The sequence below is a fragment of the Anser cygnoides genome, chromosome 2, assembly GCF_040182565.1.
Source record: "Anser cygnoides isolate HZ-2024a breed goose chromosome 2, Taihu_goose_T2T_genome, whole genome shotgun sequence".
Classification (NCBI taxonomy): domain Eukaryota; kingdom Metazoa; phylum Chordata; class Aves; order Anseriformes; family Anatidae; genus Anser; species Anser cygnoides.
In genome coordinates this window covers 139,797,073-139,905,637 of record NC_089874.1, presented here as the reverse complement: position 1 = coordinate 139,905,637, position 108,565 = coordinate 139,797,073, and the positions used below count along the sequence as shown (strand labels likewise).

General features: G+C 45.5%; 1 protein-coding gene across 1 annotated transcript; it reads right to left on the bottom strand.

The window, feature by feature from the left end:
* Positions 1-858: 858 nt before the first annotated feature.
* SDC2 (syndecan 2) lies at positions 859-60,328 on the bottom strand. Its single transcript, XM_048068710.2, has 5 exons — positions 59,995-60,328; positions 13,526-13,637; positions 6,384-6,517; positions 4,416-4,551; positions 859-3,135 (listed from the first exon to the last, which is right to left on the bottom strand). The coding sequence occupies exons 1-5, from the start codon at positions 60,052-60,054 to the stop codon at positions 2,972-2,974; spliced, it is 606 nt and encodes a 201-aa protein (XP_047924667.1). The 5' UTR covers positions 60,055-60,328; the 3' UTR covers positions 859-2,971.
* Positions 60,329-108,565: the final 48,237 nt, after the last annotated feature.

Sequence of the window (108,565 nt, the reverse complement as noted above, 5' to 3'; positions counted from 1 at the left end):
CCCCTGTACAGCCCAGAATAAATCAAAGCAAAATGGCGTTTTGATCAATGTTAAAGCCTCTCGCTCCCAAGGAGGTGCTGCATCAGGTGGCTGAGGGCTTTCCGAGTTGCCACAGCAGCTCCAGTGGAGAGGAGCCGGGGGGGCTTTAGGAAAAGCCACCCCCGAGCCCCGGCTGCCGCTGCTGGCTGCCCGCAGGCAGTGCAGCCCCCGCGGCTTGGCACCGGGGCTCGCAGCTGCCCAGCAACACCCACTCGGAGCCAGAGTATTGCTAGAAACACATCCAGGAAGGGGAGAACAAAAGGGAAGCAAAACTGGAGACCAGCTAATGCTAGGAAGTCTCGGTGTAAGAGAAGCGCATTCAGCTGCCCGTCCCTTATGAATAGCGGTGCTGGAAGACGGATAGCTGCAGCAGCCGGGCTCTTAGGCCGATGGAAACCGAACCGATGGTTATGGCTGAGATTATAATGTGACAGAGAGGAAAAGGGATGCGCAGGAGAAGAAAAGACGGGAGGTGAAATAGAGCTGAAACTTTAACATTGCCTCTGCTTGTTAGCAGAAGGAACCACACAAGCGTGGTATTTGACAGCCTGCGTAATTGCAACAGATGTCTACATCGGATAAAGTATCCTCGGCATTAGGTATAGAGGCGGAATCTAAAACGTATAAATAAAAAGAAAACAGCTTCTTAGTATCAGTTTGCTTATGGAGGAGGAGACAATTTGTCTGGTGTTTTATATGCATGGCTATACTTACAGTGAGATTCATTAAAGACCCTTAAAGTGAGACCCTTGAAGAAAATTCAGATCTACTACCTCAAGCAAAGTGGGCTTCAAAAAACTGGATGTCAGACTGTACAAATAAAGTATTAGTTTAGGCATGGTAGACTTTATTTTGGCACTTTAACAAATGCTTTATTTTACAGCAGTGGCACAGCATTTGCCAGAATTTTTCTTTTCTTGGCACAGTTATTTCAAGCAGTTATTTTACTAATTGAATTTCACTAAATATTGCACAATAAGATATACCTGTTAAATTCTTACCCTGTTTTTACTTGTTGAACTTGTATGGCTTTGAAAAACTTGCCAGTAAGTATAAGTAATTTAAAAAGCAATATATTAAATATTTTAGCACAGGATAGCATTCGTTTGTTCCTAAATGACCACTGAACTTGGGACAGCGACAAATACAAGTGATGCAACTCTGATCTGACGAGCTACCAGATCTTATTTACAATACATTGCCATTTCTGAGAAGCAGTTCAGCTCGACATCCTGAACACCTATTTTGGAAATTTCAAAATCAAAAGAGCAGAGGCTAACAGAGCAGAAGACGAAGCCATTTGTCTGTTACAAAGCATAATATAGGGAGGCAGACTATCGTCTTCTCCACATGTCCCTCTATCCAACACCTATCTGTGGTCTAAGCAACAGAGCCTTTTCTCTTCTACTTGGAATATTTCCTTCTTCTCTTATGAAGATATTCCACTTGTCTCAACTCTTCTGCTGGAGTCCGAGCAGAATAAAACAAATTTCTCCAAAAGGCCAGGGTAAAAAACAAACCTGAACAACAAATCAAAAGCTGATATACATAATAAATGAAACTGGGTACTCCTGTGAATTTTACAGTACTGAAAACAACATTTGCAGGAAGAACAGGTCTGTGTCAATACTGCCATTAAATATAACGCAAAGGTTGAAAGACTTATAACTCATGCACCAGATGAAACACTTAAACATTCCAGGCTTTCTCTGCCATTTCAGCAGTAAATCTGGTCCAAGGATCAGCCTTATCAACAGCCTTTGTTGTTGCCTTTTTTTTTTTTTTGGTCTTTTTTTTGAAGATCTACTGGGTGTACCTTTGTGACATTAAAACATAACCAACCAGACATAAAACGAATAACGTACAAAAGTATATCACAATGGAATTTTCAGTATTAGGCCACATGATTTATTCAGTAGTGTTTATGTTCCCGAATTACAATTATGTCTATCCATGTAAGACTACAAAAGTTACCATTAGAATTGTCTGTGCTTATAAAATACCAACATTTTCTTTTACTGTTATATACTCATTAACACCAGTCTGCGACAAGTTACATATAATCATAGGCACTTCAAAGGCTTTAAAAGACGTTTACAACTTAAATGCATTTTTAAAGAACAAAAATTTAAACCCCTACTTGTACCTTCAAATTGCAAATAATTAACAAATACAGTGGCCATAGAAATCTGCAGCAACTTCTCAAAATACTGTTAGAGTCTTTGGGTTTGCTTAGGTTTGTCAGTAGCTTACCTCAAATCTTCCTCACAGGAGATTTGTTTAGTAAGAATACGACTATACAGTTTGTAGTAATAATCCAATTTTACACATTAATTTGCTGTTACAAATCTCACTGAAGCTACAGGTACGCTGAGAAACAATGCAAAGTGTAAAATTGATATTCTGACACTTAAATTTATACAAAGTGGAGGTTAAAGTTTACATAGCTGAAAAATTACATTTACACTAAAAGTTACTGTTATCTGAATTATCTGAAGACAAATTGCACCATGACAACTACAAAAAGGCATTTTTTTGGAAACAGATAAATTAATGAAATAAAAACTAACTTGTAAGATCAATCTGAGACATGCTGACAAAAATTAAACAACTTTCATTGAACCATAGGATAAAACAATCATTTTCATTATTTTATATTTATGCATAAAGTTTTAAAAATGATTCAGTGAACATCAATGGTTTTATAAAATAATGCTTTGCCACTGTTATTCACAGAACACTGCAAATGTTAAGTTTTAATTTTACATTTTTTAAAGGAATACATGAAAAGTTTTAAATACAATGGGATTTTATCATAAAGGTGCCGTAATGGCTCTTTAATGAAAAAAAAAAAAAGATCTTCATTATTCTATGCAAAAGCTTTATTTAAAAAAGTTCAGTGATCTCATAAATAGAGACACTAATAGGAATTTTATGCATAAAACTCCTTAGTAGGTGCCTTTTGATAGGCAGCACTGGATGGTTTACGTTCACCAAGGTCGTAACTGCCTTCATCCTTCTTTCTCATGCGATATACCAGCAGCAGGATAAGGAAGATTGCGAAAAGAAAACCAATAACTCCGCCAGCAATAACAGCTGTAATCAAAGAGAGAGAGATTCACAATGTGCCGGAAGAACAGGTTGAGCACCATCTTTCTTTTTCATCTCACGCAATGAATTTGCCATTATTTTCAAATTGCAGAAAAGGGCTCCCATTCTGAAACCATCTCGATTATTAGCAGCCTGAAATACATTCTGAGAAAGCCTGTTTATTTTAATGAAGGAAATAATTTAAAAGGGCATTCCACCTGCGACTGATTCAACAACCCATATTTCTAAATAAATTATCAAAAGCTCAACTAACAAAGCTACCAGTATTGCCGGAGCATAAAGTTATCTTCATTTATAATAATAAAACATAAGTTCCTTTCAAACTGATTTTCCAACAGTTGGCATTTTCAGCCTTAAAAGAACTACTTTGTTACACTAGCTAAAAAATGGGTTTTTCCTTTTCTCCGCGTGTTCACTTGGTGGCTCTTGACTGAAAAGAATTTCCTATTGATGAATAGTAGGAGACTACATTTCATGGAGCTGTAGGAATAGAGGCATTACATTCATCACGTACTTGCTAGAGAGTAGAAAGCAACATCTCCAGCTAGACTTCAAGAGCAAACCCACATGCTTCCACTGACGTGGATATTACTGCTGTTTCACATTTCAGTGCTTAGAAGGAAGCGAGGTACAAAACTGTGTGACCTAACGCTCCCTTTCAACATCCCCTTCTGAGACATGGGAGAAAAATATATTTGTAAACACAGGTCTTATGTCCCAAAAAATCACATGTAGAAAAGCCACTGGAAAACACTGGTGGCAAGCCTGTGCCTTCCTGGGCTGTGCATGGAAATGGACCCTCCATATCCTGAGGGTGGTGCTCATCCATTCCTCTCCACCCAACCACTTACCCATCCATCCCTGCAGTGAGCTCCTCCCAGGCAGTGTCCACCTGTACCAGACAGCACTGTGCTCCTAAGAGCATTGGTGAGAAACATATTTCTGCACCATAAGCATCAATCCAAATTGCAACTCCTTTTCCAAGCTGTGGAAGCTCCAGATACTGAGTAGGCAACATGCAACTTGTGGGTGTCAAATCAGTTAGCCTTTGCTAAGTAAGCCTTTGCTAATAGCCTTTGCTATTGAATAACTCCAGAAGATGCCCATCTCATTCTCATCAAATCAAACCCTGGCTACCCCCTGCGTATATGTTCAAGAATCTACCAAGAAAACACATGCTGAGTTTGTGTTATTTGATATGGATGCCCTATATTTTCTGTTACTTTTGGTGAGGTGGACCTGGACCTTGACAAACTACACCTTACCTGCCAGAACTTCTGTTCTCTGGAATAGGTTTTCTGAATGCTTTTCGGTGAACACGTCAGTGTCATCCCCTGGCTCATCACTCTTTTTCTTGGCATCCACCTCAGGCCTTTCCTCTTTATCGATTTCTTCAGGTGACTGTAGCACAGAAACAAAAACAGAGCAGCCCTTACAGACAGGAACACTGCAAGTCTGCACAGTCGCTGTTGGCCGCAGGCAGCCACAAAACTTTGGTGGCCCCACTCATGTGCTTCACAGTACTGACAGTCACAGCACATGGATTGTTTTCTGACCACAGAAAGCTGTTCTAGACGCTGAAAGTGGATCTAATCGTTGTCATGATGTTGGAATGAAAAACACTATCCAGAATTTTAAAACCTCCAAAAATATATTTAGCAAACAGCTGTTAAACATTGTCTATGTTTATAGGAATTTTGGCCTCTGAATGAAATCATAGAATGGTTTGGGTTGGAAGGGACCTTAAAGCCCACCCAGTCCCACCCCCCTGCCATGGGCAGGGACACCTCCCACCACACCAGGTTGCCCAAAGCCCCATCCAGCCTGGCCTTGAGCACCTCCAGGGATGGGGCATCCACAGCTTCTCTGGGCAGTCTGTGCCAGGGCCTCACCACCCTCTGAGTTAGGAATTTCTTCCTAATATCTAATCTAAATCTTACCTCTTGAAGTTTGAAGCCACTCCCCCTCGTCTTATCCCTACACCCCCTGACAAAGAGTCCCTCCCCACCTTTCCTGTAGCCCCTTTTAGACACTGGAAGGCCACTGTAAGGTCTCCCTGGAGCCTTCTCTTCTCCAGGCTGAACAACCCCAGCTCCCTCAGCCTGGCTTCATAGGAGAGGTGCTCCAGCCCCTTGGATCATCTTTGCGGCCCTCCTCTGGCCTCTCTCCAGCAGACCCACGTCCTTCTTGTGCGGGGGGCCCAGAGCTGAACGCAGGCTCCAGGTGGGGTCTCACAAGAGCAGAGCAGAGGGGGACAATCACCTCCCTCGCCCTGCTGGCCACGCTGCTTTTGGTGCAGCCCAGGATAAGGCTGGTTTTCTGGGCTGCAAGCACATGTTGCCAGTTCATGTTGAGCTTCTTGTCAACCACCACCCCCAGGTCCTTCTCCTCACGACTGCTTTCAATCCATCCTACGCCCAGCCTGTATTTGTGCTTGGGATTGCCCCAGCCCAGATACAGGACCTCACACTCAAAATAACAATTCTGAAATTAACACATCAGATATGTTATACTCAAAACACCTTTGAGGGTAACTTAGAAAATATTACCTATGGTGATAGAAGAAAACACTGAAATACTAAATGGAACCTGGACAGTATTCAAATCACAGTCAAACCACACAAAGTTTTCCTTTGAGATGGGAAGTTTCATGTTGAATTTTGGAATAACTCTTTGAAAGTTGTAAAACAGATAGAGCTCAGATTCAAAGGTATCATGAAAAGTTGTGTTTTGTGTATCATAATTATTTTTTTAACCTCTCTCTTCTTTCATAAGAAATCCAGCTGTTATTACACAGACTTCCTAGTAGAAATGAAATTGAGCAGCTCTATACTCCTCTAAAAGGCTGCAGTAACATTAAATCATAGAATTATAGAATTGTTCGGGTTGGAAAAGTCCTCTAAGATCATCTAGTCCAACCTTCAACCTAGTACTGACAAGTCCACCACTAAACCATGCTACTAAGTTCTACGTCTACAGGTTTCTTGAAGACCTCCAGGGATGGTGACTCAACAGCTTCCCTGGGCAGCCTGTTCCAACGTGGCACAACCCTTTCAGTAAATAAATTTCTCCTAACATCCAATATCTCCTAATATTTTATCCTAAATAAATAAAGAAGTTTGTGGGGTTTTTTTTCTTTTTTTTCAATTGATATAAATCAAACAAAATTAACATCAAGGCATCAATGGGGTATAGCAGGACTGTTTTAAATGGTGCTGTCTTTATGCACGCACCTTTGTTTGTGCAGGCATCTTGGTCTGCATTTTCACCGTGGTGGTCTCAGCTCTAGATGCATCACTAGTTGTTGGTAACTTTGGAACTGTTCTGGATGTTGTTATCACTGTGCTATCCTCATCCTCTTCAGCACCTGGAGACAAAAGAGGTGACATTTCATTGACTTGTGAAATTCTTCCAGTCCTATTACGTTTTTATTACAACTTTGAGGGTAGGTGTGCTCGTACAGCCAACCCTTGTCAAATGGCCTAGAAAACAATGCCCGTTAAGATAAAAATGTGAGTGCAACCAGTGCTCCCTGAACCATCAGGGGGAAGTTGGCCCCAGCTGATCCCATTAAAGAGGAAGGGGACCATCAACTGGATTAAGCAGTAACCAGGAAATTACAATGATGCTTTTGAAACAGAAGAAACCAGTCTGAAAGGAAGGATGAAAAATGCATGAATACTTGTAACAGGGGGAGGAACCCTGCAGTGGAAGCAGCAGCCATCAGAGCTGGTGAGACCCTGTCTGAGATGGCCCTGTGGCACCTCCAGGTCTCCCATGGGGACCAGCACCCTGGGGCACAGCAGGGGTGTGTGGGCAGGCGGTTCTGCATGCCCAGACGAGGGGGGCTTGCAACGTCTTGGCCTGTGAGGGGGATGTGAGTGTGCAACCAAGTCTGAGTGCACATGGGAGGTATTGGGATCAGTTGCAGAACGGGCTTGGAAATTTGTAGTTGCACGTTACCATTTTGCAAGTGGCTGATAGTGTGGTTATCCTTTGTGTCACTGATATTGATCCTGCAGGTGTAGTTCAATGATTGCCAATTAATTACGTGTCATAAATCAGTTGATGCACTTCTTCGATTCTGGTTTGACTTAAACTATGTGAACCAGGGCAGTTTTTCCCTGTGATGCACTGCTTTTACAACAAAAATACCCCTCCTCTATAGCAAACCTGTTAAACCCTTAACTATAAAAACCAAGTAGCTTCTGTCTACGAAAATATTGTTACTAGTGCATGTTTCAGGCACTAGGAATTCACATATTTCTCAACTCCACATAATGCAAAAGCCTTTTTCTTTCGACATAAAGGCTAAGAGGACAAAAAATTACCTAAAGATGACCTTACATTTCATTTCCTCAACATTCAAAGCCCTGCTGGAGTATGAAGGCTCCTTTAGAATAATATAATGGACAGGTCTAATAAATATCCTTCAGTGATACTGGAAGGGAGAAGACGCAGACAATAGCCTAAATTATTGCTAGGGCTGAAAGAGGAAAAGAATAGATCTATTCTTGGACCTCTCCTTAGGAATCTCAATGTGTTCTGCTCATTACAGACGACGGTTACCCAAATAACTATTGGGTAATATGTCCAGCAAATGTCTGTAAGAGTAATATCCAACAAATAAAAATATATCAACTTACAACAGAATAGTATGACTCACTTGTTCCAAACAGACTTTTATCTTATTTTTCTAGAGAAAGGCTGAAAATCCAAGCACAAAAGCATAAGTTTAAATTATGTACATTCAAGCTTTGAAAGAAAGGGTGTTAACAAGACAGTAACTCAGATAACTCTTGTACAGTAGGAAAGAAAACGTGAAATAATTAAAAAGGTAGTATATGAAAGCTGCCATCACAGAATCATCGGAAAACTATTCAGAAATACCAAAATTACAATGCAACCTTCAGAATAAAGACCTCACAACAAGAATCAGGTGCTTTCCTGAAATGCTACTCAAAGATCAAAAACCAACATCCTGCTGCAAAACAAAGGTGAAGAAAGGCATCCAACAGGAACATTTTTCTGTCGTTGCCTCAAGAGTTTTCTTTGAGAAATAAGAGCCCAATGGATAGTTCAGCCTGCTTTACCTTCCAAGTTCCTCCAAATTACACAAGACTTTCACAGTCAAGGAAATTAAAATTTATGATCAGATTAGAGATCTGATAAAACAGACTTTGAGAGTACAGAACTTTTTCTTTTTTTTTTTTTTTTCCTCTATGAAATGATAAATCCCATTTAATCACAACTGTTCCTCCGAATTCTTAAATGCCACCTTTGCTTCAGGCAACAGTTCTATCTGCCAGATAAAATGGTGAGAGTTACAGGTCTGAAACACTCTGATTACGGAGGATACAGGTCTCAGGTCTCTCAACAACTGGGTGACTAATCTAACCTCTGGACTGGTTGCTAGACTTGCACCAAAGGGACCCAACTCCTCCTCTGTATGGCCTCAGGGAAGTCCTGACAATCCCCAAAACACTGAGGCTGCCGTCCTCTAGGCCTGACTCAGGTACTGGCTCAGAAACATCCCCATAGCTCCTACGTTATAATTAGTTTTATCTAGACAGGTCTATGCTTGGCATGGAGTAAGTCTAAACAAGAGGAAGGCATTTCCTTTCCTAAGCAGACCATAACATTGTCAGAATTACCTGTAAATAGGACTGGGAGATCAAAACCGAACACAAACAGAAAACCTCTCTAATGCTCTCCACAACATACGAGTAGAGTTTTATACAGTATCGTGTTCTCTAAAAGTGAAAAAAGCAACAATGACAAAACAGATCAGTCCCCTTCTCCAAATCCAAGCAGAAAAGAAAAATTGTACAGAGTGTCATGAACATAACTTCATACTAGGCTGTTAAGAGGAATACTGGGAAATGGTCGGAGTATAAGAGTTCACTTCTTCCTCTTGAAAATCACTATCTCTTTAGAAGGTTTCTGGAACTAACCAGCTTGGAGACAGTGCCGGGCATTAACTGCGTTGAGATCCTCTACAAGTGGATACTGCCCCCCTGGTGACAGCACCACAAGAACCCTGCAGTAATGAAATCCATATCCATCTCTCTCAGCTCCAGGAAAGAGTTGAGAGCTCTCTACCACCTTTTATACACTGCAGCTTCTTCAGGATTCCCAACTATCTTCACTGTGGACAAAATAGATTGTGCTGTAGTATTGGAAATATCTAAAACAGTCCTCAGTGATGTGCCTACTACTAGCTCGTCCTTGGATAACAGGAACACAAATGCTCCTTAACCCTCTTGCTGCTTGAGAAAACTTGTCAGCAAATCAAGACTGTGCCAGCTTAAGTTACTGTATACTACAAAAAGCCGATGGTAGTTAGCACTCTTACTTGCCAAGTAGCCAGTGATTAACTCTTCCTACCTAACAATCCAAGCATTTCACACTATCTTTTGGCATCACAACTGTTTGCTGTTGCACATCTCCCTCTGGGAGTACTGCCACCATGAGCAAGCCTGGCATAAGGTGGGCACAGACAGACCCAGCATCGATTTCACACCTTCCATCTCTATCATCATCGTGACACATACCTGACTGGCACCTTTTTAGCGGGCTTATCTCACTCTGATTCACACGACAAGCCTCCAGCCCAACCCTTAATCAATACAGCATTAGACAACCAGGGATGACACTGTGACCGTAATATTTGTGCCCTATCAGGGAGCTGTAGCTGAAAGAAACAGTGTGCATGCATGTCCCGTCTCTGTTAATTCTCACATGAGGAAGAAAAAAAATAAAATCCGAGACTTGAAGAAGGAATAAAAAGAGTCCTAACTAGCTACACTGAAGTATAAGATTCTGTTTAGCACAATGGAACATGCTTTCAAACAGGATAGATCACTGTAGACCCACCACCACCCTGCCATCAGGCTCCAAAACTGCTGTCCAGCCATGGAGAAGGACTCCAGTTCTGGATTTCTTGGAGGAGCTCCAGCCCTACCACCATAACTGGCCTCCAAGAATGGTGCCCAGCCACAATGTCAGTGTAGACCCAGTTCATCCTGAGATAACCAAAACATTCTCAACTCAGGCTGCTCTTGACCGAGAATTATTAGGGTGGGAGAAGGGGAAGCAAAAATCTGAACCAGATTCTGATATGTATTGCACAGACCAGGAATAGCTTAAGAGAAGACCCAAGAATCAGATACTTTTCCAAAGAGCTTGCAGACAAACCTAGTAGAGATGGTGCCTTTCCTGGACATAAGGGTAGTCATGGAGCTTAGCAGCTAGTGCCAGGCAAGACCAGGGCTCAGTTAAGATCTTTCATGCCATAGCTAAAAATACCAGTAGTTAATAACATTTCAAGTTGTGTATACGCAGGAAAACTTTAAAACTATTAGAGCGTGTCCAAAGGAGGACAATAAAGATGGTGAAGGGTCTAGAGGGGAAGACACATGAGGCGTGGCTGAGGTCCCTTGGTTTGTTCAGCCCAGAGCAGAGCAGGCTGAGGGGAGGCCTCATGGCGGCCTGCAGCTCCCTCACGAGGGGAGCGGAGGGGCAGGCGCTGAGCTCTGCTCTCTGGGGACAGCGACAGGACCCGAGGGAATGGCATGGAGCTGGGACAGGGGAGGGTCAGGCTGGGGGTTAGGGAAAGGTTCTGCACCCAGAGGGTGGTCGGGCACTGGGACAGGCTCCCCAGGGAACTGGTCATGACACCAAGGCTGCTGGAGTTCAAGAGTGTTTGGACAACGCCCTCAGACACAGGGTCTGATTTTGGGGTGGTGCTGTGTGGAGCCAGGAGTTGGACTTGATCCATGGGGGTCCCTTCCAACTTGGGATACTGTACGATTCTATGATTTTGTTATTATGCTATAGATGAACACCTACACTAAAACAAGTGATGATGGAAGAGGCATCTCCTCAGATAAGGAGACTGCAAGAAGGAAACAATACACTCATTAATTCACTGCAGACATTGATACAGGGCCACAGGGAAGCAGGCATAGCTCCTTCAAGAACCGTTGACCAAAGGATTCAGACTGAACAGTTAGGTAAATGAAACTGAATGTACGTGAAGAATAAAAAAGCTATGAAACAAAATAACAGTGGAAAAAAAAAAAGCAGGCCACCATCACCTTTTTTGATCTCCTTAGAAAATGCCCTCAGCCAAATTTCAGTTTGAAATGTGTCATACTTACAGTGACATTTGCCTATGTTAATGCCACTTGCAAACCTGCAAGGCCATTAACAGTGGTGCTGACAATTTCTGTCTATCTCCATAGGCCTGGTGGCAGCTAGCAATTTTCATACCAAGGAAAGGAGTCAGCACATTGTCATCTTGGATCTGTTTGCTTGGAGTGGAATTACATAGCAAGAAAACCAGTCTTGCGTAGGAAGTCTCTTGCAGCTAGGAACACTACATCACTGAGTATCAAGTAGAGGAAGCCACATTCAACACCGTATGAGGAAAATTCATCGTTGGTACAACCCCAGGACACTTTCTACCTCACAAAGTGGAGATAGCAGTAAATATATCTAGACTCACTCTCATAGGTATAGGCTGTGAGGCTAAGCAGGGGAAAGGGGATGACGATTTCCTTCCCTTTTGAGATTTTTTTTTCTTAAGGATTGAACATTGCTCAGAAGAGTATTTGAACTTAGACCTATTCCTTTGTTCAAAAGGATTAGATTGTGGTACTGTCACATGTGCTTTCTGGAGGGGTATCCATATAGTCTCAGCTTATAATGAGACTTCTTCGACTTTCTTACAGGAAAGAAAGAGAGATTGCCAGAGGTCGCATGAGGTGCCAGAGCTCTCAATTTTCTTGGTGCGTTATGCACTCCATCTTCCATCCATAGCTCAAGGCTGAGCACAGGAAAGGAGAGAAGAGAAAGTAAAGGCATTACTGTTGGTGATGTCTAGAGGTACTTTCTGTCCTTCAGGATCCGCTTCTTCTACTTAGATGGGTTAAGGAAGTCTGAAGCCAGTTCTTTTGAAGTCTTTCCACTTCAAAAGAAGGGATGCATTTTGAATCTTCCATATAAGAAATTGCTAAAATGTCACAGACAGATGAAAACAAAAGAAGATAGACCCTTCTCCATAACTCTGTTCATCATCCTCAACCCATCTCCTTTCCCGAGGCTTACAAAGTCACCAGCACCTGAAGACATAACAGAATGGGATGGCAATTTTCTCAAAGATCAGAATTTTACTTAGACAGTCCTGGGAACTGTATGAAATCACTGAATTGTAAATTGTCTTCCCTCCTCCCCCCCAGATGAAATCTGAAATTTTCCCTCAAAGATGTCTGCAGCAAGGAGGTCTGATTAAGCCTCTGATCACACTGGAGTGTAAAATTCACCTTGTGGAAGGCTTTAAAATGCTGGGTATCACTCAGGTGACAGTGGCCAATGAGCCTGAATTTGTCTGACAGCAAAATCAGACTTTTGCAGACCTCATTTTAACAAATCTTTGAACCTCCACAAGAAAGGAAAAACAAAAATCCCTCTGAAAAATCTCAGCTGCGGCTTACAACAGCAGCAAAGACAAGGTGCTACAAAAGAAGGGCTTGACCTTTAAAGATTCACAAGTACATATAAACATCGAAAGACAGATTACAAAAAGTGCAACACCAAACAAACAAGTAACCAACTTGGAAAATACATGGGACCACAATAGCACAGCAAATACAAACAGCAACAAGGAAACGTCTCTTCCAGATCTACCATACAATCCTGCACCTAGCTTTTAAAAGCTGGAGTCTCCCAGCCAGTCTAGAAGACGTTCCATAAAGAGGCTTTCTAAGAGAAACGATTAATGATGTTTCACTGACAGTTTTTTTGAAGAATGATGAGCTAGCTACATGCCTCTAATGAGTGTTTAAGTCTGAGAACTCAGTATGTTATGTTTATTAATTTCTTTATCCACTATATGGATGTAATTAACTCAGAGAAAACTGTCATGTGTCTGGCAGTTTCCAGATTTCTAAATTTAAAAGAACAACAACAAATAAATGGACACTATGTTTATGTGAACCTGAAAGCATATAAGAGAAAACAAGATCGCTGCTGCTATGTTTTCATACAGACTGCTAAATTAGCATTATGCCAAGGGAGAAGTAAGCTTTCTCTAATCCTTACTTCTAAACTCCAGAGAGATCTACGCAGAAACAAGGAGGGAGAACAGAGAGAAAATAACATGCAGGGGGGAGGAGCGAAATGATGCAACTAAGGAGTAAGAGCAGAAAGTTAATATTTAAAACCCAGGCCTCAGGGGTGCTCAGTGCTCTGTAAATAGAGCACTGATGATGATACTGAAAGGATATCCAGCTCATGCAGGAAAACTGCACAGCTTTTCCTTAAATAACTGTGTTATTTCTTTTAAAAATCAAATTGTGACATGTTATCTTACCTGAACCTGACCCAGAAGAATAATCATCATCATCAATTGGATAGACGCCTGATGCTTCTTCAACAGAGCTGTTGTCCAGGTATAAATCCTTATCAGAGGTCAAATCTGCTCTCTGGAAAACAGATAAAAGTGAATGGTTAGAAAGATAACAGTTCTCTAGCATAGCAGGCTTAATTTTCTCTCCTATTTCCAAGGTTGATGTTGGTATGCTGAACAGTTTATATTTTCAGTTTATACAACACATTTGTTGAATACGTTAACGAAATTTGTAAAAATCATAGCATAAAAAAGATCCAAGGCTACACAATGAAAACTAAGAAACTACCCAATCTGTGGGAAGCAAGTCTCCTTCAGATCACACTTCATCTCATTAAATGCACGAATGAATAAACAGGATTTGCAATACACTCTGAAGCACTTCTGTAAAAAGAAAGAAGCAAATCCCAGGACTGAAACCCTCTGTCAAGACCTCAAGTATACAAATCTAAGGGCTGTCATCTGAAGTCAGTCATTTGATCTCAAATGGGAAGCAATAAGAGTGCGTATCAGGAAACATCTTCGATGTACATCGAGCCAAACCTCGCTAAACTCTTTACAAGTTAGAATGAACAACAGGGCCTACAAAATACAAATATTTAAAAGACAAGATTAAGAATTATGACATTTCCAGATGGATCGATAGCACATCTACCAAATTCTGGTTAGGCGACCTACCTCAATTTCTAAATCAAGGCATCTCTCCTAAAATTTAGCTTTAGCTTCAACAGGCTATAAAAATTGGCTTCTTGTGACTTCCACCACAAGTCTACAAGTCATTTCCCCACAAAAGACAGATTCTGCTGTAATGAGCCACCAATAGAACAAGGTGTCAATAATCACTTTAGACTGACAATTCAGGCTTTGAAAGATTAGAAATTGTCTTCCTCCATAGCAGCTTGTGATTCCTCAGAGCATAAACTACCCTATGGCAGCTACGTGGTTTTGATTACCAAGAATGTACCTGCCTCTATGACTGCTAGCAATTTCACCATCATTTTTTGTGAACGTGTTTGCCACAACTTGTTGAAAAAAGGAGAAGTATGGCAGTTGCCAAAGGAGTTTTTTCAGGAAGCACTTCTGTGCTGTGCGGGTGACGGAGCCCTGGCACAGGCTGCCCAGAGGCTGTGGGGTCTCCTCCTTGGAGCCCTTCAGAAGCCGCCTGGACGTGGTGCTGGGCACCCTGCTCTGGGTGTCCCTGCTTGGGCACGGGTGGCACCGGGTGGCTCCAGAGGGCCCTGCAGGCCTCAGCCACCCTGGGATTCTGTGAGTTATAAGGCAAAGTGCAATATTACGCCAACATGCATCTCACGTAATCACCCAAAACTCCATTCTGAGTCCCAAGAGTTTCCAACTGTGATTGTTTTTTACTGCATGGCATTGATTGGCCATTTTATTCAATAAAATATTCACTACAGCTTTCCTAAAGAGGTACCAAACCGTGAAAGGTGTAACTCATGTATAAGACGACCCAAATCTGAGTTTCCAAGGTAATTTTTCCCCTTCAGGTGAAAAAAAAAGAGTATTTCAGAGTGACAGACCTTTGCACTGGCAGTACCTAAGGCTCTTCTAACAGCTCTGAACTAAAACAGTATTACCCTTTTTTTCTTCTGAAGAGGAGAAAAATAAAATGATGCTTGGTCAAAGCCTGCTCTTGGTACTGCACCTTTTACCTGTGGGATATGGGGTGGGATGACGGATGGATGGACGGACACACGGCGACTGTTTTTAAGATAGGTTTACAAAAGGCCTGCTCTCAGCTGCTGCTTCTAGTTCACACGGTCTGCCTACAGCTGGCTGCAGTCCAAAGCAGAAATTCAAGACGATGTCTGGTCACCATCAAGTGACTTAATTCCTTTAAAAGATGTCTCCAAAGGAAGCCTTCAAGTGCCTCGGTAGGTGCAAAGGTGGTATTGTAATTAAGACTCAGCTGAGACCGCTTCCGTATAGGAAAACAACTCCCCGGTGCAGGACAAATATCCTGCTATTGATCGGACTGCGACAATGGAACAAGCCACCTAACCCCGTTTTACTTTCAGCCACCATCCTAGTAAGAACAGCCCACTCCTCAACATCAGGCAGGAAAAAACAAAACATTATTAAAAGGAAATGCAGGTGGCTGGCAATGAGCACAGAAAAGACACACGGTATTCGAAAGGTATCAAGGATAATAAATATTACCAACTCCAAGCTGAGAAAAAAAAATATGATCTACCTGTAGAAATTTCGTAACAATGGAAATTGCCAATAGAATTTGGCAACGGCTGAGAAGCCGCCTGGGCTTCATTTGCAAATGCTAATGAATGAAAATAGGTCTGCGTGAGAACAGAGGCATCCCAAATCCGTGCCCGGAATTTTTACTATTGAATAAAAATACAAACTTAACAATCAACTTATTCCCCAGGCCATTTCCCAATTCCGTCTGTATCAGAAGCAAACTTAGCAGAATTGAACAAACAACAATAAAAAAAAGAGAAAAAAACAAATCCAACAACAATAACAAGCAGATGCCCCTCCTCCAAAACAAACAACCCTGTTTTGTTGCTCTTCCCAGCCTCACAGGAGTCGGCGAAGACTGAAAAGACCCCGGACAAGTTATTCCAAAGGCCCGGTTTCTGAAAGACAGCTGAGCAGCCAACCCAACCCAGCCCAAGCTTTGAGTGCCCTAGTCAGCCAGGCTCCCTACCATCATATTCACTCCATTTCTTTCAATGAATTATGGCTTTTTGGCTGCCAAAAGCTTTCATTTCTAGCTATGCCGAGACGTTCGTAAGCTTTAAATCAGCTGAAAACAGAGGAACAGAAATGGAAGAAACGCCTGGGTAGTTTTCAGCAGTAATTTTAGCATCCATTGTCTTTTATTCTGGGGATGCAAAGGACATACAATGTGAAAAATTATTGAATATCTTGTGTTGTGGGTGGCACGACTCCATCAGAATGAGAAAGCTGTTCCCCACAGACTCTTATAGATCTAGTACACTGTTTAATATATGGAGAAATAAATGTTAGAGTGAACCCCAAGTGCACCCAGATTAGACCTCAAGCTCCATCTGAGGAAGACGCTTTGCAGCTTCTCTGGACAGAAAGTCCCTTGTTTCAGCCCATTTCCATTACGAACGGTCTCTCCTGTGGAACCTGGGCAGGACACAAGCCCCCTCTCAAAGCAGAAGGGCAAAGAAGCAAACCCTGGCTTAAAAATCCCTGGGCATTGGCACGGACAAATGCACTGCACCGTCCCCATGTAGTCTCTCTGCAAGCTGGCTACCAGAGTTAGGATGGGAGCATCCCCTCTACACCCTCAGCTTGTGTCTCCTTTCCCAGTTGCTCAGCAGCACACAACTCCTTTAGTCCACTTGGAACAGAAATTGTCTTAAGAAATAATAAGAAAAAAAAACAGAGTTAACATTTTTGCACAGACATTAAAAATAATTCCGTGGATATTAAGCTTAGAAAAATGAGAGCCAGTTAATAGAAATAAAAGAATACATCACGGTGCTTAAGTGAATATCAAGCACTGAAGCTAAGCTTCACAATTTTATGCCACATAAAATAAATTTGATTTAATATTTGCTCGACAAATGTTTTCTCGCTTGTCAGCTGGGAATCCATGGGGGCCCGTGGACCAATTCCAGGGTGTCCACAAAAGATAAGTTGGAAAAATGAGCCTATTGTCAGCATGCTTGCACAGAGAAAGGTCTGTAGTAGCACTTTAATGCATTTAGGAGAAAAATAACTTTGCAAATTCTAACTCCATGAATCTTCTGTAGGTTACTCCAAAGGCCAAATATTTAAGGGGCAATTTCCCATGGCTAACAATTGAATTGATGGCCCTCGTGTCACTTTTATGTAACAGCATTATTTTCAGTTCTATTAAAACGGCAGGAACACCAGGCAGGGATGTCTCTGTTATCAGTCCTTTAATCTGGCCCTGAAGCCACAAAAACTGCTCATTACCTCTTGACAGAGATTGCATTCTCGTCCATCATTGTTATCCCACTTACTTTTTTATTCCAAGAATATAATGCTGCAAAATCCTGTGACCTGAATACTTCACATACTACATGCCAACGATCACTGATTCCTGTCTGGTTATTGACTATACTGGCATAAATCTAAATTTCATGGATGTAGTGCAGATTAGCACCCATCAAGTACTAGATAGAAGATACTCCCATACCAGTTATATGCTGAATTTGAAATCTCAAAGTCTTTATTTTAGTAAAGCTTAAATTTGAAATGATTTTTAGGTTAATAGATTCAGGATCATCCAGGACATCCTAAAAATAAAAAACAACAACAAAAAAAAACCCCACCTCTCATTCTGGCACAAAATGAAAGGAAACAAAAAAAACCCCTCTGATTCAACTTCTTATGAAAGGCATAAATCATTAATCAAAATTGTGATGGCAAAAATTAAAAACAATCCTCAGACAGCAGTAGGGCTGGAAACGGATGACACACATTTATTTATGTACTAAAAAAAAAAAAGTAAAGATTGCCCTGTACTAGCCATTCCCTTTTGCACGCCTGTTGTTACAGTCAGTCCCCCCATTATGGGGGGATGATTTAGGAGCAAGACATTAAAGACATGTATGCCATAAGGATGAAGCCAAGAAAGCTGGTGTGAGGAGCACTGGAGAAGAAAGAGGAGGAAGTTATGTCTACCACGCATGTTGTGGCTGTTTGAAACAGCAATGAGTAACTGACATATGGAAGGAAACATTTTATTACTTACAGATGCACTCAAATTTCTCTCTCTCCCTTTTTTGGTATATCTATGGGATAGAGAATTTGAGGTTTGCAGCAAGGTTATTAATGGTACACTGCCTCCGTTTTTCCCCAGATGGAAATCTTTTAGATGTAACCCGTTTAGTATGCACAGAACCAGACTAATATTTTAAAAGTGATGTTATATCACAAATCTCTAAGCCAGAAGGCTCTAAAAATTTGCAAGCATTACAGCTGTTGATTAGTCAGAAATCTTGTATGTAAGGAGGAGAAAGGAAAACACATTTTCCTCTTCTATTAACAGATCGTGCTGTTCAATTAGCGCAGGTATAAAAGTATGTTCAGCTGGTGATTCTGAATTCATCAAAGTGAGTTATTGTCCATGTATACTACTTTTTCGGAAAGCTAAATACGTGCATAAATTCATCTAAAGCCTGAGGGCCACTGCAGAGACTCCCACAGAAGTCTGGAGAAAAGGCTGTTGTGTGAAAGAGAAACTGTACTTCCTTATAGGCTTCCTGCAAAAGGACTATGATCTGTGCCCTCACAGGAGTTGGTCCTAACATACCTCAGCCACAGCAATGCTGATCCCAAAGCCAGCAGGCATCTTGCTAACGCTGCTCACTGTTTGTCTTCCCTCATTACACCAGGAATGCTGGTGAGACCGTCCCCTAAAGAGTTTGTTAACTTGGTCCAGGAATAAAAGTCATGATTGCCCAGAGAAGCTGTGGATGCCCCATCCCTGGAGGTGCTCAAGGCCAGGCTGGATGGGGCTTTGGGCAACCTGGTGTGGTGGGAGGTGTCCCTGCCCATGGCAGGGGGCTGGAACTGGGTGAGCTTTAAGGTCCCTTCCAACCCAAACCATTCTGTGATTCTATTTGAAAAAAGAAACTACTTTTTCCCAGAGAAACGTGCTACCCAGAGGGCATACTCCTCCTACCATTTCCCATCATGTTGCTTTTCCCAGGGACGAGCTGCTGACGGCTCCGACAGTGCTCACCCCCCTCCTTCAGCCTGAGCACCCCTGCGTGGCCTGCCTGCACCCTGCTACCAACACAAGATTTTGAGGGAGGTTTGTACATTATGAGGTTGGACTCTCCAGGAATATTTTCCACCAAATGTCTTATTAGGATGCTTTTCTTTCCATTCAATGATATGTCCTACAGCTGGGCACAGAAGAAAGGGGAAGGAAAGAAGTACTACTATCAAGGTAGTCCTTACTATTTCCTTTCAAGGTTGTGGTGGCCACTTTTAAGCACTCACAGGCCAAATTCTTCTCAACAAAAACCAACCGTAATGGGACCTTAGGCAGAAACAGTGGTGATGTGGGTTACAAGGGGGGACTGCTGTGGGATTTAAAAAAAAAAAATTGGATGCTAATAAATAGCAGTGTAATTTATGCACAGAGCTCTGAGGGGTCCCCATTTTCTTCCTTGGAGACACCATGCTGCCTGCACAAGGGTGATGTTAGCGGGGTGGGTATTGGCCACAGGAAAGCTGCCCTACACAACAGTTAGGGCAATTGCAATCATAGCAGAAGCCTTCTTTCCATAACAGGCATCGGACTGAATTTTGCTAGTTTCAGAGCCAGCGTTTCGTAGGGACATGACCATCTGCTTTGCTCATTTCCCCTGAATCATTTCTGACACAGTAGCCATCTCCCAGCTCTACCTCGGCACTGCACGAAACCCCGTAAGCGCTCCCCAGGGCCGCAGACTTTCAGTGCCAGTCCTGCTCGTCCGCAGAGGCGATGTGAAAACCAGCCTCGCGCCGGGAACTGCCTGTACCGCCATGCTCCGGCCCCCTGCCTCCCCCACCGTCGTTTTTGGCCAAGGAAACAACACGGTTGGATTTCAGCGACTCACTCCGGTACAGCTGATTTCCAAAAGGGGTTTTTAAAAGCATAGAGGACGTTCGCTGCCCTTCCTCAGGTAAGGGTAAAACAGCACGTCGGCTTTGTATGAGTGTCCCTACTAAACCCAGCACCATCAGCAGCCCGGCTGGTGCGGCCTGGTGTGGCGCCGGCACCACACGCCAGAAAGATTATTCACGCTGCTTGGGCCTCGTGTAGAACTTCCTGATGCTGCACAAAACCATAGCTCCGGGCTTCAAACCTCCCCTGACGGATGAAGAAAGCGTCTGACCGTTTGTGGTGGCTGAGGAAAAGCGTCGAGCCCAAAATAAACACGAGTAGTGAAAAGCACCTCGCTACCGCGAGCGCTCAGCAGCGGGAGTCTACCCAACGAGCTGATTTACAGAGATTGCCTGATGTCGGAGCCAAGAGTCAAAATATGTGTGCTTTTAAGATGCACACAGTCTGTTACGCCAGGCTAATTACCAAAACAGAGGCGTATTTGACAGTGACAGAATTAATAAAAACAACTTTCACTGGTGTCAGGCATTTCGGCAGCCTCGTAGCTTGTGCTGCAGAAGACAACACCACAGCCACGGTGCTCACGGGGAAATACCTGAAGGCAAAGAGCACCCCAGGGTGAGGAGACACGAACAAGCCACCACCATCCCAGCCACCCTTTGCTGATGGCCACATACCAAAGCAACGTTGCAGTCGATAGATTGCGGTTCACACTCTAACAAAGTCACAGAAACTTGTGTGTCTGTTTTCTAACAATCATCTGCGCCTCCAGAAATATTCCCAAATGTGCAATTGCATGCCGTATGGTACATTATGTGACAACAGAACTTAAAATGATAACAGAACTTGTTCAAGCTTAATTGGAATTGGTTTTCTTCCCATTAGAAAGGCTCACAGATCTCTATAGTGAGTCTTTGGCCTGCTTACAGTTTTGGAGCTGAGGCTTGTCCTGCCTTGAGGAGAAAGATAAATGTCCTCTAACGTTCTGGCCTGTTTGAGGTAAATTCCAATGGAAAAAGCTTCTATCTTTCCACTTCTTCTCACAGCATCTGACTTCCAGCTGTGCATCATTTATCCACTCGGTCAAACTTCTCTGTTAACCCAATTCCTCGTCCAGGAACTGTGCTGCCCGGGGTGGGACGGAGATCACTGTACAAAGATGCAGGAGGGAGGCAAGCACTGCACCAGGAAGGGATAGAGCTTTCATTTTTACCATGAGTACCAATCTGGGACAAAGAACAGAACAAAGAACTTGCTCCATGCACTCCAGCTGCAACAGATATTTAGGAGGTGAGTAAGAGATCACTCCAGTTATCCAACAGCCCTCCTAGGCTACTCAACCAGACTTTAGCCCACTTGAAGATGTATTAAAGGACCGCTGTGCAAGACCAGAGGTGGGTCTGCCCCTACAAGAGATGCCTTCATTACTCACCCTGCAGAAGATACCTACCTCTTTATTTGGTTATACAGAATCTCCTGAAACAACAAAGCTCTGCTTCCCTGTGCCTCTGCCATTGCTATACCCCAGTCAAGAGCAGCTCCTCACTAGGGCAGTCTTCTCAGCTGTCCCATAGCCTTAACCCACAACTCGGCAAGTGAAAGTTACCTAGATTACAGATATGCTGAAAATGCTGAAACTGATGCGTTTTATTTTTTTTCTACAGCACTCAAAACTTCCTGCTGTTCTAGGCCCCAGAGGGGAACAGGAGCTGTGTGGTGAGACCCCCTCCACAGAGGCTACAGGTTAGGACCAAGGAACCCTCCTAATCCAACTGCCATATAGATCTACTCCAACCATTACTTAGGAATGATGGAGCATAAGGCAAATCTGATATAAACAAAACTACAAACAAACAGTGCTGCTGTGCTGTTTACATGAAGCCCCTGATTTTATATGATTTCGGCATTCCCTGACTCTACCCCAGCAGGCCATTCTCTCCGTGAAACCGAGAACCGAACACTGCAGCTTAGTTGTCTCCTTTACCTTGAAAACCTCAAGACTGCTTAACAGTCAGGGTAGAGTATGAAGCAATTCTAGCTTCCCACGTAAAAGTGAAAGTTTAATGCCAAAGTTTCTCTGGGAATCCCAAAATTAAAAGATTCAAAGCTCTTCATGCCAAGCCATCAATCAGTACAAAGAACAGTTTATTCTTCAACTCTGCCTTTGACGTAGGCACAGTATAACAGGGAAACTATTTTAGGTGGGCTACAGCTGAATCAGCTTCCAAAGTGCTACTCCAGACTGAAACATGAAAGGGCAATGTGCAGGCGAACCGGCATCAGCAGCTAGCAGCCAGCAATGTGCATCACAGATTGATTTATCTCAATTAGCATAGCAATTTTCTGCACGTTTCCCAAAAAGCACTGATCAGTTTCACCAAAAATAGGATCAAAAACACCATGCAAATCATTGTCATGGCTCAAAACGCTAATCAGTTTCTTCAGGACACATCAGCCCGTGTGCAGACAGGTTAAATTTAAGGCACAGCCGTGACCAAGAAGCTAAATGTGTTCCTTTGAAAGCGCTGAATGAAGAGGTTAGGGTATCTTCGAATTGCTCGTCACCAGCCTGACCCTAATGGGAGATGCAGGTAACTTTTGCAATCCAGGTCCTAACTACCCGTACCTGCCCTGGTCAGTGCTTTTGATGTGCGTTGGCTTTTCCATCCACACCTCCCCTCTCCTTTTATGCTTTACCGATCCTTTTTCCTAATCAATCAGAGGAACGAACACATATTTTCCTCCCTCCTCTCGAGAATGTGGATGAATGATTAAAGCTGCCAGGGCAACCTCCCTGGCATGCATGCCAATAACTTCCCACCTAATAGCCTTTCCTCTGCCTCACTGCCCTGGCCCACTGGTGATTACTGCAATCCCTTGAAGTGGTCAAATTGCAGGGCAGCCCCCATGGAAACCTATTTGGAACTGTTCAAGCTCATACCAAAGAATGATGTTTTTAATACAGATTGTTCTTTTTCGAGCCCTACAAAAGCAGCTGTAATCAATCGTAGTGGGAGCACTGCAAACCTCCACCAGTTTCAAAAGCCCCATATCGATTCCTTTCCAGTCCGTGGATTTCAACAAAATAACCCCATGTGAGGAGTCCACAATCAACTAACATGAAATCGTTTAAATTAAGATATTTTTGCCACTAGTAGCAGCAATTTGCAATAAGCTATCTCAATCAATTAAATTCCTTTAGAACGAACAGGCAGATTGCATATAAAACAAATACATTATTCAAGTTACATTGAACGCCAATTAAATATTACCCGTAAAGATTATGCATTGCACCTGAAGCTTGTCAAAGGTGATAAGGAATCAGGCTTCATAGTTTAAAGACTGATTATTTGCACTTCTTGAATACAGCACAGTGAGCAAGCATAACCTGTTATTCAATAGACAATTAGTCGTTGAACAACAAGGTCCACGGACCTCAGCAGGCACTTCTGTTTGCCAGATATAGCCAGCAGACTCCAGTGACGTTCCACCAAAGCTCTCTGCAGGTGAAAAACAGCCACTGGTAGATCTGAAATCTATTTGATCTTTCTAAAATTGTGCGCTATCGTAGCAATTGCCTGAAGGAATTTCCCCCTTCCAGCAAACATGTGCAACGCATTTCAGAAGATGGTCATAAACTGCTCTAAACTAAGAGAAACCCTGGACCCTCTAGAACAGAGACGGATGCTGGTGGTAACACATCAATATCCCGGGCTCACTAGGCTCTTACTTAAGGAAAGTAGAGCTCCAGCAAGCTTTAAGAATGCTTAGATGAAATGCTATACTCTCAGTTTTGTTTCAACAGGATATACAGGCTCTGCCCTCAACATGAGAGAAAAGAATCCCCTTTTAAATAAATATCTTAAAAAAAACAAACCACAAATCAGCGTCTTTTATATTACTCTGGGTGCTGACAAACAGTGAAGATTTTCCACCAAAAAATGGTACCTAATGATATAAAATGCAAATTGAACTGCAGTTTAATGTGAACTTCCTGTAAACCAGCAGAACACACTGCATATGCTGTCTTCTTCATTGGGTCCACGGAAATGATTGCTTCTGCATGTGTTCAGGTAACTATTTCCACCTGGTCAGGTGGTGGCTGGAAGTGCAGAGCTGCGGGATCAGTTTGTCCTCTGGCAGAACTGATAAATCCAAAAGTGGGTTAAGTTAGGTCAGGAGAAGCCAAGCAGACAAATGGTATCACTGCTGCTTTCTGCTTCTCGGACAGAAACAGCAAGCAGAAGACACGAAGAGACCAGGTTCATCCTCGTGAGATACCACTTTGTATCCCAGATCCCCATCCGTAAGACAACAAACAACTTTATTGTGTTTCCAGGTGCCAACCAGTCTAACACCCACTCATCTTACTGGTCTACAAGATTAAGTTGTTGGATTCGGCGCTCTGATCCCGTCTTACTTCACTGAATTTCTGCTACAAAGGCTCGGTGTTCATATTCCCTTTGATGTGTACAAAGATAAGAGACGAATTTACTTCAGATGGGATAAAACATCACTCTAATAACTTCTATAAAAGTGGTTGAGTGAAATCAGAGATATGGCAGCTTGCACGGGCGGCACGGCATCAGGAGCAGTCTTCTGTCTGGTATGCTGCCCTTCAGGCACGGCTCCCCTGCTTCCACCAGGGAGAAGAAAAGGCTGGGGCACCCCGGCAAGCCCGCCCGGCTCCCCAGCCCGGGACGACAGACGGGGTGGGCTCCCTGCCTGCAGCCCCAGCCAGCTTCCCAGCCAGGCGGTCGGGGAAAGGAAGAGAAAATGAATCAGGTAGTCTGCTGTGAATATATAGGAATTGCTCAAATTAAAAGTTTCAGCTGGAATTCCACAAAAGGGCCACCCCTTCGGTGAGTTATAATTTTTCATTTTAAAGCACGGGCAAGAAAGCTGCTGCTTTACCTGGAGGACCACGGAAATGATAACAAAGTTCCTCCCAGTTATCATGACTGCCTACCTTCAATGAAAAATGGCTAAATTAAGCTTTCTTCGTATTGATTACCTTCAGATGGTGCTGTAAAAATAATCCTATATACAACAAGAGAAAAAAGAATATATTCCCTTCCACAACGAAGGGAAATTTGCTCCCCTTGATTTAAAGGAAAGTAAGCCAGGTAAGTTGTCTGACAGCATTTTTGACAGTCATAGACCTGACTGAAGAGTAAAACACAACAAAGACTCTTAATTATATTTAATATTTGTCAACAAAGCACTAAACAACTCTTTCTTTCTCCTAGCATTCATACTTTACATCAGAGATCTGCTGAAGGGAACAAGGATTTCACTATTTCTACAGCCAAACCCTGACCCTTCATAAAGATGTCATCGATACGAGGTTAGCGGCACTCTGCAATCTCTACTGCCTGATCAACAGTCTAAAGCTTTTAAAAATCCATATGCCTACAAAACCTCCTGGAGCTGCTGCACATTGAGGATTTCACAGCATTATTGACCTGGGCAGCCTCTTTATCCTCTGTAAGTTATTTTAAGCAACTTTCTGCCAGCAAGCAAGTCTCTTTGTTAGGCTTTGCCTGTATTATTGCTAAAGCCCTGCTTACAATAGAGCACAAAACGGGGAGGTACTGAGCAGAAACCAGAAAAGGGTCTGTCAAGTTCCATTTTAATTTTTATTTTTCCTTATTTTCATGATACACTTCTAATATCCGACAGATCACTGCACTGCTGCCAGGAGTCTGGCTAACCACTTAAGCTGCCTCCTGTGAGGGGGCAACATGAACGCACAGCAGAAGAAACAGACCAAATCCACATCTTTTCTAGAGCATGCAATTTAATTTGTACACTTTTTTTTTTTTTAGTATCTGTTGTAGAGAAACAGAAGCTAGAAAATGTATTTACCTACTCAGTAAGAAAACACAGCACCTGGCTTGGGAGGTGAGCAAGTGAAGAGGAAAAAGAAAGGCAAATTTCTCATGCTTCGAACTCAAAAAAAAACCAAACAATAAGCATTATTCCTAAATCCCTTGTCAGATAAAGGTCGCCAGTTTGAGGACCGTATTTCTGTGGCACGGTAGGAAAAGCAAACCTCAACCCTCCACACACCAGCACACATCAAAAAGCAATCTCAGTCTTCTGCAGGCTCGAGCCTGGCGGTATCAACCGAGAAGCTAAGTGCCAGCACAGCAGTCTTCCCTGAATTATAACCGATGGATGGGCACAGGCGAGCAGCCTATTCTCCTCATTGGGCATGCCTTGAGAGCTTCCCTCTCTCTCCTCCCCTCCCAAATTATAAGGGCACATCCATGCTTCCTCTACCTTCCTACTCAACAGAAATACTTATATGGCGAGCAACTCTGGGCTTGGGGTCGAGTCAACGCTCTTCCCATGGGTCTGCCCGCCAAGGTCACATCCCACAGCTGGGACCGCTGAGCTGAAACGTGCGCCCGCTGCCCCGGAGCTGCGCTCTGTGCATTGCTGCGTCAGCACGGCTCTTGGGTTTCCTATCAACAGCACTTCGCCGCGTGGAATAGTCACGTAAATCATGACAGCTGAGGAGAACTTTCAGCTCTTCGACAGCAATATCCTCCAGCAAATGCAAAAGCAGGGAAAAGGCTGCAACAAGGACGGTTTTAGCTGCCATGGCCGTTTGCCTATGAGTCCGCACGCTATCTACAAAAGCTCTTCCTTTCACTTCTAAGTTTCAAAACTTGAAAGCTGGTGTGGCCAGAGGCCCTGCGTGTCATCAGAACTGGCATTCCCATGTTAAATCTGTACCTTGCTGAGCAAATGGAAAGAAGAAATGTTTTTTTTTTAAGTCTCCAGTTCAGTAAAGTTTGCGAGTACCAGGAGAACACCTTTTAACTAATGTTTTATGGAAGCAACTAATTCAGCGCTGGCATCTTTATTTTCCTTAACGTAGCTAGGCATTGGCAAAAATAATGAACATAATGGGTAAGTAACCTGCCAACCTTGAGTTACTGTAGATATAGCACAAATGTATTCTTATTATCAGCACCTTCTTTTCTTTCCAACAGTTCTGCTTCAGAAATGCAGCACATAATCTGCTCTATGTAGCTGTCAATCAAATGAACACGTTCTTTTAAGGATTCATTGTAGATACGTCCAAAGCAATTGTACTTTACAAGGCTATCCCCAGATTAATAACAGAAGTTTAATTCAAAACACTGCTTTTCCTCTGCAAACAATAAAAAAGGTTGCTACACTGACGGAATTAGAAAGCTTCTTAGTTCCTGTTTTTGTTTGCTTCAGTAAAAAGGGTCACTCGGCACTCTGAAATGGAAAAAAACAAAACGGGGTTTCATCAGCCTAAGCAGCAAGGATGTTGGCTGCTTAATAGACCTGACCTCACACAAACCTGTTCACTTCCCTGAGTTCTGGAAGCTTAAAAACAAATCTGAGGACAAACAGGGGAAGGGTAAAGACCCTGCTTAGTTAGACAGACCATACGGCAAAACTTGCACATCTGCCACGGCAAGACCACAAGTTTTGCGCTGCCACAACACCAGTAGTACACTTGCATCTGTGTATCTAAGAAAACAGAATAGTCAAGGATTGCTTTATATGAGAGCAATACAATGCTACATTTTTAACATATACATCTACACGGAGAGACAGAAGAATGCACCTGTAACGTGGTCGTATTGTAAATTGTAGAGAGATTTTTTTCTATTACAATAATAGTTTAACTTCATTTCAGTTTAGACATTTGGACTTCAATCAAGAGTAAACCTCTCCGTACAGGGCAGAGCATGAAGTGTGTAAATCAGGTTTTCTGATAACCAGACATCAGCAAATTAGATTAGGAACTCGTTGATAAATACAATTCTGCAAATAATATAAATGGAGACAGCTTTATATGATACATTGGGGAAGAAAATTGTGAGGAGGCAATTGCAACATGTTACATCATGGCAAGCAGCACTTGTTCACGCACTTTGGACAGACAGAAGAGATTAGAAAGGTACTTTCATATGCCATTTTCAAGGACAGTAATTGAATGAGGACAGAAGATGACCAGGAACCACTTGAGAACTGAGAAGCTGAAGAGCATTTCTGCTGGAAACTGTATTCATGTTTGTCACTGATGTTGTTTCTTAAAAGTCACTCAGAAGTTCATCTGACTTCCTAATGACACAATAAACAACATCATTAGGCAGAAGAACGGAACAGCTACCGGCATTTTGATAAAGTGGAGTCATCAGCTCACTCCATTTCTTTAAAAAATGAGTCCATACTGGACTCATCCCACAAAAAAATGAATAATATCAACCTGTGAAACACATAGCTACGCTTCCCTTATGGAGAAATTGGCTTATCAAGCTGCACTGACACCCCAAGAATTTGCTGTGCTGAAACTGTTCATTTCCCAGACTGACAGAGCACTGTCCCTTCTGGAGAATAAAGGCCCTCGTTCAACTCCTGGCAGAGATTTCCCTTCCTCCATTAATTACGTGTGCACACACATACACTCATGCTGCAATCCCCACGGGAAACGTGTGATGGTCTCAAAGAGCAGATTACTGGCTTATGGCTCAAATACAGCAGGTTATGCAACCAAAAGGCTTAACAAGCCTCTATTCCGCTCTTGTAAAATTAGTTTGAAGGGGAAAAAATGAACAGTTATGGGGAAGAACACCAAAAAGTGACATAAACCCAAGAAAATAGCGCGGGCGGAAGAAAACAAGCTGCAGGATAATGCTTTGGTTTTCAATTACCAGAGTGAGGCAAGAGTCACAAGGCGCTGTCGACAGCCCCATCTGCTCGGACGCTCTTCGGTCTGCTGTGAAGCAAGAGCTCGCTCTTTATTTCCTACCCAACTTTCTTCATTAGGCCGTTTGCAATTTTAAACAGAAGGAACAGGCAATGTTCAGCGAGCCTAACGCTCTTCCCGGTTTGAAGTCTGCTATGGATGTCCTTGCAGCTTCCAACACAGACCAAACATCAGGGAAAAGGACAGGTACCTCCAACCTGCTACATCCCAGACAGGTACACCCAACCTGCCCCGCTGCTACTCGTCCCACACACCGTGTCAGCAGCCACCAGCTTCAAGCAGGCAGCAAACGGCGCTGAGAGCCCAACGCGCTCCTCCGGGCGAGCTGCCGGTGGCCTTTACGGGGACAAACAATGCTTTTTCTTCATTGCTTTCCCACTAGAGCCGGTCTGAAGCTGCACACAATTTGCATGCGCAGTGAAAAGCCCAGATGGTCATTAGAAAGCTGATGAGAAGTTTCCATCGAGCTGTGCCCGGGCATGCACGCGCAGGAAGTTAACTTCTCCTCGCCCAGCCTGGGCCAACTCTGTCCAGCAAGCGCGGTCTAGTGAATGGGACCTGATTTTCAGAAATCCCATTTTGTGGAGACCAAGGGGGTTCTGCTGCTCCACTCTTTGTGCTCATTACAGCTGCAATCCAAAGGTAACAAGAAATGGGAAGTGTTCCTTCAGTCTTCGCTGAAGCAAAATATAAAAGCATCACTTCTAAATTTTATCAACTCAGTACAGTCTGTACTGCTTTCTTTTTTAAACCAATATGGAAGATTGATGCAAACAAAAGGGATAGTTTAGGATACCTCAACACCAGTTCTCCACCTTATACCACCTTAGGAAATCCATTTAACACCCTGTTACTGATGGATAGTCAGCTCGATCACCTCGAAGTAAAGCTCACGTTCAGCCATGACTCACTCGGCGGAACAAGCTGCTCACTCGCTTCCAGGCGTGCTCCACTGGAACACGCAGCCGAAGGTTTCCATTTTGCTGGAGAAGGTTGTCATTCATGACATTATGCAGTGCTGAAGGAGCCAAACAGATTAAATGGACATCTGCCTTCCTAGTCTGCTATAAAAAAGTGGTTTAATACCAAGCAGTGTTTAACAGTAAAACTGTCTGCAATTACTGCTCTATAATCTGCGAGTAATCAATCAATCTCAACGCTGAACTTTCATTATTGCTTCTCTGTAAGCAGCTGGAAGAATTTCCAGGGCACATACTCCCTTTTTATACCCCAAAGCTAAAGATGAATTAATCACAGATTCAGTCAGCATTCGCAGCGATCCCAGCACACGTCAAGTCTCAGGCTTGTATTCTCAAAGCAAAGCGCAGAAGATACCATAAACCCCCCAGTTAGGGCAGCCATTTGCCATGTTATTTCCCTTCTGGATGCACTATTGTAATAAAAGCACAGTGGCTTTGCCAAAGGAGAGCAGTGTATCCTCATCTTCCCTCCTTTTGAAACCCCAGCACTGCAGGAGGAGGAGGCGGTGGCCCCGGAGAGCTGGGCTGCTCCGGCTGCAGCCATCCTGGGCAGCAGCCTCCAACTCCACGGCTTTTCCAGACTTGTTGCTTGATGTTGTAATGACTCTGGGATTAAGACTGTCATGTTGGGGATTCAAAGGCTTACTTCATTCCTTTTAACAACCTAATCCGTGCTGACACGTTTTTGTTAAGATGTAAGCATCCCTCACTCACAGAGCTACGCAGACCTGGCTAGCAACAGCTCCGCGGGCACACGGCTGATGGCCATGCCCAGGGGAACAAGAGCAGCTTCCCTGGCAGGGAAACCAAGGCCAAGAAGGGGACGTGGGCCCTCTGGCTGAGCCACGGGACCAGGGTTGCAGTAAGGCTGATGACAGGTAGCTCCAGGGACTCGCCGCACCTTGTGGCAGGTCACACCTGGATTACCCTACTTCTGGAGCTGCGCGGATTAATGCCCAGCCTTTAAATATTCCTTTATTGTGTTGCACGGTGTTCCCTTTGGTATACAAAGCGCATGACTAGCATCTGTCACCTGTCCAGCCCTTCATTCTCTTCCCAAAACAAGGATTTAATGTGGCAGAGTCTCTTGCATCATTTGGCTGGGGCAGACAGGCTGTCCCACAGACGTGTGAGTTACACCATTTAATTGAGATGCAGCAAAGGTGAAACCAGTTCTCTCTAACTGGGACACTGACAGCGGGTTTCACACATCTCAGCTGACAGCTAATTTAAAGGCAGCTCCTGCCCCACATATTTACTCACCAATAAACCCTGAGCCTCTGGCAAGTACGCAGCATCGCGGCTGGTCTGGACAGGGAGCCCAGCACCTGCTGCTCGGCAGCCACCCGAGCTCGATGGTGGCTCCTGCATGGGATGGGGCTTTCAGCTGGCCTGGTAGAAAGTGCCTTGGCTTAAAAGACAGCCTTGGACGAAACCTAAGGAGTTTTTCAAACCTCTCATCTGCATCTGCTCCTCCTCTCGGTGCCACTTTCTGCTTGGCACAAGGAGGTGAAGGATCAAAGTGGTGACCCGAGGGGGAACTGCCACGTGTCCCGTGGTGTGCCACGGCAAGCACACGCTGGCAATGGACTTGGATAACTGGATTTTGTAAGCAAAGGCATTTCATAAAGTCATTACCATAAGTCCATCAGCTTTACTGAAAGCCCGTGGCCACTTTCATGAGCACAGCTGGTACCTGAGCGGTGAAGTGAGAGACCCGGAGTGAGCTTCTGGGGCTGCAGGGCTGCAGAGAGTGCCCAGAAGGCATTGCCTGTCAGCTGGCAACACAAAATCAACACTCGTGACCATTTCTTTCCCTCTCGGTATCACTTACACAATTAGCATAATCACTACAGACAGACTTTACCTCTCATTTTGAAGCCACAGGCCTCGTGCAAGGTTATTCATTTCAGGGCTTTAATGGAGCAGCACTCTCAGGTGAGACTGAGAAGATGGGGAGACAGTCACTGTGTATTTCAGTCACGCATCTCAGAGCAGTTAAATTTAGGACCAAAAGCTCCTTCTACAGATCAATGGCTGCTCGCAGTCCTGGTTTTAGGTGTCTGAACTCAGACTCTTCCAACCAAAACCAACCTATTAATGAAAACATCCAGAGAGAATGTGTTCTTTCTAAAGTATTTAGCATCTTCAGGAAGTGCTCAATCTGACTTCCAGGAGGAAAAAAATAAAAAGGTAATCCCCTGGAGCCACAGGGCACAGCTAGCAAAATTCCTGTTGTATACAAGATGCAAACCAACAGTTTAGAGCTGAACACAAGTTAAACTCGGGTGTCAATCTCTGACTGAAATGAAATGGCACCTATAAAGTAAGGTTCCAGTTGGTCTGAACGAGTTTTGAAATAACACAGTGGAGAGGCACTTTGCAAAGCCAGCAAATCTTCTGCATTTTCCAAGGGAACAATTACTGCGACAACAGGGCATTTATGAGGCTTAGAAAGAAACCTCAGGATCTCAGCGCTGCCGTAAGCTGCACTGAAAAAAACCCAAACCCTACGCCTTCAGAGCGCAGCCCCATACTTTTGCAGCTGATGGTTCCAAGAAGGGATCTCTGTTTATTGGTAATGACACTTTCTAACCCAACCGAGTAGGTGACTTGTCCCTGGGCTTGGACAGCGGGTGCTCATTTCTCTGGATGCTGTATAAGGAAGGAAGAAAAAGCAAGCGCAGCATAACTCATGACTGCAGGCTTCTTTCAGCGAGGAAAGGCTGTATTTCTCTGGCCGTGCACAACAGCAGCTACTGCAGCTCTGTGCTACGCAAGCACCCAGACATCGCTGTTTTGCGACTAAATGTGCAGACCTGGCTGTATAGAAAACCAGCTCTTCTGGCACGTAGTACTGTGCTAATTAGCCAGCAAAATTCGTAAACTTTTTACCCCCTTGAATGCTGCTTATAGTCTTTTGATAGCTGCTATTGTTTCACACTTGGAGCACTATGACTCTCTTCCAGTTGTTAATTCCACCCTGCATAGCCATTAAACAAATGGTAACAGATATCAGATTCCTTCCTCAATACCATCCGCTGTGTACAGGGGAGTGCACACCGAACGCATTGCTTTAGAAATAAGATTCTCCACGTGCCACTTTGAAAATAAAAAAAAGGATCAAAACTAAAGGAGTAGCTAAAGTGTGTTACAGTAATCAAAATCCACAAGGTACGTGACTATTTAGACTTGCATTATCTCGGAAGGATGTAATGCTATATAAAACCCAGAGACTGCATAAACATATTTTGCTTTCTCACGCACAACGAGAATGAAGTGTAATCTATTAAAGCTTAAAATTAAACATCCCATATCTTTCATGCAAAGAGACAGAAACAACTCAATTGTTCAAAATTCATAGTTCTTCACTATGTAAATTTGGCTTTGCTCTAAAAAAAAAAAAATCAAAAAAAAAATCAACAAAGGCAGTAAGACTGGCATCCAAATGCAAGCGAGACTCCTCCTTGAAATTCTGCAACACAGCTAGCATCAGAAGCCTCCCAGGTGTGAAATGAGAAACTAATGGAGTTTGCTAGTGGTGAAAAGAATCAAACCAGAATTGCATGGCAGGAAAACTGCTGCAGTTAAACATGCTGATTATCATTTTAGAGACATTTACCTACTAAATCCTTCATGAACCATAAATATATGCTCTTCTGTAAGAGCAGTGTGTACCTATCAATTACAGAATAGTAGAAAAATTGACCTATAGTCAACCTGTAAACGTGAAATGCACTTGTGTCAAAAAGTGCTCACAGTTTCTAGTAATTATGCACCTGTTCTGCCTACGGACAACAAGGACCTGTTCCTTCAGCATAAGGCAGCACTCCTGCTCCTGTTCCTGTGCCACCTTCTTCTCTTTTGAGTCAGGCTATTGATAAATGCCCACGCAGTATGAAGCCCCCTAAGGATACCTGCATATAATGCATTTACCAACAATGGTGTCCTGGTCAGCAAGATGAAATTACCTTACAGTGGCTTAGAAAACCTTCCGAGAGGGACATATTGTCCTAATGTAATAGGAGGCTGTGGGAACAAACAAGCTGAGAACAAAACAAGACAATTATACAAAAGCCACTTCCCAGCTAATGTCTGAGAGGCAATTACAGGATATCAGCGTGCTTCCTGGCCCCAAGCTGAAGCACCATCACTGTTCTTCAGTGATAGGGGAAAAGGAAAAGAAAAAGGCATAAACAAGCATGGAGAATTCGAAACCCCTTCCTGGGGAGTCCCCACTGCCCACAGGGCCAGGCGCAAAGTGGGGGATCCACCTCCAGGCAAAGACACACACTTTTTAAGCAGACATTTGCCTTGAGGTCAGTGTCTAAAATCCTGTTTTAATTGCTGGAGCTCTAGTCACTCCAAACAGTGGAGCCCAGGGTCCAGTTCAGCTTCTTAATCACTGGTATGCAGTCCTGCTCGGGATGCCCAGCTGCCCTGCCTTGCCTCCAGCTCCTGCTCCAGGACATGCACCTCCTGCAGGTCCCATCACACCCTCCAGGGCTTTGCAGACCTCCCCAGTGCCTGAAGGTATCCCAGATGGCACAAAAAGTTAGTATCAGGGCACTGAAACCAAGCAGAAGCAGTGTCCAGACCTACTGGCTGAAATGCAAGCTCAAGTGTGAGGCCCACACTTGGGCATCTGCAAGTAGGTGCCTAAGTACAAGCATCGGCTTCACACAGGAAAAACCCTCTGTGAGGTCTGGAACAGCAAAGCCTTTTCAGCACAAGACAATCAAAAGCTTCATGGTAAAATAACCAAGTTTCTATATAATCATAGAATGTCCCAAGTTGGAAGGGACCCACAAGGATCATTGAGTCCAGCTCCTATATGGCAAATTACTCGCTCAAGGTCAGCTTTCCGAGAAGCACTTTAAGCCTTGTTTAGGTCTTCCAGAGTCCACCTCCACTACTCGGAAGCTCCTCGCACGGTCAGCACAACGAGGCCTGGGCCAAACCTGTCATTCCTCACAAGAGCAGCCACCAGCTCCTCACCCCCTGCCTCCATGACACGTCCATCCCTGTTGGAGGCCATGGGAGCACAGGGTGCTACAGCAGGTACAGCTTCTTCTGGAAAGGACAATCCTCCTCCCTTTTGCCACTGTGAGAAGCTAAAGGTGGAAAAGAGGAAGGTGTCCTTCTTATCAGGCTTCAGAGGCCTACAGAAATGACATGCAGGCTGCAGTCCTGAGCTGGATCCTCAGCCAAGTGGAGCACTACCTGCTGCCTGCTGGTGGTATTAAAACCCCTATAGATCTTCTACTTCCAGAGTTTCTCATCGTACAGCTCACCAGCAATACCTTTGCAGAGATTAATGGAAAATCTTGGTGAACGATTCACTTTTTTTCTTCAAGGCCAGAAAGACAGGCCCAGGCTGGAGTTGCACAGGCTGATACGTTACAGCTGAGGTTTCCCTCTCAGCTGGATTAAGTCACATTTTGGCCAGGCAGGGGGACTGATGATAGCTTTCCCCTCCTCAACAAGGTGCTGATGAAAGCTCCAAATAAACCTTCCAAGATAAATGTTATTAAGACATTTTTAGGGTGTAGGCACACCCCAAAACTCATAAACCAACAAGAGGGCTTTTGTTCTGCTGACTGTAGGGCGACCATTTCAGAGCACTCCACTGAAAGCTAACAAGGACTACCTATTTCCTTCCTTCCCAGGTTCTCAAAAACACTCACAATGGTATTTTTTTTTCCAAGTATAAATCAGACTGCCTACTAATACACCACAGCATGACATGTAGAATGCAATTTGTACAGGCAGTAAAAAAAAAAGGAAAAAAGATGCATGACTGTACTCCATACTGCACTCACTTATACTGAAGGCAGGCATTTTGCTTTACTACAGTAATTCTAAGGGGATAAAAGGACAACTTTAGAAAAAATAAAGTTCTATGCACCAAAAAAAAACAAAACAAAAAAACAACCAAACCTTCCCAAAATCCAACCGCCACCAAGGAAGGACAAGTCCCTGATTTTAATTCCTGTTTACTCCTGAGGTCTGTGATTAAGTTAAACATTGGAGCAATTACATTTTGTGCAAGTAGCACGTAAGCTTTCCTGCATATACAACTAGAAAGGTTTGACAGCTTCCTACAGAACAGGCTTTCCCACAGGGTTTTTTTTATTTCTTTTTAATACAAGTACTTCTTGTAAGGAACAGAAAACAATACACAAACTCCTCACGACACCTTAAGGACAGAACAGGGGCTGTGGGGGGACACGGATTTTTTGTTATCTTTATCTGGTTTAGAAAGCTTTCATATCCTTCTAAATTTCCTTGATTTTCACATGTAGTTGCTACAACAACAACAGTAACAGATAACTAGAAGGCATTAGGAAGGAGCACACTCTATGCACATTCTGTCGTTTTATGGCACAAAACACATTCTCAGTTTAAACTTGCTCAATGAACTCTATTTTCTGGGCCTACAATTTCTCCTGTGTGAAGTGAGACATCATCTAAATGTTTCTACTCCTTTCAAATACGTGGGAAGGATGTGCCTGTGTCTTGCTGATAAAGCCAATGTACCTTGAACCAGTAGCATTAAATCGAGTCTCTCTTTGGGAAGGAATGAATGTTATTTTCAAAACTGATATAGGATAAGCGCTGAGTGTAAGTTTAGACCTACTTATTTTGTGGTGATATTCCCCAATAGCAAAAGCCTGAGGCTGCTGACAAGTAAAAAAGAGCTTTGTTTTATTGTCACTCCTGCCTCTTTGGCACCTCAAATGAAACCCCCAGCACATTAGAGCACAGGGCTTTGCATATTCCTGTAAATTTATACGTTGCTGAAATATTGAAGCCAAAGCAGACAGCTCTTCCCCCCTGAGAAATAATTAAATCGCATTAGGAAAAAAACAAAAAATTAGAACAGAGATAGCCTAAAAACCTATATTAGACACTAATTGAAAAAGATAGAAAACCAAATAAGTTTAGGAAAACATTAACCTTAATTATACTGTGAAAATCCATGGCTGTTAAACAATCATCCTCATCTGATACTTACCTTATTATGGGGCTTAAGTAAAACTGAGTACATGGCTCAAGGGAATCCTTGCTTAAAAATTAAACATAAGTAAACTGAAGTACAATAAGCGCCCATGATTTAAAGGCAATACTCTTAAGTACAGTCATGAAACAAAAGTCATCCTACAGTATCTCATTTGAGATTGTGCTTGTAAAGATACACCATTAGAGAACCTAATCTATTAGCAGAGTATGCCGCAATTCCTGCCAAGCTGTTTGATAGAAACCAGGCACTCATACAACCTAATCTGTACAACTTCCCATTAGCAATACCACTTCCTAAAAGGAAGGCATTAAGGTTGAAGGGCTCTCACAGCAGCTCCCGCAATTCACTACACAGAGGAAAGCAAATCGAGCAGAATTACTTTTCTAAGAGGCAAAATGATCATTCCAAGATGCCTTTTCCAAAGCAGAATTATTTCACGCTCCTTACCAGAGACAGACTTGTAGCACGCTATAGGATTTGCGAGTAATTTACCTATTTGCTTTTTACAGGCACTCGAATGAGACTTATTATCCAGCCACCCTCCTTCTACTCTAGCTCTTGGCCACACCGAACATAACGCTGCTGTCACTTCTGGATCAGATAAAGAGAATTAGGTGCTCGCTCACTGCTGGGCCAAGAAATATTCTGACACAGCACAGATCCGTATTTTTCTCTCTCCACAATCTCACTGAAGACTACAGCCTTCTTTTATGCAGCTGAAGTATCAAGTTTTAGCAATGAGACCGTAACACTGAGCTCTTAGTGCTCGCAGCTCTTGAAACTCAGATTACCAGGAAAAAATGCTCCTCTCTTATTAGCCCCTTATTATGAAATAGCTATTCATAGATTCCTGAAATACCTGCAATTCTTTTCATTGACGTTGAAGAAACTCTTATAAAGCTTAATGAATTGCAGAAACATTATATGCTATCAAAGGCAAGATGCTTCACGAAACAGAAGGAATGTTCATTCAGTATCTCACAGCTCCCAAGAAAGCTACACAGGAAGTTAACTGCATTAAAAAGGTGTATTTGTATAAAAACTTTATATAAAATATATATAAAGGATAATAAAAGCAGAATAACATAGCTTTATAACGTATGCACTTTCTAAAAGTGAACAGTTTAAGCTAAGTTATGGAAAAAATACGGATCTATGGTGAAATGCTTGTAGTTTCCATACAAATATTTCATTAACAATTTTATATTTTCCTTGTCATGTTCTGCAAAAGGCTGGTGAAGCAGGGTGATGTGGCACACCCGCGGAAACCCTACATGCAAATTATATTTTGTTTTCAAGCTCACACAACACCTTTCAGGGCTGCAATGCCTTGGCGGATCTGAGAGGGCAGAGGTCCAAGGCTGACACTTTACTTGGACAAGGGGAGGGGAAAAAAGTTCCCCTGCGTATCCTGGCTTTGTAAACATTACACAAGCAGATGTCACACACTTCGAGGGACAAACACGGGTCACATCAGCCAAGTCACCGCACCAGGACGAGCTGGAAACCAGCTTCCTCAAAAGGCGTAAGTACAAGGAAAGCAAGAGAGGAAGAAAGGAAAGAAAAGACATACTAGAGCAGGTGCAATAAAGGAGTGTAGCTTCTCTTCAACAGAGTTCCTCAAATTTTACAGTAGCAAAAGCCACCTACTAGCAAAGACGAGTGACATAAAAGCTGAGCAACTGCAGCAACAAAATGCGATGAATAAAACTGTGATTGCAGAAAGGCAGCTTTTCATCACTGATATACCCCAAGCAGATAAATTATGGTGAAAGTCCTATTACATGGAAATTCAGCCACCTGGGGATTCAAACTGTTAGCAGCCAGATCTATTTTTAATCACGCTCGTCTGCCAGCCCTAACGGCAGAGAGGGAAGGATTTGGCGAAGCCCAAGGTGGTTCTGCAAACCCTCTGGAATGGAGTAGGACTTACCAAGGGCTTTGGAGGCACAGCCTTGCTGCCCTCATGGGGTACGTACCCCAGAATCATGCCGGTGTCCCAGTCCAGGGGCAGAGCAAACAGCTTTGGAGAGACAAGGAGAGAGCAAATCTCCCCATCCGTGGCTTGCAGCACACGGGGAGCACACAGTGCGGATGCCCAGGCTGGAAAGGCAAATGCTGCTCTGGGCTAACCACTGACGTGCCACCCAGAGCCCAGCACGGTTCAAAATGCTGGCCTGTCATCTCAGCTGATAACCACAAGGAAAAAGGTGTGAGAGGGAAGGGGATGACCCAAACCCGGTCATGACACACGCTGCAGGGCAGAGAATGATGAGTAAAGAGGGGTGAGGTTGCCCCAGGCTTCCTTGAAGCACCCAGCTTGGTGTCGCACTCTATTCCTGGAGAGTTTGAGGCACTCTGTGTAATAGATTTTAGCAAGCTGTTTTTCTAAAGCTGAACTACAATCCAGGAATTTTAAGCTAAGTACAACCCACCCCAATAAACTAAACCTCAGCTGTGCCTAATCGATAGAGGACACGACACCAATACTCACCTGTCAGGAAACAGGACAGGATCAGAAACAAGAGCGACTTCCAGGGATGCTGAGTAGTAAGACCAAAATTAAGGCAGAGGCCTCAGTCCAGGCACCATGAGCAGCATCAGCACTGGGAGGCCCAACCCTGTGACACCACTGGAGTCCATGTGCCCGGCCTCTGCACCACTGGACCAGCACCAATGTGCATGTGTAATGCACATTGCCAGGTGCTGTAAGTACAATCCCAGCAGCTAACAGCTTTTGCCCCAGGCCCAGAAGGAACACCCTTTCTTCCAGTCAGCGCGGTGAAAACTTGTCAAGACTCACAAACTTGTGCCACTTGAGTTCCCTCTCCGAAGGGCTGGCCAAAACAAGTGAGCAGCTCGTACAGAAATCTCATGTGGAGCTACTCATCTGTTCCACCGAGACAACCCCGAGTTTGTCTCCAGTGATCTGCATCCCCCCTTGGAGCTGCATTCATAACTTTCACTGCTAAACGCAGCACGTAAATTGCCTTTGGTTTATATAATTTGATTCACTTTATTTATTAATTTATTTTTAAGCAGCAGCAGTTCCTAGGATGAACCTACGAGGCTGTCAGCTTCCTCTTCCCTGCATTTGTCAGCTGCTCCTGCTCAGCCTGGGCTAGGCAGGCACAGCCCTTGGTGGGATTTGCTTCTTCCACAGCCTTTTCAATGAAATATGGTTTGGATAAAGCAGCCCGTGCAGCACTGCTCCCTAAGTGCTTGTGTCCTCTGGTGCCGGTATTGAATTTCGTACCATTCTGTCCTCTCTCTGGAGCAATAATGTTGCCTACATTATTTTGTTCATAAAAAAATAAGTAAATAGCCAGCAGCCAAGAGCGTGCTTTGGCCATTGCTGGAGCCATCCAAAACCATGCAACAACTTCAGGGAGCATTTTAACACAGTCAGCAAACCCTGCGAGCAACACAGTGGGTCAGCTTTGGCCCACTGCCCTGGTACTTTTGGATTAGGACCTGCCCGCAACCTACGACTCTGAGCTTGGACCTCCATCAGATGCCCTCATCCACACCTCACGTTATGCACAAGGAATCCAACTAGGGACACCACCGGGGCTTGCTTAGCACACTGAGCATGGAGCATGGGATTAAGTCAGGGATTGCACCTGATCTGATGTGCTTTTTGTTGTTGTGGGGTTTTTGTTTGTTTGTTCTAATTCATGCTGTAAAGGATTGCTCATAAAATACAAGTTCTCTTCATTATTTATTTACTTCCCCCCTTACTTATTGCAACACCAATTACTGTAAGACACTACACAAGTATGTGCTTGTGCTTTAAACCCCTACAATCTTTATTCAGTGCCCAACTACCACAATTAAGAGGTCCTGAAGGGTGGCATAGGTGCAAGCGTAATACGTGGAATCCACCAAACTGAACATCAGCACCAGCCTCCCCAGACCACAGCCATTACATGTAGCTAACACACGAGGCCCAGTGGGAACCCAGCTTATACCCGTCACAACACGAACTGTATCCCAGTCCCACAAAGTTTTATTTTTAAGGTCAACCATCGCAAGAAGCTGAAGAGCCAAGCGAAGTGATGGACAAACTGCTATTTAGTGCTATGCAACCAAAACACTTTCTTCAACAGCATCTAACACAGTTGTAGGTAAAGCGAACTGGAACTGTGGTTGTCCTAAATCCCAGCACAACTAAGACCATACAGAGCTAAGCACACGCACTGGCAGACCTTAACTCCTGCAACAAGGACCCATGGCGAGTGAAACCTCGTTCCCTTGATGAGGAAAATCCTCAACTCTCCTGATCCAGGCGAGCTTTAGGAACTGAGGCCATGTGGCCAACCTCTGGCCCTGGCCCACATGCAGAAGAGTATTAACAAATCTCTTTCAAAATGCATCCTAATGAATGAAAAGTTTTGCTGTGCAGCTGTACAGGACACACTTTGAAGCATTTCCTCTCTCTGCTGAGAAGCCACCTAAACTTCTGCCTGTCCCTGACATGCCGTATTTCTTTTCATTGTTCAGAGTTCGTTCCTCTAAAATGAAACTAGGAGAGAAAAAGATGTGTATGTATCTATTATTAAAACAAGTAACAGGTTAGCTCCCTTTGTCATGTTTTCACTCTGTGAGATAAACAACAAAACCTTTCTGTATTCCTCTTTATACACGAGGTTATTTCATCCTTCAGTGTCTCCAAACTACAGTGTTTGCAAGATCTCTGACTGCTGCAACACAAAATTGACTCCAGTCAATGGCATTTGCTCAGATAAAACCAAGAACAAAAGTTTCTATATTTTTTTAATGGAAATTAGGAAATTCTCTTTTGCTCAGAAGCAAAGATTTTTGCTATTTACATGATCTACATTCTGCTGCACTTCTTGAATACTCAACAGCAAACAGCCTGAATCCCAACTCTCCAATTTTGGTGGCAGTAACTAGTAATATTGATGTGGTGGAGGGGACGAAGCAAACAACACCGTCTGGGGGAAAGACAGAAGGAAGAAAAATACATCACACGGCAGTGATATAGCTTACAAAACTACTTTTTCATATACAAATTCAGACGTTTTCTGTGAAGCCTTAAGCTACATCTTTTCATCAAAGGGACACCAGCAAAGCTGCAGCCTGTTCATTTACACATCGCTTCCCTTTGCGTTCCACCAGGAGCGCATTAAGCTTTCCCGTAACTTAAGCGGATGCAAGGCGAATGTTTGCTTCAACAAAACCAGGCTCCCCGGGCCCCAGTCCCGATTCTCCCAGCACCTGTCCCACCGGTGCAGGAAAGAAGTGGCCGATCTGCCCTGAGCACACGATGGGAAGAGCACTGAGCACAGGCACCGCAGCCCAGCTCTGTTGTTCACCCGCACACGCGGCGTGCTCGAAGCAGCCCTTGCAATTTACTGTATTGCATGAATGCCTGCTAGCTACGGGATGAATTATGCATCTGGGATAGCACCGGTTTCTATTTTCGCCACGCTGAGACAGTCATGTGCAGCTGAAGGACTGAATTCTATTTTCTTCCGAGCAAGAGACTTAAAATAAGTCCGATGCCTGAGGGTGGGAAAGTGGCTCAGGCTATAAAGCAAGAACCTTTTCACTTTGTTACCAGAGTTCCTAATTTAATGGAACTGGGGTAATGGGTAGCCAATTTTAAGCAGGTGGTTTCATTTAAATATTAACCCTCGTGGTGCATAAGGCTTCATTCAAAGGGGAAGTTCAACTGCACAGTTACAGTTTACAAAACAAGTGCAATGCAGCAGAGAACCGAGTTGTAATTACACTCTTCAAAGTTACTTTTAATCCTCAAAGTTTCATATGCTGTGGTTTCTTAAGAAAAATAAAGCCTCGCACAGAACACAATGACTGACAAAGGAAATTAACACAGTTCCTTCTGCAAAACTGCATGGAATTGTTGGCCTTTTAAAGGGCAAAAGCATCTAACTCAATCTGGCTCCATTATCTGTATGGATCATGCTGATGCATGGAAATCCTTGAACTGCTAGGCACTAGAAACTTTACATTTGAAAATGTGAAGTCCCTAACTTCTGAAAGGCAATTCTGCAGCAAACCACCACCTAATGCATCAGCAAAACACCACTGAACAACCATTTCTTTTTTAAAGACCCAGCAGCACACCCCAAGCTGTAGCTGGAGGCTAGATTGCTAGACCATAACTGACCACGCACAGCATAATCAGTTAGACTTTGAGGTGAATCTTTTCATTTGGTAAGTTGTTACCTTGTTTGCTGTTTCTCAACAAACAAAACAGCACCATTCTGGCCAATTTTTTTTTTTTAGCTTCCCATTGTCCTGCCTTTTTCCCCTTGTAACATAAGATGCTTCTGTATATAAATGGAGTTTTGCCCTTCCAATCAAACAGCCATAATGCACATGGCTGAATTACTGTTTTCTTGCTCTGTAGAAAATCCTGCCCGCCCCAAAAGTAACCAACAACTCTACACATATTTGCACGGCCCATGCTGTCCTGGAAAATGGCATCTGTAGTACTCCCAAGCTTGTCATCCACTGATGCTAAAGCTGAACCAGCAGTCCCACTGAACTTTATTTTAATACTGCCTTCCTCCTTTCCCCTCCACAAAGCCTAGTTCTGAAAAAATACCTGTCAATTCTGGATGCTTAAACTTAAGAGGTGAGTATATTGACATTTAAAAGCAGACTTTAACGAGTAAAAAATGTGTTCAGGAACTGAGCCCTGTGACATGCATAATATCCATCTGAATTCCAGCAAAGAAAATCACAGCGCAGCTTGAATAGATGCTCCATTTCAATCCTCCCTGCAAAGCAAATGAATTCACATCTCTAAGAGGATTTCTCCCAAAGAAATACCCCCTTTCTGAGTGCTGGGAGAGTGCAAGATCCCTGTATCTCCATCCAGGCTCAGTGACGAGCACTGAAAAGGGGAAATTCCAACCTCAGGCAAAAAGCAGCAGGTGGGAAGGACCTTGCTTAATGCAGAGCTGTGCAGGGAAGGAAGGGGAGAGAGACCTTCCTAGCTGAAGCTGCCTCCTGGAGAACCTCATTTATCAGGCATTAATGACTGATATTTAGCAGCTAATAAATATTTATTAGGTGAAAGCTAAATAAGTTTTAATAGCTCATATAATTATAAAATATTACCTAATTTTCATCATATAAGCAGGAGCATTATAACCATATGCACTGTGATGCGTTGCCTTAAACTTGGCTAATTCATATACTGAAAGGCATGAATCACATAGATTTCCAAAGACACACCGATAAAATACAGGTACTTTACTAGAAGCATACGTGAGCTTAACAAGGCAGTAACTTATTTGTTGTTGTTCCTGTAAGAGCTAGAGATCTCTTACGTTGTGCTGAAGTATTGACAGAGCAGCCTTATCTATGTATTTCCACATCAGTTCAGATACTCCAAGTGGTATTTCTGGTTTATTTCCTCCACAAACAGCCTGCTCTGACCTACCACCCTGCCCCAGTTCTCCTAGAGAAGGTGGCCCTCTGCTTTCTCAAGAGCAGCCGCAGCAGCAGACACACCTCCACTTCCCCGAGCGCCGCCGATAAATCCACCGCTGCCTTCTCACTCATCTTTCACGAGATTACTTGCAACAATGCCATGCTCCCCAGACCAAGCATCATTTCAGAGGAGGTGAGCAGCTCGGGTTTGGGTAAGAGGAGGCAAGTCCTTCACCTCCAGCTCCCACACATGCCCAGGGTACCCGAGGGTGCCAGGTACCCACTCGCTCCCCATCAGTGCTTTGCGTGGCCCCTGGACAGAGCACAGCACAGAACTGATTGCATCAACACCCTCCATGTACCAAAAGACAACAACAGCAACAAAAAAAGAATAAAAACAGAAGTAGAAGGAATCAAAAGTTATGGTTACAGCAGTTTTTCTTCATTTTTTCCATCCTTCCAGGGAAAGCTGCCTCTCTCCCGTCCATTGCTGCAGCCACTTCCAACACGTGAGTAACTTTCCTGGAGTGATACCACTTGGTTGTGAGCAGTCACCAGATGAAAGATTTTCAGCACATGAAGTCATGCTGTGGCTCTCCTCTCTCCCTGTGTCCCACAGCCTGACTTCCTCAATGCCCTCCATACCCACAGGAGATCAGCAGCAGCAATACAGCAGTACTCCATCTCCTAAATTCTCAGCAGGGAAATGGTTAGGGTTATTTTTGTTTGTTTGTTAGCTCAGGACAGATCCCTCTGCGCTGAAAATACAAATGCCCAAATATATTCTGTTAGCAACAGTTTCAGCTGAGGTCACAAATAAACAGAAGTCGGCACTCAGCTACGTTTTCTTCCATAGGAAGTGCCAAGAAACCACCACCGGAGTTCTGGGCTACTTCATCCTAACTTGTGCTCATTATACTAGAAACACAGTGTATTTACAGTGGAGCAATCCAGACCTTTATCACAGAACTAAAAAAAGTAATTTTAAGTTCATGAAATATGAAAAAAATTACAAGAATACTTGACGTGATGTCTGTGGTATTTTCAGAGACTGGCTGTAATTACAAGCACGCTAAGGAGGGTACGAAGGGACAGATCCATGGATGTTTTCAAAATTGGGCTCCTTACCAAAATACATATTTACTTGTTTGACCATGATGCTGCCAGAAGAGACACACTGTTCTTTCAGAAAACATCACCCATTGCACAACTTTCCCCAAAATACACTTTCTTTTACTTTTGTGCACACCTTACCATACAACAAACACAAGCATCTAAAATACAAGAAAACAGACTGGGATTCACAAACCACCAGAGTTTCCTAATCACGGGGTTCTTCTCCCAGCATCAGAAAAAATAAATCCTGCGCTGCTTGGCATGCCAACATATTATTTTAAATAAGTAGGAAGGCTGAATGAAAGTCCCCCTTCATCTCCCAAACCTCAAGAGAAAATGAAGGAGTTATTTCCAGAGCACGTACTCAATGACCACCCAGCAACGCGTATTCATTTTGGTCAGGCTTCACAAGTCCCACACCACACCTAATGAACGCGCTGCCTTCTGATGCCTCTTCCACCGCCAGCATGAGAGGATTAAAAATACATATGGAAAAAGAAAACAAAACAGCCCTGAAAAATTCTTGTATGAATGCCTCTCCCTTTAATTTCCCTGGTGTTTGTTCCTGTTCCCTTGGAGGAAGCTGTCACCTCAAGCGAGAGGTCTGCCTTACTGTTTCAGCAGCTACTTGTGTTGTAAGGAAAATAAATAAATAAATAAAATAAACGAAAATGGGATTTTTTAAAGGGGAAACGTGTGGGATGTCTGCTGCAGGAGCAGGCACTTGGCACACCCGATCTGTCCCCACTGGCAGAGTTCGGCCTATGCAGTCCAACTATCGAAGCCTGGGTGCAACCATGTCTGTTGTGGCCTACACCACTTAGTCTTCTGCGCGAGGGATACTTGTTATCGGGTTACCTATTTCTCCAGACACTGGCAGAATAAAAATCATGAGACAGAAAAGCTCTTAGTCAGTCGTTCATGCTTCCTCACTGCTGAGCGGTTTCTTCGCTTCAACAAGCGCATCTTCCAACATGGTCTCTGCACAGCAAGTCCAAGCTAGGCGCAACTTAGGAACAATAAAAGGATAAAGCAAATGCTTCGAAATAACCAAACAGCTGACAGCTGGGAAATACAGAGCTCATGTTCTACCCGTACCTTAACTCTCGTCCCATTTCTTTGGGACCTATCAGCGCTGCTCAGCGCGTACTCTCAGCTCTGGAAACATTTCACATTGCTGACCACAAATGAAGTGACACAGATGTGCTTTTCCATACGCTGGCTGCAGAAGGCTCTGTGGCCAGGGAAAGGCGAGGTTTCCAGTCATGGCTGGAGGCCAGGGGGATGGGGCAGCCATGCAGAGGGCGCTGGTGGTGGGGCTAGGGCCTCCTGCACAGCCCTGCAGCTGGGACCTGCCCGCCCGCCCCACCTTCCTCAGGCTTTCAAGTTACTGTTGGACCACCTCTTAAATATGTATCACACCCCTGTGAGTCAAGTTTCAAGTTGATTTCCCCCCCTCACCCCCCCCCCCCAAGTCCTTTTGCTCCTTGTTCTTGCCTATCCTAACCAGAAAGGGGATGGGGCAGGTGGCTTGCAACAGGTGAAGTTACACCTCCACGCAGTGAGGCTCAGCAATCAGATCAGCCTTGGCCTTGTCTTCCATGATTTTTAAATCTCTCACCCCTGCTGCCTTTGCAGACTCCAGCTTCCCAGTTCAACCTCCTGTTTTCTGATACTGTTGTGACAGAGCCTCTGCAGAGGCAGACCTGGGAAGATAGCCCTTTGCCTTGAAGGAAATCCACCTTACTGCTCTAGCACCACCCCCCCAAAAAAAATAAAGCCCAGGACTAGTTTTCTTTGAGGAGGAACCTGCTAAGAAAGGCTCTGTATCAGAGGATGACTCCTAAAACTTTAGTCACAACCCCAAACCAGTAATTTCTCATGGTCTTCATTTATTTCACTCTTTCGCATAAAGCTCTTCCCCACAAGCTTGCCCTTCATAACTGGAAACAAACTGACCCCAAAACCTGGGAAGGTATTTTTGTTTTTTCCTGTGGGTATCTTACCCACAGGAGACTTTAAAAAAAAAAAAAAAAGTAGGTATTATTAGATGGGAGGTATAAATAGAGCCTAGGGGGGGCTCTTACAGCCCGTTCCTTGAACACGCTTCTCCCCAGCAGCAGCACACCGATGCTATTTCAGGTAGCACCTCCCATTCTTCACCCCTGGATTGCTGATAAAGTGTGGCAGCTTAAGTAGCCGAAGAAAGAAATGGTTACTTAAGGGCAGGCCTAGATACTGATTTAAAATAATAGGTTGGCATGCCAAGCAGAGCAGGATTTATGTTTTGTGATGCTGGGAGAAGAACCCCATGATTAGGAAACTCTGGCATAAATACTTCAGGGCAAGCATAAAGAGAGCACGTGTACGCGGCCCAGGGATAGCGATGCTCGGTTTTCCCCTCTGGCATCCACGGAAAGAGATTACCCCTCCAGTATTTCATTAGTGAACGGCGCTAAGTGATCCAGCAACTTGTGGAAAGAGTAAGAGCGCTGAGGTTAACGTCTTTGGTGAGGCTTTGTCTCAGGGTTTGGGAGATTTTGTTTCAATGCAGCATGGGGAAAGCAGCTGTCACCTTGATTAGAGTCCCCTCGTAACCGGACACTTCTCAAACTAATCCCAGCTCCTGCGGGCTCCCTGCTGTTTGGGCGAGCGGTTACTGATGGCTTCAAAAGCCAAGGAGCTTGCACACAGGGATGCTGAGGTCCCAGAAGAGCACGGGCTCGCTGCGCCTGCCGCCCCGTCCTGCCCTGTGCCCGCTGGAGCACAACCCAGCTTCCAGGAGAACCCAAAGGCAGCGAGGACCGCCATGCACAACGCTTGGCTCCACACGCTCGCTTTCCAAAAAGCAGAGGGGATGAGGGATACGGTGCTCAAATCATCCACGTCTGCTTAAATGCTTGACTCGCGTGCTGCCAGACACAGCTGGCCGGCCAGAGGTGGAGCAGCACAGCGACTCCTCCGCCCCACACCAGCCACCTCCAGCTTTTCCTTGCATTATGGTCTGGCCGGGATGCACCAGCCGCTCCGAATCGCTCCCCACAGGGGCCTCTGTCATCCCCTGTCCCCTCCTTGCTCCCCCTTTATCACCAGCAGCCACCCTCAGCCGAGCCAGCAGACGGATTCCCGGTGGTGGGCGAACGACCAGAGCAGACCCAACTTTTCATTTACCTCGTTTTCTGCTCTTGGATCCTGTGCTTGCAACATGAGACCAGAGAGCAGTGCCAATACTAGCAGTTACCTGGCTTGCTTGACAGCGCGAAAGCAGCAGGGAGGAAAAAAATAGAATAAATAAATCAGTCTAATGAGGCTGGAAGCACAAGAGATTGTAGAGGAAAAGAGCAAATAAGGAACTTAAGACACAAATTACAATTAAGCGCACTACAGTTACTGTGTTCCGAGCAGCGTTGCTCAGACATACCATTACCACGAGTCAAATAACCATACTGAACAAAAGGCTGCGTTTCTGGTAGGAAACCAGTAGTCTTACCACAACACTGCAGTGATAATGGCATGAGAAAACGTGTGAGTGACAGGTGAGACAGAATTTAAAAGCCCTCGGTTCAGGTTGCTTTGTTTGTTTTTATCTTATGATAAAAACAGCCTACACCTACACAGCCAATAACAAGGAAAACCTGAGCTCTATTGCAGTATGTGGTGTTGTACCACTGTTGAAAAATAGGAGATTTCCCTCCCCCCCCCATTTTCTTTTGAAGATGAAAGCCCATTAAGACATAGTGTCGTCACTTCTGCTTTGATTTATCCCAAGGAAAGTCAAAGAACTCGTGCTATATCCTTTAACAGAAAAATTTACATAGCTCAGTGGACAATGTTTCATAATTAATGATGTATTTCCCTGGAAAAGAAAGCAAACTTCTATTTGTTAGACACTCCAAATTTTTGAGGTGTTCACTGAAAGAGGAGTTCAGCATAAGCACGAAGTCTGCTCTTACACACAGAGCCAGCACTGTGCTTCAGGCTTTGCAATTATTCACAAAAAGACAAGGCAAAAATAGTCTTAAAAAAAAAAAGTAATTGACAACTGCACAGCGCAGGAGAAGGGACCGCCTCTGCTTAATTGAAGGTCATTTCTGCTAAGCTGCATGCTATATTTACCACCTGGCTGGTAATGGCTGCTTTTATTCAAAATGCTCTGCAGTAAAATATATGCACATGTAGGGTAGGAAGACTATCATTGAAACCTTCTGCAAGAAATTAGCAGAACGAGGAAGGCTTGCACACTTCCTTAGCAAAATTAGGTCAGGACTCCTTTGAACGGCTCCATTTGAAGGCTGTGCCAGATTCCAGATCAAATACTTTTTAGTGTGTTAGAACCAATGGCTTAAGAGATGAACTTTCTACACTGCTGATAATTATTACTAGTACTGTGCAGTGCTGCCTCTCTCTCCACCTGTGGATAATTATAAATAGCCTACATTTTCCAGTCCCTGACATATGCCACCAGATCAACAGCATTTACAAAAAACATCCTTTGTAACCATTGGTCACACATTTCAAATATGACGACCACGTAACTCTGCACAGTTTGGGGAATTAGGATTTCCCCACACGCACCCTTAACTAAACACTCCCTGAATATGCATGCATGGCTAGGTGATTAGCATCACAGTAACGAAGGATGGAATCACCAAGCTGGAGATCCACATGCCAAGCTCAGCACCATCTCCTGCCTTTAATGGCTTCAGGGCTACTCCCAAACACAGCATTCTCCAGTAGTCAAGCTGGGAAGGCAAAGACCAAAGAACTGTCCCTGGAAATATAAATCAGGTAATCATACAACTCAGCTTTACTGTTCACCCTCTAAGGAACAGGCAACAGAGCACACAGCACGCTCACTACCAGTCAGGTAAACTTTCATTAATAAACTAATCTGCAAATTATCTACAACGATGCCCAAACCCAAAGACTGCATGCTTCAAGAAGTAAAAAGAGCGTTATATGGAGAGAGCAGTAACTTTAGGGTCAAATACACCCTTTGTGGAGCCCAACAGTATAACAACACTGGTGGTAAGAAAATCTTTTTTTCTGCTCTTCAAATTCACAGCTGAGTTCACTGTAGCAAGCTTGGCTGTAGGGAACATTGTAAAGATGCACAGAAACATCCTATTGCTCCTTGTTTTGCTTTCCACTCCGCTCCACTCCCATTAGGTGACACTACTAATTGCACAGCTGGCACAGCTGTCTGCCCCAGACTCTTCTAAGGAGGTTTTCCAATTATATGAGCTGCATTAAACAACAAGAGAGGGAGAGATTAGCTTCTTCTGTGCACCTACAGAAAGCCACAGAGAAAAAAAAATAAAAAGAAATCTTGCTAATCCTCTCTTAGGATGCCTTCATCTCTGATCACAAACAAATGCATAAATGCCATGTGAGCTACTCTACTACACAGGAATTGTGCCAGCTCCAACCACAATACAGCCACAATCTTCATGAAGAGGGAACCCACATACTTTGGTTGAGACTGGCAGTATTTATTAGAAGAATTTTTCTCAGTCTTCCCGGGAAAACAGTCTTCCTTTACATGTTTAAATCAGTAGTAAGGTCCTCAGATTTTATGTGAAACAGCAAGAAGTACATGGTGAAGAAGTATCACAAAGACTCATAACTGTATTATAGAAAAAACAAACATTTCTTCCCTAGACAAAGTTTTTATCCTATCATAAACCTATTCCTATCAAAGCTGCCTAATTCTTCCAGTGCACATTGAGAAGATGAGAAAAACAAAAATTAAAGTGATAGACTCACAACCACAGTAGTATTACTAAATATTCACAAGCTCAAAGACTTCTTTAACCCATAGACAAGATACACAATTCTCAAAGAAGTCTCAGAAAACCTTCATCACTCTGAAGTTTATCTGGCTTTTGGTGTTATGACAATTTATGCCACCAGGCAGAAGGCCAGTTGCAGGTATCCACCTAAAGAGACCTACATCAAGATACCGGGTCACTAACTCTCGGTTAAGTGGGAGAGATACGGTCAGGAAAGTAGCATTAGTGAAATGACAAAACCCCAAGCCAGCCAAGGGTATATTATGCCTTTCAAGGTTTTGAGTCGCAGTAAGAACAGGAACAAAAAGAAAGAAAGGTCATTTCCCCTTTCTAATGCCCTACAGTAACAAAACAGACAAGAAATGACATTTCCAGCACAGCAATACTATTAAGAGTACCCGATGCTCTGGTGTTTTCAGCAGCTCTGAATTCCTCCCCTTCCACTGAGGCTCAGCACAGTGTCAAGGACATGCCTGTGTCTCCCCACCCCAGAAGAAATACTACTTGGGACAGAGCCTGGAGTCCCACCAAAGGCATCGAGATCTCCCCTTATAGTGCCCAAGCACGGCCCTGGCTCTTTGACTAACCGTGGCAGCTTGGACTAAACACCACCAGCAAGAAAAGCATTGCTGACACACAGCACGAGCGGAGACACATTCAGTCACTGTTGACCCTAACATCCTGCCTCCTTTGGGGGTGCTCAAGGAAAGGTTGGGCCTGGCGCTTAGCGACATGGTTTAGTGGGTGACATTGGTCGTAGGGGGATGGTCGGACCAGATGGTCTTGAAGGTCTTTTCCAACCCTAACGATTCTATGACATCCAGTGACTACTGCACCTGGGCACCCCGAGGAAACATGTCAGTTTTTGAGCGGTGCCCATGGGACCCACCTTCCTCACCCTGCAGGCCTGCGTATTCAGGCCATCAAGCCGCAGCGGGGTTTCCAAACGTTATTCAACAGGCTGGAGATAAAGCTGTTAAATGATATCAATTTATCTTATTAATATCCCTCCCCTTCACATCCCACCAGATGCTCCATCAGAAGGACCCCAGCTGGTGACAGAAGAGCAGAAACAACCTCCTGGTTAGCCACGGGCCTTCCTCGGCCACCTCCCGCTCATGGCCAAATTCTCCAGAAACTTCTGGAAGCAGCCATGTTTCCACGCAGCAGACAGACATATCCAGCAAAGTGTTTTGGTCAAAAGGAAGGAAAAGATGAAGAAAGCCTGACAAATTCAGTCAACTCAAGGTGAGACATGGATATGTGATTTCGGCTGAGCTGGGAGACCACTGGTGCCACAACAGTGCTGGTGCCATCTCCCAGCCAGGACAGGTCAGGTGCGGATTTATGCATTTACTCCCTTGCTATTATTTCTCCTTTTTTTTTTTTTCTCCTATTTAGAAAGATTTTTTTCCAACTCACTCATGTTCCACAGTGACAAACACATTCCTGTCCCCTTACCGAGGCTTTGAGGACAGAGGGAAGGCTTTGCTGGAGAATAAAATCAAAAGCACCTGTTAGTGCCATGGAGGATCAAATCCTATTTAGGGAGGAAAACTGTTGCAAAACTGTCGCATTAAATTACAAGTAAAGAAACAAGAGGAAAAATATACGTAAAGACCACCTTGTGTTTAAGGCTTTTTTCCTGGCAAATAAGGTCAGAGAAGCTGTTCTTCCCAGCCTGATTCCAGGCCAGAACTACCGAGAAAACTTTGAGCATGGCCTTGTTCTGTTTATTTAACTGTCAGTTCTTGTGTTCTGCGGGGTATTTCTCTTCCTGACACTTGAAAGGCATACAGCCTTTCATAAAAGAAGACACACACACACACTAAAGTACACAAAGTAAAGATATATGTAGAATTGAGACCTATGTAGAATAAAGATCTACATAAAATACACACACCCAAAGTTTCAAAGAACTTCCAAGATAGAATTGCAACACCTACAGAGAACTCAGTGCTAAATGCTCCGTGCAGCACAGCCTCTACGCACGCTTAATTTCAAACACCCTCCAAGAAGCTTCATTTCATACCACAAGACAAGAATTTAGGAGGTATATATGGCACCTTGGTAACTTTTCATTTCTGTCCCCACTATTAGTCATCTTTATTGTTCTGCCATGTAGAAAGAGAGTGAGTTCCACACGCTACAGATGCTTAAGTCACTAATAATCCTAAGGTATTAATCTGCTAACACTGTCTGCTGCCCCAGCAGTGCTTGAGAAGTTCTCACCTTCTCACAATGAGACTTACACAAGCCAGTTGCTAACATAACCGATTTCACACACTCTGTTCATGGACACTCCGTCTCCTTGCTGTACAAACTCTCACGTTAGCCAAGCTTGCACTGCCACCAGTGGCTCGTGCAAGTACCGAGCACCCGTGAGCTCCTGGCTGGAAGGAGACACAGCCCCACAGCCAGGATAAGGATGGGATGCTCTGCAACCCAGACAACTCAGAATCCCATTTCTCAGCAATATTACTTTATGCACATCCTTGCTGCAGGAATTATTGCTATTTATAGCGCTAAGCCATACCTATTTTTATTTATACAACGTCACAAATTTAAATTCAATGGAAGCTTGATTTTTGCATGTCCCAGTGATGGTGCATTTCCATTACTTTGAACTAGCTTCACCCTTCCGCTTTGCTTCCCTTGCAGGTTTTCATTTTAAATAATAAGAACAGCATCAATGTCACACGTCCGTGACTGTATATGTGAATGAGGAACTGCACAATACTTGAAAGTGATTTGAAAGGAAAGCCTTTGTGCAGGCTTTCACCCGGTAATCAGTTTAAGTGACACACTGATTCTGGGATCTCCACATTCAGAGTGAGCAAGGATAATTAACCCAGCAAAGGAAGAATCTGTCTTCTGGACAGCTGTCCTCTCCTGTAAGGTACACCAAACCAGTATCAGCCTTCCCCTGGAGACCCCATATGAAAAGCAAACAAGACTCAGCTCTTAAAGCCAAAAGAGACCGAGTGCATGGGGTTTGGCTGGTCACAGCTGTGTCCTCCAGCTGTTGTGTCCAGCCAGGTGTTCCCACAGGTACCTCAGGGTCACCAAAACCCACCAGGGCACAGCTGGGATGAATGCAGCTCAGCCCAGGGAAAGAGGAAAGCTTACTTCTGCGGAGCTGTCTAATGGCAGGCAACAAACACACCAGAGAGGATCCCGGGGAAGATAGGAAAGATGAAAGACCTAGTTAGGTTGTCAGTTCATGGTGGCAGCAAGCAGATTACGATTTTTCTCTCAAAATATTCTTAGTCTGGAGGCCACAGCGGTCACGCACCCAACCACTCCCTGAGAAGTACTTCACCTCCCGTGCCGTACCGCTTCAGCTGTGTTTCCCACAGCTCCGTGAGACCACTTACATTCACACTTGTGAAATACTGTTCAGAAAATAGGGACGGGACCACTTCAGGCTGCTTTGAAAGGTGACAAGTGACCTCCATCAATGTGGAAGCACCTCTAGAGAAAATTATGCTATATTATGGTTAATCAAGCAGGAGCAACACGTCTGACAACATAATATTTAAATCCAGACAATACATGCTGGTTGTTAATCACAGTGGTACTTCCTGAACATTTTGATTCGGTTCCTGCATATTCCACAGGCTGTTTGACCTTCTGCAAGTCCCTTTGTCTCCTTACCTTTAATAAGAGTACAAAATAGGTATTCATCTTCACACTCACAACTCAAACACAGCCAAGCAGGTTTTTATTTGAACTTTCCCAAAATCAATTCACCTTTGGAACAAAACAATTTAGCTTAGAAGAGAGATTTCTGAGGAAGTTGTTTATATATAAACTAAAAATAGTGATTTCAGATGGAGCGTCCAGCTCAGGCTTTAGCTGAGCACGGCTTGTGTGACACGCTAATAGCCTGTCTAGAGACAAGGCCAAGTCCTGCAGATTCCTCAACACCCTATTAGTCATTATTTCACTTTAGATGAACCCCCTCCTTGAGGCATCGACAAAAATCATTTGTTCCACGCAAAAGAACTTGTTGCGAATGGTTGTTAAACACTTTTTTCTCCTTCTGCAATCAGTTTTCCAATACGCTGGAGGATTACATGTATTTTGTATTTCTGCCTAAATATCTAGTATGCTTTTGAAAGCATCCCTCAGGGCTGAGCTAATCAAGAAAACAACATACATACGGAGAACTGTCATTATTACAGGGTCAAACACTAATGCAGTCTTTACTCGAGAGACTGCAAATTATATTTCAACGTGAGGAAAAGAAATCTTGTTCCCAAATCAGCGAATAGTGCCATGTAACCTATGAATAAATTACTAGTCCTGAACAGATTACAGATAGCAGTTTATTATCACCTTGTAAGCATGAACTGAAGATAACCAAACAAGAATCTGTTCGCAGAAGAGCCTAAAGTAATTTTCTCATGCTTGCTGCAAGGCGGAAAGTAAAGCAACTTGAATGCGGACCAAATTGCTTGCTCATTACTTGTGCATTCTCTCTCAAATGCAGCGACACAGAGGGCATCTTTATGACTTACATTCAAGCAGGGTCTTACATGGGGCCTAGAATAAGCTTTCCATTCTCAAACACAACATTTCTGTTAAAAATCCTGCTCGGTCAAATCTATTCAGATGACAAAGGAGTACTTTTCCGTAAGTAGACAAGAGTCCTTTGTTCAGTCTTTGAGCCTCACTAAAGCCTGTAACTCTTGGCCATAAGGAAAATGTTTAAACTGTCAATGGCAAAAGTCAATTCGGGGAGATAATGCAATTAATAAATGCCACCCATATGCTTCTGCTTGACGTTTTATAAAGACAATCGGCCATGAAGAGCAGGGCAAACAGAGCTCTACAAGCAACTGGCTGCTCCTCTAGGAGCTCGGCTGCTGCTCGTAGGATTGAGCTCTTCCCCAAGCCCAGGACTCCCTGCCCGAACGTGGCCATGTCCCCAAGCAAGGACAGCAGATAGCTCTCTGCCATCCTCTCTAGAGTCAGTAGATCACGGCTGTGTGTTTGAAGCGTGGCTTTTCATAACTTGCACCTCTGCTGGCCAAGAAATCAGGCCTTGACCTCCAGTAGCCAAGCAATCAGGCCTCAACCTCCAGCAGCCAAGAAATCAGGCCTTCACCTGGTCATCCTGAGATTGCGCTTAAGATTACAACCACAGAAACTTAGATCCATCAAAACTTCAAATAAACCCAAGGCTCGTGGCTCGCTCGCCAGAGTCCGCCATCTCTATCCCATTAGCTGCAGCAATTGCTGCACACCTACCACAGAGGCTTCACCTGCCCAAGAACCACAACCCCAGCACCCGACTTCAAACTCGGAGGCATTTGTCCTGACTCGCCCTTGAAGACGAGGCTCTCATCTTCTTCCCCGATAGGGATCTAGAAAAAAATGCAGAGAAAACATCTCTGCACTGTAGGCCTGAATATTAAGTCGGTTCCAATGCAGACCTCGGGGCTAAGATATTAAAAAGAGAAACTGCCTCCGTGTTTGATCTCGGGTCAGGAATCATCTATTCTTTAATTTCTAAAAGATAAGCTAACCTGGGAGGGAAACCTAGTCCCAGAAAGTGGCTCCTGAGAACATCCAGATAGGGGGAGGCTTCCGGCAGCGACTTCGCTGCAGCACCAGAAGGGCAAAACCCGCGGCTGGAGGCGAAAGCCGGAGCTCTCCCAAATTTCCCGCGGGTGACGGCACGGTGCTCAGCCCGGGCGAGGGGAGCAGCCGGTCGGACGGCGCTGGCTGGCTCCGGCTGCTGCCACACCACGGAGCAATGGGCAGGTCTTTGCTAATTCTGCGGTGAGAAGCAGCCCACGTGAGCTGGGGAAGGGTGGAAATGAATCGGGACTAAGAAGTTTCCTATCTTCCCTCGGAACTCGGTTGGCGATGCAGATTTAACGCGCTTAGGAAAGGCACTCACGTAAATCTGAAACACCACCTATCTCCTCGGCAGCTCTCTAACTGCCATCTCCAAAGTCTAGCTGCATGTTTCAAAAACTAAGCAAAACAAACATGCCTCCTCCCTGACACAGTATCAATTCTCCGAATTTCAAAAGCAGAGCAACCATTAGAAACAAACGCAGGCAAATTATAGCACCATGCTTCTGAAACATAAACATTTCTGAAAAACATACCAAATATTACCCCGGTATCCTCCTTCAATAACTGCATTTATGTCAACAAAGCTGCGCTCAGACGCTTGCAGGAGGAACAGAAAGACCACACAGCTGATGTCGATGCCGCAGTGCTCTGTTTCACTGAAAGCATGCAAACCAACCCCGCATGTGCATTGCTGGGGGAACTGGCGTGAAGCAAAGCCCCCCGACTCCAGAAACACCACGAAGGAAGAGGAGGGCCGCGGTTCTCCTCCTGGTCGCGAGAGCAGCACCCGTACGGTGCGGTACGTACAACAGCCTGCCAGCCAGCAAAGCTTCGGCTCGCCGAGGGGATTAGAGCACCAGGCAGGCTCTGGAAAACCATTAGTCCCACTGATGTGGAGCAGGAAGAAGCGGAAAGGTTTATCAGCTTCTGCAGAATGGGAACTGACAAGGACAGCGAGATACTTGGCGCTGCTCTCTGTTGCTATTAAAATCAGCGAGCGCTGACTCCTGCTATCATCAGGGCTGAACCGAAGATCTTAAGAGACACACCGGACCTCTCACTTACAGAGTTTGCCTTCTCTATCCAGCAGCTTTACATCATTCTCCCTCCCTCTCCTAAAAGCAAACCAGGAAAACTTTAAGGTACCTAAAAAGCACTTTTTTTTCCTTTTCCATTCAAGCCAAGCCTGGGTGAATCCCCACAGCACCTCCACGCCTGCTGGCGTTACCAGACTCCGCTCTAACCTGACGTCCCCCTTGCCCAGCAAACCATCCCGCAAGCCCCAGCTGCCAGCCACCAGCTTTGCTGTGGGCGATGCTTGCCACGGGGCACGGCCTGGCACAGACAGGACGGGCTCGCTCCGTCCCCAAATGTCTGCCTCACACACTGGAGCACATCTGCAGCGCGAGAGCCCGCGCCAGGGCGCACGGGCACGCTGCTCCCACTTCAGCAGCAGGATGCATCTCCGGTACGTTTCTAACACAACTCTGACATCAGTGTGGTCCACCCCAGTAAACAGCAGGGTTTGCTGGTTACATGAAGCAAACACAGGGAATTCGTGGCTTCAAAAAAGAGAATCTCCTGCTGTCCTCCCCTCCCCTGCTAAAAAAAAAAAAAAAAAAATCTCTTGCATCAGTTACTTCATCAGGAAGGAGAAATTTTTAGCTTATCGCCCTGCCAAAATAACAACAATAACAACAGAATCAAACAAAGGGGAAGAAATTTGGAGCTAAAACCACTTGACAGTCCTCCAGGAGCTAGCAGGTTTTTTTAAGCATCTGTATAAAACTCCTGTTCCAACCAGGACAGCATTCTGCACAGACAACACATTTGGCATCCGTGTTTTCCCAGAGACTGCTCTACAAAATCCAGCCTTAAGGGACCACGTAGCCACTGCCAGACACAGCGAAAGAAAAAAAAACAAGTGTGTGGGGGGGGAACAAAACCAAACCAAACCTAGCTTCCCTTTACTTTTCCAATCTCTCCACAACTTTCTGGCAGCAGCGAGGGCGCTGCACCACGGCCAGGCTCCCCCTCGCCCCGCACCGGTACGCCCCGACAGCCCGCCTCCTGCTGCGGGAGCCTGTTCATCCTGAGGCAAAAAGAACATAAAACGTAATACTTTACTAATTGCTGCGGCAGTTTAATAGTTACTACGCCATCAGAGAACTTCGTAAGAACGGCGTTTCTATAAAATTAAAGTATATTGTACCTCATTAGCAAGGGGTAGCGCAGTTATGCTTAGCGGAAGCAGGAGTCGGTGCTGTACACAACTCATTTTTAATTAGTCCTTAGGAAAAGGGCTTTGCAATTGTGTCCTAAGAAATCACTAATAACGAGCCAGGTTTCACGAAGGCTGAGACCGGGCTAATTTATCCAACAGCCAGACAACTTCAGAAGTGAATCGGTGCCGGTGACATTATTTAGTTCAGCGGAGCAGCCCCTTTTAATTGGATTAAATCGTCGTGGTATTTTCATTTCATTCTGAAACCCCCACGTTATTATTTCCCAATATCTGCCCCAACACTGCAACCGTGTCATTCGCGTGCCCCCTTCCCTCCAGACAGCCTCAAAGCAGCGATGGAGAAGACTGAAACCCCTTCCCAAGCCTTCTCCAGCTCCGTGCAGCTGACGGGTGTGATCGCTTATATGGAGGGCGGCTTTTTGGGAAGTGGGAATCCCGAGAAGGGAATTAATTGCATTAAGCAGAGCTCCCCGGTCAGTGGAGCCACTTGTGGATGCTTGAATCCTCCTCAGCATCTGCGGGAAGGGGCAGCCGCAGGCTCTGGGACAGGGGGTTTGGCAGGGGTCCTTTATTCGGTGACGGCTGAAGAAATTTGTGATTTTGTAAGAATTTCAATTTCTGGTGTCCTTTTTGAGCAGCCTGTCGGGGCAGGGGAGGGGAGGTGGACGGCAAACTTGGGGGTGAGGCTGGCTGGAAGGCGGCAGGGCGCTCCCCGCTTCTCCTGCTGGGGACGGGAAGGTTTCGGGGGGGGGCAGCCGGCACCAGGCGCCCCCCAAGGCGAGACCCCTGCCCCATGCGGCACAGCCGGGGCTGGGCAGCGGCCACCCCCGTCCCGTCCCGTCCGTCCCATCGCATCCCGCCGGGTCCCCCCCCGTCCCGCCGCTCACTCACCGGCTGCCCGGAGGCGCAGGCCACGAAGCTGAGGGCTAGCGCTAGCCACACGCCCCGCATTATTCCCGCGGGGCCGGGCACAAAGGAGAAAAGCGGGGCCGCGGCCGCTCGGCAGCGCCCGGGCTGGGGTGGGAGGGGGGGGGCGCGGGGCCCGAAAAGCCGCTGCCGCCCTCCGGCCCCCTCCGCTCCGCCCGGCGGCACAAAGCTGCCCAAAGCCGGGGCTGAGGCTGCTGCTGAGGGTGCTGAAGGTGCTGCTGAGGGTGCTGCCGCTGCCGCTGCTCCTCCGGCTGCCTCCCTCCGTCCTCCCTCCCTCCCTCCCTCTTCCCCGCCCGCCCTCCGCCCCGAGTGCTCGGCGGCGGCGGCGCGGCTCCCAGTTAAACCCCGCAGAAATTCCTGCAGGATTACAACACAGATTGGCAGCTCCCCCAGCCAGTGGAAGGAGGCGGCGCCGCCACCGGCTCTCGCAAATTCAAGCAACTTTCCTCCCCCCGCCCCCCCCCCTTCACCCTCCTTCCCTCCCTCCTTCCCAAACCTCCACCCCCGCCCCGGCCTCCCCTCCCTCGCCCTCCTCCCCCCCAAGTGGAAAACATGAGCAGCGCCGCGGGCCGAGCGAGCGGGGGCTGGCCCCGTATGAAAGCCGGGTCCTGGAAAGCCTCCCTCCGGTTTAATTTTATTATTTAATTTTATTTATTTATTTATTTATTTTATATTCTCTCAGAGGGAAGCCTGCCCGCTGCCGCGTGTTCGCAGCGCCGGATCCGGCCGCGCTGCCCCTTGCCGCCCTCCCCTGTCAGCCTGGAAGGCAGCGTCAGGTGTAAAGGGGGGGGGGGGGGGAGAAATAATAGGACGGGGGTTAAAAATCACGGTGTTGGGGTCCCCTCTTGGCTTTCTGCCCCGATTTTTCAGGCTTCTTTCCCTCAGCGAGGAGACTCAGAAAGTTTTAGGAGTGAGAGGGTGGCGAGCGACAGAGGGCTGCGATTCGCCCCCAGTCACGAGGATCCGGGAGCCGTGCCTTCAAACCGAGTATTTCAGGAATTGACAGCACCAAGAAGCCAAAACAAGAAGTCTCGCTGTGACGAGTCTGTGCTGTTTCTCAGCTGGGGAAAATGGTGGCATTGCAGAGCTGAGGAGCCTCGGCCTGAGCCAGGTGCCTTTGCAAGCGCAATCCCACCACCGAACAAGTCCATCAGACACACATGAAAGCGGCGTATATCACTCCTCCTTACATTCAGAAAGCTCAGGCTGGGCCTTGTAGCCTGGCTCGGGTGGTCTCCGTGCCCATAATGGTCGCTGCTGGCCTAGCCAAGCCTGTCCCTCTTCCAGGCCCCTGCCCCAGAGGAAGCCAGGAGAGCCCCCAGGAGAAGCGGGGTGAGAAGCTGGAGCAGCGGGGTGAGGCTCCCTGGTGTCGATGCTTCTCCACGTCCTTCACCTTGCTTGCCCTTTGCCTTGCATGCCTCGGCCTTCGGGTGGTGGTGAAATCCCAGCCGCCTTCAGGCCCTGCTCCGGTTGCCTTCCTGTCACCACAGGAATGCCAGCTAATGCAGTGAAACGCAGTTAATTTAGCACAAGCAGGCTGCCACCTTCCCAGCCTCTCCCAGATGAAGGTGCACCTCTGCGCTGAGGGGTGCAGGACACTTGTCCCCAGAGGGTAGGTAGGTGGCCGTGCTGCCTGTGACCCTGTCCCAGGATCATGGTACCCTCTCAACAGCTCCCGCACGTGCTGGTTCTCGGTCCACCTCCCAGACACACCATGTCATTGATTTTTAGGCGGCGTTCACCACGGAAATCTTGCCAGCTTTTCAACGGTCTGCTCCTGGTGGGTGTCGCACACGAGCGGATTGTTTAAGAGATTCCTTCCCCTTCAAAGCCCGTTGCAAATATTTAGGGCCCCGTTCTGTGTATCCTCTTCCTTGACAGGTGGCTGGATCGCAACCTAACGAACTAAGCAACAATTTCAGTACGGTTGGATGCGGGGAAGCGAAGTGCAGTGAAGCAAGGGGAGGAAGGATCCGGCTGGGCCAAATGTGCGGGATCTGGGGTCCTACAGGCATCCCCATCTGCACGGGTGGGAGGCCTGAAGAGGCTGCAGCTTGCCCAAAGTCAAAGCAGAGACCAGAAATAGCATCGCTTGTACTGGCAGGATCCTTAATAGCCCGAAAACAGAACTCAGTGTTAAAAACAAGCAACATAAAAGAGCAAATGGGAAGACAGAAAAGCTGAGTACAGGAAGCATCCTAAGGCTTGTCAAACACTAAGGGCTAGGTGATTTACTACAGAAGTTCTGTTGTTTGTTGTTTTTTTTTTTTTAGCATTCAAACCTTACAGGCACATGTCTTCAGTAAATAAACCAAGCTCGCCTTTTCCTTCATGTTACACTCTGTGATAATCAGGGATTTATGTACTAAGCAGAATATCTCAAGGACGAAAACGTGATCTGCGACCAGCTAAGGGAAGGCGCTCCTTGAGCGAAGGCAACAGCAGCCAGTGGGCTCCACAAGGCTGAGAGGCGTCCACATGGGCTGTGCCCATGAAAGACTCGGGGCCAAGACCTGCAACACCTGCAAACACCTGCACACAGCCTTAAATGCAGGGGCAACCCCTCTGATGCCAAGCATGATGCTAAGCCCACACACTAATGCTAGAAGGAGCAGGAACGAAGACCAGGAGCCGGATAGGTGATTTGGACGGATAGAAATGAACATGAGGAGGAAAGAAGAGAAAAGAAACAGTCCCTGTAGGTCACAGAAATAACTACAGGTTGTTTGGGGAACCACTTGCTGCCTCCCCACACCCTTGCCCCTCCAGCAGGGAGCATTTCCATGCATGGCCACATGGAGAACGACAGGGGCACTGACACCTGCTCTGCTTGTCACCCGGTTTCGCAGGGATAGAAGCAAGTGGGAGGCCCAGCAGGAATCTGAAACAAAGTGGTTTTAACCCAAAGTAATTACGTAATAAGGACTACAATGAGAGGGTAATCAGAGACAGGCGATGCGATGGAGCTGCCAAGGGAAAGCTGCAGGCTCGGGGCGTTTCTGGTCCAGACTGCTGGGCAGACATCACCACATTTCCTTCATGCCACGCCGAGTTCTCCTGGCTTTCCAACAGGCACCAGCCCTCCCATCACAGCCCTGACATTGATGAAAACCAGGCTGGAGAGAGATGAAGATGGCCCGTGCAGAAAGAGACAAACTTCACCCAAGTGCAGTTTTTTGCAAAACGTTTTATCTTCTGGAAGGACCTTGAGTGCAGCACATGCAGTGTGGTTATCAACCACAGAAAAGCCCCAGCTGTAACCCAAAAGTCCACCAAACTTGAACATTCAGCTCAGGGTCTTTCCTAGCGGGAAGTTCATCTCCTGGGTTTGTAGCCTCTGTTCCTGGCTGTGGCTCACATGCACTGGCTGCTCAAAGCACAGAGCCACATTTCTTAACCCAGGAGTGCTGCAGAGCACAGAGAGGGCTTTGCAGGGCCCTTTAATTGGGATGTGCCATGAGGCTACTGGCATTTTAAGGAAGAGTCATTGTCAGAAAGAGGCGGCAGCTGTGCAAAAAGCAATTTTGGAAATCTTGGGAAAAGGACCTCAGCCTACGGCTGCCAAGTCACAGGTAAGAAGTGTGTTTAACAAGTTCCCAAGCAATTCCCAAGCCTCCATTTCTACACGACCACATCCTGCAGGTGACTTGCACCACCGGTAGGGATAAAGTAAGAGAGCCATAGGTGGAGGAGTGCTCCTAGTAACAGTTTCTCCATTAAGATTTGGCCGCTAACACAAGGCAAGACTGAGAACGCTTGGCCCAAAGCATCAGCAAGCACAGCAGATCCGAAATGTCATGCTGTAGGTGAATTGGAGGTGAGGTGGCATTGGCTGTAGCTGACCTTTGTTGTACGAATGATTGGTGGCTGCATTTGTGCCCATGATGGGGTAGCTTTGGCATCACGTTCAAAGGTCAGGAGGGGTGACAAATTTTCCCAAATAACTTATTCATAGAGAAGAACCCATGAAAAGGAATATATGAGATATATAAAACAAAGCAGCTGATGTTGAATCTGTTTGAACCCATGTCAGCAACAATCTGAAATAAAGGTTTTAAAATACATCAGCAGGACAGGTCGGTGTGAGGTTTATTACTATGTCCCCAAACTACCAAATTTTATATTTCTAATTTATCAACAATAAAACCACCCAACTCTTCTATAAAAAGATCTTACCAAATATTTGCTAGTGCAGTCGTGTTAATTTCTGTGTTATAACCTGAATTTAGGGATGTGGTAGGGCAGGGCTGTTGCTCGTGGGACCATTTAAAGAGCATCCTTTTGAACCATGGGAGATGTGGCAGTAATTTAGGTAACATGCCACTGAACTGTTCATTTCTATGTCGGTTCTTAGCACTGAAGTTGAATGAACAGGCAACCTTCTTCAACAGGCGGTAGTTCCAAGGGTACCTCTTCCAAGCATCCTCAAAATGCCCAGCGACATCTTTGTTTCCCTTTGATTCAAAGACCTCTTCTGCTGTGCAGCTTCTGAATCATAGACAGATGCTGGTTATTTATTTTTTATTCTTCTTATTTTGGTTAGATATGAAATACAAAATATGTCTACAAGAACTGTGCCCTCCCCAGTAGCTGGAACAGCAGCGTGGTAGGAGCTAAGGACACCATTAAGCAACCAGCACTTGTTGTGTCTGCTCTGGGAGCACTGAGGCTGTTCAACAGGACTGAGAGCTGCACTTTGTACAAACACTGGAAAGTCTGAGCTCGGCCTGCATCTGAGCCATGCAATGACTTAAATTTGTAACAGACCAAATGTTTTGGGTTCATTTTCCATGGAAAAGAAGAGTGGTAAGGATGGAGGTGGAGAAGGATGGTGAAGACCGCGACTTCAACCCCTACATAAGGAAAGAAAATAAAAACCAAAGATGAAGGCTGGCATTGCTGGCAGAGCACAAGCAGCAGTCTTGCAGGAGATGATGGGCAGGGTAAGGATGATGGGCAGGCCAGGAGCAGCATAAAAATGAAGCTGCTTTGTGTTTGTTGTTTTGGAAGAAGTTTTAGTGGGTACAAAGAGAGCCACAGATGTACACAGGCTTCGGGGCATTGCTGCAGGAAGAGCAATGCTGGAGAGGTGAAGGCTTCAGGTGAGGCAGGTGAGATGCTGAGATGATCTCCTGCATGGTGGGAATGACGTTAACGGGCTTTCCAGAAGATTTACATTCCAGAAGTTGTGATACCCGTGTAGAGGGGGACACCTGAACCAGCCACTCATCCAGATTCAAAGATGACCTTAAAACCTGGCATTAAACCCCAGATTTGGCAACACTCCTAGAGGAGGTCTAAGTCCCTGCTATTCAGCAAATCACTGAAGACTTTAAATGTAAAATACATGCCTGAAGTGCCTTGCTGATTTAAGGGAGAGATGCCTACCAAAGAACAAGAGCAAATGAAATGACACATTACTGACAGCTAGGGTCACCAAAAATTAGGAGACTTTGACAAGAAATGTTGTTTTCCCAGTTTTGGCTCTAGATGTTCACTGCCATGAGGACTTCAGTGTCAGTCTGTGCTGGCCTCCTGAAAAGGGTAAAATTTACCATTCTGCCATTCTAGCCAAGGCTATTATGCTTTCCTTTTTATTACAACAAAACCCACCTTTAAAATAGAAGAGATAATTTTTTATCTCTGGAAGTTTCATTTAGAGCCATGGCTCAATATTTCCTTGAGAAATTTGCATACTTGGAAGCGTCTCCTGCACGACAATCCCTGCAAATGAAATGCATTGTTGATTTAGTTTATTATCCCAAAAGATCGTATCATGGTTAAGGTTTGTATGGGGTACATCAGGAGAAAAATACGGAAGGGTTGAATTGGAGTAGATTTTAATTCCGCCAGGTATACCGCTGAAGTTAATGAAAGTCAGTTAGACATACATTTGGCTGCTGCTGCTAACTGAATAATACAAGTAATAACAGAGGCATCTATTCAATTCCTGATGAACATGAGTAATTTCCATTATCTTAAAATGTGTAGGAGTTATGAATTATAGGTGCAGAGATTGCCCAACACTTTTTCATTATTATATCTTGTTGTCAGTTGCTTATACATTTGCCAAAGTTTAATGCATCGAGCTGAAATTTCCTATGCTGGGTATCAGCCTCCGGCTGACTTCTTCTGTTTTGTTTTATTTTTGTTTTGAAAGTTTTATCTGGAATAGTGCATCTGCATTCAAGAGCAAGGTTAGGGGAAAGTATGTTATTTTGTCTATGGTAAGCCAAATTCTTTCAAACATTTCTTTGAGGAGATGTTTTACCTCCATGCATGGAAGCACAGAGCAAACATTTGGCAGAAGGAGTCAACCAAACAACAGAAATTTGCTTTTCAACACATTTGGCAAATGACACCCCAATCTGGACCACGTGTAAGCATTACTCTCTTTGCAGTTTGTACATGCTCGGTAGAGACTTGTTGAATTCTGACATCTAAAAATCCCATCTCCGCCGGGCACGTTCCAGCTGAGAGCCGCAGAAATGTCTCTGCGGTTGGTCTCCAAATAAAAGGGCTTGCTGTAGATTTCCTCCCAGCCCTTGAGAGACAAGGTCTGCTGTGTGTGCCTGAGCATCGAGGGGGATGAGAAGGGAACCTGGTTTACCCACAGAGGAATAGAGGGGCTGTGGTTGTAAGAGCTGGAGAGTGAGGAGGGGCAGGAGCAGCATGGTGAGAGCAGGAGGAGAGCAGGGGTGGAGGAAGGTGTTGGCATGGGAAGAGGGGGCAGGAGGGCAGAGCCACGATGGGAGATGCCAACAGAGGCAGTGAGGAAGGAAAGCGAAGTGGTCCTGCACTCAGGAGAAGAAGATGGAGAATACCCTATAAAGACCAGGCAGAAACTGCCAGTCATGGGCCAGCTGTGTTCTCTTCCAGATCTCGAAACTACACCTCCGCTTGTAAGGCTCCACGTTCCTCTGCTGTCAGCAAATAGCTAAGGGAAGATGTCTGTCTGCCCCAGCACTCTGCGTGGCCCGATCGGCATAAATAATAGGCTGTGTTGCGAGAGGTGATGCTGCCAGTGAGATCCATGCAGCGTTTTGTTGCAGAAGTTGAAAGCTACAGAGACAATGACAAAGAAGACTATAATTAAAGATGGTATCAGAAGGCACTAGCTGCAAGGACAACCTTAATGTTGGATGTTTCTCAACTCTGAGCACTTTGCTTTGTAGCTTAAAGGCTCTTGTAGCAAAGGTTTTCTTAATGTTACTCTTACAATATAGTGCACAACATGTCACACTTTGGATAACTGACTTCTGCCATCTGTCTCTGGAAATCCCTACCTACATGAGTAATGCTTGCACATATGAAATAGTCACTGACATTAATTGGCACCACTTATCACCTCCTAACTGAGGTGAGTAAACAGGTACTGCAGGACTTGCCCATATAACACACTGAGCATGCTAAAGTTAGCTCAGAGTCGTCTGTAATTGATGAAAGCATCTTAATGCAGTACTTGCTACCTAAATTACAGTTCAGATATAAATACATATATAAAACCAAACCAAAACAAAATATATTCCAACCACAAGTGGGCATCTGTCTATGTCAGGCCTTATCGTAGCTATTTGTTTTTCTTTGCATTTCTGTTTCTCCGTCTGCTGCTGTTGTTTTTACCTTCTCATGATGGAATTGGATCCAGAGCCAAAAAAATAAATTAAAGATGAGTCCAGGTCATGCGTGTTTCAGCATAATTGTTCCAATCTCAGGATATACATCCTGTGAGCATCAAAACAAATTAGTCTGCAGTACAAGGAGAGCCTGACCATTTTTAAGAGAAAACGCAGCTGGACTTTTCATGCTAGAGAAAAAGCTTCATTTTCATGTTTTGGGCTTTTATTTTTTATGTAAATGTAATTGCAAAATCATCAAGTATCTATAAGAGGTGGCTAATTAGGGATGAAATGAAATAATGATCAATGTCCTTCAGTGCTTGTAGAGCAGTCCCTGAGGGCAGTCTGGCACCCAGGGGAGGAGAAGAGCCACCACCTACCACCGTGAGACCATGAGGTGTGGGGCTTCTCCTGGCTGGCTTCCAAGGGAGGCTGGAGTGCTCCTCATTTGGGTTTTCTGAAATCAAAGGATAGTATACACATTCTCGGTAATGACCAGCTTCCTAATGATAGTAAAATGGGAATTATGTGGTGCTGCAAGCAAAGGACAAATTCTGAATGAGAGAAAATGAGTTCAAAGCATGCGATTAAATAGTGGTAGGCTTAAGGTCTTAATTCTCCCCTCACACTATGCAAAGCAGGAGTAACTCATTTGCAGTCAGCGAAGCTACAGAGATGTAAAATGGCATCGGAGGAGAATCAGGCCATTGTTCTCTGCAAAACTCACTGATAAGACATTAATTACTGAAGAGAAAATGCCATCAAAAGGATTTTAAATGCTTTGCAGGACTCGGGAGACAAACTCATTAAATGCTATGTCGTACAGGGTATTAGTTCCAAATTTGTGAATGTAGAGAAGGCAAATGCTGCACTACAGATAAATGGCTGATCACTTTGAAAGCCTACGTCGGAAGGCCTGCTTTCTTTAGGAGAGGGAGCCAACCCCACACATTACATCCAGAGATGTGAAACAGTTCCAGATGAAATAAATCATCCTGAACCTTGGTCCATCTTACACACTGAATCCAGGCCAAGAGCAGTTGTTTAAGGTTTGTAAAAGTTCACTGGACTCTGCTTCCTGCCCAGCCTGTCTCCCCTTCCTCCCCTCCACTCCCAACTCTTGTCTTAGGTCAAACCAAGCTTGGAAGCAGCACAGCTAAATACCAGTGCGACAGCATCATGTGCGGTCTTTTTATCTCAACATGCAGTTAAAGTGCTGGAAATCTCACTGAAAAACTGGGGGAAGTCCCAAATCAATGATAAAATTCCCATTTCACCTCTCTGATGGTAAGATTTTAGCCTCATCCTCAGGATAAACCCTGGCTAGCTTCGCAGACCCCAGTTGCTGAGATAGGTTGACTATGTATCTGAAGTTTCTGATGTCTTCTTGAACAAATGCCCCTAGCAGTTCACCCTTCATTAAATCCAGGGGGAGATGGAGCTTATTAATATGCAAGAAAGAGCAGTAGAGGAGTTATCAGTGAGAGGTGAAAACAGCCTCATCACAGGACTCAGTGCTGCATCCCCCAGCCACCGCACATCCTAGGTCCTGCTGGGGCACCCTGGGTGCTGAGACTCCCAGTCCAGAATCCAGGAGGTCCTGAAGAACTCCTTCTCCGTGGGATTTAGGAGAGATGAGCAGGATGAATAATTGTCCTGTTTGTATTTCACTTGTGGCAAGACAATAGGAGTCAGGGCTCCTGGGGTTGAGGGCCACATCAGGCTGTGTGATGTGGCATGGAAGTAGGGCAAGAAGCCATGTTTGTCACATGGGCTGAGGTAAAGTGGGGGTGTATGTCCCCCTCGCTTCACCAGGAGAATACATGACCTGTGTGCAACGCTGTCCTGCGCTCTGACAGTGGGACCGCCTTTCTGTCCCAGGATCTGTGTGAAGGGGAATGTTCTTCTGAATGTCCTCTGCATCCCGGCGTTTGTCTGTCACTGTTGGAGTGGCTGGGTTTGTCACTGAAGTAGGAGAAGGTTCAGACTGTGTTGTTGGCATCATTGCGTACTGATCACACTTTAGCACTGGTGGCAGGAGCTCAAATGGATTATTCACAGTCCCTCCAGCTGCCAAAGAGGCCGTCCTCTGCAGAATGGCAGGAGTGGTTCCCTGGCTCATTGGAGGATGTGTGTGCCAGGACAGCATGGCCTGGGCTGCAGGACTTGCCTTGTCATCCCCATCCACCCTGGGCACCTGGAGCTCAGGTTCCTGGGTGCCAAGAAGGTTAACAGATACCTAACCGTAGTCAAAGCAGTCGTGATAACACAGTTTCACTCCTCAAAACAGAGACAACTTGTGCAATGGCCAGAGACTGACGTGGTTATATGTCAATGGATGGTGCTGTAGTATCACAGACTGGGTGCTCTTTTGCTGCCAGGTACCTCAGACTTCTCTGTCCCATGGAGTCTTTGCCTTCCCACAGTTTGAATACAGTCGTTTGGAGACTTGTGGCTCTCAACCATGTGGTATAATTCTGGGCAGCAGTGCAGATGAAACGCCCAGCATGGCATGGGGCCTGCAGTGCAGGGAACTGCTGGCTACCTGGGTCTAGGCCGTGTGTGATCCCCGCAGGCAGCAGGAATGTCCAGATCAGGGAAGGTGTGAGCCAGAGGAACCACCCAGTGGATCTGGGCAAGACCAGAAGTCACAACATGTATCAAAGGAAATGCTTAGAAGCAGCAGCAATGGGTTTTTAGAATCACAGAATCATTAGGGTTGGAAAAGACCTCCAAGATCACCTGGTCCAACCATCCCCCTACCACCAATGTCACCCACTAAACCATGTCCCTAAGCACCACGTCCAGCCTTTCCTTGAACACCCCCAGGGACGGTGACTCCACCACCTCCCTGGGCAACCCATTCCAATGCCTGACTGCTCTTTCTGAGAAGAAATGTCTCCTCATTTCCAACCTAAACCTCCCCTGGATGTTAACAATTAGATTAATTGCAGACCCTGCCTGGAGCAGCTGGTCACTGTGCTAGGCCTTGGCTCTGAGGCTAGCTGGGAGTGTCCTTATCCAGGAGCAGGTCGTAGGTAGGGGAAGCCCTAGCAGGGGAAGCATCCTTGTGTGAGCAGTACACTTTCAATCGAAATCTATATGGGATCTCTTATACTAAAAAATTCATACCACATTGGGGAAAATCTCAGGGATCTGCTTTTACTCTATTTACAAAAGCATCTTTTCAAGCAGGCCAAAAGGTGGATTAACAGAATGAAATAAAAAGGAATTACAACAGCCAACATCAAAGTCATGGCTGCACTTCTGCAGTGTCCCATCACTGGGCACAAGCTTGCTGGAACTGTGTCCGTTCCAGTGTTTTGTTAAAATACTGCATTGGGAACAGTAATTAAACAGATTCTGATGATAGTTTTTAACACATGCCAGCTGGCTCCCAGCCAGTGTCAAAACAGAAACATTGTGCAAACTCATGGTCAATGATGACTTTGATCTTTGAAGGGCTTTGTAGTGGCGGAAGGAAATGGGAGGACAGGAGGGAGGGAGAAGGGTGCGAGCAAAAGGGAGGAAAAAGAGCAACATGCAGTGGAGTGGGAATCATCTCCTGCACCTTGATGAAGGCAGTGGGTGCTTTCTTCCTTCCCTCTTTCTTTATGTGGGGCAGTAGGCACAGTCATAAACATTACTATAAAGGCCCCATTTCTTAATGATAACCCATATGAGCAGCAGAGCTCCCTTGAGTATTCCCATGTGTGTGCCATTGGGACTGCTCTGTGAGTCACTGCCCGTGCATGCGTGCTTGCAGGATCTGGCCAGAGCATTGGTGTGCAGTGGACACTGGGCAGTGTTGGAGACCTTCAGGACAGAACCTGGGACAAAGGCAAAGAAGAAGTCTTTTGTGGCCAAGAAAATTATGAACAATTTGCTGTTAAAGTTATCTGCTTGTACGTTGCCTGAAGTGTTACAACCACTCCTTAGACACAAGGGAAAATGTTGCTTCTGTCTCACTAGTTTCTCTGTTTAGGTGCTCCGTGAACAGAGGCAGATGGTTCAGGCAGGTGACATTGTTGATTTCCAGGTGCAATGCTGGCTGCACCTTGGTCAGCAATGAGCCCATGTTCCCCAGCTATGCTGGAGGGCTCTGCCTGCTGGTGCACTCTTTCTGGTGTGGCCCTCACTTCACAGATCTGAGCTGCTTTTACTTGTTAATATTCTTAAGAAATTCTTCAGAGAAGTGGGATTGGCTTGACAGTACAAGCTGCAATGCTTCTGTAGTAGCACAGGAAAGCTGGAAAGCCACGCAAATGTCTTCACATTTAAAAAGATGACTCCTTATTTCCTTTCCAAATTCTTCACTAATGTGATATGATGACACTTACAATTTTTCTCTCTTCTTTTCTGTAATGAACATCATTTTAAATTCATTAGCTTCCAACTCTGTAAGGACACTTTCAGCAGCACAGGGTTTTGGTGTGACTGCTAAGAATTTCAGAGAAGAATAAAGTCCTTAATGAGTTCTCCTGCACTTTTACATACACAAAAAATGCTGTCACTGAGAATAACCTTTATTTTAGTTCCAGGGCTTCACTGGAAAACTGAGTTAAGTAACTAACCTTGCATCAACTGAGTTCCCATAAGCATCCATAATCATCTCTGTGATCTCCTCACCTGCTCTAATTGCAAGGTAAAGCAACTCAGCATGAACTCTGGTGGGAGAGTTTTAAGCTAAAGCACTTACTCCACAGCTGAATAGCAGTAGCTGAATTTTGCATCTGAGCCACAAGAAAATACACTGCAGAAGATAAGAGTGCTGTTTACAGGACAACGCCTCGCCCCACTGAGGAGACCTTGAACTGGAATGTAAATACAAGCAGTCTGTGAATCAGCCTTGCATTTTATACCAGTCAGATCCTCTGTATGGACATATTTTATTGGTTTATAACTGGCTAGTAACAAAGAAATTGATGTGAATCACTTCTCAAGCAAGTGCGCACAGTATAGCTAGTCCTCTTAATTAAAATCCCATTAATAAATGCAGTTTTTGAGTTTATGGAAAACACATTGCCCATGTACAAAACAAGTTCTGAGAGTGCACCTTGAGCTCTGACAGCAAAAATGCCTGTGATGTCGAATCCCCCAGCAACACTCAGAAGTACAAACACCGTGCACAAAAAGAGATCCTGGCAAGTGCATCCACCACAGGCTTATGGTAAGATAATTTCCCATGTGTTCCTCTGCTCTGCCTTAAGTATCCTTGCTTCTTGAGCTTGTTTGGATGCTAAAGGAGGGCAGCAGGAACTCAGAGGTTCTACAGATTTATGGAGAACTTTTGGCTTCTACCTTAACAAGAGGAGCTGATAATAAATTCTGCATCCTGTGATAGGTGCCTGCTTTCATTGCAGTAACATGGCTGCCAGCATTGGTACCTACTGCACATGCTGTTTTGGGAATAAGCCTCCACCTAAAAATAAAAGGATCGCATCCTATGCCTATAGGTACTGGTGGCAGCTTCCTTTGTCTTGGGTTCATGCAGTTATCCATCCAGAGCTCTTCTACTACAGCAGGGTGCATCTCTGCTAGGTGGAAATAGTCAGGCCTCATGCACCTTAGAGGTATCATTTGGGTCAAAGACCTGTCTACTGTAAGTTCAGAAGGGGAACGAGGTCAAAATAACCGATTTTTACAGTCATCCAGTGAAGTCACTCTCACAAGGCCAGCCCTAGGGGATGGAGGAACGGAGGGAGGACCCGGTGCCTGAGCAGAAGTGGAAGCACAGTTGTGCTTCTTGCAGGCAGCCGAGCCAAAAATGTCACCCCGTGAAGAGTGTGTAGGGTTCTCTCTGGGCTGAGAAGCTGCACCACGTGTGAGGCTAGACAGAGCCCGAGGAGAGCAACATTTCATTACAAGCTTGCCTGCCTGAGCTGAGTACTATTTTCCAAAAGAGTTCTATGTGACGTGATCAAACCAGACTCGCTGTTTTCATTGGAAAAATGGATTACTGCCACCCTTATTCTGCTGGAGTGCTGCTCTGCCATGTGAGCAGTGAAGGAGAGTTCCTAGGAGATACTTAGTCACAGCTTAAACAGATCTTGCTTTTTTTTTCAGTTGAGTTTGATGGCTTGCAAAATGTGACTCCTCCCTTAACGAGCCCCAGGGGATCCAGTTGTGTATTTTTTCAGGCTCTGTGATGCACATATGTATCTATCTGGCACTCTCCCAAATCTTTTCAAAGATAAAATGTGAGATGAACATCTGGTTCACACTATTACAATCTTTATTAAACACTAATTTCTTCTCCAGAATAGCACCATCTGCCACAGCTCCAGCCCTTGCTTTCTAACGTGAATTTTCCTTCAGAAATTCACAATAAAATAAATCTTCAACAGTTATAGTCCTCTGAATTTACTGAGATGAAAAGTACAGTGACAATAGTAGGCCCCAGGAGTTTATTTGCTTAAAAAATCCTACATTATTATTTAACAAGGTCAGAATCCTTATTATCAAGGATACCAGTCCACTTCACATTCAGAAGGGTTCATTCAAGCATTTTGATAAATCCATTGCTGAAGGCTTTGATCCTTTTTCAGCAGCTTAGAGCACTGTTTCTTCAAGCCCTGATAGTCATGGTGTGGATTTTGCAAAATATTCCTTGCTTCTCTCAAAAAATTTTGGAAAAGAGAGAGAGCTTGTTGCAGACATATCGAAAGACAATTTCATTTTCACCAGTTAAGTCCCTGTCTTTATGATGCCTATCGATCTGGATAGGCTGGACCGATGGGCTGAGGCCAACTGTATGAAGTTCAACAAGGCCAAGTGCTGGGTCCTGCACCTGGGGCACAACAACCCCAAGCAGCGCTACAGGCTGGGAGATGAGTGGCTGGAAAGCTGCCTGGCAGAGAAGGACCTGGGAGTATTGGTTGATAGTCGGCTGAATATGAGCCAGCAGTGTGCCCAGGTGGCCAAGAAGGCCAACAGCATCCTGGCTTGTATAAGAAACAGCATGGCCAGCAGGTCTAGGGAGGTGATTGTCCCCCTGTACTCGGCTCTGGTGAGGCCGCACCTTGAGTACTGTGTTCAGTTTTGGGCCCCTCGCTACAAGAAGGGCATGGACGTGCTCGAGCGAGTCCAGAGAAGGGCAACGAAGCTGGTGAGGTGTCTGGAGAACAAGTCTTATGAGGACAGGCTGAGGGAGCTGGGGTTGTTCAGCCTGGAGAAGAGGAGGCTCAGGGGCAACCTTATCACACTCTATAGGTACCTTAAAGGAGGCTGTAGAGAGGTAGGGGTTGGTCTGTTCTCCCACGTGCCTGGTGACAGGACGAGGGGGAATGGGCTAAAGTTGCACCAGGGGAGGTTTAGGTTGGATATTAGGAGGAAATTCTTTACTGAAAGGGTTGTGAGGCAATGGAACGGGCTGCCCAGGGAAGTGGTCGAGTCACCATCCCTGGGGGTCTTTAAGAGACGTTTAGATGTAGCCCTTAGTGATATGGTTTAGTGGAGGACTCGTTAGTGTTAGGACAGAGGTTGGACTAGGTGATCTTGGAGGTCTCTTCCAACCTAGACGATTCTGTGATTCTGTGATTCTGTGATTCTGTGATTCTGTTCTTAGCCCCAGGAGTACCCAAAAGCCAGGAGAAAAGACACCTCTGAAGCACCTGCTCACCTCCTTCAGAGTGAAACAATTTCCAGCATTTCTTGTGGCCAGGGCACAGTCCTGAGTCATGCATTTCTTTCCCATGATATTTGGAGATTCACCTCTCACTTCTCAAGAGCTTGAATGTCTAAAAAGATTGTGGTCTCCAAGGCTTTTAGGCCTTAATTTTTATTCATTACTAAAGCAAATCTAAATAAAAGTTATTAAGAGACTAAATTCAATTTGCTGTCCCGGTGTTCCAGCATCACATCAATAAGAAGCTCTGCGGGCATCGCTGTGTGCCTGAGGATCTGGCTTGTCATGCAATGACCACGCTGGTCCAGGCAAGCTCCTGTGGGGTGTCCATCTCCACTGCAGGCTAGTACGGATCTAAAGAGACCCTCAATCATGAATTTCTACCTGCTAATTGACTGGTGTCAATGGCAGGAGAGAGGATGGCTGAACTACAAGAGCCCTGTTTGCTGTGCGGGTGACGGAGCCCTGGCACAGGCTGCCCAGAGGCTGTGGGGTCTCCTCCTTGGAGCCCTTCAGAAGCTGCCTGGACGTGGTGCTGGGCACCCTGCTCTGGGTGTCCCTGCTTGGGCACGGGTGGCACCGGGTGGCTCCAGAGAGCCCTGCCGGCCTCAGCCACCCTGTGATGCTGTGCTTCTGTGAGCACCATGTGGGGATGCTTTCCTCCACATCCGAGAGCAGCCCCCTGCACGCCCAGCTCTCTGTGATGGCAAGTTGCAGCTACGCTCGCCTTCACAAACCCTTACTGTAAGATCTTTTATGTTGCCTCTGTAATAATAATTGATGGTGTGACAGCACGGGCATTTTTGGACCATGCTGCACCACAATACAGAAAGCAGCCACAGAGGCTCATGTCCTTCTCTGCCAGCGTGCTCTTCTGGGGTGCCCTCACTGCCTTCCTACCTCCCACAACAGTTCGTTGGGGTTTATGGTCAAAACAGCACCAAAAAGCAATAAAGAAAAATAACTCAACCACAATACAGCTCCCCGGTGAAACTCTGAAGGGTTATTCTACCTCCTATAGTTCAAAAATTACATTTCTAGTCCGGACCTGCTCTTTGAAAAGTATCAGGAAGATGTACTGAATAGAGACAACATGCCAGATAAGGAGTGTGCCTTTTTAATGGAAATCTGAGATTAATCCCAAATGTGCTGCTGACAACATGAGTGCTTAAAAAAAAAATCTTTGGGAGGTATAAATGGTTTAGAGGATTTCCATCAGAGTTGTGACCTCGTGGGTGGAGGTTTCCATCTGTATTAACTTCACAATAAATTTTCTGAAAGTGAGGGATAAACAGGTAGAAACTGAGATTAAGGAGAGTGGGCGAGCATCAGTGGGAGCCAGAAGTGCCTCCTCAGGCTGTAGTGGCTGTGGGGAAGGTAAGGGTGATGCTGCTCCGATTTAACAGAACCGGAAGGTTTTCCTCCAGAGGTTCCCAAAATCTGCACACCTGGGGAAGGGAAAGGTTCGGCCTCCCATGGGAATGGGTGCCAGTAAGGAGGATTCAGAGGAGAACTGGCAGTCCATGGGGAAGAATGGCCTTTTTTTAGTGATGTCTGGATTTTGGTGGTGTTCCTACTCAGGCAGACTTCTCTTGCTCTCTCTAGTACCAACACCAGACCCCGAGTGACTGGAAGAGGGCAGCTGAATTCCCTGCTCCTCTCCTGTCGGACACGGGAGGAAAACACACAGGTCGCCTCTGTGCCACCCTCCGGTTCAGAGATCAATCCCGTGCCATTCCTCAAAAAAGAAGAGTGAATGTGTAACCCCAGCGATGTCGCCAAAACTCCTTCTGACCACGAGACACGCCGCAATACACATTCAAGGCCATCAGGACTGCTGCACCCAAGAACTACCTGCATGGTATGGTTGCAGGGTTGCTACGATCTGATGAACTTACTCTACTGTTTTACATACCCCAAGCGTGCAAAACACAATATAAGGCCAAACTCCCCATGGCATATATCCCAGCTGTTTTAGAATCATACAATCATAGAATATCCCAAGCTGGAAGGGACCCATAGGGATCATCGAGTCCAACTCCAAACACCACTTTTCATTTCAGAGGGCTCCTGCCTTCAGGCAGGGCAGGTACAGAAGGTGCAATACAGGCACAGGGCATTCAGGCACACCAAACTTTCAAGGAGAACTTTTTCCAGGACAGCTACATACTGCGAGGCACACGCACGGACTGATGAAACCCGAAATGACAAACTGTACGCGCGTTCACTGAGTCATTCGTGTGAGCAGCCTCCAAGTACCGAGCCAGGAAATGACGGGACCTTGCTGCCCTGTGCTTTCCTAAAGGGGTTTTGGGAGTTTTGTCCCCTTGCCCAAGGACGGCTGGATGACTAAGCACAGCGTGCTGCCATCCCAAATCAAAACTTTTCACCCCCTTCGGTACGCCGCATGGGAACAGCTGGCTGTTTGCAGAAGCAAGTCGTGTAGCATTTGCTGCCCAAGTATCTCTCTCCTACAACCTATTTTCATTTTACTGAAGAGAGACCCAATTTCCTGAATTTTTAATCTGTCTTTCTAACATAATCAAATTATTGCAATTACTGGGCAACAAATTCAAAAAGTCCTAAAATTGCTGTTCCGATTTTACAGTGAATTCCTATTACGTGTAGAAGATTTTGTAAACACATTAAATAAAATGCTTTTAATTCAATCAGAAAAGCAAGCAGTGTTTGTTTTTATCTATTCAACGTATTTGAGCCACAAGCATTTTTCCAAGTGAGCGGCTATGGGGGTTTGTAACGCAACTCAAAGCAAACACTGAGAATATAAAATCGCACTTGTTCAAACAGGATTAGAGAGTTTATTCTAGCAGAGCTTCCAAGGATTTCAAAGAGAAAATAGAGAAAATAGCTCTTTTTTTATTTTTTTTTCAGGTGGAAAATATGTGATGCCTGGTCAGTGATTGTGCTTTGCAAGATCCCAAAGGTGCCGTGCAGCCCACGTTCACGCCATGCAGCAGGTCAGAGATGCCATTCATTTTTCACAATCTCTGCAGCTCTCTCCAGTTCTGCCTTTGCTCAGCAATCGCTTTCACTCTATGCTGTTAACACAAACTGGAAGCCAACAAAGAACTAAAGCCCATTTCTGGCATACAGCGCTGACGGAAAACATAACTACTTCATGCTTCTTCATGTATGCTTTTTGCAGGTTGTGTGTAAGAGGAGATGTAAGGAAGGGGGAGGTTTTCTTATTACAGCCCCACAGCCCTTAGTTGGGCGGTAACTCTGGCTCACATGGATGTGCCACTGAACCTCTCCCTGCATCCCTCCAACCCTCTTTGTGCCTCCTGCAGAGGTCTCAGGCACCTTTTGCCAGCGTTTGCCAGCAAAACTTCCAGCTCAGAGCTGGAAACATCCAAAAGCACAGGGCAAACATCATCCTCCTGTGCTTTCAGCTGTGTTGAAACACGCGACTGAGGGCCATCCTCTCCCCCTGAGGTAGGGGCTCTTGCGGGGCCAGAGCAATATCAGAGCATCACAGGAGAGGACCACAAGCACCTGGCACAATCCAAAATATCAGGCAGCACAGAGAGATCACAGCAGGCTCCCCTAGAAGCACCTCCTAGGCACCACCACCCGATTCTTCTGCCATAATGATGTGAGAGTTGTTGCCTGGGGCTACGAATATTTTGTCCCGGTTTGTGGTTAGCAGATCAATTTGTGAGCCTGCACCAATTTCTTAAAATGTATTTGCTGTTTCTAAGCAGTCATGGGATTGCTTGTAAAGATGATTTTCAGATCACGGGTTGTGCACCAACTTTTTTTCGTTTCAGCTACTCACCGTTCATTACTTGTTTTGTGCGACTGGCAATTTAAGTGACACGGTGTCATTTCTGATCCCGGATTAGATGGCTGAAGTATTTTAAAGAGGAGAGGAGAGAATGGCACGCAGAAAACAATGCATTTCTGCTGCGAAGACACATTTGCTCTACAGTTCATCAAACTTCCACTGGATTTTTGCAGGCATCAACAGTTGTCCAAATACTGTCAAAATGTCAGTAATATCGTTCCACACTTTGTAGCAAACTGAACATGAGGTATTGAAAGATATCAAAAATGTAGATTCCTTTTACCATTTAACCAGCCTTATGTGTGTGTGCATACGTGTGCATGTTTGTGTAGGGGTGTGTGTGGATGCACAAACATAAAAAGAAAAGACCAACCTTGTGCAAATTCTGCACACATTTACAGTTTCTGTGCTTTTATTGTGAAAATATATCACTTTGCAAGCCCTCTGCAAAGCTTAAAGAAATGTTTAGAGTCACCTGTTATGGTACAAAATCTCTGTATGCTCACTTGATTTATTGCTCTGTTAGCAGCCAAAAATCCTACTCATAGCAAGCCAGGGAGCTGAAATTTCTTCTGTCATTGATTTCCTTGAAGTCACTGTTCAAAATCAAATAACATTTAGACACTGTGATGGTACCTAATTACTTATTTCTGCGATAATTCAGGATGTTGCGGTGCTCTAGAGAGAATGGGTAATAGGAGTGAAAATTTATGTTCTCATTTAAAGTTATTACCATCAACAGAAGCCCTGAAAGAAAATAAAAGCATCCATCCCCATGGGTATTTCCAAAACCAGGGGGTATTGATGCCAGCCGCCTTGGTTCAGGGCAGCAAGGCATCGTGTCCCCTGGCCCCCTCACTGCTCCAACTCTCTCCACCGATGGGCTGGCAGCACCACTTTTGGGGCCTCCTTTTCACTTCTTTGATGATCTAATAACCACATTCATTCAACCAATTTAGGAAGAATGTGCTTAAAAATAGGGAAAACGGATGCCTCCCCTGGAAAATTTAGATGCTGAAGAGTTATCAAATATTTTTGTCACATGAGTGGGAGGATTTCCCCATACAACTTGTGAGACTCTGTTGCAGAAAGACTACGTATAAGGGTAATATTAAGCAATAGTCATATTTTTAGCAACATTTTAAGCAATTTAGCAGCTGGACGTAAGGGGAGAAAATCACTCCCACGTGATTCATGCTGTAGGGTTTGCTTTGTAGGCCACAGTTTGGGGTGCTCTCTATTAGCAGCAGCTATTTCTGCAACGTGCTCCAGTGTGACCCCGTGAATCATCTGGCACCGGCACGGAGAACTTTCTCAACAGCACATAACGTGATCCCAGCTTCCTTAGAAACCTGACCGTCATGGCAAAGCTTTCACAACAGGATCCCAAGACTGTGTCTCAACCTAGGATATATCCATGCCCGTAAATCTGATGGTGAGGAATCTCTTCACGAGGGCAATTCCCCGTCTTGCTGCATAGCATTCCCATGGCGCTGGGGGACACGAGAACAGACATGACCTTAATAGTGATGACGGACTAAGTTAAACTGGATCAGTGTCCTGCTGGAAGCCCTCTCACAGTTTTCCAGTCCCTCTTGCTTGGCTATTTTAAAGTAAGTAAGCAATCTAAACTAACAAAAAAATTACTGAGCGTTTTGGAGACAGATTTCAAAACTTTACAACCAGCTGAAACTGACACGCATTTACAAAATAGCGAAGCAATGAGCTTGTCACTGCGTTTGCTGAGAAATGGAAGGCTTGGATATTTATGGAATTTTTTCTCCTCTCAAACCCTCGAGTAGTCCATACTGGTGGAGGGGGAGCCCTCTGTGGTGGGCACGTGCTTTGCCCATGCAGCAGGGAGAAGCCTGCAGGTGCCACCGGTCATGGCAGAGTAGCTGTGAGATGTAAATGGATGTGATGACCAGGAGGGAGGACCAGAGAGATGGACCTTCTGGGCTCCGGCAGATGTTTCAGCTGCCTGTGCGCAAGGTACAGCCTGCTGCCACGACGTGACAAATGACTACCTGAGGTCTCTTTTCGTTTAATGTGCAAATATTACACCCCTTGCATTCAGCTACTGCTCGTGTGTTTTCTAGATGAAAGCCCTGGTAGGGCAGGGAAGGTACCATACTGAGAGCAAATAAAATAAATGAACCTCTCCTCTCCCGCAGCTGGATATTACAGCATACGCAGAGCACACCGCTGTGGCCTCCAGCCAAGCCCTGCAATTCACTAACACAATAGATGGGTTGTGGATGGTGGCAGCTAGTTAGGAACAGCATGAAAGCTTTTAATTCCTGCCTTTTATCATTTTATCTTATCACCTTGACATCATCGAGGCAGCATTTTATTGGTAAGTTTTGGAAACCAGTAAATAACGCTGGGAATTAGAGTGGTATGAGTTAAGCATCGGTAATGGGAGTGGGCTGAGATTTCGAGTACTCCTGCAGACAGCGGAGTGAGGCAAGAGATGGGCAAAGGGATGTTTGCATTTTTTTGTTTAATCTGCTGCAGGTAGCGTGGATCATTTGCAATTAAAATGCCAAAGACAAAACAGCCCCAGGAATACAGTCATTTTTGACTGCGGCAGTGAAAGACAAGGATGTTGTAATTTCAGTGAGTGTTATTCACAGCCTCTTAGTTATCAAAAGAACCACGCTATTTAAAGGTAACTAATGGATAAAATATGAATAAAGATTAAACTACAAAGGCTAAAAAGGATTATTTAGAGCACTTCCATTATGCAGAGTCCTGACATTAATATTTAGACACTCATGAACACTTACATAACTGCAGCTTATTTTTAATGGTCTTCTATCTTGCTTTGTTAACAGGCTGACAAAATGTAATTTAGGACTATAAGCTGTGAGCCCCACATGGAGAAGAAAAGCCTATAATTCACATCATGCTCTGGCTTTTAAGACTTAAGAGACGGTGGCGATTGTACGGCAGAATGCAGCTCGCAGGGCAATATCCATTTACATGCCATTCGAAACCTTCAGGCTATGCGGAGCACTGCAGAGTGCATCATAAAAAAAAAAAAAAAAAAAAAAAAAAAGGAAGAAAAGAAGCCGGTTTAGTTACAATTGAACTGACATGATGGCAAATTAATTCATAAGGTAAGAGGAAGAAAAGGAGCCGCGGCGATGCTGGCAGGTCGCAGGCTTCGCTTTGCATCACTGATTCACCACCCCAGATTTTCCGCCGTTCCCTCGGTATAAAGCTGCAGAAAGGGGGCAATGCGTTGGATTGGTGTTTCCCAGGCGAACAGAAAGGCAAGAGGAGCCAATGTTAAAAAAATAATCGGAGCTGTGTGTGCTGGGAAATCAAGGTTATTAGTCAACGTTTGTTTTCTCCTCATCCAGCCTGAAGTTAATCATTATTAAGCTTGTTTTGAGAAAGGCAGGGCTAGGGCTGACCCTTGGTAAGCCGGGATGCCACCAGCAATTAGCCAGGGCTGTGTCTGATGTGCTCCATGGGGACATGGGTTGGGTGATGAGTCTCAGAGGTACAGATGGAGCACCTTGGTGACCGATACACCACCAACCTGAGCTGCTGCAGCTTTTTTTCTGGTGGGAAGCACTTCTTGTCCATGCATGTCATTAGCAGCTCCCTAATGACCTCATGTGCCCTGAGTACCTTGCATGGAGTACCTTGCATCAAGAATATTGAGACAAAAAGTCTCTTGTATATCTTGCAGATATACACCTAGGAGTGCATCACTTGGGTCATCCAAAACCTTGCCTAAGGGTCACGCAGGTAGGCAGCTCAAGGGCTTGTTCTTAAGAAACGATGTGAGTTGCCTCCAGCTGGCAATGCAGGGATCTCCTGGAGGTCTAACCCTCCCCCTGATCCACCTTCTTCCCACAGAGAAGGCTGTGGGCTGGTGGCTGTTTGGTGGTGTTACTGTAATAGTGTGGCTGTGCACCTACATGGTCTCAACACGTCACGTCTCTGGTATATAAAAATGTCTGCAGGGAAATGCCTCCAGCTCTGACAATTTTAATTTCTTTCTACAGTCCTTGCTATAAAGATAAAAACCTACCTCCCCTGTTTTTTTCTGATCCTCGTTGTCTTTACTTAGAGGATTTTTGTCTTGAAGACATTTGTAATAGGCAGTTGGAAGCCCCAGGTCTAACCTGTGACAGACAAAGGATATTATTCAATGATTTAAGACTGGAACTTACAGAGGGCAGCCTTGCCCTGGTCTTTCAGCCAGAGCAGAAAACCCCAAAGGCTTTGTTAGAAAAGAAGCATCAGGCAGAAAAAAATATGGGGACTCTGAAGCTGGATCCCACATAGAAATGGTACCAAGTGGCAGGTCCTGGGAAAAGCCACATTGTTCTACATGGAGCTGCAGGACACAAGGGACACAACAGGTTCTCCACGTATCAAGGGCTCTGTGAAATGTGTGACGTGGGGGATGGCGGTCGTGTGCCTGCTCAGAGGGCTGCTGGCTTGAAGCAACGGAGGATGGTGCAACAGAGGGTCAATGAACCATTGGGTGAAAGACAATCTCCTGCCTGGAAGCTGAAGAAAACACTTGGGAGATCTTGCTCAGGATGGCACTTTCTTGTACGAGGATGTCAGCTTGGGTGAGAGCATTTACTGAGCAACTTCTCCACAACCCAAGAGGGGGAAGAAACTCTGCTGAGATGACCACTCTTCTTAAGATGACTTCAGAGACAACTGTGGCCACGGGTATCATTGTGGCTGAGAGCCTGACGTGACATGATGCCACAGAAGTGAGCTAATGAACTCCTCAATGACACCAGGCTACTCTCCCAGGTCCAAGCTGTGACTGCAGGTGGCAGCAGCACTGCCAAGGACTCGTGCCTCTGCTCCCTGCTGCTGGACCAGGAACCTGAGTCTCACCAGAAATGCAAGCAGAGACAAGAAACTCCTGAGCCCTCGTTGACGTCTTGGGCAAACAGGGTGAATTGCAAGATTTTTTGCGTGTGCTAACTGCAGTGCTGGTGGTGTTTTGGTTAGGCGAGGACGGCTGGGTGGTGACAGCCCTGCTGTGCAGCACTTGGTGTTACCCCTGCTCAGTAGTTAGGGCTCGACAGAAGCAGATCTCTGCCAGTCCTGTTGCTGTAAGTAGTTTCTAAACAACACCCTGCCTATATTTGTATGTGTAAATACATAAACATATCACTCCAGCTCAGGACGACCTATGCCAGAGCCACAGGTAGAGTGGCTGTTAGCCCAAGCACTTCAGCAGAGCTGGAAAATGGTGTCACGAGATGCTGGGGGCTCCACTCCTTTTGTGTGGGCTCTCAGGAAGGTGACTGTCAGTGCTGTTTGTGATGACAAACTTGATCATTCAAAGCTTGATGCTGCTGTTAGTGGGTAAAATTAATTTTTTTTTCCAATCTACTGATGTCCCAAGAAGCAACATGGGTTAGCTGATGGAGTGGGGTCATCCTTTTCACATGGCAATCTCCCATTCTGGCCAGATAAATTCAGCAGAGGGATTATCTAAGCAACACCGTACAAAATGACACATAGTCCTGCTATTGAACATTTCTATTGCTTGAATAGCACTAAGCAGGAAAAGTGATTAGACTTGGTAAGACTACTGTTATGAAGAACATCAGAGAACTTGTTTCTGCTCTGGTAGATTTCCCTGTGGCTCTTATGGGCTCTTCAAATCTGTGGCAAATAAAAATATTTATCAATGATATTTAACTTCTAGCAGATAGTAAATAATAACGATGCATTAAGCATGCTGCTCAATGACATTCTGCTGCTGCTTTGAATTTGCTTAATATAAAGTTCTCCTATAGTTCAGAAGTTACCTAATTTTAATGAAATGCTGCTCATGCCCTGATTGTGGATGGAGGTTTTGCTGCACCGTTTTGATTCAAAGCTGGCAGGTGCTAGTGGAAACAACCCTGCATACTGGCTAATCGACTTCGGAGCTGCCAAGGCATGGCTGGAACAGGCACCTTTGGTCAGAGCAAAGAATAATTCTGCCCTGGCAGCACATACCGGACAGTGTCAGTCATTTAATTTCACTTTTTGTCTCAATATTCTTGATGCAAGGTACTCCGTTAAATATCAGACGACAAATAAATGATTTGTAAATGCCATGTACAGCAGACAGCCTTCTGCTCATTTCTTGCATGAAACTGTTTATTTATTTCCTACAAAACCTGTAGAGTGGAAATTCAGACATTTAAATTGAACATAATTCTTCCGACACAGCAGGATAGCTGCTATATCCCACACAAAGCCATCTGTAGCAATAAAAATACAACATAAAACCCAGACCCCATAATGAAAAAGTCCTCTTCGTTTGCTAAACCCTCTTCTTTACAATAGTGTTGCTCTTCACTTCCCTCTTGCTTAGTGGTACCGCGAGTGCAGATGGGTCAGCCACGCTGGTTTCATTTGCTTCTTAGAATATGAAAATATGTCACTACAGGAAGGAGGTACCTCGTTATCCACCTGCCAAAGTCTTCTCCGTGGTACTACGGCTGCTGCTTTGTTCTGTCAGTCTGGGTTTTTAACCCTTCTCCTTGTGATGGACTGGGCACCAAAGGATGGGGGATCCTTCTGGGGTGCTACAGACTAAGGGCTTTCAAGGATGCTTGGTTTTAAAAGTTCCTCTTTCTTTTTTTTTTTTTTCTGAATTTTTTTCTTTTCCAGGAAGGAAAGTTTGCATGACTCTTGTCCCTGCTGGGGACTACAGAGCAGCCCAAGCCACTGCTCAAAGGTGAGAGCCCACACTGTGTGCAGGCAGCCCGATGCGTGAAGCCTCCCTCCTCCTCACGAACCCAGCTGGGGCATCCTCACAGCACAGGCTTGAAATTTCACCAAATATTGATGGGAAGTGTGTCTTCTGGGAACTAAACCCTCGGGTTTGAGTCCATGGACACACTCTGAGTCTAGTTCTTTAGGCTTCTAGTAGGCAATTTTACTTTGGATTTCATCACAGATCTGTCTTGTTGCTCTCTGGGTCATTTCCTTGGCTGTGCCTGCCGGCGTCAGGACTGTGGCTAGAGGCAAATTGATTCTTTGATGTCCTTGCAAATGAATAAAAAATCATTTCAAATACAGTTGAGAAAGGTTTTTCAAGCTCCTGTGAACAGCCACCTTTTAATGCTAGATTATTCCAGCTTCAGATCTTTTCCCTGAAAATACCCTCAAAATAAGCATGCAGAATCCCATAAAATCAGTCAGTTAGAGTAAGGCAGAATGCATACCTGCTGTTCATAATAAATGATCCGTCTGATGATGAACATTTTAGAATTAGATCTGGTCTTATTTTTAAAATAGAAATTAGATCAAAGAAGAGATCAGAATTACTTTTTTTTTTTAACACACAAAGCACAGGAGTGTACTTCTCCCTCTTGTACACACATGGAGTTCCCCCAGGCGAGTGTGGTGTCAAGAAGAGGAGAGTCTAGCTCTCAGATTTGGGTGCAACCCAAGCAGGGACTGTTGCAGTCAGTACGAACACTGATGTTTGCTTCAGCCTGCGCAGGCTCTGACTTTTAGATGTGTATTTTCCTTTAAAGTAACTGCACGCCAGTTAATTGTTTGTGTGTGTATGTATGTGCATGTGGACCAGATGCACAGATCTGTGGACCCCAGAGAATTTCGCTGCTTTCAAAGGATGTGATGTAAAATTCTGTACACTAAATTTATTTCTTCCCATGCAACTGTGTACAATCAGTTCTAATAGGAACTAGACACTTCCTGCACGTCTGTTTTTTAATGCAATCTGCTAAGTTTTATAAGGGCCATATTTAGCTGTACATCCTCTCAACTGTTAACTGTATTATTCTTTTAAGGAAGTCATTAACTGTTCGCTAAACTCTTCCTATAGTGGTTTTACAATGCAAGCACGGTGAAATGTGGTTCTCTGCAGGCTAAATAGCGTTTCGTAGTGAAAGAATCAGCGCACACATATGTTACTAGAATAAATGAGAAGAACCTCTAAAAATGTTTGGCATGATCAGCAAATAATTTCTGTTCATCTGCCCTCCAACAGCTGCTAATGCAAACTTCATACATTTAAACGACTTCCTTTTTTTACAGCTGATCCTGTGACTATCACTCATCCCTCCCAGAAATTATATTTTCAGTTGCATTTTCATTTCAGCTTGAAGGAGAGAGGTGATTTGCACATCCTGGCTAGTTCAGCAGTTGCAGCTGAAGAAGTTTTCTTCATTGCGTCATCCTGGACTAGTTCCTACATTTCATCTCACACTGCTCTGCTATACTTTCCCTGTACAAAGTGGAACCATCGACTTTCAGCCTAGAAGGTCTATTTTAAGATTAAGGGGACATGAAATGAGGAAGATCGTAAGTGAAGTCTCTGTGAAGAAGTTCACTGCACTTCCTCTTTATGAAAAAAGACTGCAGGCTGCCTCTGGCAAATATGAGGATTTTTTTTAATGGAAATGTACAGTGAAGACCTTAATCCTTGAACCTGTCACAGCCCTGTTCTGTGAAGTCTGTGTAGAGTTTACATGGGAGCTATAAATCAGAAAGATCACAGAAATAAGCAGTCTGCACTTCCTATTGGATGGCAATTGCATTACACTGCAGGCAAGGTTTTGCTGTATCTCTTAAGCACTTGAGTAACCAAATGTCAACAAATTAGAAACTGCATTCCAATCTTAATTCACCTGCATCCACTTCCTTTGCAAAAGCCAAAAAAATGGGAAATTATTGCTTTCCAGTGTGGATGTTTTCATCCTGTGGTTTATGGTTCTTTCTTCCTCTAAGCGAGACTTGTGTAACTCTGCAGTAGGTTAACAAGTGCCCAAATGACCTCAGGCATACCAAGGCCAGAAGGACTTCCATCTCCAGCCCCTCAGGACCCTGCAGCCACTGGAGATGGATCAATGTAACAGCAGCCAAGCACAGGCTCCTGGATCACCCTCTTCCACCATCCGCATCTGTGGGCTTCTCCTCCCGCAACAGCATTAGACTGACATCAAAAGTAAAGGGCAGACAGGGCAAATCCCACCAGTAAAATAATTATTCTGCCTTGGTTTCTTGAGAATGTTGATGTTTGGGCTCTTTTCTCCTTTGTCTCTGTCCTGGGGAAGGTGAGAATGGATGGGGTCAGACCCAGGTCTTGTACAGTAGCAAAGGAACATGAGGAAGTGGTCTCACATTATGCCAGGGGAGGTTTAGATTGGGCATTAGGAAGAATTTCTTCATGGTGTATCAAGCATTGGAGTGGGCTGCCCAGGGAAGTGGTGGAGTCCCCATCCCTGGAGGTATTTATGACATGTGTGGATGTGGCACTGAGGGACATGGTAGGTCAGGTTGATGATTTGATTGATGCTCTAGAAGGTCTTTTCCAAACTAGATGATTCTGATTCTATGAAAATGCTGAGGTAACACATAAATAAGACCCAGTGTCCTAGCTGGCTGGCAACTTGTATTTCAAGAGAAAGAAACAAAGGGATGTCTGGGGAGGGTAAAACCTTGAAAATATGTGTGCTCAAAACCGACTAGTGATGAGCTTTGTGAAGGCATCCTCATGTGTCTAGATGTGGCAGAGGAAAAGAAGGAGGAAAAGAAGAGAAACGAGTGATCACGTACACTGAGACCACCTCAGCAGGACCAAGTTTCCCAGCCAGTTTCCTCGGCTCACCCTGGGATGCTTGCAGCATTGTGGCCCCAGCCTGACTTTTGACTGGTCTGCCCAGCAGAAAATTTGGGGGAGTGGAAGGAGGTGATAGGTTTTGTCTTCAGCCTTGCCAAAGGACACCTCATGCAGTCTCAGGCTTTGCAAAGCCACAGGGCCACACCACATCCTTCTTCCCAAAACTGCAAATCCCAGGGGTGCTGATAACTAGGAAAATCCAGAGTAAAATATTTAAAAACTTCTTAGAGACTTTTCCCTTCATCTGCATTTCTAGGAGGAGTGTCCAGACTCTCAAGGTTGCTAGCCTAATATTTGGCATCCATTTAAAAAATATTTATTTTCAACATCCACATATAGGGCTTTTTTTTTTTTTTTTTTTTTTTGTCTGCCCATAAAGCTCTGCTGTGTTCAGGTGTTTGTAGGATCTGGGCGTTTATGAACGAAACAACAGAAATTCATTGAACTCAACATGCCTTAGAACAAAGATTCCTGGAGGATTAATGTAACAACAATGAAAAGAAATTATTTCAGTTGTCATCAAAATTAATGGAAAAACTACCTCCCAAAACCACATACATTTTTAGAAATAGAGCTTATTTTTTTCAAAAATAAGTTTTGTTTTTCTGGTTAGGGAATACCTCTTGTTATGCAGCAAGTAACATCCCAGGCTGGCAGCGTGTGCACCAGGTGTGGTCTGACTTGCCCAGGGTGGCTGTCATCTGCACTTTGGGCTTCCAGCGAGATCCCAGAGGCTCATCAACGGCCAGGACCCCACCAAACAAGGTGCTGCATGAACCCACTGAGACATGCATGGGAAACTTAGTTTTAAGAGCAGGAGTACACAAGGAGCTGTTATTATACACTATGAAATGGATGTAGAAAGTGCTGTTTTGATTAAGGAGCAGTTGACCTCTATTGCATGCAGGAATAAAGGATGACTTGGACTATGGAGTCAATGGGGAAAACAGTCTTTTGGATGAAGAATTTCAGTCTAAAAACCAGTCAGGTGCCTGGAGAGAGGCAGATTCCTGCATCACGGAGCTGGTGGAAGAATCTCTCAACAGATTCAGAGAATCATATTGCCTTGCCAGGGTTCCTCGACCAAAGGCTTCTGACAAAACTCCTCACCAGTTCTTAGGGAAAACAGATGTGGGCATAAGAGAGGAAACGAAACATGACTTCATGACTTTCCAGTGGTGCCCAGTGCCAGGACAGGAGGCCCTGGGCACAAACTGGCCCCCAGGAGGCTCCCCCTGAGCACCAGGAGCACTTCTGTGCTGTGCGGGTGACGGAGCCCTGGCACAGGCTGCCCAGAGGCTGTGGGGTCTCCTCCTTGGAGCCCTTCAGAAGCCGCCTGGACGTGGTGCTGGGCACCCTGCTCTGGGTGTCCCTGCTTGGGCACGGGTGGCACCGGGTGGCTCCAGAGGGCCCTGCCGGCCTCAGCCACTCTGGAATCTGTGGTTTGCAGTGGAGGAACACACCAACTTACCTTGTAATTTGTGCTAGGACATGCTGATCAATATACCTGTAAATGGCCTAGACTAGGAGGTGAGCAATAATGTGAGAACGTTGCAGGTAAATATAAAGCAATGAATAAGTGAAGAAAAATCTCAACTTCACAAAAAACATGGCTAATTATACTGCTGAGGAACTGGTTACTTTGTGGTTATGATAGCTAGTTCTGTGAAAATTTCCTCTCAGTTTTCACTAGTGTTCAAAAAGTAAATTTTAAGCCATTTAGGGAAGTAGGAACAAGATGGAAAACATCACTGTAGATCTCCATGGCTTGCCCAAGTACCGCAACCTGGTGCATTCTCTGTCCCCTCATGGCCAAGGGGACCATCGGTTTGGGGTAACCAGAGGGCATCCCGTGAAGCACGCAAGGGCGACGGCAGAGGAGGCATGGCTGTCTGACCCGGATCAGAGGAGCAAGGAGGGGCTCCCCTCCGTGGTAAGGAGACACATTTTGGGGAGGTTGTAAGAGTCTTCTGGCACAAAGTGGAGATGGCGGGAGCCATGCTGAACACCAGCAAAAGGAGGCGGTCCTTCAGGCAGCAGAGGATGCATCTGTGGGACACCCAGCTAAGGAACACGTTGGAAGGACTCAAGGGAGCCTGGACATGGTAACGAGGGGGAGGTCCTTGAAGAATTGCTGGAGACACAGGAATCACAGCTGGCTCAGGAGGTTTCTGGCTGAAAATAGCTGGAGGCTGGGAGAGGACTGAAGGTTAGTACCACGTGTGCTTGCTCCACTCTTTGAACCCAAAGACTGCAGAAAAAGGCACCCAGCGTTCCCCACAGTAGAGCTGTAAAGTTCAACCTGATGGAGAAAACAGACGATAAAAACTCCTGAACGTTTACCTCCTAGTGGCAATGCCGGTAGCTCCAGACTGCCAGCAGAGTGCTGTATGCCTAACTACACTCTAGATAGATTTATTTCACTTTATCTTTTAATTAAATTCATGTATGTAAGCTGCAAAAATAAACACTTCCTGGGGACTCAGAAGAGCTGTGCCGGATGGGATGACATTCTTTGGTTTTGAATCAGATCTCACAACCAGTGAGAAAGTATGATTAAGAAAGACTAAAACATCTGGAAAACAGCTGATGATGATATCCCCCCAAGGGACATAATCAAAATATCCTGAAAGAATATTTTTGTTGCAGAAGCAAGGCCAATATTGCACACAGAGAGAAGAATTATCTTTCTTGGGAAAATAAAAAAGTGTCCTTGTCCAAGGGGCTTTTTTTCTCCTCTCCATTAAAATTTAAAAAAAAAAATAAAATAAAAAAAGGAAACAGTAATTCCTCCTTTTTCGGACAATGAAAATAAATGCTTACTAATATCTCCATATTTAGACAGGCCAGCATACTTGAGGGATATACTCACTCATTTGGTATCAAGGGTTCCTTTGTTTGCAGAAGTAAAAATAGCATTTGAACAACCCTTGTGGACACTTCTTCCTTCAAGCCCAACGTGGCTGTAATACAAAATTGCGAGTGCTTCCAAACCCTTTTGAAATCAGCGTCAAGAACTGGCTCCTTAAAAAGTTGGTGGAGATACTGGAGAGGTTTGCAGGGCTGCACACAAACACCATCCAAGTCCTGTTGGGTTCATCCCAGAGCTGTGCTTCAGGCTGTGGTCTGGCAAGACCACGCTCATTAGTGTTGCTTCTTAATTGGACAGAGAGATGGTTGTCCATCAAAGCTCCTTTCCATGGAGGATGAGCGACCTGCCAGTGCTGTCTTTAAGGCCTGAACTCTCTTCCTCCTGGCAGAGCCAGGCTTGCTGTTGTTGGGCAGCTCCTGGCAGCTCAGCCACCTGACAGATCCATGGCCTTTTCCAATCGCTAAGGCATTTGCTCCTTGTCTTCTCCCTGCAGGGTGTACACATCCCCTCCAAGCTCTGGTCCCAGTCAAAACACCTTCTGCAGCATTTGGCCACCTGTACTGTCACCAAATCCTGCCACGTCACGGGGAGAAGCAATACATGGAGAGCTCTGTGTGCTCAAGCTTTCCAAGACCTACTCTGTGAAAGAGAAGATTTGATTGTGGTGAGTTGTAGCAAATCTCTCAGGTAAGGAATAGCACTGTTTGGCTTAAGAATGAAGAGAACGAAAACCCTACATTTAACGAAGCACCAGAGAGTAAAATGATCTAGGCAATTCCCAAACTATTTCTCTCCCTCCATAAAGTCTGGTTCTGGAAGACTCTGTGATTTAAAATGCATTTTGCATGGAAAGGTAATCACAAGCATGGGGGTAACTGGAAAATGGCTTAAAATGGTAGGTGTAGAGATTTTTCTTTAATAAGGAGCTGATCGTGTGGATGATGGAAATTTTACAGATCGCAGATCTCATCTATCTGGACTCCAGTGAACCAACTGATGGGAGAACACAGGGGAAATTATTTGTTGAAATGGGGAAGAGGGGATCTAACGATAAAGGCCAAGAAAAAGAAATAGGTAAAAAGCATGAATAGGGAATTACAGGATTAGAGGACAATTCTGGTAGAAGAGTCAGACTGAGGAGCAATTTTTTTTTTTTTTGTGTGTGTGTGTATCTTGATTAATGGTGTGGTTTAAAACAGTGTGCCTGTGACAGACCTCAGAACATTATCAGTTTGGGCTGGGATATTGGATGGGGAGAATGAGGTGACTTTGAAGGCAAAGGTAACAAATGGGGATTATAGAAATGGAATGGCAAATGGGAATTCAGGCACTTAGGGATCAGAAACGATGATTCCTACAGTAAACCAGGAGTTAAATTAAGAGCAGAAGGAAAAATTGCAGGTGCCTCAGTTATTGGCAGGCTATAAATCACCAACACAATGTGACAAGCAACGAAGTAAGTACTGAAACATTTCCAGTGGAAATGGGAATTGTTGATCCTATTTTTCAAGGTACTGGTAAGATGTAACCTAGAGGTTTGCCTTCGATTCTGGCTACCAGAAGTTGAAAAAGATAAACTAAGTCTGGAAAGGGCAGGAGCAGCAGGACACATCAAGAGTGTCTGAGCCAGGAGGACTTCTGTTCCTGGACCTTGGTGTGTGTACGTGCTCGGCCTGTCCCACATGTCCTCCAGCCTGCCAGAGCAAGGTCTGGGCAACCACAGCCAGCAAGCCCCTTCTTGCCTCCGGGGGCACCTCCTCTGGGGCAGCTGCCCCAGGACAGTGGGGATAAAAGGAGCTGAAGAGTCTTGGGCTGGAGCTTGGCCCATTTAGCAAAGACCTCAGTGAGTTTTTGGACCACTTCTCAGCCACCTGCGTGCCCCAGGTTCCTCAGAAGCTGTTGGCTCCGTGTTGTCCCATCGGTACAGACCCAGCTGTGTTCCCAGAGGACCTCTGGCAGCATTGAACAGCCGATTCCTGAAGCGTTGTGCAGTTACAGAAATGCACTACAGTTCTCAGATGTTAGACTTTTGCGATAGCATTTAGTCAATCCTTGCTTGCACCATGGCAGCAAAAGATTTCTTCTTATTCCTGAACTTGAGTAGTGCCGCCTTCTGTTCTATTCCTAGTGTATTTTTCTCAACTTCTTTTACATTGCCAAGGAAGAAGCCAATGAATCAAACAGCTTTAAAACAACGTTTTTTCAGCATGAGATTTTTCTAATATGTCTTGTGGGCAGCAGTTGCTATTACCAGCCTCTTGTGCCTGTCTCTGTGGGATTCGTTTTCCCCTCATGGCAGTATTAAGTTAATACAATCCTGCCATTACCTACAGTGTTTCCAAGGTGAGTCAAGCAATTTCAGTGGGTTCTCAGAGGCTGGCATGCTTGGCTGCAGCAATTTCTGTCACGTTGAAAGTGCCACATCCCAATGCATGGGGAGCAATTAGCTCCACAGTGTGGAGCTAACCCTGGTAACAAGGCAAGAGGATTGAGAAAATGTTGAGAAAGTGGGAGAGTTGTGATTCAAAATGTAGAGAACCACCTAAGATCCCATGCTGTGAAAGCTGTGGGAGATATCTGCTAGTGGTACCGTGTGAGTCAATGCTTCTGTCCCCCTGCAGGATCCACCCCCATGTCCTTCCTCACGCAGCTGTGCTGGTTAGGGACGATCCATGTGGTTCCAGCTACTTGGATTTTCAGGATTTCTGCATGAGTTTCAAAGAGTTACTAGAACGCAATGGGAAATGTGATCACAAGGAGGCTTGTCTTGGTAGATTTCCTATTTAGTTAATAAGTCCATTTATTTAGACTTAGCAATTTCCTGTGGTCTACAGCGTATTTCCAGAGAGGAAACTCAAGTGCTGCTGTATAACTGCTGTCTATAAGCAACACCAGAGAAAGAAAATATACAAGCCACTTCCATTATTTCATGGTTCGGAAGCAATCATGCTCCTTGGTAGTCATGTGTCTTTTACTCAGAGCTCTCCATGTACTTGCCCTTTCATGAGGTCACTTTCTCTTGCTAAAATTAATGCTTCCTGGATACTGCTCACATGCCAGAAGAGCTGGTGACACCACTAACTCCACCACCCCACACACATCGCTCTCCCCAGAAAACACCTCGCCAAAGGAGCCAAGCCTGCCCCAGCCCCGGCTATAAGCTGGCCCAAAATAGGGGTCCATTCCCCAGCACCCCGCAGCTCCAGATGAAGTGCCCTGGTAGCACTGTGCTCGCACTGCCTTATTCCACAGAGGTACCCAAAGGACCTGGATCACAGCCTGTCCAGCTGAGCCGGGCGTAGGACCGCTGGCTTCTTGCTTTCCAACCCCACACACCATGAGTTAAATTCCCATCTAGTGCTGCAGTGACATTTATTAAAAGCAATAGCAAAACCACTCTCAGAACTGTGCAGCATCCTGTTTCTGTCCGAAAACAATCCACTTACAAGGAGGAGCATCATCACTCAACACTGCAAGAATTAATAGAAAAGGAAAATGAAGTGGGGCATGTTATGACGTGTTGCCAACACCAGGCAGCTCACGTTGTTCCACGAGAGCCTCTCAGAGTTCATCCCCATAACGCCGATTAAATCAGTTGTCAGTAATCTGGCTAAAGATGGCCTATGGGGCTGAGGTCAAACAGAGGAAGGAAAATCACAGCAATAAAGGAAAGTGAATCCGGGATAACATGCGCAAGAGCAAGAAATAAGAAACCCGTCTCCCCTTCCAGCAGCATGAATGGTTATTAAACTTCTATGAAATCACTACAGGTGCATGTGCAGGATGTATCGTACAGATATAATCCAAGTTACTGCAGGTTTCAACTGTTAATGCAGGGACTAATGACTGCAACCAAAATCTCTGTGCCGTCCTCCTGCCCGGCTGGCTCCGTGCGAGCCTACGCCCTCCAAAGTACCGGGTGGTTTGCAGTGGGTAAGCCTGGGAAGGGATCTGGAAAACACGCTCACAGAGATGTTATATTTAAGGAACAGAAATTCTGACCAGCAAATTTGTGGTCAGATTTTATTGTAACATGTGTATTTATTGTTTACCCAGAAAATCGACAAATTAACAGTTCTTCTTATAGCTGCCACAACTGAAAGCATTTGTGCTGCCCGGGGTGTACACCGTGACTCTGAAGCCAAGTTACAGCATGCAGTTATAGCTGAGACTCTGCCAATGTAGATTTTGGAGTGAAACAATCATCTCCCCTCCTCCCTTTGGAAAGGCTGCCTCACAGACCCTCGAAATCCCATGCCCCTTTCTGCTCCTGTTTGTGCCCCATCTCCGTGCATGCCACCACCCGAACCAGTTGCCACCTCGCACCGGAGCAAGCATCCTTCCTACAGCCAAGCTACAGTGATGAGCCGTAGATGGAAGCCCACCCGTGTGTGGAAATTTTCACCCCACTGGGGTGAAAAAATGTTGGATATGGGGAAAATGTTGGATGGGCCAAGCCTGCCCGGGTCTACTGGCTGTGAGGTCTCCAATTTAGGTCAAGTCCAACTGCCCGAGGCCAGCTCCAGCCTTACACATGCTGTTATGAGCAGAGATGATGCCTCATTCAGGTACATTTTGAGTGGGAAAAGAGTGGTTTAGCCATCTAGAAACTTCACCAGACTGGTGGGGACGGTGGCCAGCCTGGCGGGTGTCACCCCCCTCCTACGCCGGCAGCACCAGGCGGCGTGTGCTGATCTGCGGCGACTGGCGTGGCTCGGGGCTCGGGACAAACAAACACACAGGTGCCCTAGAAATCCCGAGGGCACAACTGGAGAAATATTGACAAACAGATGGACTTTAACTCATGCGGGCAAACTCTTATGCCACTGCATTGAGGGTGACTGTGTACTGTTCCTGCTTTTCCAGTTAGTCAGAGGTCATTTCACTGGAAAGCTCATGTTTTCTCACGTGTTTTTTTTTTTTTCTTCTCTTTTTTATTTGAAACATGAACTTGGGGTGACTTTTAACTTACTTTTAAGCTGAAAGTGTGCAGGGTATCCCAAAGGGAGCTCCATCGGCAGAGAGTCCAAAAGCTGCTGCGTGGCACTTTGTGGATGCTGTCACACACATGTGGCATTAGCAGCACTGTCCCACGTCCCAAGGAATCTTGCCTCGTGCCATCTTTGACATCTCCTTCTCCTCCCAGGCTGAGGATTTGTATTTAAGATAACTAACTGATTCTTTGATTTAATGGGATTGGCAGGGGAGGGAAAAATCTGTTGAAAATTTTTTCCCCATCCCTTTTCAAAACAAAAAAAAAATTCTCTATAGGAAATCATTTTACCGACAAAAAATAATTCACAATGAAACTTTGTCAGGAAGGGAACAACCCATCTAGTCCCAGTTTAAGATGATTTCTGGACCTATCACTCTCACTCATGAAAGTACGGGTTAAAAATGCTGCCGACAATTTGGTTCTGGGACACCTGATCCAATGTATATCATGAAAGGTAACTTTATATTAAGTATGCTAAAAAAAAAAGGCATATAGATATCAGATTTTCAGGCCATTATTAATGCCCCAAGTATTACAAGGTAGTTCACTGTGCCTATTTTATGCAGCAGAAAAACTGGCTACTGATTGCTACCAGCTTCCTCATGCCTCAGCCTGAAATTATTTCTGCCCTGAAGATTTCTGTTTGCTAATGTCTTGGGAGCCATTACATGAGAAGAGAAGGCGTGAGACAAAACCCTGTTTGCAAGGCGTTAGCACGTATTGGCTCCAGAAGAGAAACTACAATGACAATTAGATTTTGCTGTTGACAACAGAGCGGCTAATCACTGAAGCTAAAATCAGATTACACGAAATGAAAGTCTGTTGCCTGGCTGCGGCCGAGTTTCAGATGTTCTTAGAATAAGTGTACCAAAAGGAATTGCAATCCCATTATCCAAACAAGAACCAAAAGCCCAAATCGAATGCCAGAAAGGTTAAACAGCTCCTTCTCAGCTCCCTCCCCTGATTCAACCAGCCGTCCTGTGGCTCGAGCCCTATTTCCAGACACATCCCATGCTCCTTGTGCTCATGCCACCTCTGTGCCGGGTGCTGCCTTCAGGTCCCCACCAGCAACAAAAGCCAATCCCCCCAAAGCCAACCCACAGCACCCAACCATCAGCTTCAGCTTGAGAGACAACGTAGACATAAATAGAAAAGTCTTGTTATTTTCTCTTGTTGGTCTCTCAAGCTTTCCCCCTGTTTTTACTCACACACTGGTCGCACATAAGTTTGACAACAAATCTTATCTTCTGCTGGACGCCCACACCATGGTCAGAGGCATTGCAATATAATGTTGGCAAACATCTGGCTGCTTGGTATTTTTGCAAGTTTGCTAGTGTTCAGCCAAAGTTTGCAGAGGGGTTTAACCGAAAGGTCAATGAAAGAATATCTGCATATTGTAAATCTAATGATCGGGATAGATGTAATTTTTTTAAATTTAAGAAAAAGCCAAAGTAAAGTCTTTAAAGAAATTGCTCATATATTTGAGGCTTGCAGTGGGGTAATAAAAATAGAAATTATGTACATAGGACATATTGTGGTGTAGAAACTTAACCTCAACATATTGATCGAGGCAGTTCTTGTCCCTGAATTAATATACGCCTACGAGTGAGTATTTGTTTTAGGGAAGATAAATAGAAAGGCCATGAATAAATATAAAAGATGAGATGAAATAGCCATCTGGACCACATTAAACCAAAATGTGTAATTGAAGCAGAGAGAGAGTGCATCCTTTGATCCAGTCACGCACAATTGAAATGAAAGTAAATGGGCAATTCGTGTTATCGAATCGTCAGAGGAGGGTCTGCAGCATGTGCACGTGAGAAGGATCGATGGAGAACTGTAGCACGAGGACCCCGAGCATCTCGGGTGGCCTCAGCCAGGGTGCAGTGCCGGGGCCAGGATGGTGTCAGCCCAAGCTGGGCTTGTGCTGAACCTGCTGAAACCACGCCGGGCTCCGGCTCCTCACCTGTTTCCACAGCTGAGCCAGATGGCAGGGCAAGCTTGAACTCAGCTCCACGTGGCCACCTGCATCCCCTTCCATGCCACAGCCCAGCACTTGGGACACCCGTGGGCAGCTGAGCCAGGTAGAAGCAAGCCAGTAAAACATCGCTCCTTTTACATCCAGAGCAGTTCTGCAAGCAACAGCACATTAGAGTGGGGACATGCTGTCTTGAAATGTCCTCCACCTGAGTAGAAGTGAAGACGTGGGGGTAGGATGGCCAGAAACTGCTAAAGGGAGGGAAGAGCATGAATTCTGACTCTGCCCTTGAAGCCAGGGCTGCCTTGCTGGTGCCAGGCTGGATGGGGCTTTAGGCAACCTGGTCTGGTGGGAGGTGTCCCTGCCCATGGCAGGGGGGTGGGACTGAGTGGGCTTTAAGGTCCCTTCCAACCCAAACCACTCTGTGATTCTGTGGAGCTCTGCTTTCCTGAGCACTGCTGCCTGCTCTCCCAAGCATTTGCTGCCCATCAGCAAATCCAAGCCTGGAGCAGTGCCTCTGTCTCCTGTCCCCTTGATCTCTTGGTCAAAGATGTCAGCCAGCCACAGATGTGTGTCAGATCTGCAAACAGCCCCAGTCCTACATCCCAGTGCTGTACTGGCAGAAATCCAGTGGGCAAACTAAGAAACATCAGCAACTTTTCCCTGGTGTAGCTGATTTGGCTCACGTTCACATTACTAGGCTGGTATACCAGCAAGGTTTTCCAATGGAGCCGTACCAATACCAGGAGAGACCCTTTGGCTCAATAAAGTTACCCCCAGAGAGGCACTCACAGATTAGACTTCTCTGGCTTTCCAGCTCAGCCTCTCACTTCTGTTGTGCTTTTGAAAATAGCTGACCTGCTGAAGCTTTGAAATGCTCATGCAGAACCCCCAAGCTCCCTCGACACTCTCATCTCAGCAGGACTCATCCAACCACTAATGCAAGTGTACCAGTACCACCAGAAGATCCCCGTGCTTAGGGACAATGACATTTGAAGGCACGGGAGTGCTGCTATGTGACCAACCGGGGCCAGGAGCCAGGGACACCTGCTCACAGCCCGAGCAGGAATAAGGTACCTGTTGTTTTGATGGCAGGCAGCAAATTGCCTAGGTGAGGAGACAGCGATGCTTGGGAAAGCAGAGCTCGCTGAAGGCAGCTTCTAATGACTTTTTAGCTCATTCAGGACCTGGCTGGGATTTCAACAGCTGGTTCAACCACAGCGGACCAAACTGTCTCCTAGCAGAGCCCTGTCTGGAGCAGAGGAAGAAGAAATGCTGCTAAATCCAAGCAAATCATTTTTCAAGATCCTGTTGTCGACTGCCAGCTTCAGGAATAGCTTTTCCATTTCTCCCGTGCTCCTTGGTTCTGCGCCTGCGGTTTAGTCCTGTGTTTAGCACGATGAGTTTTGGAACAGGCAGAATGTGCAGTCAGCTTTTTTGTGCTGAGGGCAACAGGCTGGATAATAACCTTGAAACAGCCCTGTGGCCAACAGCATAATATTATCTAATAACTTTCCTTCGTTATTTTCTCAGCTCACAGAGCGAGGGAAATGATTTGCAAATGCTCACTTATATATACACATATGTATGTATATATGTATATATGCATTTTCTAACATTGCAGCATAAAATATTCATGGGGAGAGTTTCTCCATTATATCCAAAGCTCAAGCAGAAATTTCTTATAAGAGTTTGTATGGATTAAATTATTCAGGTCATTTTATAATTGCCACAGAATAGAGATGATAATTCCAGAAAAAGAGGGAATTCAGAAAAAATAAATATATAAAATGGGGGGAGAGGGTAAAGAGCTCTTATAAATTAAAATTTTAAATCCTTGACAAATTCTTCATGGAGTGACTTTCAGAGCCAGGCAGAGCCATTTTAGCTAGCTCTGTTAGGCAGTGTCAAAGCTGGCTGAGTAACTGAGCAGAGATGTGTCTGATATATCCCCCTTATAGGCTACCCAAAAATGTAGGATTGGACCTGGGATGTGCTGGTCACAATAGCAACCACCAGCTGAGTGAGGTTGGGTGCATCCCTTCAGGTAATTAGGGAAGCTGGCATGCCAGGCCCTCACATCCAGAGCAAAGACAAGGCGGCACAGAGAGGGCAGCTGAAAAAATATGCTACACCTTTGAAAAACAGCCCTGAGCCCTGACAGCTCCCTTGTTTGAATCCAGTCTCCAGGCTGGAAAAAGACTTGAGACAAGTTTTCTGTCACTGGCTGTGTGCACTGCTGTCCTGCTCCTCCTCTCACTGAAAGATGTCTTCCCTTCGCTCTCAGCAGCTTGGAAGACTTTTCCCATTTGCATTTCACCAAGCTATTGGAAGTTGCACAGGGGTTCAGAGGAGAAGAGGAAACCCCACACGCTGGGCACCGACTCTTCCCACCCAGGCTGCCCACCCTCCTGTGCTGTCCCCCTGCCAAGCAAAACTCCACGTCCCCGTGATGAACAGCGAGGGGAAAGATTTTGCATGAGAAACAGTGAATTTTCAGAGCAAACACACCATATTCGCATCTGCCAGGAACAAAAGGTGCGATCTGTGGCCACGTGCAGCCGAATATAAATCAGTTTGCACAGCTGAGCTAATCTTTATCCATGCCCATGAGAAGGAGATTTAGCCTTAATGGGGAACCGCTGGTTGGATTTCTCCACCAGTAGCACCCGTGCACCCCCGTGGTGGCTGGTTTTGGTAAAGGGGGTTTGTAAAGAAAAGCTCGTACTCCAGGACTTGGGGATAGGAATAGTTCAAGACTTTTTTCAGTACATTGCTCTCCAGACCTGGATGCAAGCCCACTTGCACCTCGCAAATCTACCAGGAAAGCCCTCTCTGCTCTTCCTTGTCTTCATTGTGGTCCTGTGAAATCCAAAATAGCGGTCTGAAATGTAGGTCAGGGTGACCCAACTGCTACAGGAAGGGTGAAGTCAGAGGGTGAGGCAGATCTCTGAAGTGATAAACACGCACAATTGCTACCTTTTGTCCCATTTCCTAGTCCCTCTCCCAAGGCCTGGAGTTTCTCATCTGGAGATGTGGTTTCAAGTCCCCGTCGTGCACCAACTTTTCACGTAGGCGTTTCTCCTGGAGCTGGTGTCACCTCTGACTGCTCTGAGCTGTGCTCATCCTGCACTCAGCCTAACACGGCCCATCCCTGGAAGGAGCCGGCTCTCTGCTTGGCAGAAATAAGATCTTGCTTCTTTCCTGCAGCCTCTAAGAGGCCTGGGGTACAACTCGACCCAGTCCTGGGGGCTCCCAGGTCTAGGACAGTGCCCTGCAGGGGTGGGCACTGTCTGGTAAAGCTGAAGCTCCTCAACTTCCTTCAGCATCTGGTGAGGGCCAGCTGAAGGCCGGAGGTACTACGGACACCCTGTGAGAGCTGATTAACTGATGTGGGCTCACTACTGGCCAAACAGAGGAATGGTTAGGGGACAGAAAAGCAGGGAACACCATATGCCTGGGATTTGTCCTCTTTCCACCCCAGTAAACATTGGCCAAGCCAAGTTTGAAGGCTCGTTATGTTCGTCCGGCCTACAGCTGAGAGCGGGTGCTGCGTCGCTGGCTCGGCAGCAGAGCAAGAGGAGCAGGCCCCATCCGGCAGGTGAATCCATCTCTGGTCAAGCTCCACCAGCTTTGGTGGCCTTATCCTAGACCAGCAGCTGTCCACGCTCGGTTCCAGCTCTGTGGCACCTGGAAAGGTTGAAGTGGGCTGTGAGGGAGGAGCTCTTCAGGACCTTTAGCCTGTCCAGGGCTGCTGGAACACCGAGGATGCTGCTGCAGGTTTGGCAGAGAAGCTGCCGTGGTGGGTTTTGCTCCTGAAGCAAGACAGTAAAAACGGGAAGCTACAGAGAAGTTTTCAACAGGACAGAAAAAAAATTAACCTCGCACACATGATTTTTCTATTGAGATGCACTTGTCGGGAGCCATGAAACCAACACTTCACTAAGAAAGCAAAAACCATGAAGGGTTCATTTGCTGACAGGCTCAGTCTCCTGTGGCTGTTGAACTCGAGACCTACAGGGAAGTACAATCATTTATACTGTGCGAAAAATACTGGGTTTTATCCCTGCCTGCCACTGGAACACAGATGCCTACAGATGTGGGAGTGTAGCTCCCATCAGCAAGCGAGACCGGAGAGGTGGGAAAGCTTCCCAGGGGGAACTGAAAGCAAAACAACCCCCAAACCTTCAAAGACAGCTTAGCAAGAGAGGCAGATCCCACAAGCTGATTTCTGTAGGCTCTGCTTATCATTTAAAGTGCTGGAGGTTTCGCACTTTGAAGGCTCACTTCCTCTGCAGTGCTCACAAAGCGTCAGCATAATAATACGGAATATTTTTCCCTCCTCCCTGGTGTCAGTCATTATCTTCCAGCCTCCCATGGGTCTTATCTGGATCATAAATGCTAACCGCCTGGGGGCTCTTCAGCAGAGTCCCGCACAGCACCGGGACAATAAATGCACACAAGTGATCCCCCAAGGCTTGCTTTCCCATTGCTGTCCGATTTTTTAAGATACCCGATGAAAACCAAGCAAAGGAAAGGGGACATACCCACCTGCCGTGCTGCCTGCAGTGCTGCCGCCTCTCCCATCCACACGGGGCTCTGTCCGTCTGTCCTGACGTCTTGCCAGCCCACATCCTCTGGCTTTCAGACGGTCCGTAAGCCGTCAGCAGGAGGCACATGAAAATGTGCAAAAATCCTGCTCCTTATGTCTTCAGACAGCCTCCGATGCACGCGCACAACCAAAATGGGACCAAGGCAAGACAACCATCATCACTGAAGGCTGGCTTTTATCTGGTGCACGTGGAGGTGCCCTGCCCCAAATGACACCTTCCTGCTTCTCAAAATGCCCACAGGGTCTGGGAGCACCCAGTTCCACTTCTCTGCAAGCCAACCCCATTAAAGAAAGTTGAAAAAACTCTTCTTTGTATGCCATATGCAGAGGCAGGCAGAGCAGACTGGTGCCCCCGTGTAAGAAAAACAACACAAGAAAAATGAGACTATTTGGGGTGATTTTACCCAGCCCATTAAGAACCGCAGTTCTGACAAGAGATAAATGCAGATGGCATAACAAGGGGGACCCAAAATGCCCTATATTAGCATGCATGTTGGCTCAGTAGATGACCGTTTATATACATATATATTTTTGCTGTGGTTCCCACCTATTCTGCTGCATCACCTTACGCAGACACAAACTATTTTCTAAATAAAGTTCCAAGCCCAAAGACCCCACATGAGATAAATTAACTGAAGTAAACAAGCAAGCAGCTAACTGGAGCTAATTATACATCTGCCAGCAGCCGTGCTTTTAAGCACCTTAAAGGTGAACATTTTAATTACTTAATGTGCTCTATTGTTCTCAAATTAGGTATGAGAAAAATAACATTGATCCAATCCTTTTTTTTATTTTTATGCTCCAGAGTTGGAAGGCAAGTAGCTTTGTAAGGGGATTACGTGTGTGTTAATCCTGCTTAGCTATGATAAAGTTCTCTGCTTCCTAGAGAGATGGTTTAACCCTCTTCTAACAGCCGTAGCTAGCTCCTAAGGGAGGGAGCTGGGGAATATGAATTACATCTTGGGATAGTTCAAAGAAATAAAGGTTTGTCTCATATCTTTTCCTACGTTGAATATCGTTTATCACATGAGCAGGAAAACCATATAAAATTAGCGGGTCCTATAAGAAAACACATGAACTATGTGTTCATTCTGGCACTGATCTCGTCTTTCCTTTCTGACCCTGTGGCAGGCTCAGAGTACCAGTGGCAGCCTGAAAGCAGACAGTGCCCCAGTGAAGGTGAAACTGGGAGTTGCACCAGTGAGGTGTTGGATATGCAGCAGCCCCTCCGATGGGAGTTCCCCATCACTGGAGCACACCGGTCCTGATTTCCACCCCAGTGCCCTTCTGGGCAGACATACGAGTTCAGGTGTGCCCTCGGGGTTTCACAGCTAAGATTCAGGTGCTTACACACAGCTCTAAAACTTTTCCAGAGTGCATAAAGGGCTCTCCAAGGCATTTGGAAAACAGCAGAACGGCATGAGGAGAAGGGAAAAGCGATGGGTGGCTGAAATCAGTGGAGCGACACGGGACAAAGGCCTGGGCCCATCTCTTGCAATTCAGGCACTCTCAGGGGGTGCTGGGGTAGCCACACGCCCGTTGTGATCCTTGGAGGCTTCTTCTGAGGTTGGCCACATCTCCAGAGGGTGATTAAACCATCTGTGATCTGCCTTGCTCTTTGAAGGTGCCTCCTGAACATTGCCCGTTATTGACTGCCAAGGAGTCCTGTGGTGACCCCATGCTTCTGTCACTTGTCTCAACAGTGACGAGTTCCCCCCCACCTCCCCTTCAACAAGAGGGTGAATCTAGGCCTCCAGTTGCTGAGGGAGATGAGCAAAAAACAATTGTGAATGGAGCAGGAGAACAGAGGCTGGACCAGACTCTCAAGGGGCCACCGCTGTCCCCTGCCGCCCACCGAAAGGGGAAGCGTTGTGGGATCATGTGAGATGGAAGGACAGAGATGAGCCCTGAACGCTGCTCAGAAACAAATGCAGCGTTTTTGGTTCATATTTACTTTAAAATAGTTGGCATCCTGTCAAGTACAAAAAGTAATTAGTCCTTGATGAGAGATCTTTGACGTATCAAGGCGGAAGAGTGTGGCTGATGGAAGCAAACACCCAGGCCTGGAACATGTTTGAGAACAGCATTTAAAGAGCAGAAACCAAAACTTTCACCTGGTGCAAACTCACTTTGGTCTTTATCTCATTTATTTTTCCTTTAACCAAACAAGGAAAACAGCATGATGCAAAGGCGATCAGCCCACCCAGCAATTCTGATAAATGCAAACCCCAAAACTTGAGGGCCTGACTTAAGTCCTGGCGTTAGGGTCAGGACCGTGTTAAAACATCCACTTCTACAAAATACAGTTTCCTCATGTAGGTGCAAGAATATAATGCCTGCCTGGGTGTTCCAACCCATGGAAAATAGGTTTCTCATTAAAAAAGAAGGAAAAGTTTAAGTTTATGCAGTGGCCAGACTCCTACCTTACCTTGGCTTTGGGCTTTGTAGACATTGAGGTCTTCAGAGAGGCAACCATGTTTCAGTACTTGGCACTCCAGGTGATCTATAATGGAGTAGTTTTAAGTCAGAACGTGCTTGGAATACCGTGGTAATTTGGCATGGAGTCATGGCTCTTGTATGCAGCCAGTTTGAACAACCGGTGGCGCACAAGGAATATCCACAGCCACCTCCATAGCCAAGCCAATGCCTCAGCAGCGAGGACCTACATTTGCAAGATCTGCTGAGAGATACAGGCCTGTGCTATCAGCTAATCGCCGCAGCTTTCCTCAGAAAAGCCCTCTGGAAACTTGCTAGGAGGCTGATGGTCGGATACGCAAGAGGCAAGCCATGATCATAACAGAGGCCCAAAACAGGGACAGATTTGCAGTCAGTGAGCTGAGAGACAGAAGTGATCGTGGTCTCGTGACAAATGGCCACACGTGGGAGAAGCAAAAGGTCTGAAATAACCTCGCACCTCAGGGCAGATGTGGCAGGGACCGGCTCTGCAGCCAGAGCGGGTCCAGCACCTGCGTGTGCCCCAACAAGCAGCAAGGAGCCCGTGAGACCAAACCCGTTTGCGTGTTATTTATTTTAGAACAGCTCCAGCTGCAATTTTTTATTTATTTTTTTTATGTGTGCGGGGGCTAACAATGGGCATTGGTCTTCCAAAGGGCTACGATTTCCCTTTGAAACTGGCTGCAATTCAAAACCAGCATGAGAGCCTCATTCCCAGCCCCCGGCTGATGTCCCGTCTGCGGCCCTGATTCACCCAGCATCGCTTGGACGGGTGAGCTGTGGAGAACACAAACTGCCTGCCTGTTTCCTTGCTTGGGAAGTCTGATGTGTTAGGCCACAGGTGTCAAGGAGAAAAGCATGGAGCTGCTAGGTCTGGTAGGAACCACGGTGATCTAACACAACACGCCTTTGCACAGCAGAAGCGCAAGTCACCGAGCAGCCAGAAAGAGAAATGTGTGTGCTCCGACTAAAATCTGCACTCTGGAGATCTACTTTGCCCTACGCATGTTTACCTACCTTAGTAAACACTAGTTTTAAATCAACAGCCGAGGTATAGGTCGTGAAAGCTCCTTGGAAAAGGTAGGTAAATTGAAGTAACACAGCTAAATAAAACGAAGACCAGAATAGAAATGGGGGTGGTGTCACCTCACTCCTGTTTCGTTTTTGTGTAGTACAGCGTGTTTTCATCTGTAGGGATTAAGAAATGTGGATAACATTTTTGGATTTACTACAGAAGCACTTTTTTTTTAGCGAGTCCCATGATAATTTTGTGGTTACAGCCTGGGAACTGAAGATCTGGGATCTTACTCTAATCTTTGTCTTCAGCTTCCTGAGGAAACATAGACAAGTCACTTACCCTTTGTCCCCGTTTCTGATCTTCAACGTGAACTTACTGACCCCCCCCCATCAATGTTGCAATGTCCTATGCATTGTTTCAGAGAAATTCCTTTGACATTGGAGTGGTGCAAGGAAAAAAAAAAAAAAAAAAAGTACAGCATGAAAGGTCGTTAGTGGTAATGACGTTACTGCTGTGGAAAGCAATGGGCCCCAATGAACAACACAAGCTGCCTGGACCTGGAGTCAACAAGGGGAACACTTCAGCCTGAGATGTTTTGGGTTGTTTAGAGAACATCGCCAGGAAATCGCATTTCAGCTCTAACGCAGCTGGTTTCTCCGCCCCGATCTCCGTGCCACCACTCCAAATGCACTTGAAACGTGGGCAAACGGAACATGCAGATCCGGATTTGTGATCCAAGTACAGCAAAGTCAGCTAGTGGGCAGAGCCACGAATGTTCAACGAGTTCCAAGCACCATTTTGCATCACCTGCTGCTCGTACAGCACAGAGCGGAGAAAAAAAACCAGCACCAACCCTAAATGTCTCTGCTAATTCAATACAAGGTCCTAGTTTTCTTCCAGATCATTTATTTAATTAATGGAAATGTTCCCTTTAGTGGTACTTTTCACCATGTTCTTTTTCCTGTCCATTGAGAGCTTTGTGAAAGCAAGTACTGAAGTCAGGCTACAAGGACACCACTACAGGTTTCTACTGGTGGTGACCCTGTACAGAGGAGATTCAGAAAAGCAAGGACATCATGTTTTGTCCCAAGGAATGAGAGCTGTAATTTCTTCCCCCAGCTCCCCACAGGCAAGTTAAACGATCTAGACTTCTTTTTCTCTAGGTCAATAGGAACATCTCAAAGCTGACAGACAGAAGTCATGGTAAATGGTACAAGTCAGGTGCCCCATTGAGGTTTGGGACTGAAAGGATTTTCGAAACCTTTAAAATAAATGCTCGATGACAACTGACTCTTATTGGAAAAATGGAAATTCTTTGGGGATGGCATGAAGTCCTGAACGCCCACTGAACTCTTCCAAATTCTGAGCCACATAAAGACGCGAGGCAATATTGATCTGCACAGCGGCTTCCCTTTCCCAAACCAGGCTGCAGGGAGGAGAGACGGGCTCATCTGAGCAAGCAGACGAGCTCAGAGCTTCGCTGCAACAGGCTGAAACGGAGGCGAGCCTGGTGCGGCAGCGCTCCTGGGAGCAGAAACCAAACCACCCCTTCCAACAGCGGTCACCCTGTCCCACCTCGATGCCCTGCACAAAGGGCAGCGGTAAGAGGAGGAGAGCCAGAAGAGCCCTGCCCAGGGCTTCAGCCCAAAGATCTTCTGCAGAGAGCAGAGCTTCCTGCAAACAGGGAAGGTACTGGGACAACAAATTGGTAGTCTGTACGCTTGGTAGCAACCAAAATAGAAGTCTTTCTCTCGCTTATTCTCCGAAGACAAGAGCTATCATTTCACGTTTTAATTAAAAGCCTCCCCAAAGCTACTCATTTGATTTTATTTTGCTTTGGTTGTTCTGCAGCAAGTTTGACAACACGGGCACTTTGCAGGCCTGCTTGTCTGGCACATGTAATTAAAGTCAACA

Bases quoted from the DNA above. Each gene is read 5' to 3' on its own strand.
- SDC2 (XM_048068710.2), bottom strand. From the start codon at position 60,054: ATGCGGGGCGTGTGGCTAGCGCTAGCCCTCAGCTTCGTGGCCTGCGCC. The intron at 13,638-59,994 runs GTGAGTGAGCGG...TCTGTTTTCCAG, and splicing joins CCTGCGCCTCCGGGCAGCCG to AGAGCAGATTTGACCTCTGA. The intron at 6,518-13,525 runs GTAAGATAACAT...TTTTGTCTCCAG, and splicing joins TTCTTCTGGGTCAGGTTCAG to GTGCTGAAGAGGATGAGGAT.